At 43.0% G+C, this 141109-nt stretch overlaps 2 protein-coding genes across 5 annotated transcripts; one reads left to right on the top strand and one right to left on the bottom strand.

Moving 5' to 3' along the window:
- Positions 1–9436: 9436 nt before the first annotated feature.
- On the bottom strand, positions 9437–11206 carry LOC138666736 (tigger transposable element-derived protein 1-like). Its single transcript, XM_069754919.1, has one exon. The coding sequence runs from the start codon at positions 11204–11206 to the stop codon at positions 9437–9439; it is 1770 nt and encodes a 589-aa protein (XP_069611020.1).
- Positions 11207–66335: 55129 nt separating this feature from the next.
- Positions 66336–116983, top strand: ELMO2 (engulfment and cell motility 2). Of its 4 annotated transcripts, XM_069752236.1 has the most exons (22): positions 66336–66396; positions 84685–84813; positions 85912–85952; positions 87265–87337; positions 87570–87620; positions 87819–88000; positions 89875–89974; positions 90199–90350; positions 90456–90534; positions 90689–90724; positions 90926–90976; positions 91525–91647; positions 93795–93929; positions 95451–95555; positions 111157–111265; positions 113467–113603; positions 114452–114615; positions 115010–115122; positions 115211–115318; positions 115395–115477; positions 115574–115651; positions 116039–116983. In XM_069752236.1, exons 2-22 carry the CDS (start codon positions 84736–84738, stop codon positions 116237–116239), a joined length of 2199 nt encoding a protein of 732 aa, XP_069608337.1. In that variant the 5' UTR covers positions 66336–66396; positions 84685–84735; the 3' UTR covers positions 116240–116983. The 4 variants fall into 4 exon arrangements, with proteins under 4 accessions (XP_069608337.1, XP_069608338.1, XP_069608339.1 ...); XM_069752237.1 differs by lacking the exon at positions 90689–90724; XM_069752238.1 differs by lacking the exon at positions 95451–95555.
- Positions 116984–141109: the final 24126 nt, after the last annotated feature.

Raw genomic sequence — 141109 nt, 5'->3', positions numbered from 1 at the left:
TGTAGTCACACTAATAACCATCCTTATATACACATATACATCTATACATATACACACATATACATTTATATATATGTAGTCACACTAATAACCATCCTTATATACACATATACATCTATACATACACACGTATACATTTATATATATGTAGTCACACTAATAACCATCCTTATATACACATATACATCTATATATACACACACGTATACATTTATATATATGTAGTCACACTAATAACCATCCTTATATACACATATACATCTATACATACACACGTATACATTTATATATATGTAGTCACACTAATAACCATCCTTAAATACACATATACATCTATACATACACACGTATACATTTACATATATGTAGTCACACTAATAACCATCCTTATATACACATATACATCTATACATACACACGTATACATTTATATATATGTAATCACACTAATAACCATACTTATATACACATATACAGCTATATATACACACGTATACATTTATATATATGTAGTCACACTAATAACCATCCTTATATACACATATACATCTATATATACACACGTATACATTTATATATATGTAGTCACACTAATAACCATCCTTATATACACATATACATCTATACATACACACATACATTTATATATATGCAATCACACTAATAACCATCCTTATATACACATATACATCTATATATACACATGTATACATTTATATACAGTGGGGCAAAAAAGTATTTAGTCAGTCAGCAATAGTGCAAGTTCCACCACTTAAAAAGATGAGAGGCGTCTGTATTTTACATAATAGGTAGACCTCAACTATGGGAGACAAACTGAGAAAAAAAAATCCAGAAAATCACATTATCTGTTTTTTTATCATTTTTTCTTGCATATTATGGTGGAAAATAAGTATTTGGTCAGAAACAAACAATCAAGATTTCTGGCTCTCACAGACCTGTAACTTCTTCTTTAAGAGTCTCCTCTTTCCTTCACTCATTACCTGTAGTAATGGCACCTGTTTAAACTTGTTATCAGTATAAAAAGACACCTGTGCACACCCTCAAACAGTCTGACTCCAAACTCCACTATGGTGAAGACCAAAGAGCTGTCAAAGGACACCAGAAACAAAATTGTAGCCCTGCACCAGGCTGGGAAGACTGAATCTGCAATAGCCAACCAGCTTGGAGTGAAGAAATCAACAGTGGGAGCAATAATTAGAAAATGGAAGACATACAAGACCACTGATAATCTCCCTCGATCTGGGGCTCCACGCAAAATCCCACCCCGTGGGGTCAGAATGATCACAAGAACGGTGAGCAAAAATCCCAGAACCACGCGGGGGGACCTAGTGAATGAACTGCAGAGAGCTGGGACCAATGTAACAAGGCCTACCATAAGTAACACACTACGCCACCATGGACTCAGATCCTGCAGTGCCAGACGTGTCCCACTGCTTAAGCCAGTACATGTCCGGGCCCGTCTGAAGTTTGCTAGAGAGCATTTGGATGATCCAGAGGAGTTTTGGGAGAATGTCCTATGGTCTGATGAAACCAAACTGGAACTGTTTGGTAGAAACACAACTTGTCGTGTTTGGAGGAAAAAGAATACTGAGTTGCATCCATCAAACACCATACCTACTGTAAAGCATGGTGGTGGAAACATCATGCTTTGGGGCTGTTTCTCTGCAAAGGGGCCAGGACGACTGATCCGGGTACATGAAAGAATGAATGGGGCCATGTATCGTGAGATTTTGAGTGCAAACCTCCTTCCATCAGCAAGGGCATTGAAGATAAAACATGGCTGGGTCTTTCAACATGACAATGATCCAAAGCACACCGCCAGGGCAACAAAGGAGTGGCTTCGTAAGAAGCATTTCAAGGTCCTGGAGTGGCCTAGCCAGTCTCCAGATCTCAACCCTATAGAAAACCTTTGGAGGGAGTTGAAAGTCCGTGTTGCCATGCGAAAAGCCAAAAACATCACTGCTCTAGAGGAGATCTGCATGGAGGAATGGGCCAACATACCAACAACAGTGTGTGGCAACCTTGTGAAGACTTACAGAAAACGTTTGACCTCTGTCATTGCCAACAAAGGATATATTACAAAGTTTTGAGATGAAATTTTGTTTCTGACCAAATACTTATTTTCCACCATAATATGCAAATAAAATGTTAAAAAAACAGACAATGTGATTTTCTGGATTTTTTTTTCTCAGTTTGTCTCCCATAGTTGAGGTCTACCTATGATGTAAATTACAGACGCCTCTCATCTTTTTAAGTGGTAGAACTTGCACTATTGCTGACTGACTAAATACTTTTTTGCCCCACTGTATATGTAATCACACTAATAACCATCCTTATATACACATATACATCTATATATACACACGTATACATTTATATATATGTAGTCACACTAATAACCATCCTTATATACACATATACATCTATACATACACACGTATACATTTATATATATGTAGTCACACTAATAACCATCCTTATATACACATATACATCTATACATACACACACATACATTTATATATATGTAATCACACTAATAACCATCCTTATATACACATATACAGCTATATACACACACGTATACATTTATATATATGTAATCACACTAATAACCATCCTTATATACACTATACATCTATATATACACATGTATACATTTATATATATGTAGTCACACTAATAACCATCCTTATATACACATATACATCTATACATACACACACATACATTTATATATATGTAATCACACTAATAACCATCCTTATATACACATATACATCTATACATACACACGTATACATTTATATATATGTAATCACACTAATAACCATCCTTATATATACATATACATCTATACATACACACACATACATTTATATATATGTAATCACACTAATAACCATCCTTATATACACATATACAGCTATATACACACACGTATACATTTATATATATGTAGTCACACTAATAACCATCCTTATATACACATATACAGCTATATACACACACGTATACATTTATATATTTGTAATCACACTAATAACCATCCTTATATACACTATACAGCTATATACACACACGTATACATTTATATATTTGTAATCACACTAATAACCATCCTTATATACACTATACATCTATATATACACACGTATACATTTATATATATGTAGTCACACTAATACCCATCCTTATATACACATATACATCTATATATACACACGTATACATTTATATATATGTAGTCACACTAATAACCATCCTTATATACACATATACATCTATACATACACACGTATACATTTATATATATGTAGTCACACTAATAACCATCCTTATATACACATATACATCTATACATACACACACATACATTTATATATATGTAATCACACTAATAACCATCCTTATATACACATATACAGCTATATACACACACGTATACATTTATATATATGTAATCACACTAATAACCATCCTTATATACACTATACATCTATATATACACATGTATACATTTATATATATGTAGTCACACTAATAACCATCCTTATATACACATATACATCTATACATACACACACATACATTTATATATATGTAATCACACTAATAACCATCCTTATATACACATATACATCTATACATACACACGTATACATTTATATATATGTAATCACACTAATAACCATCCTTATATATACATATACATCTATACATACACACACATACATTTATATATATGTAATCACACTAATAACCATCCTTATATACACATATACAGCTATATACACACACGTATACATTTATATATATGTAGTCACACTAATAACCATCCTTATATACACATATACAGCTATATACACACACGTATACATTTATATATTTGTAATCACACTAATAACCATCCTTATATACACTATACAGCTATATACACACACGTATACATTTATATATTTGTAATCACACTAATAACCATCCTTATATACACTATACATCTATATATACACACGTATACATTTATATATATGTAGTCACACTAATACCCATCCTTATATACACATATACATCTATATATACACACGTATACATTTATATATATGTAGTCACACTAATAACCATCCTTATATACACATATACATCTATACATACACACACATACATTTATATATATGTAGTCACACTAATAACCATCCTTATATACACATATACATCTATATATACACACACGTATACATTTATATATATGTAGTCACACTAATAACCATCCTTATATACACATATACATCTATATATACACATGTATACATTTATATATATGTAATCACACTAATAACCATCCTTATATACACTATACATCTATATATACACACGTATACATATATATATATATGTAATCACACTAATAACCATCCTTATATACACATATACATCTATACATACACACGTATACATTTATATATATGTAATCACACTAATAACCATCCTTATATACACTATACATCTATATATACACACGTATACATATATATATATATGTAATCACACTAATAACCATCCTTATATACACATATACATCTATATATACACACACGTATACATTTATATATATGTAGTCACACTAATAACCATCCTTATATACACATATACATCTATATATACACACGTATACATTTATATATATGTAGTCACACTAATAACCATCCTTATATACACATATACATCTATATATATACACGTATACATTTATATATATGTAATCACACTAATAACCATCCTTATATACACATATACATCTATACATACACACGTATACATTTATATATATGTAATCACACTAATAACCATCCTTATATACACATATACATCTATATATACACATGTATACATTTATATATATGTAGTCACACTAATAACCATCCTTATATACACATATACATCTATATATACACACGTATACATTTATATATATGTAGTCACACTAATAACCATCCTTATATACACATATACATCTATATATACACACGTATACATTTATATATATGTAATCACACTAATAACCATCCTTATATACACATATACATCTATATATACACATGTATACATTTATATATATGTAGTCACACTAATAACCATCCTTATATACACATATACATCTATATATACACACGTATACATTTATATATATGTAGTCACACTAATAACCATCCTTATATACACACATACATCTATACATACACACGTATACATTTATATATATGTAGTCACACTAATAACCATCCTTATATACACTATACATCTATATATACACACGTATACATTTATATATATGTAGTCACACTAATAACCATCCTTATATACACATATACATCTATACATACACACGTATACATTTATATATATGTAGTCACACTAATAACCATCCTTATATACACATATACATCTATATATACACACGTATACATTTATATATATGTAGTCACACTAATAACCATCCTTATATACACATATACATCTATATATACACACACGTATACATTTATATATATGTAGTCACACTAATAACCATCCTTATATACACATATACATCTATACATACACACGTATACATTTATATATATGTAATCACACTAATAACCATCCTTATATACACATATACATCTATATATACACATGTATACATTTATATATATGTAGTCACACTAATAACCATCCTTATATACACATATACATCTATATATACACACGTATACATTTATATATATGTAGTCACACTAATAACCATCTTTATATACACATATACATCTATACATACACACATACATTTATATATATGCAATCACACTAATAACCATCCTTATATACACATATACATCAATATATACACATGTATACATTTATATATATGTAATCACACTAATAACCATCCTTATATACACATATACATCTATATATACACACGTATACATTTATATATATGTAGTCACACTAATAACCATCCTTATATACACATATACAGCTATATACACACACGTATACATTTATATATTTGTAATCACACTAATAACCATCCTTATATACACTATACATCTATATATACACACGTATACATTTATATATATGTAGTCACACTAATACCCATCCTTATATACACATATACATCTATATATACACACGTATACATTTATATATATGTAGTCACACTAATAACCATCCTGATATACACATATACAGCTATATACACACACGTATACATTTATATATATGTAGTCACACTAATAACCATCCTTATATACACATATACATCTATACATACACACGTATACATTTATATATATGTAGTCACACTAATAACCATCCTTATATACACATATACATCTATATATACACACACGTATACATTTATATATATGTAGTCACACTAATAACCATCCTTATATACACATATACATCTATATATACACATGTATACATTTATATATATGTAATCACACTAATAACCATCCTTATATACACTATACATCTATATATACACACGTATACATATATATATGTAATCACACTAATAACCATCCTTATATACACATATACATCTATACATACACACGTATACGTTTATATATATGTAATCACACTAATAACCATCCTTATATACACTATACATCTATATATACACACGTATACATATATATATATATGTAATCACACTAATAACCATCCTTATATACACATATACATCTATATATACACACACGTATACATTTATATATATGTAGTCACACTAATAACCATCCTTATATACACATATACATCTATATATACACACGTATACATTTATATATATGTAGTCACACTAATAACCATCCTTATATACACATATACATCTATATATACACACGTATACATTTATATATATGTAATAACACTAATAACCATCCTTATATACACATATACATCTATACATACACACGTATACATTTATATATATGTAATCACACTAATAACCATCCTTATATACACATATACATCTATATATACACATGTATACATTTATATATATGTAATCACACTAATAACCATCCTTATATACACATATACATCTATATATACACATGTATACATTTATATATATGTAGTCACACTAATAACCATCCTTATATACACATATACATCTATATATACACACGTATACATTTATATATATGTAATCACACTAATAACCATCCTTATATACACATATACATCTATATATACACATGTATACATCTATATATATGTAGTCACACTAATAACCATCCTTATATACACATATACATCTATATATACACACATATACATTTATATATATGTAGTCACACTAATAACCATCCTTATATACACACATACATCTATACATACACACGTATACATTTATATATATGTAGTCACACTAATAACCATCCTTATATACACTATACATCTATATATACACACATATACATTTATATATATGTAGTCACACTAATAACCATCCTTATATGCACATATACATCTATACATACACACACATATACATTTATATATATGTAATCACACTAATAACCATCCTTATATACACATATACATCTATATATACACACGTATACATTTATATATATGTAGTCACACTAATAACCATCCTTATATACACATATACATCTATACATACACACACATATACATTTATATATATGTAGTCACACTAATAACCATCCTTATATACACATATACATCTATATATACACACGTATACATTTATATATATGTAGTCACACTAATAACCATCCTTATATACACATATACATCTATATATACACACACGTATACATTTATATATATGTAGTCACACTAATAACCATCCTTATATACACATATACATCTATACATACACACGTATACATTTATATATATGTAGTCACACTAATAACCATCCTTAAATACACATATACATCTATACATACACACGTATACATTTACATATATGTAGTCACACTAATAACCATCCTTATATACACATATACATCTATACATACACACGTATACATTTATATATATGTAATCACACTAATAACCATCCTTATATACACATATACATCTATATATACACATGTATACATTTATATATATGTAGTCACACTAATAACCATCCTTATATACACATATACATCTATATATACACACATACATTTATATATATGCAATCACACTAATAACCATCCTTATATACACATATACATCTATATATACACACGTATACATTTATATATATGTAGTCACACTAATAACCATCCTTATATACACATATACATCTATATATACACACGTATACATTTATATATATGTAATCACACTAATAACCATCCTTATATACACATATACATCTATATATACACGTATACATTTATATATATGTAATCACACTAATAACCATCCTTATATACACATATACATCTATATATACACACGTATACATTTATATATATGTAATCACACTAATAATCATCCTTATATACATCTATATATACACACGTATACATTTATATATATATGTAGTCACACTAATAACCATCCTTATATACACATATACATCTATACATACACACGTATACATTTATATATATGTAGTCACACTAATAACCATCCTTATATACACTATACATCTATACATACACACGTATACATTTATATATATGTAATCACACTAATAACCATCCTTATATACACATATACATCTATATATACACATGTATACATTTATATATATGTAGTCACACTAATAACCATCCTTATATACACATATACATCTATACATACACACGTATACATTTATATATATGTAATCACACTAATAACCATCCTTATATACACATATACATCTATACATACACACACATACATTTATATATATATGTAGTCACACTAATAACCATCCTTATATACACATATACATCTATATATACACACGTATACATTTATATATATGTAGTCACACTAATAACCATCCTTATATACACATATACATCTATACATACACACGTATACATTTATATATATGTAATCACACTAATAACCATCCTTATATACACATATACATCTATATATACACACGTATACATTTATATATATGTAGTCACACTAATAACCATCCTTATACAGGTAGTCCTCGACTTACGACGTTGATCCGTTCTAATGCGGCGTCGTAAACCGAATTTCGACGTAAGTCGGACCATACGTTTATACAGTAATGTACCATAATAACATTATCAATAAACATAGGTACAGTCAAATATTGTGCAGTACAGTACGTTTAATAATGAAATACTGTACTGTAAGTGCTGTAACAGTAATAAACAGTGTAATAAATAAAGATAACAATTCCAAAGAGAGAGCAGGCTTATTGGGAGGAAGCTGCAGAAGGTGCTGGAGATACTGGGGGAGGTGAGTCAGGAGAGGCAGGTGAGTCAAGAGGGGCAGCTGAGGTAGAGGGTACAGGTACAGGATCTGTTGCAGGCCTCTCTACCTTCTTGAAGTACCGCTGTAGGTTAGTTTGGAAGGAGACCATCTTCTCCTCCAAGATCTCCTTGTAACACCTAAGGGAATCCATGACTCCTCTGGCAACCCTAGCGTACCTTTCCATGTTGGGATCCTCAGCCTCAAACCTTGACAACCCTTCCTGTATCAGGGCAAAACCTCCTGCCAAGCCCTGCCTTGTAAATGTCTTAAGTTCTGGGGTTGGTATGTCTTCCTCTTCCTCTATCATCTGCTTCTCCAGTTGAATAAGGTCCTCAGCAGATAACTCCTCTCCATGAGATGCCAGTAGCTCTGTGACATCATCCTCCTCCACCTCCAGATTCATTGTCTTACTCATATCAACAACGTTCCTTATGACATTAGTCACTGACTCTTGGACCTCTGTGACATCATTCACAAACCGGGGACACAGTTTTTTCCACACCCCATTCATACTGGTCTGCTTAACCTCATCCCAGGAATCAGCAATGTTATTCACAGCATCAATGATGTTGTATGTTTTCCAAAACTCCTTTAGAGTCAAGTCCTTATTCCTTTCAGTTGCTGCTAAAGCATTACCAATGACCCTTCGGAGGTAGTAGGCCTTGAATGTAGCAATGACTCCTTGGTCCATAGGCTGTATTAGGGCAGTGGTATTAGGTGGAAGGTAAACCACCTTGACATTAGGGTTAAAGTCATCCAGATGGGCAGGATGTCCAGGGGCATTGTCCAGAATAAGCAACACCTTAAAGGGGATATCCTTGGAGGTACAATACCGCTCCACACCTGGCACAAAATGGTTGGTGAACCAGTCATCAAACACTGCAAGTGTCACCCATGCCTTCCTATTAGACTTCCAGATGACTGGTAGTTGACCCTTTGAAATGCCCTTGAGTGCCCTTGGATTCTCAGCCTGATACACCAGCATGGGCTTCAGTTTGTAGTCGCCAGCAGCATTGCCCCCAAGAAGCAAAGTCAGTCTCTCCTTACCGACTTTATGACCTGGTGCTGACTTCTCCTCCTTGGCGATGTACGTACGGTTAGGCAAACATTTCCAAAACAAGCCTGTCTCATCCACGTTGAACACTTGTTGAGCACAGTAATCACCCTCCTCAATTATCTCAGCCAATGCTTTAGGAAACTCAGTTGCTGCTTTCTCATCAGCACTAGCAGCTTCACCTTGCACTTTAATGTTATGGAAATTGGCACGATCCTTAAACCTCATAAACCAACCCCTACTTGCCACAAATTCTTCACTTTCACTTCCTTCCCCCTTTTGTCTTTTCAACGCCTCAAACAGTCGCTTAGCCTTCGCCTGAATAACCATAAAGCTCACAGGTATACGGCGTTGATTTTGGTCTTCCAACCAAAGCACCAGTAATCTTTCCATCTCAATAATAAGACCACTACGCTGCTTTGTTATCACTGTCGCTTTCATAGGAGCAGATCCTTTCACATGTTCAAGGATACGATCTTTATCCTTGATAATCGTAGCGACAGTCGAACGACTAAGTCCTAATGACCTGCCAATTTCTGTTGGTGTTTCCCCCTTATCAGATCGCCTTATGATATCCACTTTCACCTCCATGGTGATGGCCTTCCTTTTCTTTGATGCACTGGTATCAGATGAGTCTTCCTTACGTTTGGGAGCCATAATGAAGGGTGTAATGGCGTGCAGGAGACTTGTTTTCCTCTGTAACCGGGTGCAGTGTACAGTACTGGACGCTATTGCTCCGCCCCTGCACGTAGTTCGACTTACGACTCAAAACCGCGTAAGTCGGAACGAGGCGTCGTATAAAGTGTCGTAAAGACGAAACGTCGTAACCCGAGACCGTCGTAAACCGAGGACTAACTGTATACACATATACAGCTATACATACACACGTATACATTTATATATATGTAGTCACACTAATAACCATCCTTATATACACATATACATCTATATATACACACGTATACATTTATATATATGTAGTCACACTAATAACCATCCTTATATACACATATACATCTATATATACACACGTATACATTTATATATATGTAGTCACACTAATAACCATCCTTATATACACATATACATCTATATATACACACGTATACATTTATATATATGTAGTCACACTAATAACCATCCTTATATACACATATACATCTATATATACACACGTATACATTTATATATATGTAGTCACACTAATAACCATCCTTATATACACATATACATCTATACATACACACGTATACATTTATATATATGTAATCACACTAATAACCATCCTTATATACACATATACAGCTATACATACACACGTATACATTTATATATATGTAGTCACACTAATAACCATCCTTATATACACATATACATCTATACATACACACGTATATATTTATATATATGTAGTCACACTAATAACCATCCTTATATACACATATACAGCTATATATACACACGTATACATTTATATATATGTAATCACACTAATAACCATCCTTATATACACATATACATCTATATATACACACGTATACATTTATATATATGTAGTCACACTAATAACCATCCTTATATACACATATACATCTATATATACACACGTATACATTTATATATATGTAATCACACTAATAACCATCCTTATATACACATATACATCTATACATACACACGTATACATTTATATATATGTAGTCACACTAATAACCATCCTTATATACACATATACATCTATATATACACACACGTATACATTTATATATATGTAATCACACTAATAACCATCCTTATATACACATATACATCTATACATACACACGTATACATTTATATATATGTAATCACACTAATAACCATCCTTATATACACATATACATCTATATATACACATGCATACATTTATATATATGTAGTCACACTAATAACCATCCTTATATACACATATACATCTATACATACACACGTATACATTTATATATATGTAATCACACTAATAACCATCCTTATATACACATATACATCTATATATACACATGCATACATTTATATATATGTAGTCACACTAATAACCATCCTTATATACACATATACATCTATATATACACACACGTATACATTTATATATATGTAATCACACTAATAACCATCCTTATATACACATATACATCTATACATACACACGTATACATTTATATATATGTAGTCACACTAATAACCATCCTTATATACACATATACATCTATACATACACACGTATACATTTATATATATGTAATCACACTAATAACCATCCTTATATACACATATACAGCTATACATACACACGTATACATTTATATATATGTAGTCACACTAATAACCATCCTTATATACACATATACATCTATACATACACACGTATATATTTATATATATGTAGTCACACTAATAACCATCCTTATATACACATATACAGCTATATATACACACGTATACATTTATATATATGTAATCACACTAATAACCATCCTTATATACACATATACATCTATATATACACACGTATACATTTATATATATGTAGTCACACTAATAACCATCCTTATATACACATATACATCTATATATACACACGTATACATTTATATATATGTAATCACACTAATAACCATCCTTATATACACATATACATCTATACATACACACGTATACATTTATATATATGTAGTCACACTAATAACCATCCTTATATACACATATACATCTATATATACACACACGTATACATTTATATATATGTAATCACACTAATAACCATCCTTATATACACATATACATCTATACATACACACGTATACATTTATATATATGTAATCACACTAATAACCATCCTTATATACACATATACATCTATATATACACATGCATACATTTATATATATGTAGTCACACTAATAACCATCCTTATATACACATATACATCTATACATACACACGTATACATTTATATATATGTAATCACACTAATAACCATCCTTATATACACATATACATCTATATATACACATGCATACATTTATATATATGTAGTCACACTAATAACCATCCTTATATACACATATACATCTATATATACACACACGTATACATTTATATATATGTAATCACACTAATAACCATCCTTATATACACATATACATCTATACATACACACGTATACATTTATATATATGTAGTCACACTAATAACCATCCTTATATACACATATACATCTATATATACACACACGTATACATTTATATATATGTAATCACACTAATAACCATCCTTATATACACATATACATCTATACATACACACGTATACATTTATATATATGTAATCACACTAATAACCATCCTTATATACACATATACATCTATATATACACATGCATACATTTATATATATGTAGTCACACTAATAACCATCCTTATATACACATATACATCTATACATACACACACATACATTTATATATATGTAATCACACTAATAACCATCCTTATATACACATATACATCTATACATACACACGTATACATTTATATATATGTAATCACACTAATAACCATCCTTATATACACATATACATCTATACATACACACGTATACATTTATATATATGTAGTCACACTAATAACCATCCTTATATACACATATACAGCTATACATACACACGTATACATTTATATATATGTAATCACACTAATAACCATCCTTATATACACATATACAGCTATATATACACACGTATACATTTATATATATGTAATCACACTAATAACCATCCTTATATACACATATACATCTATACATACACATGTATACATTTATATATATGTAGTCACACTAATAACCATCCTTATATACACATATACATCTATATATACACACGTATACATTTATATATATGTAATCACACTAATAACCATCCTTATATACACTATACATCTATATATACACATGTATACATTTATATATATGTAATCACACTAATAACCATCCTTATATACACATATACATCTATATATACACATGTATACATTTATATATATGTAGTCACACTAATAACCATCCTTATATACACATATACATCTATATATACACACGTATACATTTATATATATGTAGTCACACTAATAACCATCCTTATATACACATATACATCTATACATACACACACATACATTTATATATATGTAGTCACACTAATAACAATCCTTATATACACATATACATCTATATATACACACGTATACATTTATATATATGTAATCACACTAATAACCATCCTTATATACACATATACATCTATATATACACACGTATACATTTATATATATGTAGTCACACTAATAACCATCCTTATATACACTATACATCTATATATACACATGTATACATTTATATATATGTAATCACACTAATAACCATCCTTATATACACTATACATCTATATATACACATGTATACATTTATATATATGTAGTCACACTAATAACCATCCTTATATACACATATACATCTATACATACACACGTATACATTTATATATATGTAGTCACACTAATAACCATCCTTATATACACATATACATCTATACATACACATGTATACATTTATATATATGTAGTCACACTAATAACCATCCTTATATACACATATACATCTATATATACACACGTATACATTTATATATATGTAATCACACTAATAACCATCCTTATATACACTATACATCTATATATACACATGTATACATTTATATATATGTAATCACACTAATAACCATCCTTATATACACATATACATCTATATATACACATGTATACATTTATATATATGTAGTCACACTAATAACCATCCTTATATACACATATACATCTATATATACACACGTATACATTTATATATATGTAGTCACACTAATAACCATCCTTATATACACATATACATCTATACATACACACACATACATTTATATATATGTAGTCACACTAATAACAATCCTTATATACACATATACATCTATATATACACACGTATACATTTATATATATGTAATCACACTAATAACCATCCTTATATACACTATACATCTATATATACACATGTATACATTTATATATATGTAATCACACTAATAACCATCCTTATATACACTATACATCTATATATACACATGTATACATTTATATATATGTAGTCACACTAATAACCATCCTTATATACACATATACATCTATACATACACACGTATACATTTATATATATGTAATCACACTAATAACCATCCTTATATACACATATACATCTATATATACACACACATACATTTATATATATGTAATCACACTAATAACCATCCTTATATACACATATACATCTATACATACACACGTATACATTTATATATATGTAATCACACTAATAACCATCCTTATATACACATATACATCTATATATACACATGTATACATTTATATATATGTAGTCACACTAATAACCATCCTTATATACACATATACATCTATACATACACACACATACATTTATATATATGTAATCACACTAATAACCATCCTTATATACACATATACAGCTATACATACACACACATACATTTATATATATATGTAGTCACACTAATAACCATCCTTATATACACATATACATCTATATATACACACGTATACATTTATATATATGTAATCACACTAATAACCATCCTTATATACACATATACATCTATACATACACACGTATACATTTATATATATGTAGTCACACTAATAACCATCCTTATATACACATATACAGCTATACATACACACGTATACATTTATATATATGTAATCACACTAATAACCATCCTTATATACACTATACATCTATATATACACACGTATACATTTATATATATGTAGTCACACTAATAACCATCCTTATATACACATATACAGCTATATATACACACGTATACATTTATATATATGTAATCACACTAATAACCATCCTTATATACACATATACATCTATACATACACATGTATACATTTATATATATGTAGTCACACTAATAACCATTCTTATATACACATATACATCTATATATACACACGTATACATTTATATATATGTAATCACACTAATAACCATCCTTATATACACATATACAGCTATACATACACACACATACATTTATATATATGTAATCACACTAATAACCATCCTTATATACACATATACAGCTATACATACACACACATACATTTATATATATGTAGTCACACTAATAACCATCCTTATATACACATATACAGCTATATACACACACGTATACATTTATATATATGTAATCACACTAATAACCATCCTTATATACACTATACATCTATATATACACACGTATACATTTATATATATGTAGTCACACTAATAACCATCCTTATATACACATATACATCTATATATACACATGTATACATTTATATATATGTAATCACACTAATAACCATCCTTATATACACATATACATCTATATATACACGTATACATTTATATATATGTAGTCACACTAATAACCATCCTTGTATACACATATACATCTATATATACACATGTATACATTTATATATATGTAATCACACTAATAACCATCCTTATATACACATATACATCTATACATACACACACGTATACATTTATATATATGTAATCACACTAATAACCATCCTTATATACACATATACATCTATATATACACATGTATACATTTATATATATGTAGTCACACTAATAACCATCCTTATATACACATATACATCTATATATACACATGTATACATTTATATATAGATGTAGTCACAAATATATACACATTGCCAATTTGCCATACATACATTTATATATCTCTAAATACAACTATACCTGATATACGTACACACATATACATTTATATATACACTAATGATCATCCTGATATATACATATTCATACACACATATACCTTGATATAATCATGCAGTCACAGAAATATACATCTATGCATATACACATCACATGCACCTATACACACACCTACAAATTTTCATGAAATCATCTAAATTTAACGTAGTTCTTGCCCAAATTAACTATTTACAGCACAGTTTCCACTATCTATAGAACTATAAGTAAAGGAAGTTGTACTTGGTTGATCTAGGCAACAGATTTCCTTCTTCCAGACATTAAATAGATGCCTGGAGACAAGAAGCTGTTATACCTCACGATGGCCACAAGATGGAGCCTCTCCATCACTAGACGATCTCTGTACCTCGCATTACCCGGCAGTTCCCCATTCCGCCTGCAGCTCCTCCGTTCCTCTCTGGCTGTGGCTCCTCCTCCGGTGGCCGAGACTCCTTACTTGCTGGTTGCTCCTCCGCGGTTTGGCAGGGAATGCGCGCAGCTTCCGTTACATTTGATAACTGTCACTGATGCTACTGTGACGTCACACGTTGATTGTAAAGAGGGGTGGTGGGGAGGGGGGATCTGGCCGAGCTGTTGCTAACTTGCTATGCAGGGGAGTATTCCAATGTGATGGCTGTAGAAATGGTGGGTACAACCCTGTGCGGTCATCAGTCACTGTATATAGTGCCCATCAGTCACTGTATATACTGCCAATCAGTCACTGTATATAGTGCCCATCAGTCACTGTATATAGTGCCCATCAGTCACTCTATATACTGCCCATCAGTCACTGTATATAGTGCCCATCACTCACTGTATATAGTGCTCATCAGTCACTGTATATAGTGCCAATCAGTCACTGTATATAGTGCCCATCAGTCACTGTATATAGTGCCCATCAGTCACTCTATATACTGCCCATCAGTCACTGTATATAGTGCCCATCAGTCACTGTATATACTGCTCATCAGTCACTGTATATAGTGCCCATCAGTCACTGTATATGGTGCCCATCACTCACTGTATATAGTGCTCATCAGTCACTGTATATAGTGCCCATCAGTCACTGTATATACTGCTCATCAGTCACTCTATATACTGCCCATCAGTCACTGTATATGGTGCCCATCACTCACTGTATATAGTGCTCATCAGTCACTGTATATAGTGCTCATCAGTCACTGTATATAGTGCCCGTCAGTCACTGTATATAGTGCCCATCAGTCACTGGATATAGTGCCCATCAGTCACTGTATATGGTGCCCATCAGTCACTGTATATACTGCCCATCAGTCACTGTATATAGTGCTCATCAGTCACTGTATATACTGCCCATCAGTCACTGTATATACTGCACATCAGTCACTGTATATAGTGCCCATCAGTCACTGTATATAGTGCCCATCAGTCACTGTATATAGTGCCCATCAGTCACTGTATATGGTGCTCATCAGTCACTGTATATACTGCACATCAGTCACTGTATATAGTGCCCATCAGTCACTGTATATAGTGCCCATCAGTCACTGTATATACTGCACATCAGTCACTGTATATAGTGCCCATCAGTCACTGTATATGGTGCCCATCAGTCACTGTATATACTGCCCATCAGTCACTGTATATGGTGCTCATCAGTCACTGTATATACTGCCCATCAGTCACTGTATATACTGCACATCAGTCACTGTATATAGTGCCCATCAGTCACTGTATATAGTGCCCATCAGTCACTGTATATACTGCACATCAGTCACTGTATATAGTGCCCATCAGTCACTGTATATAGTGCCCATCAGTCACTGTATATGGTGCTCATCAGTCACTGTATATACTGCACATCAGTCACTGTATATAGTGCCCATCAGTCACTGTATATAGTGCCCATCAGTCACTGTATATACTGCACATCAGTCACTGTATATAGTGCCCATCAGTCACTGTATATAGTGCCCATCAGTCACTGTATATGGTGCTCATCAGTCACTGTATATACTGCACATCAGTCACTGTATATAGTGCCCATCAGTCACTGTATATAGTGCCCATCAGTCACTGTATATACTGCCCATCAGTCACTGTATATACTGCCCATCAGTCACTGTATATAGTGGCCATCAGTCACTGGATATAGTGCCCATCAGTCACTGTATATACTGCCCATCAGTCACTGTATATAGTGCCCATCAGTCACTGTATATAGTGCTCATCAGTCACTGTATATACTGCCCATCAGTCACTGTATATAGTGCCCATCAGTCACTGGATATAGTGCTCATCAGTCACTGTATATAGTGCCCATCAGTCACTGTATATAGTGCTCATCAGTCACTGTATATACTGCCCATCAGTCACTGTATATAGTGCCCATCAGTCACTGGATATAGTGCTCATCAGTCACTGTATATAGTGCCCATCAGTCACTGTATATACTGCTCATCAGTCACTCTATATACTGCCCATCAGTCACTGTATATGGTGCCCATCAGTCACTGTATATAGTGGCCATCAGTCACTGGATATAGTGCCCATCAGTCACTGTATATACTGCCCATCAGTCACTGTATATAGTGCCCATCAGTCACTGTATATACTGCTCATCAGTCACTGTATATAGTGCCCATCAGTCACTGTATATGGTGCCCATCACTCACTGTATATAGTGCTCATCAGTCACTGTATATAGTGCCCATCAGTCACTGTATATACTGCTCATCAGTCACTCTATATACTGCCCATCAGTCACTGTATATGGTGCCCATCACTCACTGTATATAGTGCTCATCAGTCACTGTATATAGTGCTCATCAGTCACTGTATATAGTGCCCGTCAGTCACTGTATATAGTGCCCATCAGTCACTGGATATAGTGCCCATCAGTCACTGTATATGGTGCCCATCAGTCACTGTATATACTGCCCATCAGTCACTGTATATAGTGCTCATCAGTCACTGTATATACTGCCCATCAGTCACTGTATATACTGCACATCAGTCACTGTATATAGTGCCCATCAGTCACTGTATATAGTGCCCATCAGTCACTGTATATAGTGCCCATCAGTCACTGTATATGGTGCTCATCAGTCACTGTATATACTGCACATCAGTCACTGTATATAGTGCCCATCAGTCACTGTATATAGTGCCCACCAGTCACTGTATATACTGCACATCAGTCACTGTATATAGTGCCCATCAGTCACTGTATATGGTGCCCATCAGTCACTGTATATACTGCCCATCAGTCACTGTATATGGTGCTCATCAGTCACTGTATATACTGCCCATCAGTCACTGTATATACTGCACATCAGTCACTGTATATAGTGCCCATCAGTCACTGTATATAGTGCCCATCAGTCACTGTATATACTGCACATCAGTCACTGTATATAGTGCCCATCAGTCACTGTATATAGTGCCCATCAGTCACTGTATATGGTGCTCATCAGTCACTGTATATACTGCACATCAGTCACTGTATATAGTGCCCATCAGTCACTGTATATAGTGCCCATCAGTCACTGTATATACTGCACATCAGTCACTGTATATAGTGCCCATCAGTCACTGTATATAGTGCCCATCAGTCACTGTATATGGTGCTCATCAGTCACTGTATATACTGCACATCAGTCACTGTATATAGTGCCCATCAGTCACTGTATATAGTGCCCATCAGTCACTGTATATACTGCCCATCAGTCACTGTATATACTGCCCATCAGTCACTGTATATAGTGGCCATCAGTCACTGGATATAGTGCCCATCAGTCACTGTATATACTGCCCATCAGTCACTGTATATAGTGCCCATCAGTCACTGTATATAGTGCTCATCAGTCACTGTATATACTGCCCATCAGTCACTGTATATAGTGCCCATCAGTCACTGGATATAGTGCCCATCAGTCACTGTATATACTGCCCGACAGTCACTGTATATAGTGTCCATCAGTCACTGTATATGGTGCTCATCAGTCACTGTATATAGTGCTCATCAGTCACTGTATATACTGCTCATCAGTCACTGTATATAGTGCTCATCAGTCACTGTATATACTGCTCATCAGTCACTGTATATAGTGCTCATCAGTCACTGTATATAGTGCCCATCAGTCAGTGTATAAAGTGCTCATCAGTCACTGTATATAGTGCCCATCAGTCACTGGATATAGTGCCCATCAGTCACTGTATATACTGCCCATCAGTCACTGTATATAGTGCCCATCAGTCACTGGATATAGTGCCCATCAGTCACTGTATATACTGCCCATCAGTCACTGTATATAGTGCCCATCAGTCACTGGATATAGTGCCCATCAGTCACTGTATATACTGCCCATCAGTCACTGTATATAGTGCCCATCAGTCACTGGATATAGTGCTCATCAGTCACTGTATATACTGCCCATCAGTCACTGTATATAGTGCCCATCAGTCACTGGATATAGTGCCCATCAGTCACTGTATATACTGCCCATCAGTCACTGTATATAGTGCCCATCAGTCACTGTATATGGTGCTCATCAGTCACTGTATATAGTGCTCATCAGTCACTGTATATACTGCTCATCAGTCACTGTATATAGTGCTCATCAGTCACTGTATATACTGCCAATCAGTCACTGTATATAGTGCCCATCAGTCACTGTATATAGTGCCCATCAGTCACTCTATATACTGCCCGTCAGTCACTGTATATAGTGCCCATCAGTCACTGGATATAGTGCCCATCAGTCACTGTATATGGTGCCCATCAGTCACTGTATATACTGCCCATCAGTCACTGTATATAGTGCTCATCAGTCACTGTATATACTGCCCATCAGTCACTGTATATACTGCACATCAGTCACTGTATATAGTGCCCATCAGTCACTGTATATAGTGCCCATCAGTCACTGTATATAGTGCCCATCAGTCACTGTATATGGTGCTCATCAGTCACTGTATATACTGCACATCAGTCACTGTATATAGTGCCCATCAGTCACTGTATATAGTGCCCATCAGTCACTGTATATACTGCACATCAGTCACTGTATATACTGCCAATCAGTCACTGTATATAGTGCCCATCAGTCACTGTATATAGTGCCCATCAGTCACTCTATATACTGCCCATCAGTCACTGTATATAGTGCCCATCACTCACTGTATATAGTGCTCATCAGTCACTGTATATAGTGCCAATCAGTCACTGTATATAGTGCCCATCAGTCACTGTATATAGTGCCCATCAGTCACTCTATATACTGCCCATCAGTCACTGTATATAGTGCCCATCACTCACTGTATATAGTGCTCATCAGTCACTGTATATAGTGCTCATCAGTCACTGTATATAGTGCCCGTCAGTCACTGTATATAGTGCCCATCAGTCACTGGATATAGTGCCCATCAGTCACTGTATATGGTGCCCATCAGTCACTGTATATACTGCCCATCAGTCACTGTATATAGTGCTCATCAGTCACTGTATATACTGCCCATCAGTCACTGTATATACTGCACATCAGTCACTGTATATAGTGCCCATCAGTCACTGTATATAGTGCCCATCAGTCACTGTATATAGTGCCCATCAGTCACTGTATATGGTGCTCATCAGTCACTGTATATACTGCACATCAGTCACTGTATATAGTGCCCATCAGTCACTGTATATAGTGCCCATCAGTCACTGTATATACTGCACATCAGTCACTGTATATAGTGCCCATCAGTCACTGTATATGGTGCCCATCAGTCACTGTATATACTGCCCATCAGTCACTGTATATGGTGCTCATCAGTCACTGTATATACTGCCCATCAGTCACTGTATATACTGCACATCAGTCACTGTATATAGTGCCCATCAGTCACTGTATATAGTGCCCATCAGTCACTGTATATACTGCACATCAGTCACTGTATATAGTGCCCATCAGTCACTGTATATAGTGCCCATCAGTCACTGTATATGGTGCTCATCAGTCACTGTATATACTGCACATCAGTCACTGTATATAGTGCCCATCAGTCACTGTATATAGTGCCCATCAGTCACTGTATATACTGCACATCAGTCACTGTATATAGTGCCCATCAGTCACTGTATATAGTGCCCATCAGTCACTGTATATGGTGCTCATCAGTCACTGTATATACTGCACATCAGTCACTGTATATAGTGCCCATCAGTCACTGTATATAGTGCCCATCAGTCACTGTATATACTGCCCATCAGTCACTGTATATACTGCCCATCAGTCACTGTATATAGTGCCCATCAGTCACTGGATATAGTGCCCATCAGTCACTGTATATACTGCCCATCAGTCACTGTATATAGTGCCCATCAGTCACTGTATATAGTGCTCATCAGTCACTGTATATACTGCCCATCAGTCACTGTATATAGTGCCCATCAGTCACTGGATATAGTGGCCATCAGTCACTGTATATACTGCCCGACAGTCACTGTATATAGTGTCCATCAGTCACTGTATATGGTGCTCATCAGTCACTGTATATAGTGCTCATCAGTCACTGTATATACTGCTCATCAGTCACTGTATATAGTGCTCATCAGTCACTGTATATACTGCTCATCAGTCACTGTATATAGTGCTCATCAGTCACTGTATATAGTGCCCATCAGTCAGTGTATAAAGTGCTCATCAGTCACTGTATATAGTGCCCATCAGTCACTGGATATAGTGCCCATCAGTCACTGTATATACTGCCCATCAGTCACTGTATATAGTGCCCATCAGTCACTGGATATAGTGCCCATCAGTCACTGTATATACTGCCCATCAGTCACTGTATATAGTGCCCATCAGTCACTGGATATAGTGCCCATCAGTCACTGTATATACTGCCCATCAGTCACTGTATATAGTGCCCATCAGTCACTGGATATAGTGCTCATCAGTCACTGTATATACTGCCCATCAGTCACTGTATATAGTGCCCATCAGTCACTGGATATAGTGCCCATCAGTCACTGTATATACTGCCCATCAGTCACTGTATATAGTGCCCATCAGTCACTGTATATGGTGCTCATCAGTCACTGTATATAGTGCTCATCAGTCACTGTATATACTGCTCATCAGTCACTGTATATAGTGCTCATCAGTCACTGTATATACTGCTCATCAGTCACTGTATATACTGCCCATCAGTCACTGTATATACTGCCCATCAGTCACTGTATATAGTGCTCATCAGTCACTGTATATAGTGCCCATCAGTCAGTGTATAAAGTGCTCATCAGTCACTGTATATACCTCCCAACCGTCCCTCATTGTGCGGGACTGCCCCGGATTTGATGATTGCCCCGGCTGTCCTGCACGGACGCAGAGCGTCCTGCAGACAGAACAGTTGAAGCTGCTGTCACACGCCCCCTTTTGTTAGGCCACGCCCCTTCCCCATCGGTGTGTTCCTGAGTCTTCCAGTGTGCCTCACAGTTCAGAGAGAGGGGACACCTGAGGTGTGTACATAACACAGCCGGACACAGCCTGGGTGCCGGGGGCAATGTAAGCAGCAGACCATGAGTGGACTGGAGGCTGCTAATAGGACAGATGCAGGCAGGGCCGCCATCAGGGCATGACGGCCGTGACTGGCGTATGGGGCCCGGTGAGCAGAGGGGGCCCGCATCGGGCCCCGTCTTATCTGCTCACCGGGCCCCTACCGGCAGCCGCAGGCTGAACCGGGCCCTTAGCGCCGACGCTGCAGCTGTTTAAAGCTATTGACGTGCGGGCGCGGGCCCGCACGTCAATAGTTAACAGCCGCGGCGCCGCCAGCCAATCTGAGGCTGGCAGGCGCTGACGTCAGCCGCAGCGTGCGTGCATGTCGCCGGCGTCTGACATCATTGTCAGTCGCCGGCGAGTGCATGCACGCTGCAGCTGCGTGGAGACTTCGCCCGCCGCTGGACCGCGGCAGGTAAGAAGAACTTTTTTTTTCTCTTGAGAGCGGCGATCCGGGGGCCCAGGGAAGAACGCTGGGGCAGAGTGTGCTGGACGCAGAGGGGGCAGAGTGTGCTGGACGCAGAGGGGGCAGAGTGTGCTGGACGCAGAGGGGGCAGAGTGTGCTGGACGCAGAGGGGGCAGAGTGTGCTGGACGCAGATGGGGCAGAGTGTGCTGGACGCAGAGGGGGCAGAGTGTGCTGGACGCAGAGGGGGCAGAGTGTGCTGGACGCAGAGGGGGCAGAGTGTGCTGGACGCAGAGGGGGCAGAGTGTGCTGGACGCAGAGGGGGCAGAGTGTGCTGGACGCAGAGGGGGCAGAGTGTGCTGGACGCAGAGGGGGCAGAGTGTGCTGGACGCAGAGGGGGCAGAGTGTGCTGGACGCAGAGGGGGCAGAGTGTGCTGGACGCAGAGGGGGCAGAGTGTGCTGGACGCAGAGGGGGCAGAGTGTGCTGGACGCAGAGTGTGCAGAGTGTGCTGGACGCAGAGTGTGCAGAGTGTGCTGGACGCAGAGTGTGCTGGACGCAGAGGGGGCAGAGTGTGCTGGACGCAGAGGGGGCAGAGTGTGCTGGACGCAGAGGGGGCAGAGTGTGCTGGACTCAGAGTGTGCAGAGTGTGCTGGATTCAGAGTGTGCTGGACGCAGAGGGGGCAGAGTGTGCTGGACGCAGAGGGGGCAGAGTGTGCTGGACGCAGAGGGGGCAGAGTGTGCTGGACGCAGAGGGGGCAGAGTGTGCTGGACGCAGAGGGGGCAGAGTGTGCTGGACGCAGAGGGGGCAGAGTGTGCAGGACGCAGAGGGGGCAGAGTGTGCTGGACGCAGAGTGTGCTGGACGCAGAGGGGGCAGAGTGTGCTGGACGCAGAGGGGGCAGAGTGTGCTGGACGCAGAGGGGGCAGAGTGTGCTGGACGCAGAGGGGGCAGAGTGTGCTGGACGCAGAGGGGGCAGAGTGTGCTGGCCGCAGAGGGGGCAGAGTGTGCTGGACGCAGAGGGGGCAGGATGGATACGATGGAGACAGATGGGGCAGGATGGGGAGATCATATGGGGCAGAATGGATACTCATGAGGGCTAATTAAGGGATATTATTATTGCAGTGATGTATTTATTTTATTTTTTGAGTATACTGTTTTAAATGGGGGGAGGTCCTGTTACTGTGCAGAGTGATACTATGTCACCTTCTTTATGTGGTGTAATGTAGAGGCTGTGAAAATTAAGTAATGTATTCTGCAAGTGGAACTCAAGATAACTGTGTTATTTCTGCAGAGACGAGTCCTGGCTGGAAGAAATGATGGCGGTCTGTGCTGGATGAAAGATGAAGGACTTCACCTAGAGACGTCACTGGTGAGTCAGTGTTAACTATACACTGACACTATACACTGTATACTATATACAGAGCTCCTGTGTATAATGTCACCGGTGATCACTGTATTACCTGTAGACACTGCTTACTAATTACAGATCTCCTGTGTATAATGGCACTGATGGTGATAGTATTGTGTTTTTTTTTTTTTATTACTGATCAGTATTGTAGTATTCAGTCACTATGTGGTGGTAATATGCGGTCTGGTCATGGTGTTGTGGTATTTGTTCCTTGTGTTTGATATTATTCGGTCACTGTGGTGGTAATATGTCATCTGGTCATAGTGCTGTGGTATTTGTTCCTTGTATGTAGTATTATAGGTCATTTTAAAAATTGAAAAATAAATAAAAATATACCTAAATTGTATTGCATATTTTAACAAATATTTAGTAGGTTACAGTAGAGTAGGGCCCGGCCAAAAGTGTCTACCGTGTTCTGGTGGCGGCTTAAAAAATCTTTTGGCCAAAACAAAAGCTGCCGGCTATATGTGTGATCTGGTGATGGGAACTGTTAATGTGTGATAGGTGAGAAGTGGAGATTTTCCAAGAGATGGCGGTGGGACTGTGGACAGTTCGAGGGGTGGAGCCTGGAGGCGGGGCTGGGGTGGAGCCTGGGCGGAGTCTCAAGGGGGCCCCGAAAATTTTGCCAGTATGGGGCCCCGAAATTTCTAGTGGCAGCCCTGGATGCAGGTCAGTGACTAGTGGATGTCACAGAGATGACTCCTCCGTCCAGTGCATTGCGGCGGAGGAGCTGCAGCCTCCTGGGAGAGAGTGACAACACATCAATGTGGCTGCTTTATTTCCCCAGGCATAAAAGGGCTAAGCCTAAGCCCCTATGACAGTCAGTCACTGTATCATCATGTGCTAATTACAAGCTGCAGCTCCGCTCGGTACACTTCGTACACAGACACACACACGCGGCTCTGCTCAGTGCACCTCGTACACACATGCGGCTCCGCTCGGTGCACCTCGTACACACGCGGCTCCGCTCGGTGCACCTCGTACACACACGCGGCTCGTGAAAGGTGTACGGAGCGGAGTCGTGTGTAAGAGGTGTACGGAGCCCTGTGTACGAGGTGTACGGAGCACAGCCGCGTGTGTACGAGGTGTACGGAGCGGAGCAGCATGTGAAAGGTGTACGGAGCAGAGTCGTGTGTAAGAGGTATACGGAGCCATGTGTACGAGGTGTACGGAGCACAGCCACGTGTGTACGAGGTGTTCGGAGCGGAGCAGCATGTGAAAGGTGTACGGAGCGGAGTCGTGTGTACGAGGTGTACGGAGCCTTGTGTACGAGGTGTACGGAGCCGTGTGTACGAGGTGTACGGAGCGGAGCAGCATGTGAAAGGTGTACGGAGCGGAGTCGTGTGTACGAGGTGTACGGAGCCGTGTGTACGAGCTGTACGGAGCACAGCCGCGTGTGTACGAGGTGTACGGAGCGGAGCAGCGTGTGAAAGGTGTACGGAGCGGAGTCGTGTGTGTACGAGGTGTGCGGATCAGAGCAGAGTGTGAAAGGTGTATGGAGCGGAGCCACGTGTGTATGAGGTGTACAGAGCAGAGCCATGCGTGCACAAACTATACGGAGCGTGTGCAATGTGTATAGAGCGGAGCCGTGTGTGTACGAGGTGTACGGAGTAGTGCCGTGTGTGTACGAGATGTATGGAGAGGAGCCGTATGTGTATGAGGTGTACGCAGCGGAGCCGTGTGTGTGCAAGGTATACGGAGCGGAGCCGCGTGTGCAATGTGTATGGAGCGGAGCGGTGTGTGTACGAGGTGTACGGAGTAGTGCCGTGTATACGAGATGTATGGAGCGGAGCCGTGTGTGTATGAGGTGTATGTAGCGGAGCCGTGTATGAGGTGTATGGAGCTGAGCTGAATGTGTACAAGGTGTATGGAGCGGAGCTGAATGTGTACGAGGTGTACGGAGCGGAGCCGTGTGTGTATGAGATGTATGGAGTGGAGCCGTGTGTACGGAGCGTAGCCGTGTGTGTATGATATGTATGGAGTGGAGCCGTGTGTACGGAGCGGAGCCGTGTGTGCAAAGTGTACGGAGCGCAGCCGCGTGTGTAGGAGTAGCTATGTGTGGCTATTATACGGTACGAAGTATCATGTGCGGCCAATATACAGTATGGAGCATCATGTGTGGTCATTATATAGTATGGAGCATCATGTGCAGTCATTATACAGTATGGAGCATCATGTGCGGTCATTATACAGTATGGAGCATCATGTGCGGCCATTATACAGTATGGAGCATCATGTGCGGCCATTATACAGTATGGAGCATCATGTGCGGCCATTATACAGTATGGAGCATCATGTGGGGTCATTATACAGTATGGAGCATCATGTGCGGTCATTATACAGTATGGAGCATCATGTGTGGCTATTATACAGTATGGAGCATCATGTGCGGTCATTATACAGTATGGAGCATCATGTGCGGCTATTATACAGTATAGAGCATCATGTGCGGCCATTATACAGTATGGAGCATCATGTGCGGCCATTATACAGTATGGAGCATCATGTGCGGCCATTATACAGTACTAGACTGTGGCCCGATTCTAACGCATCGGGTATTCTAGAATATGCATGTCCCCGTAGTATATGGACAATGATGATTCCAGAATTCGCGGCAGACTGTGCCCGTCGCTGATTGGTCGAGGCAACCTTTATGACATCATCGTCGCCATCTCGCTGGGGCCTGTGGTATCTCTGGGCAGCACGGTGGCGCAGTGGTTAGCACAGCAGCCTTGCAGCGCTGGAGTCCTGGGTTCTAATCCCACCCAGGACAACATCTGTGAAGAGTTTGTATGTTCTCTCCGTGTTTGCGTGGGTTTCCTCCGGGCACAGTGATGATAATGTGTGCAAACTGTAAAGCGCTGCGGAATATGTTAGCGCTATATAAAAAAAAAAATTAAGATTATAATAGGGGGTATAGCTCAGTGGTAGAGCATGTGACTGCAGATCAAGAGGTCCTTGGTTCGACTCCGAGTGCCCCCTGTGGACACTTTTTTATTTAGGCTGAACTGGATGGACAAATGTCTTTTTTCGGCCTTACTAACTATGTTACTATGTTACTATGTTACTATGGCAACCATTATGACATCATCGTCGCTGTGCCCGTTGCTGATTGGTCGAGGCAACCTTTATGACATCATCGTCACCATGGCAACCATTATGACATCATCGTCGCTGTGCCCGTCGCTGATTGGTCGAGGCAACCTTTATGACATCATTGTCGCCATGGCAATTATTATGACATCATCGTCGCTGTGCCCGTTGCTGATTGGTCGAGGCCTGGCGGCCTCGACCAATCAGAGGGCCGGGATTTCCAGGACAGACAGACAGACAGACAGACAGACAGACGGAAAAACCCTTAGGCAATTATATATATAGATGGAGCATCATGTGCGGCCATTATACAGTATGGAGCATCATGTGCGGCCATTATACAGTATGGAGCATCATGTGCGGCCATTATACAGTATGGAGCATCATGTGCGGCTATTATACAGTATGGAGCATCATGTGCGGCCATTATACAGTATGGAGCATCATGTGGGGCCATTATACAATATGGAGCATCATGTGCGGCTATTATACAGTATGGAGCATCATGTGCGGCCATTATACAGTATGGAGCATCATGTGCGGCCATTATACAGTATGGAGCATCTTGTGCGGCCATTATACAGTATGGAGCATCATGTGCGGCTATTATACAGTATGGAGCATCATGTGCGGCTATTATACAGTATGGAGCATCATGTGCGGCCATTATACAGTATGGAGCATCATGTGCGGCCATTATACAGTATGGAGCATGATGTGGGGCCATTATACAGTATGGAGCATCATGTGCGGTCATTATACAGTATGGAGCATCATGTGCGGCTATTATACAGTATGGAGCATCATGTGCGGCTATTATACAGTATGGAGCATCATGTGCGGCCATTATACAGTATGGAGCATCATGTGCGGCCATTATGCAGTATGGAGCATCATGTGGGGCCATTATGCAGTATGGAGCATCATGTGCGGCTATTATACAGTATGGAGCATCATGTGCGGCCATTATACAGTATGGAGCATCATGTGCTGTCATTATACAGTATGGAGCATCATGTGCGGTCATTATACAGTATGGAGCATCATGTGGGGCCATTATACAGTATGGAGCATCATGTTGCGCCATTATACAGTATGGAGCATCATGTGCGGCTATTATACAGTATGGAGCATCATGTGCGGCCATTATACAGTATGGAGCATCATGTGCGGCTATTATACAGTATGGAGCATCATGTGCGGCTATTATACAGTATGGAGCATCATGTGCGGCCATTATACAGTATGGAGCATCATGTGCGGCCATTATACAGTATGGAGCATCATGTGCGGCCATTATACAGTATGGAGCATCATGTGCGGCCATTATACAGTATGGAGCATCATGTGGGGTCATTATACAGTATGGAGCATCATGTGCGGTCATTATACAGTATGGAGCATCATGTGTGGCTATTATACAGTATGGAGCATCATGTGCGGTCATTATACAGTATGGAGCATCATGTGCGGCTATTGTACAGTATAGAGCATCATGTGCGGCCATTATACAGTATGGAGCATCATGTGCGGCCATTATACAGTATGGAGCATCATGTGCGGCCATTATACAGTACTAGACTGTGGCCCGATTCTAACGCATCGGGTATTCTAGAATATGCATGTCCCCGTAGTATATGGACAATGATGATTCCAGAATTCGCGGCAGACTGTGCCCGTCGCTGATTGGTCGAGGCAACCTTTATGACATCATCGTCGCCATGGCAACCATTATGACATCATCGTCGCTGTGCCCGTTGCTGATTGGTCGAGGCAACCTTTATGACATCATCGTCACCATGGCAACCATTATGACATCATCGTCGCTGTGCCCGTCGCTGATTGGTCGAGGCAACCTTTATGACATCATTGTCGCCATGGCAACCATTATGACATCATCGTCGCTGTGCCCGTTGCTGATTGGTCGAGGCCTGCCGGCCTCGACCAATCAGAGAGCCGGGATTTCCAGGACAGACAGACAGAAAGACAGACAGACGGAAAAACCCTTAGACAATTATATATATAGATGGAGCATCATGTGCGGCCATTATACAGTATGGAGCATCATGTGCGGCCATTATACAGTATGGAGCATCATGTGCGGCCATTATACAGTATGGAGCATCATGTGCGGCCATTATACAGTATGGAGCATCATGTGGGGCCATTATACAGTATGGAGCATCATGTGCGGCTATTATACAGGTTGGAGCATCATGTGCGGCCATTATACAGTATGGAGCATCATGTGCGGCCATTATACAGTATGGAGCATCTTGTGCGGCCATTATACAGTATGGAGCATCATGTGCGGCTATTATACAGTATGGAGCATCATGTGCGGCTATTATACAGTATGGAGCATCATGTGCGGCCATTATACAGTATGGAGCATCATGTGCGGCCATTATACAGTATGGAGCATGATGTGGGGCCATTATACAGTATGGAGCATCATGTGCGGTCATTATACAGTATGGAGCATCATGTGCGGCTATTATACAGTATGGAGCATCATGTGCGGCTATTATACAGTATGGAGCATCATGTGCGGCCATTATACAGTATGGAGCATCATGTGCGGCCATTATGCAGTATGGAGCATCATGTGGGGCCATTATGCAGTATGGAGCATCATGTGCGGCTATTATACAGTATGGAGCATCATGTGCGGCCATTATACAGTATGGAGCATCATGTGCTGTCATTATACAGTATAGAGCATCATGTGCGGTCATTATACAGTATGGAGCATCATGTGGGGCCATTATACAGTATGGAGCATCATGTGTGGTCATCATACAGTATGGGGCACTGTCTGGCCATATTTTTTGTTTATAATTATTCTTTATGAACAGTTTGATCAGCAGTGCTAAATGGGTGTGGTTGAGACGTGGATATGGGTGTGACTAGTGAATGGGTGTGGTGAGAGGCATGGCCTAAAATTTGCCGCAAACTTTGTCCCTCTTTCCCATCTTCAAAAGTTGGGAGGTATGCAGTCACTGTATATAGTGCTCATCAGTCACTGTATATATTGCCCATCAGTCACTGTATATAGTGCTCATCAGTCACTGTATATAGTGCTCATCAGTCACTGTATATAGTGCTCATCACTCACTGTATATAGTGCCCATCAGTCACTGAATATACTGCCCATCAGTCACTCTATATACTGCCCATCAGTCACTGTATATAGTGCCCATCAGTCACTGGATATAGTGCTCAAGTCACTATATACTGCCCATCAGTCACTGTATATACTGCCCATCAGTCACTGTATATAGTGCTCATCAGTCACTGTATATAGTGCCCATCAGTCACTGTATATACTGCCCATCAGTCACTGTATATAGTGCTCATCAGTCATTGTATATAGTGCTCATCAGTCACTGTATATACTGCCCATCAGTCACTGTATATAGTGCCCATCAGTCTCTGTATTTAGTTCTCATCAGTCACTGTATATACTGCCCATCAGTCACTGTATATAGTGCTCATCAGTCACTGTATATAGTGCCCATCAGTCACTGTATATACTGCCCATCAGTCACTGTATATAGTGCTCATCAGTATTATTTACTGTATATAATGCTGATTAGTCACTGTATATAGTGCTCATTATTTACTGGATATAGTGCTTACCAGTCACTCTATATAGGTCTCATCAGTCACAGTATATAGTGCTTGTGATGGTGTGATATGCTATGTGGGTATCATTTTTGTCTATATTTCTATTTTACCTATTTTCATGGTGTTCTCTTGTAGATGGAGTTATTTGCTAATTGATGAATGGCTGTTGCTGCCATCTGATATCAGCCCCCACAGCACTGTATTGTTTGTTAATATGCTAATGACATGTTGACATAGCTTGTTGAAACAATGAGCCCCTGAGACCTTCCCCCTCCTGACCTGTGAATGAGGAGGGAGACTTAATATCAGGGAGGTGAGATACAGATCAGTCCTGTGTGGAATAGTGATGTGTTCACAGCATCTCGGAGAGAAAGAAGAGTATATGGACTATGCTATCTTCTGTCTGCTGTATTGTTGGACTTTTATCCTGTTACTGAACTGCATTTGTGTTCTGGACTATTTTATCCTTTGTGTGGTGGATCGTATATGGACTTTTCGTATTTTTGCCTAAATAAAGGTCTTGGTATTGTTCACTCTTCACTGGCTCTGTTGATTGTACGGTACCGGAGAAGGACCCCGTGACAACTGGTGGCAAGCAGTGGGATCAACAGAGCGTAACCTAATGGAGAACCACCCACAGAGTGAGTACTGAAATTGGACTGTATCCAGTTTACAGGAGAGAGCCAGAGACCTGGGCCTGAACTTCCAGGGACTGACTAAATAGGCCTTAATTAACCTACTGGTGGGTGCCAGCCCGGCCACCTCCTCCCATATGTCTGAAGGACGAGCACTGGAGATGAGAACCCCCACCGCAAAAAGCCAGAGGGTGGTGTGGTAAGAAGAAGAGATGGCGGTTCTGGGCTCAGGCGTCTCTCAGGAGTACACGGAGGAGGCTGCCCTCCGGGCACAGCGGAAACAAGAAGCAATGGAGCTTGAAATAGGGAGTAACGCACTGTGGAATGTAAACCCAACGATTCGGGAGCCTGTACGGATCACCTGGACAGAGTTTAAGCCATTTGATGAGGCTTCCAGGGATGCGGAGGGGTTCTTCAAGGACTTTGAGTAGCAGTGTGCTGTGATGGAGGTGCTCCACTCTGGCTGGATACGTTTGTTAGTGGGACTCCTGAACGGTAGCATGGCGGAGGCTTACTGAACCATTGACTCACTGCGGAATAGGGATTATAACATTGTAAAGCAGACTATCCTGGATTACCATGCTATCACCCCAGACTCATATAGGGCCAAGTTCCGAGACCTCCCATGCACTACGGGGGGATCTTTTAGGATGTATGCACATAAGATGTCTCAGGCATGTTGGAGATGGCTGGATGCAGAAAACGCGTTTACTGTGGAAGATGTTATACAGGCGTTCCTTATAGAATAATTTATTTTGCAAGTGCCCCGCAGAGGTACGGGAATGGGTCCGGGAGTGCTCTCTGTGTACCGTGGATAGAGCTGCTGCCCTGGCCGATGAAGCCCTTACTATCCGACCGCAATGGAGGAGGCTTCTGGACAATGAACCACGGCCTTCTCCCGCACCCCGTCCCCCTCAGATTATATCTGCCCTTCCACCTAGTCACAAGCCGATGACAATCACGCCTCACAATCCAGTGCCCCAACAGTTTCGAAAACGACCTGGGGGTATCACAGAGAGGAGATGTTATGGGTGTGGGCAAACTGGACATTTGCAGTCTGGCTGTCCCTCAAGGATTCGGAGTGAGCCCCACGCAGCCCCACTGCGTCCAGTACATCTTGTGCACTCCATCCTGCCTGAGGAAGAGCTACGTCCACCCCCAACAGAATGGACCACCGACCACAGCACCATAGATACCCCTCCTGGAGGGAACGAACTCCGGCCTTTGTCCATCAGAAATACAGAGCAACGGCATTGCCACCTGCAGGATGTCGTAATTGATGGATACAAAGTGTCGGGATTTAGAGACACGGGGGCATTCCTTACTATCGCTGAACCCCGTGTGGTTTGATCCAAGGCAATTCACCAGGGCCCGGGAATTCCCATTGTCCTGGCGAGGGGTGTCCGCAAATATATACAGCGAGCTTTGGTATGTTTGGATTATGGTCTTGGAGAAAAACTGTGTTGGATTGGAGTTATGGGAGGACTTCCTGCAGATATCCTCCTTGGAAATGACATTGGGGAGTTGCAAAGTCATTTTGTGGGAGCAGAAGGTCTGTGGCCTCTCACTCTTCTGAAAGAACAATTGGAGGGAGATATCGCAGATACCGGTCATCAGCACAAATGTCTGTGATAGGGGCTTGTGCTTTTGGCCTGAGGAGGGAGGGAAAGGTGTCAAAAAGTTTCTTGGGGTTGTTGGATAGTGAGATCAGGGTGGTGTAGTAGGTCTGTTTGGCAAGATGAAGGGCAGAATTATAGGTTTTTAACACAAATTTGAAGTGGATGAAGTCTTCTGGTGTGCAAGTTTTCCTCCATAAGCGTTCAGCACTCCTAGAGCATCGCTGGAGAAATTGAGTTTGCGATGTGAGCCAGTGCTGTTTCACTCTGTATTTGGAGGTTCTGAATGTGAGGGCTCTACTTGGTCCAGGGTGCTTCTGAGAGTGTCATTGTATTGGTGTACAGCCAGATCAGGACAGGAAAAAGAGGAGATTGGGGACAGTGATGTGTGTAGGGAGTCTGAAAGTGTATGAGGGTTAATGGCTTGTAGATTTCTGACTGAATGCCGTTAGGGTATTCACCAGGTGCCACTGCAGAGCAGTGCCCAAAAATGCAGCAGCTGACCAGCAGGTCAAAGGCATTAATATGAGGCACAAAGGGCGAACAGAGGATTGGTTAGACAGTTTGAGGATGGACAGATAGCACAGGTTCAAAATACAGGGCCAAGATCACCAGGAGTGAAGAGATCAGACTAAACGAGTAAGCAAGCCGGGTCAGTAACAGGTGAGTCAAAACAAAAATACACCTAGATAGTGAACTAGGGGCGAACTGCAGCTAGAACCTAAGTTCAGGCAAGGAGTGGAAGGAGGAGCTGCAAAATATATCCACTGCTGGCAGGGTATAGGTCAGGGAAGAAAAACTCTGCAGAACACAGTGGTCTGGCCGTGCCTCTCAATAGCTGGGTCGAGACTTACTAGCAACAGGAGGATGTAGCAGTGCTGGAAGTGTTTGCTCGAGGCAACTCAACTGGATGGTCTGACACTGGGAGAAGCAGAGCGAGGCACGTAGTGAGTAGGATGGCATTTACAAACCATGCGAGTCACCAGCAAGACAAGCATTATTATAAAGATAGGGCATTTTGCTACCATACACCAAGCATTTCATATGATAGATTACAGAGTGGTCTGTAATGAGCTGATCTGGATGCATCAACAGATGGTTTTCTGTAATGTTATAATGATGATTTTTGAGGGAATAGCGTCACTTCTGCAATTAGCAGGATGAAGAGAGGAGCCTACTTATCTGATAGGGTCAATGTCTGAAAGTGGAAGATTGAGAGGGAATGGAATTTATGTTAACTGGGTTGTCTGGTTCTTTAATATTGATGGCTTATCGTTAGGATAAGTTATCAATACTTGATGGGTGGAGAATGGCAACCGGCACCCATGCCAATCAGCTGTTCCTGGTGCCAGCCTGAAGTGATCATTTGTGGAGCTACACCAAACAGCTTTGTCACCTGTATAGTGGCTGTGGTCAGGTGCATCCGGCTGACACAGGTAACAGGTGATCGGCAGGCATGAAGGGTGTCACACTCCCACTGGTCTGGTGTTGATGATCTATCCTTAGGCCATCAGTATTAAAGTACATGGCAACCCCCTTTAATAGGGTATTTCAAAATAATTTCCTCCCAGATATTATCAATTTTCTCTTCAAAATAATTGAAATCTAATGATTTGAAATTTATTTAATTCCGTTGAAGGGTCTGCTGGGGTTAGATGGGACTGATAACACAAGCCTAAAGGTACCTTCACACTCAACGATATCGCTAGCGATCCGTGACGTTGCAACGTCCTGGATAGCGATATCGTTGAGTTTGACAGGCAGCAGCGATCAGGATCCTGCTGTGCCATCGTTGGTCGGTGCAGAAAGTCCAGAACTTTATTTCGTCGCTGGACCTCCTGCAGACATCGCTGAATCGGCGTGTGTGACGCCGATTCAGCGATGTCTTCACTGGTAACCAGGGTAAACATCGGGTTACTAAGCGCAGGGCCGCGCTTAGTAACCCGATGTTTACCCTTGTTACCAGCGTAAACGTAAAAAAACAAACAAACACTACATACTTACCTTCCGCTGTCTGTCCTCCGGTGCTGTGCTTCTCTGCACTGGCTGTGAGCGCCGGCCAGCCGGAAAGCAGAGCACAGCGGTGACGTCACTGCTGTGCTTTCCGGCCGGCGCTCACAGTCAGTGCAGAGAAGCACAGCGCCAGAGGACAGACAGCGGAAGGAAAATATGTAGTGTTTTTTTTTTACGTTCACGCTGGTAACCAGGGTAAACATCGGGTTACTAAGCGCGGCCCTGCGCTTAGTAACCCGATGTTTACCCTGGTTACCAGGGGAACGGCATCGTTGGTCGCTCGAGAGCTGTCTGTGTGACAGCTCTCCAGCGACCAAACAGCGACGCTGCAGCGATCGGGATCGTTGTCTGGATCGCTGCAGCGTCGCTAAATGTGACGGTACCTTAATTTACACCCAAAGATTTCCTATTTTCCCTATAACTGTGTTTAAATCTTGTAGACAATACCTGGGAATCCTTCTCACCTTTGCTCTTTGTTTTTGGAAACAAATTGTTCCCACCTGGAATGAAGGATCCTAAATATATGCACTGGGCTAGGGTTGGTCATTTCAAAGGGGCAGATTTTAGGATTGTTGTGGGATGAAATAGCTTGTCAGAATTGAGAGTAGTCTTGGATTTTATTAGACTAGTAAGAAATCCAATCCAGATTACTACTATTCTGTAATCCCAGGGATTTTATAATATTTGTAAACTCCATTGTACAGCTCAGAGTCTAAACAACCCATTACATTTTTGGAGGAAATAAAAAAAAAGATCTTGCTTGGCTCCTGTCAAAATAATTTCTATGTTCTTTGATTACTTAAAAAATATAATGTTGTGGAGAATGTAACAGATCTCTGTGTACGTTTCAATTTTATTCATAAAACTTTCCTTTTTGTACTTTTCTGTGTACAGGCCATTTTTGTGTTAGTGTATCAAGTGGCTAAGAAAAGCATAGCAAAACCGAACTAATTTTTCCACAAGTTGCTGTTGTTTTGTGCTGTTATTGACCATGTGTTTTTATAGGCAAAACACATTTCACCATAGTGATCACTATCACAACTCACACTAATATTACTACCAGTGACATTATACACAGGAGTTCTGTACATTGTATAAGTGCATATAGTACAGGTAAATTCAGTGACTTATCGGTAATGCATCCAAATGAAGTAATTTACTTTTGCTTTTCTTCTTCATCTGGCAAAGACCGCTATGACTTCTACCAGGACTCGCCTCTGCAGAAAGTAACACATGGATAACTGTAGCTGATCACTTATAGAATACCCTCCTCACTTTTTTCCCCACTTCTACACTGCACCAGGTTAAAGGGAATCTGTCACCCCCCTGAGGCGTTTGTAACTAAAAGAGCCACCTTGTGAAGCACAAAGGCTGCATTCTGACAAGGTGGCTCTTTTAATTATGCTCCCTGCACACGCTGAAATAAACGTTTATAAAATGTGCCCCCTCATACCCTGAAATCGCCACGGAGGCTGGTCTTTCCTTCCTAATCCAGACACCTTCCAGTCGTCACTCTGGGCCTGTGGGCGCCAGCGCCTCTTGCTTCATTATCGTCCCCAGCGCCTGCGCTGTAAGTACGAAGGGCAGAGCAACTGCTCATGCCCGAAAAAAATCTTTATGCGCATGCGCCAGGGATGATATTGAAGCTAGAGGCAGCACCCGGTGCGCACAGGCCCGAAGTGACGGCTGAGAGGCGTCTGCATTAGGAAGGAAAGACCTGCCTCCCTGTCGATTTCAGGGTATGAGGGGCGCATTTTATAAACGTTTAATTCAGCGTCTGCAGGGAGCATAACTAAAAGAGCCACCTTGTCAGAAGGCAGCATTTGTGCTGCACAAGGTGGCTCTTTTAGTTACAAACGCCTGAGGGGGGTGACAGGCTCCCTTTAAGAAGAAAAGTGCAACCCTAGTGCCCTGCAAAGTACAAGTACCTCTTTTGTTCATCCTATAATAACAGAATCCACAAAAGTAAAATACATTACAGTCGTAAAGCTTTCCTTTGTGACCCCCTTATAATGGAAGTGCCCCTACTGTAGCCCCCAAACAGTAATAATGCATGTGTCCCCTTTTGTAGCCCCTTTGGAATACTAAAATTCCTCTTTATGCCCCTATTTAGTAGTAATGTCCATCTTTGTGTTCAAATGCAACTGTAATGCCCCCTCCTCAGTGGCAACAATTCAGTAGAAATGTTCACTATATCTTCCGCTGTACAGTAATAGCGTCCACCTTTTATGTCTCGATATATACAGCTCTGGCAAAAATTAAGAGACCACCACATCATGGGCAGCCCAATTTCCAGACTTGAACCCATTGAAAACTTCTGGAATGTAGTCAAGAGGATGATGGATAGTCACAAGCCATCAAACAAAGAACTGCTTAAATTTTTAGAAGCAGTGTGAAAGACTGGTGGAAAGCATGCCAAGACGCATGAAAGCTGTGACTAAAAATCATGGTTATTCCACAAAATATTGATTTCTGAACTCTTTCTGAGTTAAAACATTAGTATTGTTTCTGAATGATTATGAACTTGTTTTCTTTGCATTATTTGAGGTCTGAAAGCACTGTTTTTTATGTAATTTTGACCATTTCTCCTTTTCAGAAAAAAATATATAGTATTGCTTGGAAATTCGTAGACATGTTGTCAGGAGTTTATAGAATAAAAGAAAAAATTAAATTTTACTCAAAAATATACCTATAAAGAGAAAAATCAGACAAACTGAACATTTTGCAGTGGTCTTTTAATTTTTGCCAGAGCTGTAGTTTGAACATCCTATATTGTGGCTCCATAATTTAATATGAAATAATAGTGTCACCTATTATGGCCCCAATAGAGTAATAATGCCCCCAGTTTGACCCATACATTATAATGTCCCTCAATTAGCCCTATACAGTAATTATGTACCCCACTTACTACCATAAACTAATAATGTATGTTCCTCATTCTGTCCCCCATAGAGTAACTACTGTATGTCTCCCATCTGGTAATTATGTCACCTGTCCTGGAGCTTTTATTTAATAATGTTTCCTATATTGGCCCCTTTGTTCAATAATGCCAGCCATCCAGGCCCCTTCCTGTAATAATGTCCCATGTCCTTTCTTAATGTCTCTCGTCCTGGCCGTAATGTTTATTATTGTCCTCTGACCAGGCAGTATTTTTCCAACACATTAAAAAAAGTTAATTTTTCTTTCTTGCTCCTCCCATGGCGAGTGCCGTCCTCTTCTCCATTGCTAGCTGATGGAAGTGGGTTGGTGCATAGTATTTGTTATAACCCATCCACAATTGTTACACCCCTGTAAAAGTCCAACATATCAAAATATAGAGCTGATTCATACAGGTGTTTTTGCCAGATTCTGTGTACCTATATTGACATTTCCCATCCTTCAAATTCATGAAAAGTTTCACCACTTTATTAGTGTTGTTAACCCCTTCATGACCCAGCCTATTTTGACCTTAAAGACCTTGCCGTTTTTTGCAATTCTGACCAGTGTCCCTTTATGAGGTAATAACTCAGGAACGCTTCAACGGATCCTAGCGGTTCTGAGATTGTTTTTTCGTGACATATTGGGCTTCATGTTAGTGGTAAATTTAGGTCGATAATTTTTGCGTTTATTTGTGAAAAAATAGAAATTTGGCGAAAATTTCGCAATTTTCAAATTGTGAATTTTTATTCTGTTAAAAGAGAGAGTTATGTGTCACAAAATAGTTAAAAAATAACATTTCCCACATGTCTACTTTACATCAGCACAATTTTGGAAACAAAATTTTTTTTGCTAGGAAGTTATAAGGGTTAAAATTTGACCAGCGATTCCTCATTTTTACAACGAAATTTACAGAACCATTTTTTTTAGGGACCACCTCACATTTGAAGTCAGTTTCAGGGGTCTATATAGCTGAAAATACCCAAAAGTTACACCATTCTAAAAACTGCACCCCTCAAGGTGCTCAAAACCAGACTCAAAACGTTTATTAACCCTTCAGGTGCTTCACAGCAGCAGAAGCAACATGGAAGGAAAAAATAAACATTTAACTTTTTAGTCACAAAAATGATCTATTAGCAACAATTTTTTTATTTTCCCAAGGGTAAAAACAGAAACTGGACCCTAAAAGTTATTGTACAATTTGTCCTGAGTTCGCCTATACCCCATATGTGGGAGGGAACCACTGTTTGGGCGCACGACAGGGCTCGGAAGGGAAGGAGCGCCATTTGAAATTTTTTAATGAAAAATTGGCTCCAATCTTTAGCGGACACCATGTCGCGTTTGGAGAGCCCCTGTGTGCCTAAACATTGGAGCTCCCCCACAAGTGACCCCATTTTGGAAATGCATAGTGAGTACTTTGAACCCCCAGGTGCTTCACAAATTGATCCGTAAAAATGAAAAAGTACTTTTTTTCACGAAAAATTTCTTTTAGCCTTTTTCATTTTCACATGGGCAACAGGATAAAATGAATCCTAAAATGTGTTGGGCAATTTCTCCTGAGTACACCGATACCTCATATGTGGTCACAAACCACTGTTTGTGCACACGGCAAAGCTTGGAAGGGAAGGAGCGCCATTTGACTTTTGAATGAAAAATTAGCTCCAATCGTTAGCGGACACCATGCCACGTTTGGAGAGCCCCTGTGTACCTAAAGATTGGAACTCCCCCACAAGTGACCCCATTTTAGAACCTAGACCCCCAAGGAACTTATCTAGATGCATAGTGAGCACTTTGAACCCCCTGGTGCTTCACAAATTGATCCGTAATAATGAAAAAGTACTTTTTTTTCACAAAAAAATTATTTTAGCCACAATTTGTTCATTTCCACATGGGCAGCAGGATAAAATGGATCCTAAAATTTATTGGACAATTTCTCCTGAGTACACTGATACCTCACATGTGGGGGTAAACCACTGTTTGGGCATACGGCAGGGCTCGGAAGGGAAGGAGCGCCATTTGACATTTTGAATGAAAAATTAGCTCCAATCGTTAGCGGACACCATGTCGCGTTTGGAGAGCTCCTGTGTGCCTAAACATTGGAGCTCCCCCACATGGGACCCCATTTTGGAAATTAGACCTCCCATGGAACTAATCTAGATGTGCGGTAACCACTTTAAACCCCCAAGTGCTTCACAGAAGTTTATAACACAGAGCCGGGAAAATAAAAAATCATTTTTCTTTTCTCAAAAATTATTTTTTAGCCTGCAATTTTTTATTTTCACAAGAGTAACAGGAGAAATTGGACCCCAAAAGTTGTTGTTCAGTTTGTCCTGAGTACGCTGATACCCCATATGTGAGGCGGAACCACTGTTTGGGCACACGTCGCGGCTCGGAAGGGAAGCAGTGATATTTTGAAATGCAGACTTTGATGGAATGGTCTGCGGGCATCATGTTACGTTTGCAGAGCCCCTGATGTGCCTAAACAGTAGAAACCCCCCACAAGTGACCCTATTTTGGAAACTAGACCCCCCAAGGACCTTATCTAGATGTGTGGTGAGCACTTTGAACCCCCAAGTGCTTAACAGAAGTTTATGTATAGGAAAAATCAGCCGCACTCAAATGGTTGAAAGTTCAGCAAACTGTGTAGTTTCTTTATTAACACAAACAATAAACATCACCAGGTGCTTTTTTAGAAGTAAATGGGTGGCGGACTATTCAATTCGGGTAACGTTTCGACCCCAGCGGGTCTTTATCAAAACCTCACTTATGCCAAAGAGGTAGAGGAGAGGAGAAAGAGCCGAGTTCCCATAGGGCAGCTCTGGTGGAGTTGTGTGGAAGCGCGTCCGCCTGGTGGGTGATGTGGATTAACAGAAGTTTATAACGCAGAGCCGTGAAAATAAAAAATCATTTTTCTTTCCTCAAAAATTATGTTTTAGCAAGCAATTTTTTATTTTCACAAAGATAACAGGAGAAATTGGACCCCAATAGTTGCTGCACAGTTTGTCCTGAGTATGCTGGTGCCCCATAAGTGGGGGTAAACCACTGTTTGGGCACACGTCGGGGCTCGGAAGGGAAGTAGTGACGTTTTGAAATGCAGACTTTGATGGAATGGTCTGCAGGTATCACGTTGCATTTGCAGAGCCCCTGATGTGCCTAAACAGTAGAAACCCCCCCACAAGTGACTCCATTTGGAAACTAGACCCCCAAGGAACTTATCTAGATATGTGGTGAGCACTTTGAACCCCCAAGTGCTTCACAGAAGTTTACAACGCAGAGCTGTGAAAATAAAAAAACATTTTTCTTTCCTCAAAAATGTTTTAGTAAGCAATTTTTTATTTTCACAAGGGTAACAGGAGAAGTGGACCCCAATATTTGTTGCCCAGTTTGTCCTGTGTACGCCGATACCCCATATGAGGGGGTAAACCACTGTTTGGGCGCACGTCAGGGCTCGGAAGGGAGGGAGCACCATTTGACATTTTGAACGCAAGATTGGCTGGAATCAATGGTGGCGCCATGTTGCATTTGGAGACCCCTGATGTGCCTAAACAGTGGAAACCTCTCAATTCTAACTCCAACACTAACCCCAACACACCCCTAACCCTAATCCCAACTGTAGCCATAACCCTAATCACAACCCTAACCCCAACACACCCCTATCCACAATCCTAACCGCAACATACCAGTAACCCTAAATCCCAACCCTAACCACAACTTTAACCCCAACACACCCCTAACCCTAACCACAAGCCTAATCTTAACCCTATTTCCAACCCTAGACCTAATTCCAACCCTAACCCTAAGGCTATGTGCCCACGTTGCGGATTCATGAGATTTTTCGGCACCATTTTTGAAAAATCCGCAGGTAAAAGGCACTGTTTTTTTACCTGCGGATTTACCGTGGATTTCCAGTGTTTTTTGTGTGGATTTCACCTGCGGATTCCTATTGGGGAACAGGTGTAAAACGCACAATGAATTGGCATGCTGCGGAAAATACAACACAGCGTTTCCGCGCTGTATTTTCCGCACCATGGGCACAGCGGATTTGGTTTTCCATAGGTTTACATGGTACTGCTATGAATCCGCAGCGGCCAATCCGCTGCGGATCCGCAGCCAAATCCGCACTGTGTGCACATAGCCGAATTCTAACCCTAACCCTAGTTCTAACCCTAACCCTAGTTCTAACCCTAACCCTAGTTCTAACCCTAACCCTCTTGGAAAAAAAAATATATATTTTATTTTATTATTGTCCCTACCTATGGGGGTGATAAAGTGGGGGGGCTTTATTTACTATTTTTTTTTATTTTGATCACTGTGATATAACCTATCACAGTGATCAAAATGTACCTGGAACAAATCTGCCGGCCGGCAGATTCGGCGGGCGTACTGCGCATGCGCCCGCCATTTTGGAAGATGGCGGCACCCATGGAGGAGACTGACGGACACCGGGAGACTCGGTAAGTATGAGGGGGGGAGAACGGAGCACAGGGGGAGCGGACAGGAGGACGGGGTGCAGACAGGATGACGGAGGGGAGCGGAGCACAGGACAGAGGACTGGGGAGATCGGTGGCGGGGGCAGATCAGGGTTCCCAGCCATGGCCGATGCAGTTTTTTCTTTCAGGCACAATCCGGCCGTTTCAGGCACAATCCGGCGAAAAACTCACTCTCTCTCTCTCGCTATCTCCTGACTATGATTCCTGCTTATCCTCCCAAATATACTGCTGCTCTGTTACCAACCTCTGGCGATCCCCTGACTACACTACCTGCTGGTGCTGCCCCTAGTGGCTGCAAATTCAGTACTCCAACTTGGGTCAGTCCATACCACATGGGCTGACGTATCATTGGTACAACCTGTGCAGCCCCTTTTCTACTTCAAGTGCAATTTTGCATTTTTAGGAGCTTTTGGACTGCAAAATGCCCATATATTGTTCTTGCACAGGGACCCTTTTCTGTCTGTGTCTGCCAGTGTATCAAGATATCACTTTATTCAGCTTTCTATAACCTATATCTACGTACAGTATAGATGATTTAGGAAGGTTAATCCCACTGACAGATTCCCTGTAAATGGGTAGTCTGGAAGATATCCATTATCCATAGCGATGCTGAAGTTGGTTTCTTATTTGGCAATTTCTTTTTTTCTGTTTTTAAAGGTTTAAAAATAAAAAAATTCAAAAATAAAAAACAATGCAGCGAGGTGCCCTGATGTGAATACGCTTAAAAACAGCTACAAAAGTCATAAAACTGGCATAAAAATGTGCATTAAAGTGGGCACTGAAGGGCATTACTGAAAGCGTTACTTAACTTTGGGCGATCTCACACCACCATTACATACATAGTGATGCCCTGCATCAAATTCAGGTCACTCTAGCCTGGCTCAAATGGGATCTTGGCATGCGAAATGGCATCAAAGTGGGCAAACAGCCAATTTTAACAGATTTGAATAAATAACTAGTGTTTTTAAGGGGTTAACCCCTTAAGCCCCGAGGGTGGTTTGTACGTTAATGACCGGGTCAATTTTTACAATTCTGACCACTGTCACTTTATGAGGTTATAACTCTGGAACGCTGTTGTGAATTCTGTGGTCACAAGTGGTATTGCAGTCTCTGGGCGTCCTCCCTCAGGTGTTTTGGTGAGCTCGTTGGCTGCCTTGCTATTTAGCTCCACCTGAGTCTGTCTTCCTTGCTCCTTGTCAATGTTCCAGTGTTGGATCTGAGCTACTGCATCTTTCCTTGGGCCTGCTGCTCTGCTAGATAAGTGCTTCTAGTTTGTTTTCTGTTTTTTCTGTCCAGCTTGTTATTATCTTTTGCTGGAAGCTCTGAGAAGCAAAGGGGTGCACCGCCGTGCTGTTAGTTCGGCACGGTGGGTCTTTTTTGCCCCTTTGCGTGGTTTTCGTTTTAGGGTTTTTTGTAGACTGCATAGTTCTCTTTGCTATCCTCGCTCTGTCTAGAATATCGGGCCTCACTTTGCTGAATCTATTTCATTCCTACGTTTGTCTTTTCATCTTGCTAACAGTCATTATATGTGGGGGCTGCCTATTCCTTTGGGGTATTTCTCTGAGGTAAGTCAGGCTTGTATTTCTATCTTCAGGCTAGTCAGCTCCTCAGGCAGTGCCGAGTTGCATAGGTAGTGATAGGCGCAATCCACTGCTGCTTCCAGTTGTGTGAGGACAGTTCAGGTACTGCAGTCTACAGAGATTCCACGTCTCAGAGCTCGTCCTATTGTTTTGGGTTTTTGCCAGATCTCTGTATGTGCGCTGATTACTGCACGCTGTGTTGCCTGATTGCCAGCCATAACAGTACAAGGAGCCAATTCAATGATTTCCAATAGAGGGAAAAAAGAAATCCTGACATCATTTTTTTTTCTTAGCTCTGTCTTCAGTCTTTTTTTTCCCCTAGACATTAGAGTGCTTCAGGACACAGCTGTGGACATGGATATTCAGGCTCTGTGCTCCTCAATGGATAATCTCGTTGTAAATGTACAAAAGATTCAAGATACTATTTATCAGAAATCGATGCTAGAACCAAGAATTCCGATTCCTGATTTGTTTTTTGGTGACAGAACTAAGTTCCTGAGCTTCAGAAATAATTGTAAGCTATTTTTGGCCTTGAAACCTCATTCTTCTGGTAATCCTATTCAACAGGTTTTGATTATTATTTCTTTTTTGCGCGGCGACCCACAGGACTGGGCGTTTTCTCTTGCACCAGGAGATTCTGCATTGAGTAATATTGATGCATTTTTCCAGGCGCTGGGATTGCTTTACGATGAGCCTAATTCAGTGGATCAAGCTGAGAAAAATCTGCTGGCTTTATGCCAGGGTCAGGATGATGTAGAACTATATTGTCAGAAATTTAGAAAATGGTCAGTACTCACTCTGTGGAATGAATCTGCACTAGCGGCTTTGTTCAGAAAGGGTCTCTCTGAAGCTCTTAAGGATGTAATGGTGGGATTTCCTATGCCTGCTGGTTTGAATGAGTCTATGTCCTTGGCCATTCAGATCGGTCGTCGCTTGCGCGAGCGTAAATCTGTGCACCATCTGGCGGTATTGTCTGAGAGTAAGCCTGAGCCTATGCAGTGCAACAGGACTATGACTAAAGTAGAACGGCACGAACACAGACGTCTGAACAGACTGTGTTTCTATTGTGGTGATTCTACTCATGCTATTTCTAATTGTCCTAAACGCACTAGGCGGTTCGATAGCTCTGCCGTTATTGGTACTGTACAGTCCAAATTCCTTTTGTCCATTACCTTAATGTGCTCTTTGTCATCATATTCTGTCATGGCGTTTGTGGATTCAGGCGCTGCCCTGAATCTGATGGATTTGGATTATGCTAAACGTTGTGGATTTTTCTTGGAGCCTTTGCGGTGTCCTATTCCGTTGAGAGGAATTGATGCTACACCTCTGGCCAAGAATAAGCCTCAGTACTGGGCCCAGCTGACCATGTGCATGGCTCCTGCACATCAGGAAGTTATTCGCTTTTTGGTACTGCATAATTTGCATGATGTGGTCGTGTTGGGGTTGCCATGGCTACAAACCCATAATCCAGTATTGGATTGGAACTCTATGTCGGTAACCAGCTGGGGTTGTCAGGGAGTACATGGTGATGTTCCATTTTTGTCTATTTCGTCATCCATTCCTTCTGACATCCCAGAGTTCTTGTCGGACTTTCAGGATGTATTTGAAGAGTCCAAGTCTGATGCCCTTCCTCCGCATAGGAATTGTGATTGTGCTATCGATTTGATTCCTGGTAGTAAATTCCCTAAGGGTCGTTTATTTAATTTGTCCGTACCTGAACACACCGCTATGCGCAGTTATGTGAAGGAGTCCCTGGAGAAGGGACATATTCGCCCATCGTCGTCACCATTGGGAGCAGGGTTCTTTTTTGTAGCCAAGAAGGATGGTTCGCTAAGACCGTGTATTGATTACCGCCTTCTTAATAAGATCACTGTTAAGTTTCAGTATCCCTTGCCATTGATTTCTGACTTGTTTGCTCGGATTAAGGGGGCTAGTTGGTTTACTAAGATTGATCTTCGTGGTGCGTATAATCTGGTGAGAATCAGGCAGGGAGATGAATGGAAAACGGCATTTAATACGCCCGAGGGTCATTTTGAGTATCTGGTGATGCCGTTCGGACTTGCCAATGCTCCATCTGTTTTTCAGTCTTTTATGCATGACATTTTTCGTGAGTATCTGGATAAATTCTTGATTGTTTACTTGGATGACATTTTGATCTTCTCAGATGATTGGGAGTCTCATGTAAAGCAAGTCAGAATGGTTTTCCAGGTACTGCGTGCTAATTCCTTGTTTGTGAAGGGATCAAAGTGTCTCTTCGGTGTGCAGAAAGTTTCATTTTTGGGGTTCATCTTTTCCCCTTCTACTATCGAGATGGATCCGGTTAAGGTTCAGGCCATCCAGGATTGGACTCAGCCGACATCTCTAAAAAGTTTGCAGAAATTCCTGGGCTTTGCTAATTTTTATCGTCGCTTCATCTGTAATTTTTCTAGCATTGCCAGACCATTGACCGATTTGACCAAGAAGGGTGCTGATTTGGTTAATTGGTCTTCTGCTGCCGTGGAAGCTTTTCAGGAGTTGAAGCGTCGTTTTTGCTGTGCCCCTGTGTTGTGTCAACCTGATGTTTCTCTTCCGTTCCAGGTCGAGGTTGATGCTTCTGAGATTGGTGCAGGGGCGGTTTTGTCACAGAGAGGTTCTGGTTGCTCAGTGTTCAAACCATGTGCTTTCTTTTCCAGGAAATTTTCTGCTGCTGAGCGTAATTATGATGTGGGCAACCGAGAGTTGCTGGCCATGAAGTGGGCATTCGAGGAGTGGCGTCATTGGCTTGAGGGTGCTAAGCATCGCGTGGTGGTTTTGACTGATCATAAGAACCTTACTTATCTTGAGTCTGCCAAGCGCTTGAATCCTAGACAGGCCCGTTGGTCGTTATTTTTTGCTCGTTTTGATTTTGTGATTTCATACCTTCCGGGCTCTAAAAATGTGAAGGCGGATGCTCTGTCTAGGAGTTTTGTGCCCGACTCTCCGGGGTTATCTGAGCCGGCGAGTATCCTCAAGGAAGGAGTCATTGTGTCTGCCATCTCCCCTGATTTGCGGAGAGTGTTGCAGAAATTTCAGGCTAATAAACCTGATCGTTGTCCGGCCGAGAAACTGTTCGTCCCTGATAGGTGGACTAGTAAAGTTATCTCTGAACTTCATTGTTCGGTGCTGGCCGGTCATCCAGGAATCTTTGGTACCAGGGAGTTGGTTGCTAGATCCTTTTGGTGGCCGTCTCTGTCGCGGGATGTGCGTGCTTTTGTGCAGTCCTGTGGAATTTGTGCTAGGGCTAAGCCCTGCTGTTCACGTGCCAGTGGGTTGCTTTTGCCCTTGCCGGTCCCGAAGAGGCCTTGGACACATATTTCGATGGATTTCATTTCTGACCTTCCCGTTTCTCAAAAGATGTCTGTCATTTGGGTGGTCTGTGATCGCTTTTCTAAAATGGTCCATCTGGTGCCCTTGGTTAAATTGCCTTCCTCCTCTGATTTGGTGCCTTTGTTCTTCCAGCATGTGGTTCGTTTACATGGCATTCCTGAGAATATTGTTTCTGACAGAGGTTCCCAGTTTGTCTCAAGGTTCTGGCGAGCCTTTTGTGGTAGGATGGGCATTGACCTATCTTTTTCCTCGGCCTTCCATCCTCAGACTAATGGCCAGACCGAACGAACCAATCAGACCTTGGAAACATATCTGAGATGTTTTGTTTCCGCTGACCAGGATGATTGGGTGTCATTTTTGCCGTTGGCTGAGTTCGCCCTTAATAATCGGGCCAGCTCGGCTACCTTGGTCTCTCCATTTTTCTGCAATTCTGGGTTCCATCCTCGTTTCTCTTCAGGACAGGTTGAGTCTTCGGACTGTCCTGGTGTGGATTATGTGGTGGACAGGTTGCAGCAGATCTGGACTCAGGTAGTGGACAATTTGACCTTGTCCCAGGAGAAGGCTCAGCTTTTCGCTAATCGCAGACGCCGTGTGGGACCCCGACTTCGTGTTGGGGATCTGGTTTGGTTATCTTCTCGTCATATACCTATGAAGGTTTCCTCTCCTAAATTTAAACCTCGTTTTATTGGTCCGTATAGGATTTCTGAGATTCTCAATCCGGTGTCTTTTCGTCTGACCCTCCCAGACTCCTTTTCCATACATAATGTATTCCATAGGTCGTTGTTGAGGAGATACGTGGCACCTATGGTTCCATCTGTGGAGCCTCCTGCCCCTGTTTTGGTGGAGGGGGAATTGGAGTATATTGTGGAGAAGATTTTGGATTCTCGTGTCTCTAGACGGAAACTCCAGTATCTGGTCAAATGGAAGGGTTATGCTCAGGAAGATAATTCCTGGGTTTTTGCCTCTGATGTCCATGCCCCAGATCTTGTTCGTGCCTTTCATGTGGCTCATCCTGGTCGGCCTGGGGGTTCTGGTGAGGGTTCGGTGACCCCTCCTCAAGGGGGGGGTACTGTTGTGAATTCTGTGGTCACAAGTGGTATTGCAGTCTCTGGGCGTCCTCCCTCAGGTGTTTTGGTGAGCTCGTTGGCTGCCTTGCTATTTAGCTCCACCTGAGTCTGTCTTCCTTGCTCCTTGTCAATGTTCCAGTGTTGGATCTGAGCTACTGCATCTTTCCTTGGGCCTGCTGCTCTGCTAGATAAGTGCTTCTAGTTTGTTTTCTGTTTTTTCTGTCCAGCTTGTTATTATCTTTTGCTGGAAGCTCTGAGAAGCAAAGGGGTGCACCGCCGTGCTGTTAGTTCGGCACGGTGGGTCTTTTTTGCCCCTTTGCGTGGTTTTCGTTTTAGGGTTTTTTGTAGACTGCATAGTTCTCTTTGCTATCCTCGCTCTGTCTAGAATATCGGGCCTCACTTTGCTGAATCTATTTCATTCCTACGTTTGTCTTTTCATCTTGCTAACAGTCATTATATGTGGGGGCTGCCTATTCCTTTGGGGTATTTCTCTGAGGTAAGTCAGGCTTGTATTTCTATCTTCAGGCTAGTCAGCTCCTCAGGCAGTGCCGAGTTGCATAGGTAGTGATAGGCGCAATCCACTGCTGCTTCCAGTTGTGTGAGGACAGTTCAGGTACTGCAGTCTACAGAGATTCCACGTCTCAGAGCTCGTCCTATTGTTTTGGGTTTTTGCCAGATCTCTGTATGTGCGCTGATTACTGCACGCTGTGTTGCCTGATTGCCAGCCATAACAGAACGCTTCAACAGATCCCAGTGATTCTGACATTGTTTTCTCGAGACCTTTGCATCCAATAACATCGTTTACAACATCTCGTCACAGATCTTCTCCCCAGCTGACATGACACTTTTAGAAAAAGGCCTCACATTCTGTCCGGTTCCTCACTTCGATTCGTTTCAGGTTGACCAAGAGCTACACCGTTTTTTTAGGACAATAAGACTAAAAGCTCACTTCGCTAATCGCCCATATGAACCAGTAGCTGAACCTCCAGATACTTCTTTTTCTCTGAAGTCTCTTGGCCTTAGAGTTGGTAGTACCTTCCAACCACCACGATTCTACCATCCTGTTGAGACTTTTATTTCGTTAGTTCAAAAAGATGTTACTTCGATCCTGGATTCCATCGATAAGGGTCACATGAAGGTCAGGAACAATTTATCTCAAGAGGAGTATAGATCTCTCCATGAGATCAAGAATAATAAAAACCTAGTAATTAAGCCCGCTGATAAAGGGGGAGCAATAGTGGTGCTAGACAAGTCTTATTACATGGAGGAGATACGGACACAATTGAGAGATATTACGACATATACTCCTATACCCTATAATCCAACCTTTGAAATAGCCAAAGAAATTAAATTAATTGTTACCCATTATCAGGAGTTGGGTACTATTGACTCTAAGTTGGGCGACTTTCTTATTAATAGACATCCGGTCACACCGGTTTTTTATACGCTCCCCAAGGTGCATAAAAATTTATGGAAACCTCCCGGTAGACCCATAGTCGCATCCACTAATTCTCTACTATCCCCTTTGGCTATCACATTGGAAAAAATCTTATCTCCAATTGTACCAAATATGAAATCCTTTTTAAAGGACACAGCTCATTTCCTTAGATTATTAAGAGATCTAGGCCCTCTGCCCCCTCAATCAGTTTTGGTCACCATGGATGTGACAAGTTTATACACCAGTATTAGGCATCAACAAGGCATCAAGGCAGTCATGAAATATCTACAAGAGCATACGACCTTCACTACGGATAAATTGTCTTTCTGTCATGATTTACTTGGACTGGTACTAACCAAAAACTTTTTCCTTTTTGAAGACCAATATTATATGCAGCAGAAGGGGACCGCGATGGGATCTAACGTCGCGCCCCCTTACGCCAACATATTTATGGACTTTTTTGAGAACACTTTTGTTTACTGTCATCCTTTATTTACATGTCATGTGTTCTTTTGGCAGCGCTATATAGACGACGTGTTCCTTATTTGGACGGGCGATATGGGGACACTATTGGACTTTCATAATGATTTGAATTTATGTACACCGAACATTGCATTTTCTATCCAATATGACTGCAACTCAATTAATTTTTTGGACACTTTGGTACTGATTAAAGCAGGTGGGTTGGTTGAGACTGACCTGTACGTTAAACCCACGGACAAAAATAGTCTGCTTTTATACACGAGCAGCCACCCCTGCCACGTTAAGAGGGCTTTACCTAAATCCCAACATGAAAGGATCAGGAGGATAGTCTCTAATCCACTCGTTCGTTCCCATAGACATCGTGAGATGGATTTTAAATTTCGGGATAGGGGTTACCCCCCATCGATCTCTGGGGTATCAGAGAGTACTGAAACACCAGCACGTGATAAGCATAATACGTCCAGGATAGCTTTCGTGAATATGTTTCACCCTTTTAAGCGGCCTATACATCAAAGTATATTTAAACACTGGAGTATTTTACAGACCTCATATCCCGATATCCCCGAATTTAACATACGGCCGTTAATTTGTAACAAAAGATCTGACAATCTTAGAAACCACCTTGTTAGAGCGGATGTTGGTTCAGCAACGGTCACACCACGTCAGCGAACTCTTTGTACTCCGCATAATGGGACATTCCCCTGCCTAGGCTGTCGCCAGTGCTCCAATGTCATAAAGGGTGACTCCTTTGTCCATCCACGGACAAGACGCAGGTTTCAAATTAAAGGTCATTTTACATGTGACTCTACATATGTGGTGTACCTTATTAAATGTCCATGCGGTCTCGGATATGTTGGTGAGACTACCCAACATATCCGGGACCGCATTTCCCAGCACAAGTCTACCATTAGGTGTTCACGTACCCTGTTACCTATCCCCGCCCATTTTTTGGAACGTAGACATACTATCGCACAATTGCGCTATCAGGTCATTGATCACGTTCCTCTATCGAGGAGGGGTGGTGATAGAATCAAAAAACTCAAAGCTCGTGAATCTTATTGGATTCACAAGCTGCAGACACTTTCTCCCCTAGGTCTCAATAGGGATTACAAGATTATCTATTAATATTTGTTGTGCCACCAGGTATCCATTTTTGCATTTCATCCTTTGGATTGCCAGCTTTTCCTTCCCTTTCTGGATTCCATTGTCCGGAGGTCTGTCTTCCCTCCTCCTATTTTACTTTGAGTCACTGTTATCATCATTAGTATTATTTATTATTCGTTATTTCCCCCCTTTCCCTCTTTTTTCTTCTTCCTTGTTCCTTCCCTTCCTGGCCTCTGGTTTGTTTATTTATTTTGTTTTTTGTCTTAATGTGCCCTGCTTGGTATTTACTTTGTTTCTCTTTTCAGGTCGGCTCCGATTTGCGCTAATTGCACATGCGCCGAGCATACTCATCGCTCGGCTAGCTCTGTCTTCTATCGGCGCTCTACTCACTCCCGGCGCCTGCGCACTCTGGACACTGACCTCCTGGGCACCCGGAAGTCCTTTCTTCTCCCTCACTTACTGCGGGAAGCGGGTACTTATAAGCGCGGTTGAGCGCTCTCCTCCTCACCGCACTATGGACCTTGCACTGCTGGACTCCTGTCACGGGTAATGTTTTCTCATTGTTCCTGTTCTTTTTCTTTTGCCCGTTATGCTTGCCGCTACCTGTTCTTAGCCGTTCCGGCGCTGTGTCTCCTGTATGTGGCACTTGCTTATTTATACTTATACGGGCTCTATGTATCTTAGCCTCTGGCCAGGTTTTTACTCATTTATCTCTTACTCTCCTATTCATATGTCTCCTTTTATTTGTATATATATATATATATGCACACATGTTTGGGAGTGTGAATTTGTGTGTGTGTGTGTGAGTGCGTGTATTAGTGTATATGTGTTTGTGTATGTGTATGTGTGTGAGTGTGTGTGTGAGTATGTGTGTGAGTATATGTGTGAGTGTGAGTGTGTGTGTGTGAGTGTGTGTGTGTGTTAGTGTGTGTGAGTGTGTGTGTGTGAGTGTGTGAGAGTGTGTGTGTGCGCGAGAGTGCATGTGTGTATGTATGTATGTGTGGCAGTGTGTATGAGGGTATTAGTATATGTGTGTGTGTATATGTATATATGTGAGTGAGTGTGAGTGTGAGTGCTAGTGTGTCTGTTTGAATGTGGGTACATATATATGTATATTTGTTATCTTGTCCTATCGAGTTTCTTTCCACAGTGATCCTCTGTTTTCTTTCCTTTTGATTTTGTTTTCTTATCTTCTTTTTTTTTTCTTTTTTTCCCTTATTTCCTCCCTTTTTTTCCTGTGTTTGATTTAGGATGTTTTTCCTGTTTGACCAGTGTATTTGTTGTCTTTTGGTTCCGCCTTTGCATTTGAATATAGACATATAATCTCATATCCGCAAGGGGCGTTTCAAAGGGACTTCATGTTTTGAGGTTCTGTGTTGTTTTGTTTTATTTCATTACTGTTTTACTACCTTATTGTTTTGTTTTTCTATCTTATTTTGTCACCTTCTTGGTGTTATATGTATTTTAATGCATTCACTTTTGTTATCATTACAGATTCATATACAGGTTTTCTTGAAAAAGGCTTACAGGCCGAAACGTTGAAATAATTACCTGTGAATTGATGCATAGCATTGTTTTCTTCATCTCACTACGTATGCGGTGTTATATATTTTTCCTCAAACGGATTTAACGTTATTTGAAACATCGTTATTTGGAACGTCATTTACCACGTGATGGGAATTTCCTAATAAACTCACATGTAAATTACATTGACTTCAATTGTGTGCCGGAGTTTTTCTGTCGATTGTTTTCTCGAGACATATTGTACTTCATGATAGTGGTAAAATTTCTTTGATATTACCTGCGTTTATTTGTGAAAAAAAAAACGGAAATTTGGCGAAAATTTTGCAATTTTCCAACTTTGAATTTTTATGCCCTTAAATCACAGAGATATGTCACACAAAATACTTAATAAGTAACATTTCCCACATGTCTACTTTACATCAGCACAATTTTGGAAACCAATTTTTTTTTTTGTTAGGGAGTTATAAGGGTTAAAATTTGACCAGCGATTTCTCATTATTACAACACCATTTTTTTTAGGGACCACGTCACATTTGAAGTCATTTTGAGGGGTCTATATGATAGAAAATACCCAAGTGTGACACCATTCTAAGAACTGCACCCCTCAAGGTGCTCAAAACCACATTCAAGAAGTTTATTAACCCTTCAGGTGTTTCACAGGAATTTTTGGGAATGTTTAAAAAAATGAACATTTAATTTTTTTTCACAAAAAATTTACTTCGGCTCCAATTTGTTTTATTTTACCAAGGGTAACAGGAGAAAATGGACCCCAAAAGTTGTTGTACAATTTGTCCTGAGTACGCTGATACCCCATATCTGTGGGTAAACCACTGTTTGGGTGCATGGCAGAGCTCGAAAGGGAAGGAGCGCCGTTTGACTTTTCAATGCAAAATTGGCTGTAATTGAGATGGGACACCATGTTGCGTTGGGGAGCCCCTGATGTGCCTAAACATTGAAACCCCCCAAAAGTGACACCATTTTGGAAAGTAGACCCCTTAAGGAATTTATCTAGATGTGTGGTGAGCACTTTGATCTACCAAGTGCTTCACAGAAGTTTATAATGTAGAGCCGTAAAAATAAAAAATAATATTTTTTCACAAAAATGAACTTTTTGCCCCCAATTTTTTATTTCCCCAAGGTTACCAGAAGAAATTGTACCCCAAAAGTTGTTGTCCAATTTGTCCTGAGTACGCTGATACCCCATATGTGGGGGGAAACCACCGTTTGGGTGCATGGCAGAGTTCGGAAGGAGCGCCATTTGGAATGCAGACTTAAGATGGATTGGTCTGTAGGCGTCATGTTGCATTTGCAAAGCCCCTAATGTACCTAAACAGTAGAAAACCCCCACAAGTGACCCCATATTGGAACCTAGACCCCCCAAGAAAACTTATTTAGATATGTTGTGAGAACTTTGAATCCCCAAGTATTTCACTACAGTTTAGAACGCACAGTCGTGAAAATAAAAAAATATTTTTGTCCCACAAAAATATTTTGTTAGCCCCCCAAATTTTTATTTTCCCAAGGGTAACAAGAGAAATTGGACTGCAGAAGTTGTTGTCCAATTTGTCCTGAGTACGCTGATACCCCATATGTTGGGGTAAACCCCTGTTTGGGCGCACAGGAGAGCTCGGAAGGGAAGGAGACTGTTTTACTTTTTCAACGCAGAATTGGCTGGAATTGAGATCGGACGCCATGTCGCGTTTGGAGAGCCCTGATGTGCCTAAACAGTGGAAACCCCCAATTCTAACTGAAACCGTAACCCAAGCACACCCCTAATCCCAAGCACACCCCTAATCCCAAGCACACCCCTAACCCCAACCACACCCCTAACTCCAACACACCACTAACCCTAATCCCAACCATAACCCTAACCACACCCCTAACCCTGACACACCACTAACCCTAATCCCAACTATAAATGTAACCCAAACCCTAGCCCCAACCCTAACCTTAGCCCTAATCCTAACCTTAGCCCTAATCCCAACTCTAACCCTAGCCCCAACCCTAACCCTAATTCTAATTGGAAAATGGAAATAAATACATTTTTTTAATTTTTTTATTTTTCCCTAACTAAGGGGGTGATGAAGGGGGGTTTGATTTACTTTTATAGTGGGTTTTTTAGCGACACTTTTTATTGCAAAAAATATTCTTTTGCGTTACCACATTTTGAGAGCTATAATTTTTCCATATTTTAGTCCACAGACTCATGTGAGGTCTTGTTTTTTTGCGGGACAGGTTGACGTTTTTATTGGTAACATTTTCGGGCATATGACATTTTTTGATCGCTTTTTAATCCGATTTTTGTGAGGCAGTATGACCAAAAACCAGCTATTCATGAATTTCTTTTCTATTTTTTTAATTTAGATAAAGGAATGTATTTATGGGAACAATATTTTTTTTTCTTTATTTTGGGATTTTTTTTTACACATGTGAATATTTTTTTTTTTTACTATTTTACATTGCCCCATTGGGGGACATCACACTATAGTGACAGATCGCTGATCTGACACTTTGTAGAGCACTGTGTCAGATCAGCGATCTGACATGCAGGGCTCCAGGCTTACAGGCGCCGGCTTTGAGCAGGCGCTTGTAAGCCACCTCCCTGCAGGACCTGGATGCAGCCCCGCGGCCATTTTGGATCCGGGGCCTGCTGGGAGGAGATGCTCGGTACAAGGTGAGCACATCGCCTTCTACCGAGGGTCTCAGGGAAGCCCGCAGGGAGCCCCCTCCCTGCGCGATGCTTCCCTATGCCGCCCGAAGACTGCGATCATCTTTGATCGCAGTGTGTTGGGGGTTAATGTGACGGGGGAGGGGGGGGGCCGTGACCGCTCCTGGCACATAGTGCCGGATGTCAGCTGCGATAGTCAGCTAACACCCGGCCGCGCTCCCCCCATGAGCACGGCCGATCGCTATAACATACTATCCCGTCCCTGGGAATTAAGACATCACAGCATAACAATAAGCACACAAATCAATAGATACCAAGAGGAGTGAGGGCCTTGCTCACAAGATTACAGTCTATGGAGGAGATAGGAGAGACACGAGAGGTGGATGGTAACAATTGCTTGTATTGTACGGTCCAGCCATCAATGTAATAAATTGGGTGTTCATGTAATGCTGCATGAACCGGTGACCAACCTGTATGTGTAAGGCTTCTTTCACACTTGCGTCGGTACGGGTCCGTTGCTAAGCGTCGGCCCGATGTACCGACGCACGTTGTGAAAATTTGGCACAACGTAGGCAGCGGATGCAGTTTTTCAACGCATCCGCTGCCCATTGTAAAGTCCCGGGGAGGAGTTTTGGCGGCGCATGCGCAATAGGAAATGGCAGACCCGACGTACGAAAAAACGTTCCCTTGAACGTTTTTTCGTGCCGACGGTCCGCCAAACCACGACGCATCCAGTGCATGACGGATGCGACGTATGGCCATACGTCGCGATTCGTCGGCAATACAAGTCGATGGGGAAAAAAACGCATCCTTCGGGCACATTTGCAGGATCTGTTTTTTCCCCAAAACGACGCATTGCGACGGACGTCACACGACGCAAGTGTGAAAGAAGCCTAAGAGTACAGACACAGAGGATTAGTAAGTGCATGGAGGGTGTGAGTACAGATGATACGAGGGTCTTGGTTTTTAAGAAAATTTTAGATGGGCAAAACACGGATAGCTAGATAAGTATGATGAGGTGATAAGCCAATCTGCAGAAATGTGTTTTTAGGGCATGCTTAAAACTGTGGGTATTGGGGATTAGTTGAATTGTCCTGGATAATGCATTCCTGTCCTGGATAATTGCCACAGCCCATGAGAAGTCTTAAGGTACCGTTACACTAAACGATTTACCAACGATCACGACCAGCGATACGACCTGGCCGTGATCGTTGGTAATTCGTTGTGTGGTCGCTGGGGAGCTGTCACACAGACAGCTCTCTCCAGCGACCAACGATCAGGAGAACAACTTCGGCATGATTGAAACTGTCTTCAACGATGCCGAAGTCCCCGGGTAACCAGGGTAAACATTGGGTTACTAAGTGCAGGGCCGCGCTTAGTAACCTGATATTTACCCTGGTTACCATAGTAAAAGTTAAAAAAAACAAAAAAACACTACATACTCACATTCCGATGTCTGTCACGTCCCCCGGCGTCAGCTTCCCTGCACTGTGTAAGCGCCGGCCGTAAAGCAGAGCAGTGACGTCACCGCTGTGCTCTGCTTTACGGCCGGTGCTGACACAGTGCAGGGAAGCTGACGCCGGGGGACGTGACAGACATCGGAATGTATGTACTGTTTTTTTTTTTTACTTTTACAATGGTAACCAGGGTAAATATCGGGTTACTAAGCGCGGCCCTGCACTTAGTAACCCGATGTTTACCCTGGTTACAGGTGAACACATCGCTAGATCGGCGTCACACACGCCGATCTAGCGATGACAGCGGGGTGATCAGCGACCAAAAAAAGGTGCTGATCATTCCCCACGATCAACGATCTCCCAGCAGGGGCCTGATCGTTGGTCGCTGTCACACAAAGATATCGTTAGCGGGATCGTTGCTACGTCACAAAAAGTGTGACGTTGCAACGATATCCTTAACGATATCGTTATGTGTGAAGGTACCTTTAGAGACAGGAGTGGGAGGTTTGGATTATTTAGGATGTTAATCTTAGGTAATTAGCAGAACGGAGAGCACGGGTAGGGTGGTAGGCTGAGACCAGGGAGGAGATGTAGGGTGGTGCTGAGCCATGGAGTGCATTGTCGGTGAGAGTGATAAGTTTATATTGGACTCTGTATTAGATGGGTATCCAGTGTAATGACTTGCACAGGATAGAGGCATTGGTGTAACAGTTGGTGAGGAATATGATCCTGGCTGCAGCATTCAAGACAGACTGGAGAGGGGAGAGTAAGAGACAGACAGATCAGTAGAAAGTTACAATAGTCCAGACGAGAATGAATAAGAGTAACAATAACTAGTCGAAAGTGAGAAAAGTTTGAACTCTAGAAATATTTTTGAGGTGTAACTGACATGAGCGAGCGTGTGATCGGATGTAGGAAGTGAATGAAAGATCTGAATCAAGTATGACCCCAAGACAGCAGTCATGTTGCTGGGAGTAATGGTAGAACCACACACAGAAATGGCAATATTGGGCACAGGTAAGTTATGGAGTTCAAGGAGTTCAGTTTTTGAAAGGTTCAGTTTCAGATAGAGGGAGGACATGATGTTAGAGACAGTGGTAAGCAGTGGCGTAACTACAAAGTTATGGGCCCCGGTGCGAACTTCCAAATGGGGCCCCCCCCCCCCTTCCCTTAGATACGCCTCGGACTGTTGCCGTGCAGGAGGAATCTCCTGCACTGCAACATGGTGTTGGGTGCCAGCACAGCCCGCACAGTGGTATAGCCAGCACAGCCCGCACAGTGGTATATCCAGCACAGCCCGCACAGTGGTATATCCAGCATAGCCCTCACAGTGGTATATCCAGCATAGCCCTCACAGTGGTATATCCAGCATAGCCCTCACAGTGGTATATCCAGCATAGCCCTCACAGTGGTATATCCAGCACAGCCCTCACAGTGGTATATCCAGCACAGCCCGCACATTGATATACAGCACAGCCCACACAGGGATATATAGAGCACAGCCCACACAGGGATATATAGAGCACAGCCCACACAGGGATATATAGAGCACAGCCCACACAGGGGTATATACAGCACAGCCCACACAGGGGTATATACAGCACAGCCCACACAGGGGTATATAGAGCACAGCCCACACAGGGATATATAGAGCACAGCCCACACAGGGATATATAGAGCACAGCCCACACAGGGATATATAGAGCACAGCCCACACAGGGATATATAGAGCACAGCCCACACAGGGGTATATAGAGCACAGCCCACACAGGGGTATATAGAGCACAGCCCACACAGGGATATATACAGGTCATAGACACCGGTATATTTAAATGCGGCGGCGGCACTGGCGGGGGGAGGGGGAGGAACAGTGCAGCGGCTCCCATTGTCTCAGATATAGGTACAGCACCTACAATAACTCCAGACCAGAGCCGAATGATGTGACCACACAGGGGGTACACCCACAGGTCCAGGGTACTACATTACAGTGGGCACAGACCTGAGCCATTACACTCGGTGCTGGGCATAGTACAGGGCACTGATCACTCAGGAGTCACCAGTATGAAGACCCCTAGTGATCACTGTGTCACATCAATTCCAGGACACCAGCCTTCTCGTGTCACCCATTAGCAGCTCACCCTGGCCCCCACACTGTGGAGGTGGCAGAGCAGTGAGCGGGCAGGTGACGGGATATACAGTGTGTGCCACCCAGCTCCTGTCACTGCCCGGCTGCGGACCACCTCCCCCCACTAAAACCGAACTTTTCCCCAGCACTCACTCATAGCTGGAACAGGACGCGGTCTCGACTGCTCCCTCCGTAACACTACGGGACTCCCGGCACTACACTACCCTAGACGGACATCCCCGCTCCTCACACAGTCTTCCGGTCCACCCGTCTCACTGCTGGGGGCCAACTTCCGCATCGCACAGGGACAACGGCCCCACCCAGACGTCACCAGCCACGCCCACTGCCAAGGCAACGGCTCCTCCGATTGGCCCACTACTGGCACCGGCTCTTCTGCCGATGGACAGTCCGACCTGCCGGTCCCCTGACCTGCTGGGCCCGGTCGCAATGGCGACCGCTGCGACCGCGGTAGTTACACCCCTGGTGGTAAGACAGTCAATGGTGTTTTGTAATAATGCAGGTGTGATGTCAGGAGTAGAGGTGTATAATTGGGTGTCATCGGCATAGAGATGGTACGGGAACCCAAATCTACTGATTGCTTGTCCAACAGGGGTGAAATAGAAGGTGAAGAGGAGGGGGCCTAGAACTGATCCTTGAGGAACCCCAACAGTAAGGGGAAAAGGAGAAGAGAAGCCAAGAAAAGATACAGTGAATGAGTGGTCAGAGAGGTAGGAGGAGAAACAGGAGAGAACGGTGTCCTTGAGGCCAATAGAGCAGAGCAAAGACCGGAGGAACTGATGGTCCACAGTAGTGATTGGTCGTTGGCGAACGATCCGACACAAAGAGCTGGCTCCCTGCCAGTCTCTGAATGGCTCTCAATGGGCGCAAAATCCCAGACTTCGGCAGGTGTAACTCCACCCACCTGAGCAAAACTCCACCCATTCTCCAATTTAATTGGTTCCTAGCAAGTGGGCGGAGTTTCTGTGGTAGGTGGGGGGGGGTTGGATGCCTGAACACATATTCAATAGGGATCCATTTAGGATCCAAAAAGAGCCGACTCTTTTTGGTGAGCAGAGCCATGACAGCCGAATCACCAAAAAGAGCTGGACAGCCCATCACTAATTTCACAGTGTTGAATGATGCAGAGAGATCCAGGAGAATTAGCATGGTGTAGTGACCATTAGCTGTAGCTGATAGTAAATTCTTACAGACATTAGTGAGGGCAGTTTCAGTAGAGTCAAAACCAGATTGCAGAGGGTCAAGAAGAGAGTTATCAGATAGCAGAAAAGACGTGAGTGGACCAGGCGTTCAAGGAGTTTAGAGATGAAGGGAAAATTAAAAACAGGTCTATAGTTAGCAGCTCAGTTTTGGTCGAGGGATGGTTTTTTAAGTAATGGATGTATACTGGCAAGTTTAAATGAGGAGGGAAAGATACCAGAAGAGAGAGAGGTTGAATATTTTTGTTAGGAGAGTGGTGACAGCTGGGGAAATGGACTGGAGGAGATGTGAGGAAATGGGGGTACTGGTGCAAGTAGTAGGTTGAGAAGATGCAAGGAGCCTGATCACTTCTTCTTCCGTGACTGGTTCAAAGACAGTGAACTAGATGCAGTGGGGAATGGAGGACAGTGCACGGCAAGAAGGGATTGGGAGATAATTTCCTGTATGTGGTCAATTATTTCTTTGAACTAATTGGATAGATCTTCAACGCTGAAATTTATGGTCGGCGCCTGCACCCTTGGATTGAGGAGGGCATGAAAAGTGTCAGAGACGTTTAGGGTTATTGGACAGTGACGTGATGAGGGTGTTGAAATAGGTTTGTTTGCAGAGGTGAAGGCAGAGTTGTATGTTTTAAGCATAAACTTATAATGGATGAAATCTAAATGATTTGGGGCCACTAACCTCACACCACCAATACACAAATAGTGATGGCCTGTATCAAATTCTGGTCCCTCCAGCCTGGCCCAAATGGGGTCTGGTGATCAGAACTGGCATCAAAGTAAGCAAACAGCCAATTTTCACAGGTTTGAATAAGTGGTGTTTTTAAGGGGTTAAATGACTTTGGGCCACTGATCTCACACTAAGGCCGGCGTCACACACAGCGTAAAACAATACGGTCCGTATATTACGGCCGTAATACGCTGAAAAGTCCACAAAATAGTGGTCCGTAGCTCCTCCGTAGGCAGGGTGTGTCAGCGTTTTTTGCGCATGGCATCCTCTGTATGTAATCCGTATGGCATCCGTACTGCGTGTTTTTCTCGCAGGCTTGCAAAACCAACATACCGCTATAGAAGGGATCCATGTGTCACAAAAAAAAAAAAAATATATATATATATATATATATACTGTCTATATATATATATATATATATGTCAGTAGACATATATATATATATACTGTCTATATATATATATATATATATATATACTAGACTGTGGCCCGATTCTAACGCATCGGGTATTCTAGAATATGCATGTCCCTGTAATATATGGACAATGATGATTCCAGAATTCGCGGCAGACTGTGTCCGTCGCTCATTGATCGAGGCAACCTTTATGACATCATCGTCGCCATGGCAACCATTATGACATCATCGTCACTGTGCCCGTTGCTGATTGGTCGAGGCCGCCAGGCCTCGACCAATCAGAGAGCCGGGATTTCCAGGACAGACAGACAGACGGAAAAACCCTTAGACAATTATATATATAGATATATATATATAGATATATATATATCTATATATATATATTAATATTTCTTCCAGCGAGAGATAGCTTTAAAGCCGGTAATTCAATTACCGGCTTTTGCTATCTCCTTCCTAAACCCGACATGATAGGAGACCTGGTTTACATACAGTAAACCATGTCATATCCCCATTTTTTTTGCATATTCCACACTACTAATGTTAGTAGTGTGTATATGCAAAATTTGGCCGTTCTATCTACTAAATTAAAGGGTTAAATAACCCTTTAATTTAGTAGATAGAACGGCCAAATTAGTAGTGTGGAATATGCAAAAAAAAGGGGGATATGACATGGTTGACTTTATATAAACCATGTCTCATATCATGTCGGGTTTAGGAAGGAGATAGCAAAAGCCGGTAATTGAATTACCGGCTTTAAAGCTATCTCGCGCTGGAATAAATATTAATATATATACATATATGTGTCTCACTGACATATATATATATATATATATACACCTATTCTATGTGTACACATTTATTCTACCTATTCTACTGTAAGCTGTCAGTGTGATTTTACTGTACACCGCACTGAATTGCCGGCTTTTCTCTCTAACAGCGCTGCGTATTTCTCGCAAGTCACACTGCTTGTCCGTGTGTAATCCGTATTTTTGGGGCTTCCATAGACTTTCATTGGCGTATTTCTTGCGCAGTACGGTGACAAACGCAGCATGCTGCGATTTTCTACAGCCGTAGAAAGCCGTATAATACTGATCAGTAAATTGGGACATTTGTTTTGCGAGTTTTACGGACGTATTTTCTGCGCTCATACGTCCGTAAAACTCGCTAGTGTGATGCCGGCCTAAGAATACACAGATAGCGATGGCCCGCATCAAATTCAGGGCATTCCCGCCTGGCCCTAATGGGGTCTGGGCATCAGAACTGGCATCAAAGTGGGCAAACAGCCTGATCTGAATTTGATGCCGGCCATTTGCCCACTTTGATGCCAGTTCTGATGCCCAGACCCCATTAGGGCCAGGCGGGAATGCCCTGAATTTGATGCGGGCCATCGCTAGCTGTGTATTCTTAGTGTGAGATCAGTGGCCCAAAGTCATTTAACCCTTTCAGCAACACCCTTCAGTGCCCACTTTGATGCCCAGGTCTGTGCCAGTTTTATGCCTTTTGCATTCACACGATTGACTATGGCGGACCTGCATTGTAGTTTGTAGTTTGACGTTTAACCTGTAATAAACAGAAAAAAATAAGAAACCAAGGTCAGCATGGCTTATCCATCACTGAGATGACCGTGCCCACCGCTAGTCATCCTCTCCGGGGCAGAGGGCACACGTCCTGCACCACAGCCCCCACTCCAGCTCCCTCTATGACTGTGACACCGGGCCGGCAGGGTCACTACCGCTGTGCATTATGGGACCACTCATTCTTACCACAGTGATAAAAGTCAGAGTCCGGGACGGCGCGTTCGTGTGTGACAGTGAAGACAGCCAATCAGGCTCTGGGAACATGACTGACCACGCCCCATCTGCCAGGCGCTCTCCAGCTTTACCTTCTGAGTGACGGATTCATCGCATCAATGAGCACACGACTTGGGAAAGCCCGCCCCCTGGGCGTTACCACGGCAACAAGACTGAAGGGAGCGGCGGAGCCGGGAAGAGGTGAGAGAGGGCCTGGGGATGTAGGAATGGGTTAAATCCGGGTCACTTACTGGGGTGCCGTGCGGTCCTGGGCAGAGGTGTCCGGCGGGTGGTGCACAGGGCCCTGCCTGGTTGCCGGGAGGATGGAGCGTGGCCAGGACGAGTCGTGTGAACGCGGCACTGTGTGCTGTCCGGGGATCGCACCCGGCTGTGTAATTGGCGCAGTCTGTGGTGAAGGGGTCTGTGGCCAGGCGCAGATACGGAGGGGGCATGGGAAGGGTTAACGGATTAACACGTCCGCTGCCGGAGGCCACACATGGGAAGTCTGGGCAGAGGACCATTCCCCAATAACCCAGGGGGCAGGGCGGCCATCCGGGCACCTGTGTGGTAGCTGTCACCTGCCCTGTGACATGGGGGAGCACCTGGCACTCCAGGACTTAGAGGGCTGTCCGCCATATGGAGACCCCTTCTTAGAAGCTGTAGACCCCCATGTAAGATACAGGCCTCATTGGCGCCGGTCCGGTATTGGGGTGTTCATGCGACATAATCGGGGGCTGCAGTGGTCACGCCGTGAGTTTCGTCCCAGGGAAGTGTGAGCGCTGCAGCCAATCGGGACGCCGTTTGTTTTGTAGAGATCTGAGAAACCTAGTGTAGGAGCCATATGTAAAGCAGGCTGGCAGTGCACTGGGGGGGTGTCAGTGGCCTGCTTCGTCCACACCCCCAGTGCACGTCCAGCCTGATTTACATACGGCTCCTACACTGGATCTCTACATGAAAGGTACCATTTCTATTGGCCACAAGACCCTATACACCGTACGTAAACGTATGTTCTCTATACAAGGTTGCCCTGACCATAGTAAGGGCAGGAGGCCAAGGTATCTGACCTCTGGACTCAGATCGCAAAAACATCTGGATCTGAAGACCCTCTTACTTATATCTGTGCTGTACCATTCCTCTGACTAAATCGACAACTGGGCGTTATGAGAAAGATCTACACAGTCAGATCTGATTGGACGTCGGACTGTGGTCACGCCCCTAACTGACCACTGGCTGTACTGCTGTGTGCTCTGTTGTCCTGCAGCGCCTCCACAGGGGAAGTGAAGCATTACACAGTGCCTATTGATATCAGTGGATTACTGACTACCTTTTATTAGCTCAAAATTCCTTATTAGGTCGCGTTCACACGTTCAGTATGTTACCTCAGTATTTGTCAGCAAAAACCCGGAGTGGGTGATAAATACAGAAGTGGTGACGTGTTTCTAATAGGCCACGTTCATATGTTCAGTATTTTACCTCAGTATTTGTCAGCCAAAACCCGGAGTGGGTGATAAATACAGAAGTGGTGACGTGTTTCTAATAGGCCACGTTCATATGTTCAGTTTTTTACATCAGTATTTGTCAGCCAAAACCCGGAGTGGGTGATAAATACAGAAGTGGTGACGTGTTTCTAATAGGCCACGTTCATATGTTCAGTATTTTACCTCAGTATTTGTCAGCCAAAACCCGGAGTGGGTGATAAATACAGAAGTGGTGACGTGTTTCTAATAGGCCACGTTCATATGTTCAGTTTTTTACATCAGTATTTGTCAGCCAAAACCCGGAGTGGGTGATAAATACAGAAGTGGTGATGTGTTTCTAATAGGCCACGATCACATGTTCAGTATTTGGTCAGTTTTTTACCTCAGCATTTGTCAGCCAAAACCAGGAGTGGGTGATAAATACAGAAGTGGTGACGTGTTTCTAATAGGCCATGTTCACATGTTGAGTATTTTATGAGTTTTTTACCTCAGTATTTGTAAGCCAAAACCAGGAGTGGGTGATAAATACAGTGGTGCATATGTTTCTATTATACTTTTCCTCTGACTGTTCCACGCCTGGTTTTTGCTGACAAATACTGAGGTAAAAAACTCACCAAATACTGAACATGTGCAGGTGGTCTCTGGGTGTATGAAGATGGGGATTTAGATGCCTACAGACCGTTCCCCATATTGACAAGTGTCCTGAAGACGGGGGGCTAATTACCTAGTGTACGGCCATTGCATGCAGCGCACACCTCACTTGTGACCGGAGCGATATTCCTTCATACACTGATCCGGTGTCGTCAGTGGGTGTCATGGAGGCGAAGAGGGAGGCGGTTCTGGCGGAAGGGAACATGCTTGTGATTGTATGTCACAGCTAACGGGCCACTGACTGGTGTAGAGATTGGGGTTTTCCCTTGCTGGTAACTGTTTTTCTGGCGGTGCTTCCTTCTATCGCCGTGTGCCTCGTCCATGAGAGAAGCACAGACCTGTTACATAGATTATTTGATGTTACATTTCTTGTATTACTACATTGTTATTTCCGTAGTGGCGGTCTAGGGATTAGATTTGCATTAGAAAAATTGTAATTCTGGAAATCTTTTTAAGTTCTTGTCAGCCTGCTAAGGGCTCAGTCACACGTCTGTGCCATTCGGTGTCAGCACGGACCGCTGCTAATACACGGACTCGTGCGTGACCGCTTTGGGGCACCCATGGCCAGTCCGTGCGTTGTGCTGGAAAAAGGCCTGTTACAGGTTGAAACGTTGTAGCCCGTATATGGCAGAATAAAGGATATGTTGGATTCTCATCACCCAGTGTGGGTGCTGTCTGCTATATGTGTACATGAGGGTTCCTTGGGAGAATCGTCTGAATTGTACTTGGTCCACTAGAGAGTGCTGCGAGCAATTTGTCTGTTTCGATTTGCACGGACATGATTGTCTATCAGTTGCTTATAGTAATCAATGATTTTCTTGGGCTTGCTCTTCTTGAGCCCTAGGGCTAGTCCCCAGGGCTAGTCTTCATTGTGAACTACCGTCTATTAGGGGACTCCCTAAACCACACAACCCTTTAGGAGAGGCATTATAAGAGCATAGAAGCGTCAGTCAAGGTTATTGGCAATGGACACTGTTTTTTTCTCCTAACATGCGTTCCCTGTCTTCTTGCAGAGCTGTTAGAGCAGAAACTGAGAGGAGACTCCCAAGCTTTTGGGGAGCTTTGAGATTTGTATGAGAAATTAGGGACACGACTCTTCTCAGTGTCTGCTCCAGAAACTCCTTGAAAACCTCAGTGCGCGTAGCCTAAAAACGGTTGGAAATCTCTTCCTATTCACTCCCATGGGAAATCTTTTTTTTTCACTGAAGATCTTTTAAAAATTGCCTGGACTGCAAAAAAAAAAGGTTTCAGTAACAACAAGTTTTTCTGAACTCTTCAAAAGATAAACTCCAACAAAAAAAATCTCCAATAAAATATTTTCTGAAGCAATTTCCTCTAGAAAAGAATTATTAGATTTGTCTGCCTCAGAAACTGTGTGAACATAACCTTAGGGGTATGTTCCAGATGGAGTTGTTTTGGCAGATGAAAAATTTGCTTAGTTGTACTCGTATGCATAGCAAAGTTGATTTCCCATAGAGATGAATAGGAAGAGGTTTGTTTCCAAGCAGTTCTGGAGGAGATCCGCTTCAAACACCGCCTCCGAAAAACCCTGTGTGAACACAGACTTATCCAGTGGCGACCTGAGGGCTCACTTCAACCATGCCACGCATCACTCTTAAAAACAATAGTGTGTCACTGGCACTAATGGCATGAGTGCTCAAAAGATTAAAGTGTAACCGTCGTTTTTTAATAGAACAGATGAAAATAAGCATCAGACATGAAAATTCTCAGTTCTGAGGTAAAATTTGTACTCTGTGAAGACTTTCCTATTACTGAGTTAGGAGATGGCAATTGGTGCTGATGAGATTCTATGTAGTGATGAGCGAATATACTCGTTACTCGAGATTTCCCGAGCACGCTCGGGGGTCCTCCGAGTATCTTTTAGTGCTCGGAGATTTCGTTTTCATCGCCTCAGCTGAATGATTTACAGCTATTAGCCACCATAAGTACATGTGGGGGTTGCCTGGTTGCTAGGGAATCCCCACATGTAATCAAGCAGGCTAGTAACTGTAAATCTTCCAGCTGCGGCAAAGAAAACTAAATCTCCGAGCACTAAAAAATACTCAGAGGACCCCGAGCGTGCTCGGGAAATCTCGAGTAACGAGTATATTCGCTCTTCACTAATTTTATGTAGATAGGAGGGGGAGGAGCTCTGCCTATAGCTCCTCCCATCTACATAGAATCTTATCAGTACCCACCATCTCCTATCTCATTTAATAGGAAAGTCTTCACAGAGTACAAATTTTACCTCAGAAAATTGGTAATTCTGCTTCATGTCACCTGGCTTATCCATGGTTTTTTTTCCCTTTTTTTTTCTATACTATGTTGTGCATAAATATGTCATTCTTCAGAATTTGTTTTAGTCTTTGCCTGATGAAGAGACCTGTGTAGTCTCGAAAGCTTGCAATTTGTTACCACCTTTTCAGTTAGCCATTAAAAGGTATCAACCACTGAGGACTCTCAATTCTAAATATTTTTTCACCTCAGAATTAAGAATTTTCGTAATGAATGATCAATTCTGTCAAAGTAGCAGATTTCTCTGATAAGACATATTACAAAGTTACCATATTTTTCAGTCTATAAGGCTTCTTTCACACTTCCGTCTTCCAAATCTGCACAGGATCCGTCAAGACGTTGAAATGACGGATCCTGTGCAGCTTGTGGAAAACGTGTGCACTGGGCCCGTCTTTCTGACGGACCCGTCGAGCCTATGTGCACCTGTTGTGTATGTGTTTTCGCAGCGGTTTTCCCGCTGCAAAAACGCATACACAACACAAACCAGGTTAAAAAAATGTTTTAAAATCGCAATATTCTCACTTACCGGCGTCCCGCGCAGCGATGCTCCCGAATGTTAGCGTTCCTAGTAGTACATTGCGACTTCTCGCGAGATTTCGCATTGTAGTACTAGGAACTTTAGCTGCTGGGAGCATCGGTGACGCTGCGCGGGATGTCGGTAGGTGAGAATATTGCGGTTTTTGTTTTATTATTTTTCACATTCTATCTTGTTACTATTGATGCTGCATAGGCAGCATCAACTGTAAAAAGAGAAAGGGAGCAAGAGAGAATTTCCCTGACTGGAAATTCTTCCATGCATGCTCTCTTTGAAAAGACGGAACCCATCTCTGGATTCCTGCTTTTCACAGGCAGCTGACCGATTTTCCGACGTGCAGAAAAAACTTTCCTCTGAACGTTTTCTCATCACAATCTGTCACTAATACAAGTCTATGAGAAAATGCAGGATCCTGCATTCTCAAAAATCAACGGATTGTGACGGGAGTTGAAAGACGGAAGTGTGAAAGAGGCCTAAGACGCACTTTTTTCCTCCAGCCGGTATCTGCATCTAATAGTGTGCCATAGTCCCGGCGTGGGGAGCAGTGAGTATTCCGGCAGCTGTCCTCTGCTTGTAAGTAGCACATAACATCACTGACATTCGCTGCTTACAAGCTGAAATCAGCTGCTGACAATAGAACAGAACGCATCGAGGGAGCGCCAGAAGGTAAGTATAATGGTTTAGTTTTTTTTATGTTTTTCTCATGGGGACCATACATACCAGTATGGGGATGAGGGGGCCATGCATACCAGTATGGGGATGAGGGGGCCATGCATACCAGTATGGGGATGAGGGGGCCATGCATACCAGTATGGGGATGAGGGGGCCATGCATACCAGTATGGGGATGAGGAGGCCGTGCATACCAGGATAGGGACGAGGGGGCCATCTATACCAGAATGGGCATGAGAGTGCAATGCAAACCAGTATGGGGATGAGGGGGCCATACATACTAGGATGGGGGTGAAGAGGCCCATGCATACCAGGATAGAGACGAGGGGGCCATCTATACCAGAATGGGGATGAGGAGGCCGTGCATACCAGGATAGGGACGAGGGGGCCATCTATACCAGAATGGGCATGAGGGGGCCGTGCATACCAGTATGGGGGTGAAGGGGCCCATGCATACCAGGATAGAGACGGGGCCATCTATACCAGAATGGGGATGAGGAGGCCGTGCATACCAGGATAGGGACAAGGGGGCCATCTATACCAGAATGGGCATGAGGGGGCCGTGCATACCATTATGGGGATGAGGAGGCCATGCATACCAGGATAGGGATGAGGGGGCCATCTATACCAGTATGGGGATGAGGGGGCCATCTATACCAGTATGGGGATGAGGGGGCCATCTATACCAGTGTGGGGATGAGGGGGCCATCTATACCAGTGTGGGGATGAGGGGGCCATCTATACCAGTGTGGGGATGAGGGGGCCATCTATACCAGTGTGGGGATGAGGGGGCCATCTATACCAGTGTGGGGATGAGGGGGCCATCTATACCAGTGTGGGGATGAGGGGGCCATCTATACCAGTGTGGGGATGAGGGGGCCATCTATACCAGTGTGGGGATGACGGGGCCATCTATACCAGTGTGGGGGTGAGGGGGCCATCTATACCAGTGTGGGGGTGAGGGGGCCATCTATACCAGTGTGGGGATGAGGGGGCCATCTATACCAGTGTGGGGATGAGGGGGCCATCTATACCAGTGTGGGGATGAGGGGGCCATCTATACCAGTGTGGGGATGAGGGGGCCATCTATACCAGTGTGGGGATGAGGGGGCCATCTATACCAGTGTGGGGATGAGGGGGCCATCTATACCAGTGTGGGGATGAGGGGGCCATCTATACCAGTGTGGGGATGAGGGGGCCATCTATACCAGTGTGGGGATGAGGGGGCCATCTATACCAGTGTGGGGATGAGGGGGCCATCTATACCAGTGTGGGGATGAGGGGGCCATCTATACCAGTGTGGGGATGAGGGGGCCATCTATACCAGTGTGGGGATGAGGGGGCCATCTATACCAGTGTGGGGATGAGGGGGCCATCTATACCAGTGTGGGGATGAGGGGGGCCATCTATACCAGTGTGGGGATGAGGGGGGCCATCTATACCAGTGTGGGGATGAGGGGGCCATCTATACCAGTGTGGGGATGAGGGGGCATGCATACTATGAGGGGACAATGCATACCAGTATGGGTATGAGGGGGTCATCTATACCAGGATGGGGATGAGGGGGCCATGCATACCAGGATGGGGATGAGGCGGCCGTGCATACCAGAATGGGGATGAGGGGGCCATGCATAACAGGATAGGGATGAGGGGGCCATGCATACCAGGATAGGGACGAGGGGGCCATCTATACCAGAATGGGCATGAGCGTGCAATGCAAACCAGTATGGGGATGAGGGGGCCATCTATACCAGAATGGGGATGAGGAGGCCGTGCATACCAGGATAGGGACAAGGGGGCCATGTACACCAGGATGGGGATGAGGGGGCATGCATACCATGAGGGGACAATGCATACCAGGATGGGTATGAGGGAGTCATCTATACCAGGATAGGGATGAGGGAGCCATGTATACCAGGATGGGGATGAGGCGGCCGTGCATACCAGGATAGGGATGAGGGGGCCGTGCATACCAGGATGGGGATGAGGGGGCCATGCATACAAGGATGGGGATGAGGGGGCCCATGCATACCAGGATAGGGATGAGGGTGCCATGCATACCAGGATGGGGATGAGGAGGCCATGCAGACCAGGATAGGGACGAAGGAGCCATCTATACCAGAATGGGGATTAGGGGATGATGTATAGCACGATGGTGATGAGGGGGCCATTAATACCTTGATTGGGGACAAAAAATAAATAAAAAAATATATATATGATACATATACCAGGATGGGGCCTATAAGTACAGAATTGACCACATATTTTGCTTAAATTTTTTTCCCCTTATCTAAAACCTAGATGCGTCTTTTAGTCCGAAAAATACAGTACCTGTTTTCACGTGTACTATTGATTTATGAAATTAAAATTAAAACAACGGTTACTCTTTAAATGTGCATATAAAAAAATGTAGTTTAGTAAGAAAGAAGCAAATCCCATTGTGCGCAGAGCAGATTGTTCATCTGTGCTCCCTGTGTGAAACATTTAGCTAATTAGACTGCTCAGATTTTGTGACTGCGGCTGGTACTTGTGAGCAATCAAATGTGACAAATTCTGATAAGAGCAAGAACCTGGACTGGCACCAAATGTGGAGAGATGACGGCTTATCTGCTGGTGGGTACTTATCTTATAACCCACAATGGCATCCGTTCGCCCTTCAGATGTATGGCCACACATTTCTTATCAGTGTGTCACGACCAGTAATGGTGAACAGTGTAGACTGAAATCCATGTACATCTGTGTAGTTCAGTCAGTCCAGGGCAGGTCATGTGAGGAGATATATCAGGGGACACTGGTTTCACGCAGACTAATATGACCTGTAATGTCTCTGATGTCAGTCTTATCGTGATAGTGACTCTTAAGGTACCGTTACACTAAACGCGCTTAGTAACCCGATATTTACCCTGGTTACCATTGTAAAAGTTAAAAAAAAAAAAAAAAAGTACATACTTACATTCCGATGTCAGTCACGTTCCCCGCCGTCAGCTTCCCGCACTGACTGTGTCAGCGCAGGCCGTAAAGCAGAGCACAGCGGTGATGTCACCGCTGTGCTCTGCTTTACGGCCGGCCGGCGCTGACAGTCAGTGCGGGAAGCTGACGCCGGGGGACGTGACAGACATCAGAATGTGAGTATGTACTTTATGTTTTGTTTTTTTAACTTTTACAATGGTAACCAGGGTAAATATCGGGTTACTAAGCGCGGCCCTGCGCTTAGTAACCCGATATTTACCCTGGTTACCAGTGAAAACATCGCTGGATCGGCGTCACACATGCCGATCCAGCGATGACAGCGGGTGATCAGCGACCAAAAAAAGGTTCTAATCATTCCCCAGCGACCAACGATCTCCCAGCAGGGGCCTGATCGTTGGTCGCTGTCACACATAACGAGATCGTTAGCGGGATCGTTGCTACGTCACAAAAAGCGTGACGTTGCAACGATATAGTTAGCAAAATCATTATGTGTGAAGGTACCTTAGGGTTTGTGATGTGGATTCTGCTCCTGATAAAGTGCATAAAAAATGCGAAAAAGAATAACTATATGAACTGCAATGTCAAAGCAGCTTTATGTGCACATGCTCAGTGTTTTTACAGCTTCTTTTAACATCTTCAGGCTTTGAGTGCCATGAAGCAGCATAAAAAAGTGACCTGACCAATAGTGATGAGTGAGTGTACTCGTTGTTCGGGTTTTAACGAGCGCGCTCGGGTGATCTCCGAGTATTTGTTAGTGCTCGGAGATTTAGTTTTCGTCGCCTCAGTTGCATGATTTACGGCTGCTAGACAGCCTGAATACATGTGGGAATTCCCTAACAAACAGGAATTCCTCACATGTGTTCAGCCTGTCTAGCAGCCGTAAATCATGCAGCTGGGGCAAGGAAAATTTAATCTCCGAGCACTAACAAATGCTCGGAGACCACCCGAGCGTACAAGGAACCGCCAAAGAGGATGCTTCAGGAAAACCACCAGAGCATCTTCTGATTCAAAAACGCAGCGGGTATGACAGCATCTAAAAGATGATGTTCAAATACCCTCAGGGGAAGTTCATACTTCACCTTTTCCACTCCCCAAATGCCAGAAAAAGCAGCTCAAAAGATACTTATTGGTTTTAATGGAAAAACTACTTGCTGTGCACATATTTAGGCTTTCAAAGCCGCCAAGTGCTGAAAAGAAATAAGTTAATTTTTCGGGGGTATTCCGTTAGGAAGACCCTCAGTAATTTACAATACAAGTCAATGGGATGGCTATGAAGCATTTTGTCAGTGTTTTTGCTTTAAAAAAAATTCTAGTGTTCAGTGATTAATTGATTTAAAGAACATCAGAAAATTAAGTTTTCAAAACTGCAAAGAAAAGGAGTGATTCCTGAAGAGTCTTCTGCTCCGTGACCATCGGAAAAAAAGATGATGTGAAAGAACCCCCTGCTGGACCATAGTGCTTGGATAAACATGGCCGACCCCTTGCAGGCTCCTGGTCCACGCCACTTATACTTTCGCTTCCTACTTGCATGAAGAGGAGAAGTAGGTGTCACACAGTGCGCGGTTCAGGGAGTGGAGATAGAAATATGTCTGAAAAGTAGGAAGGAACACATATATAGAAGTGGTATCATTCGTAGGAAATGCCTGCATCAGTCTCACACATAAGCCAAACTCAGACCTCAGTGATTTTTGTCTTACGCAGACTTTTATCATTGTCTTGGATCTAATTTTCATCTATATTTGGTCAGGGTTTACCATCAAGGTCTTACCAGTGCTTGCAAAATTGTAAAAAATGGAAATTGTATCCTTCCCACTGCAATGTTAAAAAGCAATAAAAAGCTGGAAGGAAAGTAAAAGCGCAATAGGGTCTTATCTGGGTATTAAGAGATACCTCTAATCAGATTTTACTCACCAGATAGAACCCAAACACAGGCTCTTAGGGTACCTTCACACTAAACGACGCTGCAGCGATCCAGACAACGATCCGGATCGCTGCAGCGTCGCTGTTTGGTCGCTGGAGAGCTGTCACACAGACCGCTCTCCAGCGACCAACGATGCCGGTAACCAGGGTAAACATCGGGTTACTAAGCGCAGGGCCGCGCTTAGTAACCCGATGTTTACCCTGGTTACCAGCGTAAACGTAAAAAAAAAAACCACTACATACTTACATTCCGGTGTCTGTCCCCCGACGCTGTGCTTCTCTGCACTGACTGTGAGCGCCGGCCAGAAAGCAGAGCGGTGACGTCACCGCTGTGCTCTGCTTTCCGGCTGGCGCTTACACAGTGCAGAGAAGCACAGCGCCGGGGGACAGACACCGGAATGTAAGTATGTAGTGTTTGTTTTTTTTTACGTTTATGCTGGTAACCAGGGTAAACATCGGGTTACTAAGCGCGGCCCTGCGCTTAGTAACCCGATGTTTACCCTGGTTACCAGTGAAGACATCGCTGAATCGGCGTCACACACGCCGATTCAGCGATGTCTGCGGGAGTCCAGCGACGAAATAAAGTTCTGGACTTTCTGCTCCGACCAACGATGGCACAGCAGGATCCTGATCGCTGCTGCCTGTCAAACTCAACGATATCGCTAGCCAGGACGCTGCAACGTCACGGATCGCTAGCGATATCGTTCAGTGTGAAGGTACCTTTAATCCACCTTTTTATCCCAATGTTAAAAAACAGACACCCACGGCTGACAGCATGTACTGTATGTGATTTTGTTTACGCATCTATAGATCTGTATGGATCATTTTCATCCATGATTAGGTTCAAAAACAGACATGTTTCAATGTTTTTTTTTGCAGAAACAAGTAACCATATATAAAAACATGGCTATAGGCAATAAGGCCATGTGCACGTGTTCAGTATTTGGTAAGTTTTTTACCTCGGTATTTGTAAGCCAAAGCCAGGAGTAGGAGAAAAATGACGTGTTTCTATTCTTCTTTTCCTCTGATTGCTCCACTCCTGGTTTTGGCTTACAAAGACTAAAGGTACCGTTACATTAAGCAACGCTGCAGCGATATAGGCAACGATGCCGATCGCTGCAGCGTCGTTGTGTGGTCGCTGGAGAGCTGTCACACAGACAGCTCTCCAGCGACCAACGATGCCGAAGTCCCTGGGTAACCAGGGTAAACATCGGGTTACTAAGCGCAGGGCCGCGCTTAGTAACCCGATGTTTACCCTGGTTACCATTATAAAAGTTAAAAAAAACAAACACTACATACTTACATTCCGGTTTCTGTCCCCCAGCCTCAGCTTCCCTGCACTGTGTCAGCGCTGGCCGGCCGTAAAGCAGAGCACAGCGGCCCTGCGCTTAGTAACCCGATGTTTACCCTGGTTACCAGTGAAGACATCGCTGAATCGGCGTCACACACGCCGATTCAGCGATGTCAGCGGGTGATCCAGCGACGAAATAAAGTTCTGGCCTTCTAGCTCCGACCAGCGATCTCACAGTAGGATCCTGATCGCTGCTGCGTGTCAAACACAACGAGATCGCTATCTAGGACGCTGCAACGTCACGGATCGCTATCGTTATCGTTGTTAAGTTGTTCATTGTGAAGGTACCTTTAGGTAGAAAACTCACCAAATAATGAACATGTGTACGTTGTCTAATAGAGTACGTGTTTTATGAAAAATACTGATCAAACATGTATGTGAAAAACGTACGTCTGCATGAGGCTTTTGAGCTGTCCGTCTTGCTGCAGCTTGGCCCACACATACTGACTTATCTGCCTCACAAAAACCACAGAAAATCACATAAAAAGTAATGCAAACCCTTTTTGATGATCATGATGAGCTATAGGTACATTCATCCCAATCACTGTTGTTTCTCAGACCCCTGTCGATTTCTTAGCCCAAAAGTGTGCAATAATTTATAAAACGCCCAAACCTGTTGATTTTGGTGACTGGAAAAATCTACTGGTGTTGACCATCTTTCTCCTTATTTTTCACGTGTCATGGGGACTTTATAATACTGGCTGACTTTTTGAATTTTCTGTAACTTGCTGCATTTAGGCTACTTTCACACATCAGTTTCTTGCCTTCAGGCGTAATCCGGCCATTTTTTAAAAAAAACGGATCCAGTGCAAATTGTGAAAAACTGATGCGCTGGATCTGTTTTTGTTTACCGGGCCTAGAGTTTGGACTTCCTGTTCCGGGAGAGAGAGATACTCCAGAATGGAAAACGATGCTACGGGGCATTCTCAGTGTAAAAATACCGTAAACGGTAGTCGGATTCACTCATTTCACCTCATGTTTCATCCGTTTATCACTGGAACCGTCGCTGTGCGTTTTTTTTGCCGGACAGAAAAAATGTTCATATGCACGTTTTCTCCGTCCGCCGGAAAAATCATTTTTGACTGATCCGGCAAAAAATTGATGAAACGTGTGGCTGTCAGGCGCTAATACAACGCTATGAGAAAAAAACGATTCCGGAGTAATAAAAAACGAATCCGTTTTTTTCAAAATTCGCCGGATTGTGCCTGATGGCAAAAACCTGATGTGTGAAAGTAGCCTAAGCATTATATCAGTGATGTGGTTTCTCTGAGCTTCAGTTCGTAAATTAAGGAATGTTCTCATTTGATGTACCATGGTGGTCTAGTCACTAGGACTGAAGAGAACTGGACCACCAGGTCCCCCATTCATAATAAATAGGTTGGCCCACATACAAATAACTTATTGTATTCTATGGAGTTAAGAAAGTGCAAGAAACATTGATAGCATATAGCATAGCAAAAGTCGATAAAAATAACCAAATCAGATGACAAAGTTGCAAATATTAGACTGTCATTCTTTGGCATGACCCACATTCTCTTGAGTTTCGTCTCATGGCCAGATGTGCTAATGTTTTCATTTAGTTTACAGGTTAATAGTTAGAAATAATTGTTCCATCAATGATGGCAAGCTGTCCTGGCCCAGATTCAGTAAAACAGACCCAAACCATGATCCTCCATCACGTGTTTCACAGATGGTATGAGGTTTTTATACTGTAATGCAGCGTTTTTTTTTCTCCCAAGCATAACGCTTCTCATTTAAACCAAATGCTCTATTTTAGTCCCATCTATCCACAAAACACTGTTCTAATAACCTCCTGGCTTGTTTAGGTGATTCTTAACAAACTGCAGAACAGCAGCATTGCTCTTTTAGACTCTGTTCCCATGATGAGCTTGTGGTGCGTTTTTGATGTTGCGTATTTTCTGCAATTATTATTTAAATTAGGTTACTTGTGTTTTTGTGTGTGTTTTATTTATCATGCTTTTTTTTTTCTTTTTGGGAGTGCTTTATAGGAGAATACTGAATGGGGGTATTGTGGGAACCCCTGGATCTTAGTATACTGCTTTGGCGTGATTTTTGTGGAAAAGCTTTGGTTAACCATTATGCCAGTAATGGGGGCTTTGGTTGCCACTATTGTGAGGGGGGCGGGAGCTGAATGTGGCTCCCAACCCTCTCTCAAGGCTGGATGTGGCTCCCGACCCTTTCTCAGAGCAGAATGTGACTCTCAAGGTCAGAAACGTTGGGGTATTCTGCTTTAAATAAAGGTGCTCAGTTTTTGATACTTTCTACTATTTGGATTTGATAAACTGTTATTGATGTACTTGTGAAAAACATGTGTTTTTTTTTTAGTATGTTTCCACAGCGTAAACGCATCAAAAAAGCATGTAATCCCCAACTAAGTACGATACGTATCGTATCGTACTTAGTTGGGGATTACATGCTTTTTTGATGCGTTTACGCTGTGGAAACATACTAAAAACACATGTGCATTTTTTACCTGTGAAATTTCTGCACCTAATGCAAGTCTATGGGAAAATTCCGCACAGAAAGCTCAGTGCACCCGCAAGAGAAATTGACATGCTGCTGATTTGAGCCGCGCACTGCAGGTCAGTTTACAGACTTACAGTTGCTGATCCTACTTTATATGGGGAAAACCTGGTGACAGTTTCCCTTTAACATTAGCTAATGTATGAGAGGCCTTTAGTTGCTTTGAGGTTACCTTTGCTATCTTTGTTATCTCGCAAATTATTATATGCCTTGGTCTTGGAGTGATTTTGTTGGTCCACCATTCCTAAGGAGTGTAATAATGGTCTTGAATTTCCTCCACAATATGTCTGACTGTAGATTGGTAGAGTCCAAACTCTTTAGGGATGATGTTATAACTTTTTCAGTCCGATGAGCAGCCATCAACTACTTTTCTTCCTCAGCTGTCTCCTTTATCCGTGCCATGATACACTTAGGCTACTTTTACACTAGCGTCGTGCACTGCATATCGCAATGCGACGTTGCGGCGCACCGACACATACTGTGGAAGTGCCGCACAACGGGGGCAGCGGATGCTGTTTTTCAACGCATCCGCTGCCCCATTGTGAGGTGCGGGGAGGTGGGGGCTGAGTTCCAGCCGCGCATTCGTGGTTGGAAAAGACGGTAACGACACACCAAAAAACGTTACATGCAACGTGTTTTGGTGGCGACGGTCCGCCACAACATGACGCAACCGTCGCATGATGGTTGTGACGTGTGGCAAAGCGTCGCAATGCGTCGCTAATGTTAGTCAATGGAGAAAAAACGCATCCTGCAAGCAGTTTTGCAGGATGCATTTTTTTCTCCAAAACGACGCTAGTGTGAAAGTAGCCTAACACAGGCACGTGTTGTGGAGATAGATTGCCCACTCTCACCTAATCATCATCCCATTGATTGAAAACACTAGACTCTAATTTTCCTTCAAATTAATTTATAACACTGAAGGATAACATACTTTTGCCACTCACAAGCATGGGATATTGGATAATTTCCTCAATTAAAATATGACAAAGTCTAAGGCCACGTGCACACGTCGAGTATGAGTTTTTTACCTCAGTATCTGTAAGCCAAAACCAGGAGTGGGTGATAAATACAGAAGTGGTGCATATGTTTCCATTATACTTTTCCTCTTGATTGTTCCACTCCTGGTTTTGGCTTACAGATACTGAGGTAAAAAACTCACCAAATACTCAACGTGTGCAGGTGGCCTAAGAGCTCAGGTCTGCATCAGACCACTAATGCATAGCCTATCCGTGGGTCTCCTTACTCGAGCATGACTGATTCATGTATTTCTATGAGGTTGTCCCACTTGGGTTGGGAGAGCTGTGGTCAGTCTGTGCATTGTGGTCTGATTTTGGACTGTCAGAATGAGCCTTATTATTTTTGACTCATTTGTATTATTTGCTTGTCTTTACTTTTAGGACTTGTGGTGAAAATCTAAAATCATTTTTCAGTAAATTTGTAGCTATATGGAACATTCTGGGCGGTTCACAAACTTTCAAAAACAATTGTATGGTGGGGGTGTACCAGAATGGCGTTTTTGTCATGCAGTTTCACAGGGGTAAACGTTATTATGAACAATTTAGGGTTTAGATTCCAGTTTCCAGATGTTTTTACCTGATTCATAATTTTTGACTTTTCAAAAAGTGAGAAAGTTTGACACAAATGTACTCCAGTCCCCTGCAGAGTGATTACTTGTACACCAAGATGTTTGATGCAATTTTTGGGTCATTTTGTAAAACGTTCGACTTTTTTTTTGCTAAACAGTCGCAAAAAAGGTTAAGAAGAAAAATAAGGATAGTTTTTGGCTTTGCACAAAATTCATGACAGAGTGCGCCATTTTGAAGATCTTGGTACAATAAAATGGCAGCAAATCCCACAAAATAAAAAGTGACTTAAAAAACCCTCACGTGATAAATCTGTGCCAAAGTGTAGAGAATGGTTTTTGGGTCTAAGATACGTTTTCCACAGTTATTAAAAGTCCATAGAGTCACTGTAGGTTGGAGGAGCTTGTTGTATACCATTGCCTGTGATCGCTCGCTTTATACTGATAGTTGTGCTCTGTGAGAGTCACCATAGAAACAGAAGACTGGATCCCATAGCTCCTAATCATTGTCCATTTGTGCGCTGCACATACATGGCTCCACAATGGAAGCTTCTCCATAGTCATACTCCCCTTTGTGTGAATAGACAGGAAGTGTGTGTGAAGTGGGAGCAGCGTGTGGGCGACATTCTCTCTCATCTGCACTGTAGTCTTGTTTATTTCAGGGTAAGTGTGATCTGTGGCACTCTGGTTGTGGGTGTAGCTGCCCTGGCACAGGCGGGCACAGTCATTCCGCAAGATCCTGTGCCTGGAAAGCCTATTTTGAGGAATTGTATTTTTCCATTTTATTTTTATTTATTTTTTTACCTATTTGCACACAGTCATCACGTTTTATATTTTACATCATATTGTACAGAATGCCTCACTAAAGTAAAACAGAATTGTCCCCAAATTATCCTCTTGTTTGTCAAATGAAACATATAGGTCCCGATTCATTAGGACTGGTGTTTATCACGACACTCTTGATAAAAAGTACGTTGGAGTAACATGCGTCGTGTTCATTAAGAAGTGCCCTCCATTTAATGAACTAGGCACATCTTACAAATGGTGTGGCCCTTTGCCAGAAAAGTTACTCCAGCCAGGGACTTGTATGTTTCTGACATCATGGACGCTACTTTTGTCTTGCAAACTATGATGAACTAGATATGCAGGCTTTGCCATGTCCTGTCCTGGCCAGGACGAGTGTAAATATGGCCAAAATCGCAAAGTTTTAGCGCAGCTTGGGATTTATAGTAGGAAGTGAACACTATTATGACCACTGTGACTATTATTGTATACAGGAGTGGTGGAGATATATGTTCCGCTATACGAACAGGCACATTTGTTGGGCAGGAATCTGGACAAGAGGGGGGGGGGGGTGACATCTGTGCGTGCGGTTAGGCTACTTTCACACTTGAGTCGGTACGTGGCCGTCGCTAAGCGTTGGGGAGACGTACCGACGGATGTTGTGAAAATTCGGCACAACGTGGGCAGCGGATGCAGTTTTTCAACGCATCCGCTGCTCATTCTAAAGTCCCGGGGAGGAGGGGTGGAGTTCCTGCCGTGCATGCGCGGTAGGAAATGCAGGATCCGACATATGAAAAAATGTTCCCTTGAACGTTTTTTCGTGACAACGGTCCACCAAAACACGACGCATCCAGTGCACGACGGACGCGACGTGTGGCCATACGTCGCGATCCGTCGGCAATACAAGTCTATAAGGAAAAAAAAGCATACTGCGGGCACATTTGCAGGATGCATTTTTTTCCCAAAACGACGCATTGTGACGGAGGCCACATGACGCAAGTGTGAAAGAAGCCTTAGAGAAAAGTTAAATCGTTTGATACGTCTTGTATATAGGAGAGGGAAACAAATAAAGAAAGAAACGAGAGAACACCATGGGAGAGAATGCGAGGGTGGAGAAAGACAAGATAAAAGCAGACGTGGCTCAGGGAAGGTATCCACCATGTAATCCATGGATGGGACCGATCTTGGCATAGCCATCTTGTCTTATACAGAGTAGGCCAAAGTGAGTTATCATCTGTATGATGTCCATGTGTGCTTAGTGGGCGCATGAACTAACACTGTCCTCATGAGACTCCTATGCAGGTTTTGTATCTTTTAGGGAAAGCTGGATAATGGTCAGTATGGTGGCCATTACCACTGCCACATAGGATGTAATTCAGGCCTACTTGTACCCCAGTTTGGGATGAATCTACACAATAATCATTGCTACAGCCTTGACAGCAGGATTTTCTTAGTAACGGTGAATCAGTAGGGATAACGCCATGACGTTTGTCAGTATTGCCTCTCCTCTCCTGGCATCTGTTCATTCCTGGCATGAGGATGAGCAGCGATGTCTTCATGAAATACAATGGCATGCGATCCTCTCCTCAGCCATTTCCTCTTCAGCTGTCTGTGATGAGCTGGCTTTTTTATCAGACTTTTAGAGCAGCTTTATTCCTTGGTTTCTCCAGTTGAGCTACTTTTATTGTGATTTTTCATTCTTTTTTCAGAGCTGAGTGAGAGCTCCAGCGAAAGGCTGGCCTGCAAAGCCACCGGGCAATATGCCTCCTCCTCCGGATATAGTGAAGGTAGCCATTGAATGGCCTGGAGCAAATGCCCAGCTGATTGAAATAGATCAGGTAAGCAACTCCCCCCCCCCCCCCCCCCCAATGTAAACCCCCATTTACCCTTAATTACAGGTTATCCCATTTCTGCAGCATAACCTACAAGTCTGTCGGCAGCAGGAATGAGTTCTTACCTATCACAAGTCTTGCATGGTCTCAGAGGTGGTACTCCTAGATCAGCTTATCCGGACAACACCCTCTCTAAATGAGGACCTGCTGGTGATCAGCTCATCAGTGCGGGCCCAGTGGTTGAATCCGTTAACGTACCTTCACACTAAACATCGCTGCAGCGATCCAGACAACGATCCGGATCGCTGCAGCGTCGCTGTTTGGTCGCTGGAGAGCTGTCACACAGACAGCTCTCCAGCGACCAACGATGCCGGTAAACATCGGGTTACTAAGCGCAGGGCCGCGCTTAGTAACCCGATGTTTACCCTGGTTACCAGCGTAAAAGTAAAAAAAAAAAAACAGTACATACTTACATTCCGCTGTTTGTCCCCCGGCGCTGTGCTTCTCTGCACTGTGTAAGCACAGCGGCCGGAAAGCAGAGCGATGACGTCACCGCTGTGCTCTGCTTTCCGGCTGGCCGGCGCTCACAGTGCAGAGAAGCACAGCGCCGGAGGACAGACACCGGAATGTAAGTATGTAGTGTTTGTTTTTTTTTACTTTTACGCTGGTAACCAGGGTAAACATCGGGTTACTAAGTGCGGCCCTGCGCTTAGTAACCCGATGTTTACCCTGGTTACCAGTGAAGACATCGCTGAATCGGCGTCACACACGCGATGTCTGCAGGAAGTCCAGCGACGAAATAAAGTTCTGGACTTTCTGCAGCGACCAACGACATCACAGCAGGATCCTGATCGCTGCTGCCTGTCAAACTGAACGATATCGCTAGCCAGGACGCTGCAACGTCACGGATCGCTAGCGATATCGTTCAGTGTGAAGGTACCTTTAGTGAGCAGCTGTTATCTGCTGTGGACGGCCATATTTCTTTTGTCGTGGTCTCTGATTGCTTTTACATCACTAATGAAAGAGCCACCAATGGTAGTGACTCCTCAGTAGCAGGCACAAGGCAGATGTTTTATCCTCCCCTGATTGATATTTCTCTTGCAGAAACGGCCTTTGGCATCAATTATCAAGGAGGTGTGTGACGGGTCAGTACTCGAAATTTAATATTCATATTGGTGTGATAATGCACATAACATTACGTCAGACATATATGCCAGGAATATTTCTTGACATATGCATCTGGTAGACAGTTGCTGTTTAGGGCACCGTCACACAGTGGCATTTTGATCGCTACGACGGCACAATTCGTGACGCTCCAGCATCGTAACAATATCGCTCCAGCGTCGTAGACTGCTGGCACACTTTGCAATGTACGACGCTGGAGCGATAATTTCATGACGTATGTGCGATGTAGAAGCCGTTGGTTACTATGCGCACATCGTATACAATATCGTGCACACCTTTGTTACACCATGCGATCATGCCGCCACAGTGGGACACTAGACGACGAAAGAAAGTTTCAAACGATCTGCTACGACGTACGATTCTCAGCAGGGTCCCTGATCGCAGGAGCGTGTCAGACACAGCGAGATCGCTGGAATGTCACGGATATATCGCTGGAACGTCACGGATCGTGCCGTCGTAGCGATAAAAATGCCACTGTGTGACGGTACCCTTATTAGTTATTCAGCATGGCAAAGAATGTGATGGATTAATGACCAATCTAAAGTGTCTGTGGGACAAATCAGAGGTCAGGGGAACTAAATAACTTATCTGATCAGGTTAATACTGCAGCAAAGATGAAGGACTGAGTTTGTATAGTAGGTTTTATCTAAAGTGGTGGCCAGGTTGTTGTAGCGTAAAGTCGCAACAATGGAAACTGCTGATCAGGGCAGAACGATGAGCATGTGAGCAAGAGCGAAGGAATGAATGGAGGAGCCAGGTTATACAGTCTCATCAGGGTTATGAGTTGTTATTCGCTGGTTATTTGGCAAAGGAGAGACTGACACAGCAGAGATGTAATGGAAGAGTGGAAAGAGAGATGGATGAGAAAAGCAGGAAAGGAGGTGGGCGAGTTCTGAGAAGAACCAAGATAAAAATCGGCACAGTAAACTAGTAAAATGACAGCCGACCGCAGAGGACTAAAAAGGCAGCCAGACCAATCTCCAAGTTTGAGGCAAGTCCACGGTAATGAAGAAAGCAACCAGTTTTTTTTTCCTCCTGTTCTACATAAATGTGAAAAGTCAGTAATGGCGTTCACATGGAAGCATGGCGTTGTGAAGTTTACTATAGACCCAGTCTGTAGTGGCTGATAAGAGAGCAGCAGCTAATACTTACATACACTAGAAATGATGCGCAATTATTTTATAAATTTTACCATAGCATGGTTACAAATGATCTAAAATAGTTTTATTTAGCTGTTGCTTAAAACCGTCTTGTTTTTTCATTTCTCCTCAGGTGGTCCTTGCCAAACCCAGAGTATTATGCCTTCCGCTATGCGGATGGACCCCAGCTGTACATTACTGAGCAGGTTTGTCACTGTGCATTACTATGAAGCCTCTGCTGGGACATAGGGTTAGGATGTGTAGGGTACAGTCGTGCCCTGGTGCCTGAAGAAGCCCAAAGGCCCTCTGCCGCATCGGCAGAGACCAGAGATGTAAATGGCACAGGTCGGAGCCTCTGATGGACTTGTCTGTGTTGTACCTCTTTGTGCAGTTGTCCTTTGGGCCATTTCTTTGTACTGACTCTCTGTAGTATTTCAGACTCGTGGAGATATCAAGAATGGAACTATTTTACGCCTGGCTGTGTCACCGGTAGGTTTATATATAACTTATCAACTTTTGATTAAAGGATTCTGTTGGAATCAGGCTCTCTACCCTTCATAATGCTGCTTGTATGGAGTAGCATAAACCTAGTGACAGATTTCCTTTACGACTGCTGTAAGTTAATTAATTGTCCCAAATATTGTCTTCCATTTTGCAATTACTCTAGCTGTGACTTTTTTTCATTAGTCCCGGGCAGCCCGCCAGCTTTTGGAGAGGATACAGTGCTCCAGCATGGATTCCAGGCTCGATGCTATGAAGGAACTGGCTAAGCTATCTGCCGATACTACTTTTGCTACGGAGTTCATTAATATGGATGGAGTGACTGTTCTCACCCGACTGGTTGAAGGAGGCACAAAGCTCTTGTCACAGTCAGTACCTTGTATAATGGATCTAGCTTTCTTACTAAGTCTTACACATGATCTTCACATTCGTCTTTCTGGGCTTCCTGCCACTGAATTAAGGCTTTGGCTCTAATAAACATTCTCTACACTTAACAATGTTAATCACTTGTACCATTAGCTTTGTGCACTTTACTATCTGCAGAAAACCTAGGTTAGCAAAAAATCAAATTTACCTTTAGTCTCAAACTTCAAATGCCTAAGTATTGCTATAAGGTTCACTGAAGCAGATCCCAGGTGTTTTTTTTTTTAAATAATTTAATCCTAGGAGGATGGAGATATAGGGTAATATATTCTTCTATCTAGCTCAGGAAAGAACATTGCCTTCCTGTGCTGCCCATTCTACCTGAGGTTTGTTGAAGCTGTCCCAGCAATCAAATAATAATAATAATAATAATCTTTATTTTTATATAGCGCTAACATATTCCGCAGCGCTTTACAGGTTGCACACATTATCGTCGCTGTCCCCGTTGGGGCTCACAATCTAAATTCCCTATCAGTATGTCTTTGGAATGTGGGAGGAAACCGGAGTACCCGGAGGAAACCCACGCAAACACGGAGAGAACATACAAACTCTTTGCAGATGTTGTCCTTAGTGGGGCTTGAACCCAGGACTCCAGCGCTGCAAGGCTGCTGTGTTATCCACTGAGCCACCGTGCTGCCCATCAAATGATCTCCACTGGTCTGGCTTTAGGAATCCTTGGAGATCAGCTAGACATACAGTCATACCGCAGTCATACATTTAGGGCACTACAGGGAAAATGTCAATGGGGCCCCGATTCATCAAAGCTTTTACGTAAGAAAAAGCTTTGAAAAATTGCACAATTTTTGCGCAACATGCAATTGTGCCAAAAAAATGTTGGCGTTTCACAGCTCTGACAAAGTGGATGGGATATCTTACCCCGGCTTTTCAAATTCGCGACAAGCGTTGACTTTACACCATAAATCTTACTCTGGTCTGTTCATTGGAACTAGATTTTGGCATGCACACATTAAAACAGGGCTGTGGATTTGGTAAGCCAAACCTCTGACTCCTAAATTTCCATGACTCCGACTCCACAGTATTGCCAGGGCTGTGGAGTCGGTAATCCAAATCTCCGATTCCTCAATTTCCATGACTCTGACTCCACTAAAATGGGTTCTCACTCCACGACTCCGACTCCACAGCCCTGCATTAAAAGGCATGTTCCTCTTTAATGAATCGGGCATCTCACATTGCACTCTACTCCCTCATCAAGAGAGGCGTGAAAAATGCCAGTCTTGATGAAGCGGGGCTATAGGGTCTAGAATAATACAACATCATGTACTGTGTAGTGGTCGTTGGTGAATACTGCAGCTCATCTACCCTTGTAGTAAATGAGAACTTAACCGATCAATGGGTGTTCTGGGTGTATACAGCATCGTAGACTTTTTCAACCCTTTCATTACGCTGTTCTCATGGCCATAGATGCATTGGCTTCATGAATCCTTTCTCCGCTCTTGCTCCTTTCTCTTGGAGAATTTTGATGCTGCACATAAAGGGGCCAACTTTACTGGAGGCTGGTAAATCATAGTTCTGGCTTCACGACATATCGTTCCGGCTTTCAAGCATATGCATCACCGTTACTTGTTAATGAAAAACCTAGGCTTGACGAGCAAAGGCGGAAAATTAATTATTCAGTCTACTGCATGTTTATTAATTGTGCAAACAAATGTCTAAGTTTCTATATGAACAAAGGTATAATGTGAAGGAGCAGGACCCATCGATGCACAGTGGGACTAGGTTATCGCCGAAACACTCGCACACCAACATTAGTAATGTTGATATGACCACAGTTCCCGGTGTGACCACGCTCTCCTCTCAGTTACAGTGAAATGTTGGCCTTCACATTGACCGCTTTCTTGGAGTTGATGGATCATGGAATAGTCTCTTGGGACATGGTCTCTCCGATCTTTATAAAACAGGTGAGTCTGTAGAGTTTACAGACCTATGTTCTTTGTAGTCTGATCCTGTAGTCATACAGCACCTGTTTCCTAATCCTGCCGATGGATGGTAATATGGCTGCAGCATCAGACTACAGAAGGTTTGTAGTCTGTTACCGTGGAGACCATATGTCTAATTTTATATAGACTTGGAATCTGTACTGCGTACATTAGGGCCTGTGTTCATGCATCTCCTCTTTCTACAGATTTGCGGCTACGTATCCCAGCAGTCTGTGGATGTCTCTATTCTTCAGCGGTCTTTAGCTATATTAGAGAGCATGGTATTAAACAGCCAGGCTTTGTACCATAAAATCGCAGAGGAAATCACCGTGGGCCAACTTATTTGCCACTTGCAAGTGTAAGTCCTAGAACCGTCCCCTGGCATAGCAAGCTCCGTGCGTGCATAAAAGGCACGAGCAGCATCATTTTAACTCTGATTTTCTGCTTTTTATCTTTTGTGCAGCTGTAACCAAGAAATCCAGACGTATGCCATCGCACTCATCAATGCTCTGTTTCTGAAGGCACCAGAGGAAAAGCGGCAGGTGGGTGTCCGCTGCTCACATTCTGCAAGCATGTGACAAGCGGCGCTCTGTGTGCTTGTGTGTTTTCTGGCGTAATTATCCCGTGGCGTCCTTTTGGTTGCTGTCTGCTTTTAACTCCCATCTCTGCTTCTGTTTGTGTGCGTGGTGCACTCAGGAGAAGCCCCAGAATCTCATGGAAGTTCCCGTTAGTGTGAGTACCACGCGTGGGAGTTTCTGTTGTCCTCCTGTTCCTCACCCATGGATACTCCTTCCACCTTTGCTGTTAGTGATGTTCCTCAGATATTCCAAGCTTTTTCTCTTCCACGTGATACTTTCTTCTTCTTTTTTTTACTTTTGTTTTCTGTGCTGGTGCAACATATAGATAATTGTTTTCCTTTTTTTTCTTGTTTAGGAAATGGCAAACGTTTTTGTACAGAAGCACCTCCGATCTATTATTCTTAATGTAAGTAATGGGAAACTAATGACCCAGAATAGATTAGCGAGGACCCCAGAGCAAAAGATTACATCCCGACATCCCATTCCTGTGCTGGTTTCCAAATCCATCCACTGTGAGCCGTTCTTTATCCACATCCCTTTAAGGACGCCTGACCCATTAGCTGGTTCTTCTGTCTTCTTTGTTAGTGCCCACCTTTGGCATGAGTGGGGCTGTAAAATAATAAAAATAAATGTCCAGTACCAATTTAGTATATGGATTTACTACTACTTACATGTGCGGAGGTGACTGAAGAATTGTTCTTAAGGTTGCACTTATTGCGGCACCAGAATATTGGACATTGCCAGCACAAGCGTCCGGCGCACATTATTATGGCAGACTTTTTTTTGTACATCATTCTCTTTTACCTCTGGTCATGTGATTGTCTCTTACTACTAAGATTAGTCATACAATAGCCGGTTCTTCTTACCTGATTTATATTGCTGCAGTGATACTGCTATTCCTCAGTTCGCCATTATACTTTCAGCTGTTACTTCTTTCTGTTTTGCTTTATCCAGCATATTATCCGAGGAAATCGACCAATCAAGACCGAGATGGCGCATCAGCTGTATGTTCTGCAGGTGCTAACCTTTAACCTTCTGGAGGAACGGATGATGACTAAAATGGACCCCAATGACCAGGTGACACAAAGAACATCCATCTCTTTCTTGCCATAGCAATTGAATGTTATGGAGCAAGCAAGCTCCCCTGGGACCCTTAACGGGAACCTGTCAGGTTAAACATACCCTCAAATTTGTCGATATAGAGGAGGAGGAGCTGAGTAGATTTATATAGATTTAGTCCCAAACCCTAAAAATAACCTGTAATTTATTGGTTGAAATAACCGATCATTGTGGGCATATGAGTCCAGAGGGCGGAGCGACTGACAGCCTTCCTTGTGCGGGCATGCATGCAGTGATGGCTGTCAATCACTGAAAAAACTGTAAAGCGCTGCAGAATATGTTGGCGCTGTATTAAAATAAAGATTATTATTAGACTTCCCACTGGACTCAAGGATCAAACTTTAAGAATTTTCTGAAATGTATCAACTCCTAATGCAGGGATTTAGGAATTTAGTGTTTTACCTTCAAAATAACTTTAGCGTTATTGCTTCCATTAGATCCAGACAATGTTGAGCTCTCTGATGTACATTTAAATTTTTGTTTTGCATAAAATCATATCCCCATATTGATATATTTTTCTGAAAGTAAATGCCTGGAATTAAACATTTAGTAAAAATATACATATACAGTCATTTTATGTATGAAATTATGATTAGCCCGAGCCACACAACGCATGAATGTGGAGGCAATATTCATAGATGCTACCTCTGTCTGCATCCACATCCCTTCACAAAATCATTGACAGTAAAGACTGTACATATTAGACCTACAGAAATGACAAACGTCCTGATTAGGTGCAGAGAGTAATTAGTTTTCTCCTTCACCTCATTGGGGGACACAGGACCATGGGTGTTATGCTGCTGCCACTAGGCGGCGGACACTAAGTTAATACAAAGAAAGTTAGCAATGTCCTGATTAGGTGCAGGGAGTAATTAGTTTTCTCATGTTCTCTTGTCCTGTAATAGAAAAAGAATCTTCCCTTAGACAAATTCATCAAACTTTAATTGAGCGCTCCCGACTCCATAATCAATTGTTTGGCTCACTGGACTCATACACGATCGGCACAGCCTCTTCAGTATAGGATGAATGAGCAAAAACGTTGGCCACCTTGAGTAGCCATGATACAGCCATACTGTGCTACAGCGCTAGGGCGCAATCAGACGGCCGTATAAATCGGAATGAGATCCGAACACAGTGCACAGACTGACCGGCGGCTCTCCTTACCCGAGCCTGACAGCTACATAGAAATACATAAAGACCAATATCAACCGAACAGAAGACATTATATGATGGTATATTATTGTATGATGGCAAATTGCCAGTAAATAGCCTAGAATAATTACAATGGACACTCCCTTAAATATATAATTCATAAGCTCCACGGAGTCAGAGTCCGACAAAGTAAATAGATGTAACAATATGTTTATTACAAAAATTCAAAAGCACTGGCAGAAGTAAATAACATAAAAAAGTCAACAGTGATGACACTAGATGTTAGGATGCTACAAATCCACAAAATTGTAATAGGTACAGGTAATGGATAGATCCGTCATTAGTCGTTAAGAGGTTAAGGCAGATGGAGTAAATGTCTATGGCCAACAGAATATCTATGACGCAGTGTTCGTGCTGTACCACTTGCACACAAAGTAATGTCATTACAATACTGAATGGAGAAGAGTATCCACCTAAAAGGCCATCTTACCCATAGTATCCCGTGTGGATGGGAGTAAATAAGCAGCCCCAACGTGCGTTTTGTGTGGGCTTCCATAGCCCCCCGAGGAAGCCAACGTTATTTTTCCAACAAAACTGGCTCATATGGAAGAAATTATTAGGGAAAGGCCCTTGTTATATTTTGCCAAGACCCCTTTAGGCAACTATGCCTTGAACTGAAGACTCTATTAATCTTTGACAGACTTGTTCATAGCGATGTGTTGCCTTATCCCCAGTAAGCGGACTAGGAGACAAGTCTCGATCTCATCTGATTTGGCACTGTACCTTGCCTGATCCCCACTATCCAGACTATAAGACATGACTGACTCTCGCAGCTGAGAAGCATCTAATAGCAGTTTTTACCATTTCCCAATCTTTACTAACAATCAGAATTTTTTTTTCTAAATGCACAGTTAGTTATCAATATAATAATGGTTTCTGACCTATTTCTTTAGGCTCAGAGAGACATAATATTCGAGTTGAGGCGAATTGCGTTTGATGCAGAATCGGATGGGAGTGGTGTGTCTGGCACCGGGACTGAAAAGCGCAAAGCTATGTACAGTAAGGATTACAAGATGCTGGGCTTCACTGTGAGTACAGTCTGTCAGTCTGCATCACTTCCATGTTACCGAAGCCTCGGGAAGTGCTCTATGACAGGAGATTGGGGTGGGAATGGCCATTCTGTGGCTGGTTTTACCATTGTTCTACATGAATTTGTATTGTAGACTCTTACGTGCAAATGCTCACATATACTAGGGAAGTGCCTAAAGTGTAATGGTTGTTTTAATTTTTACTTCATAAATCAGTAGTACACATGAAAATAAGCAACTTTGTAATATATCTTATCAGAGAAATCAGTTTTGCCAGAATTGATCAGTTATTATCAAAATTCTCAGTTCTGAGATAAAATCTGTATTCAGTGAGAACAGACTTTCCCATTACTGAGATAGGAGGTGGCGGGATATTTCCAGTGATATTTTCTGTAACAGGATATCATATAACATCTCAAAAACCAATGTGAAGCACGTCTAAAAAATACAATTTTTAGTGAACCCAAAACTTTCTCTGTCAAGCACGATCTAAGTCTTGTACACAACTTTCCGGTTATTCCACATAATTGCCACAGATGGGTGCTTTCAACCCCGCACTTTGTCTTACCTCGTCTCCATTACTACTTTTTCTTTGGGTCCTTTTTATTTACTTTCTACATATCCTTCACACCTCACCCATGAGTCCCTTAAAGGGTTTATCCAAGACAGGTTTTTTTTTTAAACTATGGACCTGAAAACTAAAAGGCAGTTCTGTGCTACTTACCTGCCTGTTGTGCCAGGTGCCGATCTCTGCTGGCTCAGTAGTCACAGACCGCACCTGCCAGCCATTTAGCTACTTCCACTGATGTCATATCCACAGAACAACGGCTTCTTTTCTGCTCCGCTTTGTCGGCGTGGAATGACTGTCAACATCCTGCTAATTGACAGCCTGCTCTCTGCACCCTCTGTGATGCTGGCTGTCAATTCACATGATGTCGACAGTCATCCCACTTCGACAGAGCAGCCCAAAAGAGGAAGAGCTGCTCTGTTGACCTGGAGCAGCTGAATTGCCAGCAGGAGCAGTCCTTGACCGCTCTGATCCGGCACCAGGTAGAACAGGCAGCCAGTTAACAGCTACCTGCCTGTTAGTTTTTATGCCCAAAGTAGAAAAGTCCTGGACGAACACTTTAATGAATGAGGGTTTCTGTTACCATTTGCCACAGTTCATGGCTGATTTCTGGGGGTCCCAGCAGCAGGATATCCTCTCGTTACCTCATTTATAATAAAATGTCCAGAGCCAGACGCCTATTAATTTATCTGGATACGGTCTGATCCCAGATTCTATAAACTATTTAGCATTCTGCGCCTTTTCCACGCTCGGGATAGTGCAGACAAGTCGTCCTCACAGTAGCAGACTTCATGTTGTCAGATGATTTGAAAGTATAATGTAGTTTTTCTTCTTGGAGTGAAATGGCGAAGAATAATTTCCATTTTAATGAAGCCGAGTTCAGGTCAGCATGGCATATTTTGTTTTATCAAACCTTACCTTTCACAATAGATCTGTATATGCTGTTATTTCAGAATCATGTCAACCCAGCTATGGATTTCATTCAGACACCCCCTGGCATGCTGGCTCTGGACAATATGCGGTATCTGGCAAAGTTTCATCAGGACACCTACGTTAGGGTAAGTCCCCTTAATGGTGACCATTTTTCTCCCCATACTGGAGTCTTTTTTGAGAGGTTAGCTACTTTTGGCAAATTTCCAGTATACTGTAAACCTTTTGTGTTAAGTGCTAGAACACTTTAAAATTACCCCAGGACCCCTGAATAGAACTATAAACATTGGACAAGGCACTCTCCCCTTCCAAGGTATTCGAGGAAGTCACATAATTTACCCATGTGTCCACTTTCCCTTCCAAGGTATTCGAGGAAGTCACATAATTTACCCATGTGTCCACTTTCTCGGCTGTCTTCCTACTTTGTCCCCTCCTGCGTGGACTCAGAACACATGCAATGTATGCACAATTACAGGTAGCAAAATCTCCTGTATCTGCACCTTTACAGCCCAGAAGTTGGTCGTGTGGGTAAAGCACAGTTTCAAAGGGTCGTCCACTACTCACCTCCTGCACTGGATCTATCCTAGTAATGTTGGCACCGAGATTCATGTGACACTGTAATGCCAGGTGAATACTGAAATCGGCAGCTGATAATGTGCAGTTCTCTCACTTCCTTCTGACATCTATGTTTTGTTCGAAGTAGAGAAGCAGCCCATTAGTGAGCTCTGGTAGCCTGCAGTGCTCATGTGGCGGGAGATACCTGGATGAAGCTGGGCTATTGTATTGATGGTCAATATGCTCACACAAAGCTGTAGTCACAAGTAATTAAGACAATAGCAACTCTTATGGGTTAAGGAATCAAAGAATTTATTTGTACCTGAGAACAGATATATTTTTAAGTCAGGGATAGAAGGTTATGCAATATGTGAAATGTCTGCTTGCAGACCAACAGAGCAGTTCTTCAGTCTTCTCTGGGAACTGCTAAATTGGCTACAAAGCTGTGATTGACAGTGTCTAAGATGGAAGGGTGAAAGTGCTGTCCCCAGTGAAGACTCTGCTTAAAGTGTAACTGGGCGTTTCTTCAGAGATTTCGGTGTGTGTGGCCTAGCGCAGCATGTAATCAGACTCCGCATAGAGGACTCCCGCCGAGAACCCAATAAATTACCCCGTTCCCTGCTTTGCAAGGTTTACCAAATAGCTGGAGAAGGTCCCTGGAGGCTAGAGAACTGGTTTTCAGAGCATCGAGACAGCTGTATTAACCCGCAAATGGCAGAAGAACCTCTTGGCCGGGATAAACGTACATATCCAAGATGGTGCCGACGCCTTGGTTGCATCTAATCGAACTAATGCAGCCCTTGCAAAAAGGCTGGAAGTGAAGCGGCTAAGCTGGAACAGTTTCCCGCATGGGAACTTTTGATAAGGGTCATTTGAATGTTTTGGGTTGCCATTTTGGTTTAAAAAGAGAAAACACAGTAGTTTGACAATAAATGGCTTCACCCAACCACTAATCATGAGTAGAGAAAAATGTTGGTGTTATCATTCATATTCTCAGAAAAAAGGCCAAGAAAGCAAAAATTCTGCAGGAGTATGTAAACTTTTGAGCACAACTATACGTTCAAAAGTTTAGGGTCACTTAGAAATTTCCTTATTTTTGAAAGAAAAGCACAGTTTTTTCCAATGAAGCTAACATTAAATGATTCAGAAATACACTCTATACATTGTTAAAGGAAACCTGTCACCCCCAAAATCGAGGGTGAGGTAAGCCCACCGGCATCAGGGGCTTATCTACAGCATTCTGTAATGCTGTAGATAAGCCCCCGATGTATCCGAAAAGATGAGAAAAAGAGGTTATATTATACTCACCCAGGGGCGTTCCCGCTGCTGGTCCGGTCCGGCGCCTCCTATCTTCATCAGATGACGTCCTCTTCTGGTCTTCACGCTGCGGCTCCGGCGAAGGCATACTTTGTCTGCCCTGTTGAGGGCAGAGCAAAGTACTGGAGTGCACAGGCGCTGGGCCTCTCTGACCTTTCCCGGCGCCTGTGCACTGCAGTACTTTGCTCTGCCCTCAACAGGGCAGACAAAGTACGCCTTCGCCGGAGCCGCAGCGTGAAGGCCAGAAGAGGACGTCATCGTAAGAAGATAGGAGGCCCCGGACCACATCGCCCATCGGATCGGACGGCCCGCCTAGGTGAGTATAATCTAATCTCTTTTTCTCATCTTTTATAGGATGCATCGGGGGCTTATCTACAGCATTACAGAATGCTGTAGATAAGCCCCTGATGACGGTGGGCTTAGCTCACCGTTGATTTTGACAGGTTCCCTTTAATGTGGTAAATGACTATTCTAGCTGCAAACGTCCGGTTTGTAATGCAATATCTTCATAGGTGTATAGAGGCCCATTTCCAACAAACATCACTCCAGTGTTCTTATGGTACTTTGTGTTTGCTAACTGTGTAGGAAGGCTAATGGATGGTTAGAATACCCTTGAAAACCCTTGTGCAAGTATGTTAGCACATCTGAAAACAGTTTGGCTGATTAGAGAACCTATAAACCTGACCTTTGAGCTAGTTGACTAGTTGAGAATCTGTAGCACTACATTTAATAGTTCCATTAAACTCTTAAAATGGCCAGAAAAAAAGAACTTTCATGTGAAGCTCGACAGTCTATTCTTGTTCTTAGAAATCAAGGCTATTCCATGTGAGAAATTGCCAAGAAACTGAAGATTTCCTACAACGGTGTGTACTACGCCCTTCAGAGGAGAGCACAAACAGGCTCTAACCGGAGTAGAAAGAGAAGTGGGAGGCCCCGCTGCACAACTGAGCAACAAGACAAGTACATTAGAGTCTGTAGTTTGAGAAATCGACGCCTCACAGGTCATCAACTGGCAGCTTCATTAAATAGTACACGCAAAACGCCAGTGTCAACATCTACAGTGAAGAGGCGACTCCGGGATGCTGGCCTTCAGGGCAGAGTGGCAAAGAAAAAGCCATATCTGAGACTGGCTTCTCTGATTTTTCTCTTTATAGGTATATTTTTGAGTAAAATGTAAATTGCTCTTTTATTCTATAAACTACTGACAACAGGTCTCCGAATTTCAAAGCACTAAGTTTTGTATTTTCAGAAAATGAGAAATGGTCAAAATAACAAAAAAATGCAAGGACAACATTTGCAAGGAGTTTGTATGTTCTCCCCGTTTTTGCGAGGGTTTCCTCCAGGTGCTCCGGTTTCCTCCCACATTCCAAAGACATACTGATACGGAATTTAGATTGTGAGCCCATCAGGGACAGCGATGATAATGTATGATAATGTATGCAAACTGTAAAGCGCTGTGGAATATGTTAGCACTATATAAAAATAAAGATTATTATTATTGCTTGCAGACCTCAAATAATGCAAAGAAAACAAGTTCTTAATCATTTACAAACAAAAATACTAATGTTTTAACTCCGGAAGAGTTCAGAAATCAATATTTTGTGGAATAACCATGATTTTTAATCACAGCTTTCATGCGTCTTGGCATGCTTTCCACCAGTCTTTCACACTGCTCCTGGTACAAAAATTTAACCAGCTCTTCTTTGTTTGATGGCTTGTGACTATCCATCTTCTTCTTGATTACATTCTAGAGGTTTTCAATGGGGTTCAGGTCTGGAGATTGGTCTCTGGCCATGACAGGGATTTGATGTGGTCGTCCTTCATCCACACATTGATTGACCTAGCTGTGTGGCATGGCGCATTGTCCTGCTGGAAAAAACAGTCCTCAAAGTTAGGGAACATTGCCTGAGCAGAAGGATTCAGCTGTTTTTCCAGGATAACCTTGTATGCGGCTTGATTCATACGTTCTTCGCAAAGATTAACCTGCCCAATTCCAGCCTTGCTGAATCATCCCCAGATCATCACCGATCCTCCACCAAATTTCACTGTGGGTGCAAGAAACTGTGCCTTGTACGCCTCTCCATGTCTCCGTATAACCAATAGACGACCATGTGTTGGGCAAAGCTGAAAATTAGTCATCAGAGAAGATTACCTTAGTCCAGTCCTTTATGGTCCAATCCTTATGGTCTTTGGCAGACTTCACCCTGGCTCTCCTATGCTTTTCAATGATGAATGTTTTTTTTCTAGCTTTACATGACTGAGCCCTGCCTCTAGGAGCCTGTTACGAACTGTTCCTGCCGTGGAATTCACCCCAGCTACCATTTGCCATTCCTTTTGTAGGTCACTTGATGTCATCCTGCCGTTGCTGAGTGACAGTCGAATAAGATGACGGTCATCCCGGTCAGTGGAGAGTCGTTTTCGCCCTCTGCCAGTCTGTAGCTTTGTTGTCCCCAATGTCTTCTGCTTGACCTTGTTGTAATGGACTGCCGCCTTAGAAATTGGATGGAGGGAACATGACACTCACTGTATCCCTCTGCTAGTAAAGCCAGAATTGAGCCCTTCTTTTCCTCACTCAAGACTTTTCTTTACAACTCCTTTGGCATTTTTAAAAGTTATTTTCTCCCACATTTCTCGCCACATTGGAGGACACAGGACCGTGGGTGTATGCTGCTACCACTAGGAGGCTAACACTAAGTGAATACAAAAAAGGGTTAGCTCCTCCTCTGTAGTATACACCACCCACTGGCTCCGGATAGAACCAGTTCATGCTTAGTGTCCTTAGGAGGCACACTGGGGTCAGCTATTCAGACCATATTTTTTATTTTATTTATTTTTTTTAAACCTTTTTTCCATGAGGAAGACTGGGGCAACGGACCCTTTCAAGGGGCCGATCTCCCCCAAAAAACAACAAGCGACCACGGCAAGTGTCGCCTCCCCGTATCCTCTCCTGCGACGTGGGATGAAAGGCCTGAGCTGTTTCAGGGGTGACGGTTCCCTTCAGGGCGCCGATCTCCTCGCGCCAGCAACAGACGGGAACATGGAGTGTCGCCTCCATGTACCCCCTTCTGAGCCAGGCCACAGCCGGACACAGCTTTGTGAAATCCCAGGGGAGCGAAGCCTTAGGATACACAGAGGCTCACCTCCCCACGGTGTCCGTGCTGCTCCCACTGCACCACCACTGATGGAACAGCGGTGCTGCAGGGAGCTGGACGGTCCCTCTCCACCTCCCCCTCAAAGGAGACGGTGGATTGAGGGTTCCTGCACCGTCTCTGTCCCAGTCCTAACCTGCATGGAGAGTGGCAGCTCTGCCCATCACCTCCTCCAGGTTTCCGGCGGTGAGTTTTCTATCCGGCGGTGGGGGAGGGGGTGTGGCTCCTGAGCGCGTTGCGGGCCCTGTCGCCTTTTCTGGCCAGGCACCGCTAGTTTAGTCCCCCGGCTTTGGCTTTTGCTAGGCGGTACCGCCCACCTACCTGGCGCTTTTCACACCTTCGAGAAGCGCCTTTCCTGATCTCGGCAGCCATATTTAGCCCTCCTCCAATTGCCCACAGCACGGCAAGCTCCCAGGACAAAGCTCTCTGGGGTACAGAACCTGGGTACTTGCTCTGCCACACTACCCACAGGCTCTCCTCTTCCTCACTTTTTCCTCAAAGTGATCTGCTGCGTTTCAGCTGCACAAATTAGTTTTCCTGCAGTATTTGTCCTTTTAATACCGGCGCTGCACCGCTTGGGGACAAAGCTCTCTGGGGCACAAAACCTGGGTACTTGCTCTGCCACACTACCCACAGGCTCTCCTCTTCCTCCCTTTTTCCTCAAAGTGCTCTGCTGAGTTTCAGCTGCACAAATTAGTTTTCCTGCAGTATTTGGGGGTTAACAGGGATACAGCATGTCTTTACCTAAACCCTCAAAAAAGCCCACTAAAACACATAGTGTTTTTCACTTAATGCTCCTCCTGTCAGGCTGCGTTACCAAATGGATATACTACTCCGCTCTGTCAGGCTTGCGATCCTAAATGCACTCAGGAACCCTCCACCGGGACCGACCCCACGGTGACAAGTCCTGAGTGGGCTTTGTTACTATCGCAATCTATGGCTTCTTTAACTAAGGTTTTCGAGTCCCTTCAGGATCCTTCCAGGAGCAGGACCACTAATCCGTCTGTCTCAAATAATTCCCCTACATCAGGGGAATCATCGGCCTGCAGGGGCTGTCCTCTCTTAAGACACAAACAGGCATCTAGGAAACAGGTACATTGCTCGTCCCCCAGGCCCTCTGGCGCTTCGGCGTCTTTCAGCTCCGCTTCTCACTCTCCAGGGGCGTACAGCGAGCATGACTCAGAATCTGAGTCGGATGGGCCTCTTGACCTAGAGTCCCCAGGTTATCAGGCTACCGTGGATAGTCTCATTGAGGCCGTCAACCAGTCACTGCAGGTCGACGAAGAGCCTGCTACTTATCACACGGATAACGCAGTGTCTTTTAAAAGTACTAAACTTCCTCATAGGGTGTTTGCCAATCACCCTGAGTTCCAGGACATAGTCCGGGGACATAGGCAGCGCCCAGACAAATGCTTTGCAGGTCAGAGATCCTTGGAGACCAGATATCCCTTCTCACCTAGCCTCCGCAAACAATGGACGGAATCACTTCCAGTGGATCCTCCCATATCGCGTCTATCCTCCAAGACTTTGCTGTCCCTGCTGGATGGATTTTCCATTAATGATCCCACAGATCACCTGATTGACAGCCTCACTCGTTCGGTTTTCGAAGCCTCTGGCTCGGCACTTTTTCTCCTTTGCAGAGACCTGGGTAGCCAAAGCGTGGCTTACTGGGCAGATTCCCAGCATAAGGCCATATAGAAGAGTGATCTTCCCCCTGAGATAGCGGAGTTGACTAATTCAATTTCTTTGGACAGTGACTATTTAGTAAACGCTTCCCTGGACGCGGCTAATTTTTCTGCACTTACAGCTTCTAACACAGTAGCTATTAGAAGGGCACTATGCCTGATTAAATGGCGAGCCGACTCTGCATCCAAAAAGTCCTTAACATCCCTTCCCTATTTCAGCGGTCGCTTATTCGGAGAAAAGCTGGACCAACTGATTTTGGACCCTACAGGCGGGAAGATTCCTCCCCCAGCAGAGAATTAGGTGCTCTATCCGCTGTCAGCTGCAGACACGTTTTCTGTCCTTTCGCAGCAATTACGGGTGGTCCTCGATGGCTAGTTCCTCCGCTTCGGGGCACCCCGCTCACAGGGACAAGAGCCCACAGACCTCGCACAAACTCAACCACTCGTGGAAGGGCTGCCCCAAGCAGTCCAGATCTCCTAGATTCAGACCTCTCAGATCCTCAACTAAATGACTTGCAACATTGCCCGGACGACACCAGCAGTGTAGGCGACCGCCTACTCCTGTTTCACTATGTCTGGCTCGCAGTCGTTCTCTTTTAGTGGATCAGAGATCTGGTGTCCTTCGGGTTCAAAATAGAATTTTCTCCCCCCATCCAACCCGATTCTTTGCTTCCCGTCCCTCCGAAGTGGGAACGCGGGCTTGGGCCTTTTACCAAGCCATCGAATCACTGTCGAGATGGGGTCATTACCCTGTTCCCAGATAGCGAAAGGTTCCAAGGGTTCTGTTCAAATCTGTTCACGGTACCAAAGGAGGATGGTACAGTCAGACCCTTCCTGGACTTAAAACTTCTAAACAAATTCGTCAGTCCGGCATTTCAGGATGGAGTCCCTCCGTTCCATCATTTCTTTGATGGAACAAGGGGAGTTCCCAGCCTCCATAGACATTCGGGATGCGTATGTTCACATCCCAATTTTCCCTCCTCACCAAAGATTTCTTCGTTTTGCTGTTCGCAGAGAACAGTTTCAGTTCACAGCCTTACCCTTCGGCCTCGCCACCACCCCCAGGGTATTCACAAAGGTCACGGCGGCTGTCGTGGCCATTCTATACTCTCGGGGTTTAGTCCTACCTTATCTAGACGACCTACTTGAACATAGGGCCATCTTTCCAAGCCTGCGAGGATTGCGTCCACATTTCTTTGGATACCCTTTCTCGGCTATGCTGATTAATCAACCTGAACAAGTCTTCTCCCGTTCCAGCTCAGCAGATTTCCTTCCTGGGCATGATCCTGGACACTTCCTGAGGGTTGGTGATTCTCCCTCGGGATAAGCTCCTAGCCCTTCAGAAGGGGGTCCGGGCGCTCTGTCAGTCGTCTCCTTGTTCCATCCGTTTCGGCATGAGGATTCTCGGGAAGATGGTAGGCGCAATGGAAGCAATTCCGTTTGTGCAACTGCATCTTCGTCCCCTACAACACGCGCTTTTGGAAGCATGGGACAAGAGTCCCTTTTCCCTCTATCAACCGTGTCGACTGACCCCTCGGGTCAAACAGGCACTCCAGTGGTGGACGCCCCGGTCCTCCCTCCTCCAAGGGAAGTCTTTTCTCCCCGTCCATTGGCTGATGGTCACTACCGACGACAGCCTTCTTGGCTGGGGAGCTGTTTTTCGTCATCACACTGCCCAGGGGAGTTGGTCTCCTCAGGAGTCTCGTCTTCCCAACAATGTCCTGGAGATCTGAGCGATATTTCTGTCCCTGCGGTGGTTTCATCATCTCCTAGCAGGCCGCCCCATCCGTATCCAGTCGGACAATGCCACAGCTGTGGCCTATATCAATCATCAGGGGGGAACTCGCAACAAAGCTGCAATGTGCGATGTGGAGCACCTCCTTTGCTGGGCCGAAAGGAACCACTCAGTCATATCGGCCGTTCACATTCCAGGAGTGGAAAATTGGGCTGCCGATTTCCTCAGCCTTCACGGCCTGGCCTCGGGAGAGTGGTCTCCATCTGGAAATTTTCCAGCAGATCTGCCTTCGCTGGGGGACTCTGGACGTAGACATGATGGCTTCTTGGTTCAGTGCCAAGGTACCCGAGTTTGCGGCCTGATCTCGGGATCCGAGAGCCATCGGGGTGGACATCCTGGTCCTTCCCTGGAGTCGCTTCCGTCTTCCATATCTGTTCCCCCCTTACCCTTGCTTCCAAAGGTCATCAGGAAGATCAAGGCAGAGGGGGTACCAGTGATTCTCATTGCTCCGGATTGGCCACGCCGAGCGTGGTACGCGGAGCTGGTCCAACTAGTCACAGACGTTCCTTGGCGACTTTCAGATCGACCAGATCTCCTTTCTCAGGGTCTGATTTACCACCAGAACTCTAGGGCCCTGTGTTTGACGGCTTGGCTATTGAATCCTGGATTCTGACCCAAGCGGGTTTTTCCCGCAAGGTAGTTTCTACCATGATCAATGCTCGAAAGCCGGTGTGGGTGCGTATCTATCATCCGATCTGGAAAACCTTCTTCCAATGGTGCAGAAGCAGAGGTTCTCCTCTGCTCATTTTCAACATTCCCACCATTTTGGAATTTCTTCAGTCCGGTCTGGACTTTGGCATAGCGCCAAGCTCCTTCAAAGGGCAGGTCTATGCCTTGTCCATCCTGTTCCAGCATAAGATCGCTTCCAAACCCCAGGTGAGAACGTTCTTTCAGGGAGTCTCCCACGTGGTACCTCCGTATAGAGCACTTCTTGATGCCTTGGACCTTAATACGGTCCTAGGCATCCTACAAGAGTCTCCCTTCGAGCTGTTGCAGGACATCTTCCGAACTCTCCTTTAATGGAAGGTTGCCTTCCTTGTCGCGATTACTTAAATCCGAAGAGTCTCGGAGTTGGCCTCTTTCCTGTTGAGCTCCCTTTCTGTTTTTTTCACCATGACAAGGTGGTCCTCAGACCGTTCCCATCTTTCATTCCTAAGGTGGTGTCTTTTCATCTTAGCAAGGATATTGTGCTTCCCTCGTTTTGTCCTACTTCGGTTCACCACGTGGAGAAGGCTCTTCACTCCTTGCATCTTGTGAGGGCTCTTAGGAAGTACGTATTTAGGACGATCTTTTCGCCAGACAGATGCCCTGTTCGTGCTTCCGGTGGGACACCGGAAGGGATTGTCCGCTTCTATGTCGACAATAGCCCGATGGATTCGGTCGGATATTGAAGAAGCTTAACGCTTCAGTGGCAAGTCGATTCCAGCGGGGATCAAGGCACAATCCACTCGATCGGTAGGTGCTTCATGGGCCATTCGGCATGAAGCATCTGCGGAGCAGGTTTGCAAAGCGGCGACCTGGTCTAGCCTGCACACTTTCTCAAAGCATTATAATGTCCATACTCCGGCATCAACAGATGCGAGCCTGTGTAGATGTATCTTGCAGGCAGCGGTAGCGCATCTTTAGACAGCAGGTGCCGTGAGTTTACTCTGTTATGTTATTTCCCCCCAGGGAGTGCATTGGGACGTGCCACGGCCCTGTTTTCCCCAATGTGGCGAAGGAGAAATAGGGATTTTTGTGTACTCCCCGTAAAATCCTTTTCTCCGAGCCACTCATTGGGGGACACAGCACCCACCCTTTTGTTGCCTATGATGAGTGTTATAGTTTTGACATGTTGTACCTACTCTTATTTTTTGTTAATCTCCTACTGCTTGGTCACTGAACTGGTTCTATCCGGAGCCAATTGGTGGTGTATACTGCAGAGGAGGAGCTAACCTTTTTTTGTATTCACTTAGTGTCAGCCTCACCCACGGTCCTGTGTCCCCCAATGAGTGACTTGGAGATAAGGATTTTACGTTGAGTACACAAAAATCCCTATGTTTCATTCCTATTATTTTTGGGCTATTAAACTTGTTTTGCCATCCATCTTGTCCTATTGCAAGAGGATTGTGAACACCACAGCAGGGTTTTTATACTTTCCTTCGTTAAATAAGATTTGATTCAGATGATCACCTAATCAGAAGCACATTGAGTAGAATGAGGTGTATTCTGATTGGAATTTAACTGACACTGGAATGTAATGGAATGGCTGTCAGACATGTAGAGAAGCTGATTTTTATAAAACTGTGCAGTGGTCTCTTAATTTTTGCCAGAGCTCTTTATGTGCCTTATCCTGGTATATGTGTCCCTCATCCTGGTATATATATTTCCCATCCTGGGCACATCCTGGTATACATAAATGCTTCTCACTAAATTAGAATATCATCAAAAAGTTAATTTATTTCAGTTCTTTAATACAAAAAGTGAAACTCCTATATAGAGTAATTACAAACAGAGTGATCTATTTTAAGTGTTTATTTATATTAATGATTATGGCTTACAGGCAATGAAAACCCAAAAGTTATTATCTCAGTAAATTAGAATACTTTATAACACCAGCTTGAAAAATTATTTTAAAAACCAGAAATGTTGGCCTACTGAAATGTATGTTCAGTAAATGCAGTCAGTGCTTGGTTGGGACTCCTTTTGCATCAATTACTGCATCAACGCAGCGTAGAATGGAGGTGATCAGCCGGTGGCACTGCTGAGGTGTTATGGAAGCCCAGGTTGCTTTCATAGCAGCCTTCAGCTCATCTTCATTGTTGGGTCTGGTGTCTCTCATCTTCCTCTTGATAATATCCCATAGATTCTCTATGGGGTTAAGGTCAGGCGAGTTTGCTGGCCAATCAAGCACAATGGTACTGTTGTTTTAGAACCAGGTATTGGTACTTTTGACAGTGTGGACAGGTGCCAAGTCCTGCAGGAAAATGAAGTTTCCATCTCCAGAAAGCTTGTTATCAGTGATCCAAGCATGAAGTGGTCCAAGCATGAAGTGCTCTAAAATTTTGTGGTAGACTACTACGCTGACTTTGGTCTTGATAAAACACAGTGGACATACACCAGCAGATGACATGGCTCCCCAAACCATCACTGATTGTGGAAACTTCACACTAGCCCTCAAGCAGCTTGGATCGTGTGTCTCTCCACTCTTCCTCCAGACTCTGGGACCTTGATTTCCAAATGAAATGCATAATTTACTTTCATCTGAAAACACCTTGGACCACTGAGCAACAGTCCAGTTCTTTCTCAGGATGTACCAAACTGTAGATTTTGCCACTCCTAATATTATTGCAATTTCTCGGATGGGTTTTTTCTGTTTTCGCAGCTTAAGGATGGCTTGTTTCACCTGCATGGAGAGCTCCTTTGACCGCATGTTTACTTCACAGCAAAACCTTCCAAATGCAAGCACTACACCTCAAATAAACTCCAGGCCTTTTATCTGCTTAGTTGAGAATGACATAACGAAGGGATTGCCCACACCTGTCCATGAAATAGCCTTGGAGTCAATTGTCCAATAACTTTTGGTCCCTTTTAAAACAGGGTGGCACATGTTAAGGAGCTGAAACTCCTAAACCCTTCATCCAATTTTAATGTGGATACCCTCAAATGAAAGCTGAAAGTCTGAACTTCAACTGCATCTGAATTGTTTTGTTTAAAATTCATTGTGGTAATGTCTATTACCCACTTTTTTGGGCTGAAAGTCCCCCTCTCGGCTTATACTCAAGTCATACCCAGGGGTCGGCAGGGGAGGGGTAGCGGGGGCTGTCTAATTATACTCACCTACTCCTGGCACGGTCCCTGCAGGTCCGTGGCTTCCCCGGCGCCGGCAGCTTCTTCCTGTACTGAGCGGTCACATGGTACCGCTCATTACAGTAATGAATATGCGGCTCCACCTCCCATAGAAGTGGAGCCGCATATTCATTACTGTAATGAGCGGTAACGGTTACCGCTCAGTACAGGATGAAGCTGTGGCGTCGGGGAAGCAGAGACTGCACAGCGCCAGGAGCAGGTGAGTATAACGGGGAGCGCAGCGCTGGGCGATATTCACCTGCTCCTCGTTTCGGCGCCGCTCTGTCTTCTGCAGTGACGCTCAGGTCAAAGGGCGCGGTGAAGTGGTTAGTGTGCGCCCTCTGCCTGAACGTCAGTGCAGAAGACTCTGAAGATGGAGTGGCGCCGGAACGAGGAGCAGGTGAATATTGAAAGTGCCGGGGGCCTGAGCGACAGAGAGGTGAGTATGTAATTTATTTTATTTATCGCAGCAACAGCAAATGGGGCAAGTGTCTGTATGGAGCATCTATGGGGCCATAACGTTTGTGCAGAATTATATGGAGCCATAACGTTTGTGCAGCACTATATGGTGCAAGTGTTTGTATGGAGCATCTATGGGGCCATAAGGTTTGTGCAGCACTATATGGGCCATAACGTTTGTGCAGCACTATATGGTGCAAGTGTTTGTATGGAGCATCTATGGGGCCATAAGGTTTGTGCAGCACTATATGGGCCATAACGTTTGTGCAGCACTATATGGGGCAAGTGTTTGTATGGAGCATCTATGGGGCCATAAGGTTTGTGCAGCACTATATGGGCCATAACGTTTGTGCAGCACTATATGGGGCAAGTGTTTGTGTGGAGCATCTATGGGGCCATAACGTTTGTGCAGCACTATATGGGGCCATAACGTTTGTGCAGCACTATATGGGGCAAGTGTCTGTATGGGGCCATAATTAACGTTTGTGGAGCATTACGGTATATGGGGCAAGTGTTTGTATGGAGCATCTTATGAAGCCATAATCAAGGTTTGTGCAGCATGTGGTGCAGTGACCAGTATTACAGCCAGGGGGCACTGTGTGTGCGCTTCAAGATGCGCTTGGAGGCATAAATTTGATGAAACAGTGACTGGCAGAGTTGTGAATGGCCGATATGTGTCGCAGAGGGAGTCTGCGCGGTAAGTCTGATGCAATGCTGTTGTTCTGGGACCTGTAGTCCCTCAAGAGTTTGTATAGTTATGAAGGGAGACTTACTAGGCTAGTTATGTGAGATGGGCGGGACAAACTAGCCACACATCCACACTCTCACCCAGGGGAGTGGTTAAAAGGTATATAATGTGACCAGGGTGTGGGTCACATGTTCCTGTGTTTGGATCTGAATGGTCCAAGTGCAAGGCCCTGGAAGCCTGTGTTGGAAATCCTAAATAGCACATGGTTGGGCTTTGGCACTGAGTAGCCTGTGTGCTGTAGGTCCTGGACGGTCAGTGTTGGAGGCTCCTGGGAGTGGAGTCGTCCTGGAAGCACTGTGAGACCGTCGACCTGGACAGTCAGTGTTGGAGGCTCCTGGGAGTGGAGTCGTCCTGGAAGCACTGTGAAACTGTCGACCTGGACGGTCAGTGTTGGAGGCTCCTGGGAGTGGAGTCGTCCTGGAAGCACTGTGAGACTGTCGACCTGGACGGTCCTGTTGTGGACCTTGGACTGATGTGGAGTCAACCTGTGCAGCAGGAGCCCACTCTTGAGGTAACCCATGGTGCGGGGAAAAGAACTGTGTGCGCTAACATAGGGCAGTTGCTGAACTGCATAGTCATCTGGTGTCTGGAGAGAGATACCAGTGTGACCACTGAAGGCTATGTAAGGCCGTATGTGATATTCTGATGTGGCCATATAATGAACTGTTCGAGATACGGTTTATGCTGTATTTAATAAACCGAATGTACCATTATGTGTGAAAAAACGTGCCTGTGTGCGTTAATTCCGTGCTAAGCGAGTGTCCCCCAAGACCCGAAGTAAGGGAAACGCTACAAGCACTATATGGGGCAAATATCTTTATGGAGCATCTTTTGGGGCCATAATCAGCATTTGTGCAGCATTATATGGGGCAAACGTGTCTTTGGAGCATCTTATGGGGCCATTATTAACCTTTATGCAGGATTATATGGGACATATTTTAATATTGAACATCTTATGGGGCCATCATGAACTGTATGGAGCATTATGTGGGGCTTCTGATTCAATATGGATATTCAAAAACACTTAACCTACTGATGTCTCAATTAATTTTACTTTTATTGGTATCTATTTTTATTTTTGACATTTACCAGTAGCTGCTGCATTTCCCACCCTAGGCTTATACTCGAGTCATTAAGTTTTCCCAGTTTTTTTGTGGCAAAATCAGGGGGGGTCGGTTTATACTTGAGTATATACGGTATCTCCTATCTCATGGATACAGAATAACTTCTCAATGAGCAGCCAATCTTAGCGTTCAGCTACCTCCGGCAGTTCCTTTAGGAATGAGTGGGGCGACAATATGACCAACCACCTCTCCATTCTGAAGAGCACCTGTTTCTCGGTTCAGTCGAGGTCCCAGTGGCTGGAGTTATCTCCTGTTCCATGTATGAGGGTATAACTTTCAAACTTTAGAGTACCCCTTTAACTGCAGTCATGCCGAAATCCAGTTCTTGGATTTAAAATATTCAGAGGGGTTATACAACGGTGAAAAAATCCCGCATAAAAAAAATATCTTTATCCTTTCATTGGGGGACCCAGGTAACCAGATATCTTTATGTGTAAATCTATGAGACCGATTCATAAGTCAGAAATCTGGCATAAAACTGTGTGCTGTTTGAAGATTTTTTTGCAATTTTCCTTTTATTTATTTCTACCTTTTGGCCAGGTTCACATGACATTTTAGCCACACCTAGTGGCTCTGTGTGGGCTTCTATCTGAAGCGTTGAAAAATTGGGTTCAGGTGTATTTGTCAACAGGACCACTGACTAAAATGAAGTAGACGGAATCACTTTGTGCTGTCTGACATCATTTTTGCCTCTTTTGAAGGGAGCACAAAAGCATAGCACGTTTTTGTGCCCATCTTAGAAAGATATAAAAAATAGTGTATGCATAATGCATAAGATCCAGTCCCCTGTGTATGATATCACTGTGCTGTACATTTGGGACTGGATTTCAAGAAACTAATCAGAATACCAGAGTATGGCACATCATCACTACAGAAAATAATTACTGGACCCGTGATGGGAAATCCAATCACAGTCTGTTTACAAAGGGAAGGTATGCCAGAACATATCTTTTTATGAGGATGAAATTGGGAGTCGTGGGAAATCCCTTGCTATTTGCATATTTTGTTGTATTTCATACTATTGTCTTACTTTTCTACCTATATTCAGTTTTTATTCTGTGTTCTGCAGATTGTCCTGGAGAACAGTAGTAGAGAAGATAAGCACGAATGTCCTTTTGGACGCAGCGCCATAGAACTGACCAAAACGTTATGTGAAATTCTGCAGGTTGGAGAACTACGTAAGTAAAAGACCAATTCTGGAGCATTTTTTCTTACAACTCAGCACTGTCACTTCTCTGGTTAGGACCATTTAGAAGGACTGACTTTGGCCCCTAACAAGCCCCGATCGTCGATATAGAACATGATTGTTTGTACGACTATAATCCTGCTGCAATCTTACTGACCTAAAGAATGCCACGCTGCCATATCATTTTAACTTTATAATGAACGTCGCACAAACAATACCCAAGACAACAATAGTTAAATTGTGCTTATTCTTACTGCTTCCAACTGCTTGGAATTTTTTGCCCACTTTTCTGTATATTACTGTCATATTGTCACATGTATTAACGAGTATTACATCCCCATTAGTTTTCATAGTCCCATTAAACGAGTGCCAATCATCTTCTATATAGACGATCGGGGCTTGTTAATGGCTAAAATCAGTCCTTCTAAATGGTCCCTACCAGAGAAGCAACTGCAGCAAAGAGGGACACAGGACAGGATCTAGACATAATCCATATATACATACAAAGGAAGTAGCTATCATAGATATACATTCAAAGATAGAAGTTGAGCCCATGTTATTAATATATTTACCAAGATGTGAATGACAGGGAAAGGCGTGCAGTACTGCCGGTGACGTGCCCTTCATGCGCTGAAGGAGTGGTATGAAACGCGTGTCGGGGTAAAGGGACACAGGACTGTACTGCACGCCTTTCCCTGTCATTCACGTCTTAGTAAATATATTAAAAGCATGGGCGCAGCCTGTTGTTGTGATTACATTTCTACCTTTGTATGTGCGTGTGGATTATTTATAGATCTTTTCATGTGTCCCTCATTGAGGAGGTACCTAATTTTATCAGGAAATGTTTTAATATATTTCAATTAAAAATGATATTTTATTATTAATTGCGGTTTTTACTCTACGTATATAGCCAGTAACCTTGGGTTGAGTTTTTTTTTTACATTTGCATATTCTATAGGGTGTCTCTATGACCTTTTGGCATAAATATTTGGGCTAATTTTTTATTTCAGAGTGTGTATAGAGCCTGCATGAAAGCTAACTGGCCAAGAGAAAATGAGGAGTAGAACAGGGTCGGAACAATATTAGGAGATTTAATTTGAACCTCAGCTCCAGTAGGGGAACCATGAAAGGGCCTTAGATGGCATGGGAGGGATTTGGAAAATAAGCCGAGACAAGAGGATCGCTGAAAAGGAAAGAGAAAAGCATAAGAAGCCAGAAAAGAAAAGGAAATGTCACCTGGATGAACATGAAAACGCTGGGTGTAGCTATGTGCGACTGCAGCATGGGATGTGGGCCAGGAGCCAGCGGAACACAGCCAGATGTGGGGCGAGGATCTACTCAACTGTCCTGAATAGATTGCATTAGGAAAAAAAAAGTCCTGAAATCCAGATGAGAGTGGATACGGTCAGAACCCTGTCTTTTGTGTGGGGACCACAGAGAGATAATTCCCCTTTCTTTCCCTGTCTAGAGAATATAAGAATTAGCAAAAATTAAAAAAATTCAATAGGCAGAGACCGGTCTGTGCCTCCAGACCTGTATCTGCCTCCTATGTGTAACTAAGCTAAACTGAGTAGCTTGATACCAATAGGTTGGAATAGCCTGCTGAGGATGAACCTGTTTTTTTTTTTTTTTTAGGTTGTAGTTCTTTTGACAGTAGTGTACACCCATTGTTTTTTTGTGATCCCCAATGAAGCAACCGAGAAAAAAAATTGATTTTGTTTCCATTTTCTAAGACCCATAACTTTTTCATTTTTTTTCATCAATGTAGCTGTATGATAGCCGTTTTTTTTTTTACATGGTAAGCTATTGTTTTTATTGTTATCATTTTTGGATGCACACAGCATTTTGATCGCTTTTTATTGCATTTGAGGGGAAAGTGTGGCAACCAAAGGATATGTCGCCATTAAGTTTTTTTGCAGACACACATCATTAAAAAAAATCCAGGCATGTGAACAGCTTACAGACTTTTAAGGGGTACATGTTCTATATGTGAAAATTGCTGAATATGTACTTGAAAAAGGGACGTCTGAATGAGGCCTATGGGAAATATCCTTTTTCTGTATCTAGTCACCTTTATGTTTTTTCTAGTCTTTATAAGCTGAGCAGCTGAATATGGATAGATCGTTGATATGCGTGGATTAGAAAGATACTGACGTGACACTTTACCTCATTTTTTTTATCTTTGTTATGCAGCCAATGAAGGTCGGAATGATTACCACCCCATGTTCTTTACACATGAGAGGGCATTTGAGGAGTTTTTCTGTATCTGCATCCAGTTGCTTAACAAGACATGGAAAGAGATGAGAGCCACCGCGGAGGACTTTAATAAAGTAGGTTGCCCTATGCAGGTCTGTGTTCATATTCCAAGTCATGTTAAAGGGATTGTCCAGTTTAGACACGAAAGTGTGCTGTCAGTGTGCAGACCTGTCAATCCTCACATTGCGCACAGTGTAGTGTCACAGTTCTCTGGCGCCAGGAGCCGACGATTATGTGATCGCTGGTATGCAATATGCATATTCCCGGCTACAATCCGAGTATACATGCACAGCTCGCTCAAAGCAAGTGCCAAACCTGGACAACCACTTTTAAGGCTTATTAATAGGTCAGGGTAGTGAAGTCTAAGTACAACTGGGAAGACAGGTTTCTTACTTTCAGAGGATAGCTCATTTACTTTCTGGAGCATTGCCTGAAGGATTATCTATACCGGCTGGATCTCAGCATGGAGAACCCGTACATTCTGCTAGATATGTAAATGAAATACGAAGCAGGACTTTATAAGACTGTGACCATTTGATGAACAGAAGTCATTTTAGATCAGCCGCAATAATTATATAGTGGTGCTGGTCAGTGTAGCTTCTCTGTGGTGTTACTGTGTATATCACATCACAACTTCATTAAGAGTTTTTTTCGTAACCGTTTAATACCTAACTTGCTGTAAGCGGCTTGTCCGGTCCACTAAAGCTGAAGTAGCGGTACAGTAGCTCCGGTTGAATGTTCTAAAATTTCAATAAACCAATAAGCTAATGCCAGTTTGCCTCCTTAGAAATCTTTGTCCTATTTCAAATTGTCTATTTCATTGTCCTTCCCCTGGTATTTTAATGGCTGAACTTATGCCCCCATACAGCAGCCTTGGTTAAGGCTTTCAAAAATTGTCTGATTTTCCTCCACTATTTTTCAGGTGATGCAGGTAGTGAGGGAGCAGATAACCCGTGCTTTGCCCTCAAAACCCAACTCTTTGGAGCAACTGAAAAACAAGCTTCGTGGTTTGAGTTACACTGAAATTCTTCGCCTGCGCCAGTCTGAGCGACTGAGCCAGGATGACTTCCAGTCTCCACCCATCGTGTGAGTAACCGATTTACTTCTGCTGCTCTGTCCTCATGACATTTCATAGGTATTAAATCTTATTGGCAGATCATGGAATATTGGGGCTTGTCAGCTCTGAAGCCTGTTGAATTGGACTGTATTATAGTCTTTAATGGGGTTGTCTAGTACCCCTCTCTTCTTTATCGGAAGGCGATGATGCTGCGTCTGCTCATACCTATAAGGAAACATGTGCCTGATTGTACATTCGTCCTGGCAGGGTTATGCAGGTGTGACTTTCCATGAGTATTCCACTCTCCTCCCAATGCCGAATGCTAGACAACCCCTATAACTCATGCACAGTGCAGGAAATGTAAAGCAACATATTTACAGAGTTTCTCAAGGATGGGATCCAAATGTCTTTTTTCTCATTTAGTGAGTTACGGGAGAAAATCCAACCAGAAATTTTGGAATTAATCAAACAGCAGCGACTGAACCGTTTATGTGAAGGAAGCAGCTTCCGCAAAGTAGGCAACCGCCGGAGGCAAGGTAATAGGAAATGTCAAATCCAGATTTATTAACTCCATATTTGACAGGGTTTGGGGGGGCTATTGGCTAATGACTACTTTTGTTACAGAGAGGTTTTGGTTCTGCCGTTTGGCCTTAAATCATAAGGTTCTGCACTACGGAGACTTAGAGGAGAATGCACAAGGAGAGGTGCCATATGAATCTCTGCAGGAGAAGAGTAAGACCACGGAATGGCTGGTTTGCTTAGATCAGAAGTGTTCATCATATTCTCACTAAAATCGTTTTCCTTGCAGTCCCAGTTGCTGATATTAAGGCTGTGCTCACAGGAAAGGACTGCCCGCACATGAAGGAAAAGAGTGCCCTGAAGCAGAATAAGGTGGCTGCTGCTGTATATTTATATATTTGGACTTTCTTGCTATACGCCAAGTTCTCACACACATTTTTGCAACATCACTTTATTCCCTTTTTGTAGGAGGTGTTGGAATTGGCTTTCTCCATCGTGTACGATCCAGACGAGACCTTAAACTTCATTGCACCAAATAAATATGAGGTAAGTGGTTGTGTCTTGGCTCTTCAATTAAAGAGATTTATCCACGATATTCATGTAAAAAACGTCTGATTGGCATCTAGCCTATGGAAAATGGTGGTCCCCTGGCTTGCTCCGCTGCTGGTATAGGAGGTCTAGAACATGTGTGACTGTCATTTCATCATATATGCTTGGCTGTTTCACTAACTTCTATAGACATGTTGAGCGCTGAGCACGTTTGTCTACCTTTCTCTTTAGTCCTCTCTGTAGACAGAGACTGGAGGTTATCTTGGCTTGAAAAATAGGAGTCTGGAAATCCGTTTTCCCAATAATTAGCCTGCCTTTTTTAAACCCATTTTTAGAATTGTTTTGTGACAAAATATGTGACCTTTCAACTCTCGTTCTCACTAGTACTGCATCTGGATTGATGGAGTGAATGCTCTCCTGGGCAGAGAGATGAGCAGTGAGCTGACCCGCAGTGACATGGACACTTTGCTGAGTATGGAGATGAAACTGCGTTTGCTGGATCTGGAGAACATACAGATTCCTGAGGTGCCTCCTCCAATCCCCAAAGAGCCCAGCAGTTATGACTTTGTCTACCACTATGGCTGATCTGGACCACAGCATGGAGGACGTCCACACCCATGTAGGGAGACACCTCTCATTAACAAGCTGTGTAACACACCAGGTCTGCCCTGAGGGAGGGGGGCTTATGTATTACAGATCCATGCCCACCACCCAGCTACAGGCCCAGTCCTCAGAAGAGCTCCCATTGGACAGATATCTGCAGAAGAGCAGTGAGGGTCTTCCATGAAATTCTGGGTTACAGTTCCCAACTACCAGCTGCCCTGTTTCTCCAGCTCCATTTTCTACTAGGTACTGAAGGATGCTGCTTATTCTATGGTCAGTAGTTCTGTAGGGTCCAAATCGGTTCAGTTCCATATTTGCCTTAATATTAGAGATTGCTTATCCAATCAGATTGCTGCTCCCTATCATCCCCTCCATAATGGAGTGTGGCACAATCACAGGCATTTGTGCACAATGCGCTACGTCAAAGCACAATCGGTTCTCCTCTTTCATTTTGCCAGTGAGGCATTTTCTGTCTTGTACCAGGATTTCAGCGAGCCTTTCATTTTATTGTCATACCTTCTTCTTTCTTAAGAAGTTGGTGCAAACATGGAGGACTTTTTCATTTCTGTACAAAAGTCTTCTTCACGAGGTACGAATCTCATCCCATAAACCTGTAAATGACCAATGGGATGGTGAATGTGAATGTTTCAGGATATGTCAAGGTACAGGTGGCTGACATCCAAAATAATATGTAATGTAAGGTTACTAATAAATCATTGACTGACATGTGAGTCTCCATGTTATTGGTGCTCTGTAAGTCCATCAGAAGTTAACCTCCAGGTTATTCCCAGTTATGTCAGCACCACTGTATAGAAATAAGAAGATATAGATTGCGTTAAGAATATGTATTCACAACATGCCAGTATATACAGTACAGACCAAACGTTTGGACACACCTTCTCATTTAAAGATTTTTCTGTATTTTCATGACTATGAAAATTGTACATTCACACTGAAGGCATCAAAACTATGAATTAACACATGTGGAATTATAAACTTAACAAAAAAGTGTGAAACAACTGAAATTATGTCTTATATTCTAGGTTCTTCAAAGTAGCCACCTTTTGCTTTGATGACTGCTTTGCACACTCTTGGCATTCTCTTGATGAGCTTCAAGAGGTAGTCATCGGGAATGGTCTTCCAACAATCTTGAAGGAGTTCCCAGAGATGCTTTGCACTTGTTGGCCCTTGTGCCTTCACTCTGTGGTCCAGCTCACCCCAAACAATCTCGATTGGGTTCAGGTCTGGTGACTGTGGAGGCCAGGTCATCTGGCGTAGCATCCCATCACTCTCCTTCTTGGTCAAATAGCCCTTACACAGCCTGGAGGTGTGTTTGGGGTCATTGTCCTGTTGAAAAATATATGAAGGTCCAACTAAATGCAAACCGGATGGAATAGCATGCCACTGCAAGATGCTGTGGTAGTCATGCTGGTTCAGTATGCCTTCAATCTTGAATAAATCCCCAACAGTGTCACCAGCAAAGCACCCCCACACCATCACACCTCCTCCTCCATGCTTCACGGTGGGAACCAGGCATGTAGAGTCCATTAGTTCACCTTTTCTGCATCGCACAAAGACACGGTGGTTGGAACCAAAGATCTCAAATTTGGACTCATCAGACCAAAGCACAGAATTCCACTGGTCTAATGTTCATTCCTTGTGTTCTTTAGCCCAAACAAGTCTCTTCTGCTTGTTGCCTGTCCTTTGCAGTGGTTTTTCTAGCAGTTATTTTACCATGACGGCCTGCTGCACAAAGTCTCCTCTTAACAGTTGTTGTAGAGATGTGTCTGCTGCTAGAACTCTGTGGCATTGACCTGGTCTCTAATCTGAGCTGCTGTTAACCTGCGATTTCTGAGGCTGGTGACTCGGATAAACTTATCCTCAGAAGCAGAGGTGACTCTTGGTCTTCCTTCCCTTGGGCGGTCCTCATGTGAGCCAGTTTCTTTGTAGCGCTTGATGGTTTTTGCCACTGCACTTGGGGACACTTTCAAAGTTTGCCCAATATTTCGGACTGACTGACCTTTGTTTCTTAAAGTAATGATGGCCACTCGTTTTCCTTTACTTAGCTGTTTTTTTCTTGCCTTAATATAAATTTTAACAGTCTATTCAGTAGGACTATCAGCTGTGTAACCACCAGACTTCTGCACAACACAGCTGATGGTCCCAACACCATTTATAAGGCAAGAAATCCCACTTATTAAACCTGACAGGGCACACCTGTGAAGTGAAAACCATTCCCGGTGACTACCTCTTGAAGCTCATCAAGAGAATGCCAAGAGTGTGCAAAGCAATCATCAAAGCAAAATGTGGCTACTTTGAAGAACATAGAATATAAGACATAATTTCAGTTGTTTCACACTTTTTTGTTAAGTATATAATTTCACATGTGTTAATTCATAGTTTTGATGCCTTCAGTGTGAATGTACAATTTTCATAGTCATGAAAATGCAGAAAAATCTTTAAATGAGAAGGTGTGTCCAAACTTTTGGTCTGTACTGTAAGTATTGTGGGTGGTAGATGCATGTATTTTCTAATGAAGCTGGAAAAGATATACAGTAAAATTTCTATTATTTCTCCATTGACTATGTGCTGCCAAGAACAATGATTTGTGAGCAGATGTAAAAATAAGTGCATTTTGCTCGTTCATCAGGTGTCTGGCAGCCTGTTTACACAGCCCAATTGTCAGGAAATTAGTGATTCTAGAAACCCTGATACTCGTACAGTGTAAATTCAGCCTGTGGGCTCATTCACACAATTGATTTTTCCACTACTAGAAAAACGGACCGATGAATCTGATGAGAGTATGGTATTGGTGTCATCAGGTTTTTCTTGTATGTGGAAAAAAAAATCTCCACCTTCTCCATTCTGACAGTCCGAGAAAATCAGACCACACTCTGATGTCATCCAGTTGCTTTCCGATTTTTCACAGACCCATTGATTTCCATTGCCATTTATGATCCAACCCTTGGGTCAAAATCAGACCTGTCTCTGTGATTTTTTTTTTACAGACTGATCGGTTCTCAAAAAAATCAGACATGTGAACGGCCCCATAGACGATCACAGGTACAAGTGCTATCCGTGAAAAACCCAGATAGCACTGGTATGTGAAAATCAGACTTGTGAATCAGCCCTGTCAGCTGAGGAGGAATTAGAGGGGGTTAAACAGAAATGTTTGGAGTAATCCAATTGGTCACTGGATATCATCATAGATGGCCATTTGGACCCATTCCAATACTTTGTCTAGTAAGGTCATGGTTCTGTCTAATTGATTATTTTTGTTTGCAAAATTGGTACCAGCAAATTGAAACTTCAGAGGAGCTGCAGGAACAGCATTTAATGGTACAACATAATACATTTCTCCAAATTTAACAAAAAATTCAATCAAGTGTTCATTTACACTTCTCATTCCAATGTTTTTTATGTGTGTGTTCTATTTGTGTTTTTCACAGAACATTTACTCATTATTATGCATGTAGCTGTTCTTATGACTGTGTTAAAAAAACAAACAAACATGGAGACATGTCTGCTTTTGACCTGGGCCACTGATCAAAATGTCCCATATACAGTATGTTTGAGTCCTTGAAAAGTCATGGACAGCACATGAATGGCATCAGTGTGCAATCTGTGCGCTATCCAGATTTATCAATACAGTGAATATGGCAAGCTTTGTATTTTATTTTTAAAATCATATAAGAAGATCACTGATGATAAAAACTGACGCTGATGAAACTCTGATCCGAAACACTGATGAAAACTCTGGACAATTTCTTTTGCTTACCATAAAAATCACTGACGTTTGGTTGAGTCCTGACATTGAGCCCGATATCAATGATGGCTGAAGTGCAAGTGAAGCAGATATGTGCTACTTCCTATATTTAGTGTCTTGTGTCCCTAACTTTAACACCTTCACTCCACAGCCCTTTTTCGTTTTTGCGTTTGTTTTTCGCTCTCTTTTTCCCAGAACCTTAACGTTTTTATTTTTCCGCAAAAAAAAAATGCAATTCCACAACTGTTTTTTTTTATTTTGTTTTACCATGTTCATCAAATGCTAAAACCGACCTGCCATTAGGATTCTCCAGGTTATTACGAGTTCATAAACACCAAACATATCTAGGTTCTTTTTTTATTTAAGTGGTAAAAAAAAAATCCACAATTTGTTTTAAAAACAAAATCCAAAATTTGTTTTAAAAAAAATTGCATAATTTTCCGAGACCCGTAGCACCTCCATTTTTTGTAATCTGGGGCTGGGTGAGGTCTTATTTTTTGCATGCAGAGCTGACGTTTTTAATGATGCTATTTTGGTGTGGATAGGATCTTTTGATCACCCGTTATTGCATTTCAATGCCATTTTGTGACCAAAAAAAGGTAATGCTGGCGTTTTTACTTTTTTTTTTTCGCTATGCCGTTTACCGATTGGATTAATCTAATATATAAAGCTGAATGTGTGTGTGTGTGTGTGTGTGTGTGTCCGGGATTGGCATCTGCACCGTTACAGCATGCATATTCTAGAATACCCGATGCGTTAGAATCGGGCCACAATCTAGTATACTATATACAGGAGGAGATGACACACAGATATATACTATATACAGGGGAGATGACACACAGGTATATACTATATACAGGAGGAGATGACATACAGGTATATACTATATACAGGAGGAGATGACACAGCAGGTATATACTATATACGGGGGAGATGACAGGTATATACTATATACAGGAGATGACATACAGGTGTATACTATATATAAGGGAGATGACAAACATGTATATACTGAGGTGAAAATGAGAGGTGTGAGGTGAAAATGAAAAGGTGTGAGGGAAAATAGTGGAGTGATCGGAAAATGACAGATGTGAGGTCAAAATGACAAGTGTTCGGGGGGAATGAGGTGTGAGGGGGAAAATGAGAGGTGTGAGGGGGAAAATGAGAGATGTGAGAGAGAAAATGAGAGATGTGAGACGTAAAATGAAAGATGTGATGGGGAAAATGAGAGGCGTGATGGGAAAATAAGAGAAGTGAGGTGCTATAACTAACCACAGATATTTACTATGCCCAAGCAACGCCGGGCTCTTCAGCTAGTATAGAATAAACCTGGCACTCAACTTTGTAATGAAGAAGATATATTTAATGCAGTCCAGAAAGTAGTACACAAAACGTTTCGGTCAAATTTGCCTTCATCAGTTACCAACTGCTGAGTGAATGGTGGATAGAAGAGATGGTAAACTGTACCAAGGCGCGTAAGTATCTTCTTAAAGTGTATAATTGATACACCAGGGTATTGCCGGTGCTATACAGTATCTTACAACCGTGTGCACGCATATCCTCCCGTGACGCGGCATCCACCGCTGGTTCATACGGGAGGATACAGTTTACCATCTCCTCTATCCACCATTCACTCAGCAGTCGGTAACTGATGAAGGTTAATTTGACCAAAACGTTTTGTGTACTACTTTCTGGACTGCATTAAATAAATCTTCATCACAAAGTTGAGTGTCAGGTTTATTCTATATTCGTGTATGGTGTTAGAACCTACTTTGGCAGCTATCTCAGTAGTGCTCACGGTGTTTCTTCAATACCGATCAGATTAATTATTTTTATATCTCGATAGATCAGGCGATTCTGAACACGACGATACCAATTATGTGTACCGTATATACTCGTGTATAAGTCGACCCAAGCTGAGGCTCCTACTTTTGCTTTGAAAAACTGGGGGAAAACTTATTGACTCAAGTATAAGCCGGGTATGCATTCTCCCCTAAATAATCCCTATTCTGGTATGCATGGCTCCTTATTCCCATCCTTGTATGCTTGGCTCCTTATTCCGATCCTTGAATGCGTGGCTCCTTATTCCGATCCTTGTATGCTTGGCGCCTTATTCCGATCCTTGTATGCGTGGCTCCTTATTCCCATCCTTGTATGCATGGCTCCTTTATCCCTATCCTTGTAAACGTGTCTCCTTATTCCCGTCCTTGTATGCGTGGCTCCTTATTCCCATCCTTGCCTGCATGGTTCCTCATCCCCATCCTTGTTTGTATGGACCCCCATGAGAAAAGCATTAAAAAAAATAAAAAGTTCTACTTACCTTCCCTGCGCACCCTCGCAGCATCTGGTTCCGGCTTACAGCAGCTCTTCCGTCCGGGCGATCATATGTCCACGCTCATTGTTATTCACCTCTCTCCAGCCTATGGGAGTGGAGAGAGGTGAATATTCATTACCTTAATTAGCAGGCACCTGTTAGAGCCCGCCACCTCTGGAAGCCGACGGCTGTAACTGTGCGTGTGCTATAAGAGAAGTGAATATTCATTGCCAGTGCAGTGAATATTCATTTCTCTTTAGCAGTGGGCACCGGCTTTAGCTGCAGCTCCCAGTTCCTGCCTCCTGTGATCCGTTGCTCCACAATATACAGTATTTTTTTTTTGTTTTTAATTGTTTTAGTTTGAATGGGACGAAAGGGGGTGATTTGAACATTTTTTTTTTTTTTACTTTTCACTTGTTTCAATAGTCTCCATGGGAGACTAGAAGCTGCAATAATCCGATCGCCTCTGCTACACACAGGCGATGACCAAATTGCTTGTGTGTAGCAGAAATGTTCACTTTCTATGTGCGCCGACCGCTGGGCGGTGCTCATACCAAGGCAATCTGGCAATGCCAACCACAGGGGTCTGCTGCAGACCCCTGGTTGTAATGCCAAACCATTACTGACCCGCGGTCATGTGACACAGGCATCAATGGGCAGGATTAGTGACGCACTTCCAGGTCGATCACATTAGGTCAATCTCTGACAGCGGCATTTAACAGGTTAAAAGACGAGGGTGGATCGCAATTCCACCCGCGGCTGTTAGGGGCAGACGCCAGTTGTTCATAACAGCTGACATGTGCCGGGAAAAATGTTGGCTCAGAGCCTACGCCTACAACAAAGGGAGAGACATGACATGTCCAGGGGTTAATGTCTGTACTGTGGCTATTCTTATGCAGAATAAACTTCCATGTGAATTTGCCAGATGAGGTCTAAAAAGCCACTACCCCTCACATCCGTGTTTCACGTTCCGTAGATTCACAGACCGACTGTGAGTCTCCCAACCTAAACTCAACAGCCTCCTGAGACTTGCAGCCAATCTATGCAACCGAGGACCCGATTGTGTTAATCTGCCTTATTCCTTAGCTTTAGGCTATGTTCACACTTTGCGGATTTTGCTGCGGATCCGCAGCGGATTTGACCGCTGCGGATCCGCAGCAGTTTCCCATGAGTTTACAGTACAATGTAAACCTATGGGAAACAAAAAACGCTGTGCACATGCTGCGGAAAACACAGCGCGGAAACGCTGCGGATTACATTCTGCAGCATGTCACTTCTTTTCTGCGGATTTTCACCTGCTCCAATAGGAAACTGCAGATGAAAATCCGCAGAAGAAACCGCAGTAAAAACCGCGATAAATCCGCAGTAAAAACCGCGACGGGTTTTCACTGCGGATTTTGGAATTCTGCTGCGGAAAAATCCGCAGTGGAATCCGCAAAGTGTGAACATAGCCTTACTGGTACTTATTTTCTTCAGGTAGGTTGAATGCTTGGGGTATGTGCACACTACAGTGGAGAGAATAAGTATTTGATACACTGCCCATTCTTTAAGTTTTCACACACTGCAACAGGGATTTTGGCCCACTCCTCCCTTACAGATCTTCTCCAGATCTTTCAGTTTTCGGGGCTGTACAACATTGAGTTTCATTTCCCTCCAAAGATTTTCTATTGGGTTCAGGTCTGGAAACTGGCTAGGCCTCTCCAGGACCTTGAAATGCTTCTTACAGAGCCACTTCTTAGTTGTCCTGCCTGTGTGTTTCAGGTCATAGTCATGCTGGAATACCCAGCCACGACCCATCTTCAATGCTCTTACTGAGGGAAGGTGGTTGTTGGCCAAAATCTTGCAATACATGACCCCATCCATCCTCCCTTCAATACGGTGCAGTCGTCCTGTCCCCTTTGCATAAAAGCACCCCCAAAGTATGAGATTTACCCCACTATTCTTCACGGTTGGGACAGTGTTCTTGGGATTTACTCATCAGTCTTCCTCCAAACACGGCGAGTGGAGTTGATAATAAAAAATTTCTCTTTTAGTCTCATTATGACCTTCTCCCATGCCTTCTCTGGATCATGCAGATGGTCATTGGCAAACTTCAAGTGAGCCTAGACCTGTGCTGGCGTGAGCAGGGGACATTGTGTGCCCTGCCTGATTTTAATCCATGACAGCGTAGTGTGTTGCTAACGTTAATGTTTCAGACTGTGGTCCCAGTTATCTTCAGGTCATTAATCCTGTTTATTACTAGGCTGATGATTCCTGACCTTTTTCAGAATCATCCTTACCCCACAAGGCGAGATCCTGCATGGAGCCAAAGATCGAGGAAGATTGACAGTCTTCTTGTGTATCTTTCATTTTCTAGTAATTGCACAAACAGCCTTCTCACCAAGCTGCTTGTCTTTTGTGTTGTAGCCTATCCCAGCCTTTTGCAGGTCTACAATTTTGTTCCAAGTGTCTTTTATACAGGTAACGAGTTCAAACAGATGCAATTAATACAGGTAATGAGTGCAGAGGAGGCGGCCTTCTTAAAGAAATACTAACAGGTCTGTGACAATTCTTGCTGGTTGGTAGGTGATCTAATACTTATTTAATGCAATAAAATGTAATTTTATTATTTAAAAATCATACAATGTGATTTTCTGTTTTTTTTTATTTTTAGATTCTGTCTCTCACAGTTGGTGTGTACCGATGGTAAAAATTACAGGCATCTCCATTTTTTGTAGGTGGGAAAACTTGCAAATTCAGCAGTGTATCAGATACTTCTTTTCCCCACTGTACATAAAACTAAGATGAAAAAAAAATCAGAATTACAAAATAAAGAGACACGGTAAAATGACGTGATTGATCTAGGTCTATATAATTCAAACTGTGCATCTTCTTGCCAAAAAGTGGCAGCAATAATGTGGAACAGAATTTCACAGAATAAACATACACATAGATGTCTCAAGGCAGTAGATAAAAAAAGCCAAACATATAAAAAAAAGCCAAACAATGAGACAGCAAATACAGATAAGCTTAAAATGACAAGTTGAAATATAGTATACTGTATATACTAATGAAGGAACGTATCAACCTGGGGCAAGTAGAGTATAGACCCCAACGCACGTTTTGCATCAGCTTCTTTGGAAAGTGACACATCAGTAATTAAAATAATTTCTAATTATTTTTGTTTTTGAATTCACATTGAATTCCATTGTTTATTGGATTTACCGTATTTTCTGGTGTATAAGATGAATGGGCATATAAGACTACCCCCAACTTTTCCATATAAAATATGGAGTTTGGGATATACTCGCCGTATAAGACGGGGGTTATCTTATATGCCCAGTCATCTTATATGGCGTGTGCGGTGCGGATGGTTCCCAGGGTCTGGAGGAGAGGAGACCCTCCTTCAGGCCCTGGGATCCATATTCATGTAAAAAAAAGAATAAAAATAAAAAATATGGGATATACTTGCCCTCCGACGGTCCGCAGCTCTCAAGGAGGGAAGCGGCGGCCTCCGTTCCTAGGGATGCATTGAGCGAAGGACCTTCGATGACATCACGTGACCGTGATGTCATCGAAGGTCCTTCGGTCAATGCATCCTTAGGAACGGAGGCCGCCGCTTGCACCGCTGAGAGCCGCGGGCCGTCGGAGGGTAAGTATATCCCGTATTTTTTTTTATTCTTTTTTTTTTTTTTTTTACATGAATATGGATCCCAGGGCCTGAAGGAGAGTCTCCTCCAGATCATGGGAACCATACAGGACCTCTCCCTGCACACGCCGTACCCGGCATATAAGACGACCCCCGACTTTTGAGATTTTTTTTCAGGGGTTAAAAAGTCGTCTTACGCCGGAAAATACGGTATATAGTTGTTGGGAGTATCCCCTTTAGTTTTTGGCCCTTTTCTTTTTGGGTATTTATAAGTTTCTTCCTCGACTAACCTGCCTAAGACCAAATTCATATGAACGGTTTTTCTGTCCTCATGCTGTACAGTTTGGTAAACAGACTGATATTAGGGTGCAGCCACATGGCCATTTAAACTGGACCGAGATCGGAACACAATGCTCTGACTGTCCGGCGGCTCTCCTAACCCGAATGTGTCAGCTGCATAGGAATACATAAAACTGTCACACTTTTATCAGGAGAACCTCTGGCCAGTCCATGCACTGCGTTCCGATCTTGGTCCTATTTAAATGTCCGTCTGACTTCCCCCCCCTCAGCCTAAGTGCTTGAGCACAAGGGGTATTCTACACATGAACCTCAGGTCCATGTGTAGGCAGCTCCTGCACCTGTCCGATTAGTGGACGAGCGCAAGCAGCCTCACACCGAGCCAATCATTAGAAACCTGATAACCTCCAAGGACAATTGATGTCTCAGGATCAAGAAGTGTACAGAAATGTATTAAGTATTGTCACGAATCACTGTGAGGATATCTTTACCATCCCCACCGCTCACACTAATAAGTCATGAACTTGGTTTGTTTGATTGCCCAGTTCTTTTCTGAAGGCGATTTATCTATATCTCACTTCCCAAGTTCCGGTTTGGAACTTGCAGCTCTCGGGCACCCCCCTTACCCTCAGGTCAGACAGGGTACTGCTCCTAGGATAATTATTCGCCAGAAAGGCTGCCTTACTTTGTACTGGCTAATGGGCACACTGCAGCGAGGGTGATAAAACTACTCCCACTCAGGCGGGAACAACAATAATCAACACCGTCCGTCGCTACCAGGTTTCCCAAACGCGCAGGACAAATCAGCTGACACCAGCTCTGATTTCTTAATTAATAACTGGCCCGGAGCCAACCCAAATTAGCGATTTTCACTTCAGAGGACGTGACAGTACGTTATAGAGCAAGGAGAAACAAAGCTAGTAATTTTATATATTTTACTCCAAAAGGTAGGCAGTGTTTTACAAAAGGGTAAAAAGATATTATAAAAGAAGCCAAGTATCGTATGTACAAGCAATTACAAATAAACAGGGATTAACGGAAGAAATCAACTTACAGTTCTTTCATGTCATTCAATGGTACGCCATGTGGCGGCTGGGGGGAAGGGGAACTTCCTCAAAATCTTCAGGTCAAATTGCACCGCCTGTCGTAGCTGAATCCCTCGGCAAAAGACCCCGAATGACCTCATGGGGTGGGCAGAGCTATACTCCTCTTTCTTGAGTATATGAAAAACCATCATCCTGCATATCTCGGTGTATGGACCTCGTAGAAAGACGACACCCGTGTCGTTATGCTCAGCGTGACACAGGGGTTCGTTTAAGTATAGACATGGGGTAGCTGGGTGACCAAGTTACATAGTAATCCGTTTCTCACTTGTGCTGGTTCTGGAACCTAGAAAACTCACTGGCTGGTAGTGCTACCAGGGCACATGTCAAAAATGTATTTGTCCCACTTCTTTCATTAATCTGTGCTATGATATTTACATTTTCCATATACTTCTACTTGTACTTTCAGTTTGAAGCCATAAAATTCCTCAGTGAAGGTTGCTGGCATGCTGGTCTCACATTACAGCTGTATAGTAGGGGGAGTGAAATCGCAGCGTGTGTCTGGAACCATGGGACCTTCTCAAAAAATTACTCCGACCATGGCATATTTACATTATCGTGACAAATATAAAAAAAAATATTCTTTATTAACAGTCATACAAATACACAATAGAGAAATAAAAATAAGGTACCTCGTGCCAAGAGGACACGCAGTAAGAAAACGTTTATAAGCAATATATAAGGTAACTGACAGCTACTGACTAAATTAGTAAACCTGGTAAATACACTATGGATAATATAATAGGTCATGCAGAGATCCAAGTAAAAGGTAATACTGCATTCCTCCACCCCGATGCACGTTTTGCTTTGCTTCTTCCAGGGCGTCAGGTTGGAGGAGTACCGTTGTCTTTGTTGCCCTCTCAAATGTTAGGGTTTTTGTTAGGACAGCTATGTTTATCAACAGAGCCAATCATGTCCAATAGGCTGCACCATATACATTTATTTTGCTGTATGCCTTTGTATGAAGTAGTAAAGTCTAATACACTATTCAGCAATGCAGGGATAAAACATACTCGTGCATAATGGCCAATGGTAGCCAAAGGGACACTCTTTTTGCCTCTAGGTAAAATGAGCTCTATACGTCAGCCGGGGCTTTTGATTACCCAAAATAATACATAATCCTTATAAGCAAATTGGGATATTAAAACTTAACTTTTACTATACTAAATAAAATCCTTAAATATACAGAAAAAGTGCCAATGTGCTAGTGCATAATATTAGTGCCAAGTAAAATTACAAGTAAAAATGCCAAGTAAAATTACAAAATACAGAGTACCGCCGTACATTTTGCAATACTACCAGAAAAAACCTTGCCTCATTATTAAACCTGGGTTCACTGTGTAGTATTTATATATCATTTTAGGAAAGCACTCAAATATCACTGACGACCCCCATTCTCAATTGTGGGTCGCATGTATAAATTATTCTCACAATTAGCCAGTATCCTCTTAGGGTATGTGTCCACTGTCTGGATTGCTGGCGCTTTGGACGGAGCGCAAAACCCGCTCCGCCCAAAGCGCCGCCCCCTTCTGTACGCACGGTGATTCCAGATGTGTTCATTGTACACATCCGGAATCTCTGCACCCTATACATAGGACCCTGTTATATACCTTGCGGCGACGGAGCGTCGCCGCAAGGTAAACAGACACACTGCGTTCTAAAAAGAAGTGCCGCATGTGTGTAAATGCAGGGCCGCCGGGTGCGTGTTCACAATCATAGTGGAGATAGGCTTTCATAAAATCCCCTCCACAATATCTGGACGCTGCGGGTTGAGATCTGTGGTTGTACGCAGCGTTCAATCCGCAGTTAATCCGGATGACACATACCCTTAGGCAACCGTGATATGTATTTCCATATGCATATAAAGAGTAGATTCCACTCTAGGGAGACAATATGTACTTATTGTTATTTAGTATAATAAAAGTTTTAAGTTTTAATTTCCCAATTTGCTTATAAGTAAAATGAGCTCTATAAATACTTCTGGTGTATACACAAGGAGGCTCTAAGGCTATGTGCACACGTTGCGAATTTTGCTGCGGATCCGCGGCGGATTTGAAGCTGTGGATCTGCCGCTGTTTTCCATGAGTTTACAGTACGATGTAAACGTATGGAAAACAAAATCCGCAGTGCACATGCTGCGGAAAAAAACGTGTGGAAATGCAGCGGTTTACACCTGCTCCTCAATAGGAATCCGCAGGCGTAAAACCGCAGGCGGAATCCGCACAAAAAACGCGGTAAATCCTCGGATAATCTGCAGTGCGGTTTACCTGCGGATTTTGCAAAAACAGTGCGGAAAAATCCGCACACAAATACACAGAGTGTGCACATTGCCTAAATGTCTGTAACATAACTTAACAGGAATCTATCAGCAGGATATTCCCCCTCCCCAACTATATCTCAGAATCACAGAATGTTAGAGTTGGAAGGGACCTCCAGGGTCATCATGTCTAACCCGCTGCTCAATGTAAGGATTCACCAAACGATCTCAGACAGATGTCTGTCCAGCCTCTGTTTGATGACTTCTATTGAAGGAGAACTCACCACCTCTCTTGGCAGCCTGTTCCACTCATTGATCACTCACACTTGCAAAATTGTTTACTAATATCTAATCTGTATCTTCTCCCTTTTAGTTTTATTCTATTGCTCCTAATGTTTGTATGTGCATATGAGAATAATAATGATCCATCTACACTGTGACATCCATTCAGATATTTGTAGACAGTGATTAAGTCTCCTCTCAGTCTTCTTTTTTGCAAGCTAAACATTTTCACATTTTCCTCGTAGGACATACTTTGCAGTCCCCTCACCATCCTGGTAGCTCTTCTTTGAACTTGCTTCAGTTTTTCAATGTTTTTTTTTTTTAAATGTGGTGCCCAGAACTGAACACAGTATTCCAGATGAGACCTGACCAAGAAGGAGGGGGATAATTACTTCACATGATCTAGACTCTATGCTTCACTTAATACATTCTAGAACTGTGTGACTTTTTTGCTGCGGCATCACACTGTTGACTTGTGCAGTCTATGATCTATTAGTATACCCAAGTCTTTTTCACACGTGCTGCTGCTTAGTTCCATTCCTCCCATTCTGTAGATGTAATTTGTTTTTCTTGCCCAGATGTAGAATCTTGCATTTCTTTCTGTTAAATACCATTATATTAGTCGCCGCCCATTGTTCAAACTTATCTAGATCCTTCTGAATCCTTTCTCTGTCTTCTCTAGTGTTCACTATCTCTCCTAGCTTTTCATAGTCTGTAAATTTGAATAGTTTACCTTCAGTTCCCTTATATAGATCATTTATATATAGGATGAGTGGCTATGGTAGATCTGAAGCTTCTGACACTCCAGCTCTATTCCCTGTCCAGTCCTCCTGCTTGTCTGACAGTCTCTATGCTATGTGACTTCAGGCAAAGGAGTCCTCAATCAAGCCGGAGGAGGTGGTGCTGGTCAGGTAAAAGAGCTGGAGTAACAGAGAATTCTGATTGACAGACACATTTGAATATCAATGCAAACACTGTTTTTTATTTCTCTCTCCTCTTCGCCACCACGGACTTATCCTGAACACCGTACTGGACTTCTGCAAAAAGTTAGTGTTCCATGTTCAGGCTTGAACAGTGACTGTTTTGGTTCACCCATCTCTAGTCATGATTATCATTTGCCTTGGCTAGAATATGGTACTAGAGCTAGAGACTAGAGTTGAGCGAATTTGTTAAGGTTCCCTCTTATTCGGCAAGCTATAGCGCTTACCGAATAAGCTGCAGAGGGAACCCGGCTACCTGGATCTTGCTGGCTGATCGGCGCCGCAGTTGCATGTGTCGCGGCTGTGCTGTGTTACAGCACATGCATGGAGAGCCTGTTTGCTGGGCTCTCCATGCATGTGCTGTGACTATGACACAGCCGCGAAACATGCAGCTGCAGCGCCGATCAGCCGGCGCGATCCAGGAAGCCGGGTTCCCTCTGCAGCTTATTCCGTAATCGCTATAATATAATATGGAACCCGAACAAATTCGCTCAACTCTACTAGAGAGCATGGGGTAAGCGCCTTCTGTGCAGATCCTCTCTGGCTTCTCCACACTTGACTTAGCCATTTTCATAAGGAAAATCCTAGTCGTCCAGCAGGCCAGGGGAAACTGAAGTGGACCTACAGGTGCTTCTTCCAAAATTAGAATATCATTAAAAAGTTAATTTATTTCAGTTCTGCAATACAAAGTGTGAAACTCATATATAGAGTCATTACAGAGTGATCTATTTCAAGTGTTTATTTCTGTTAATGTTGATGATTATGGCTTACAGCCAATGTACAAGAAAAAGAGTTGAGCGGGCACCACCAAGGTGTTAACATCTTATATGCCTGGTGCTACCTATGCGCCTGAAGTAACATGCAAAGAGAGAGAAAAAGAAGCGCAAAAAACGGTGCACACTGAGCCACAATGCTATTAAATAATCAAGATTTTATTGAGACCCAAAAACACACACAGTGCTTGACATTAAAAACATCTATAACCATTTAAAAAACAGCATAAAACATATGCCTGTACACATATAATAAACGTCCTCTCGATATGGGGATGTGATGAACAGACAGACCCTTAAGGAAAAATGATCCTAAACAACATGCCTCCGTGAATATACATGCAAGGTAAGTCTATCTAGTGCAAGCAGATACCAGCAGGAAAAGCTCCGGCTAAATATGTTAATTAGTGAAATTTGGCATTCTAAAGAACAATAAAATATGATATATAAATAATGCAATTCCTGCCAAATATCCCACAGAAATATTCACTATGCAATATATCTAATATCAAATTTAGAAGCATAGGTATGCATTACCATATAAAACAATGAAAATAGCTGATATTGCCAGAGCAATCTCTGCTGGCACTGCCTAGTACAAAATGCAATAGTCATATAATGATACTCACTAGGAGGTAGGGTCTGTCAACTCCCTACGCGTATCGCCGCTCTTGGTGGCTTCGTCAGTGGTAGAAAAAGATGCACAAGCAACCCGGATAACCGCAGCCTTGAAAGGATTGTTAACAAAAGGCCATTCAAAAATTTTGGGGAGATTCACAAGGAGTGGACTGCTGCTGGAGTCATTGCTTCAAGAGCCAACACACATAGATGTAACCAGGACATGGGCTACAAGTGTCGCATTCCTTGTGTCAAGACACTTATGACCAATAGACAACGCCAGAAGTGTCTTACCTGGGCCAAAGAGAAAAAGAAATGGACTTGCTCAGTGGTCCAAGGTGTTGTTTTCAGATTGAAGTAAATTTTGCATTTCATTTGGAAATCAAGGTCCCAGAGTCTGGAGGAAGAGTGGAGAGGCCACAATCCAAGCTGCTTGAGGTCTAGTGTGAAGATTCCACAATCAGTGATGGTTTGGGGAGCCATGTCATCTGCTGGTGTAGGTCCACTGTCAGAGGTGTATCTAGCCTTTCCTGCACCTGGGGCAAAGGATCAGTTTGGCGCTCCCCTCCCCCATTTGAACCTTAACTCTATTGAAACTGTATGACCAAGCCAAGGTACATTCCTGAATCCCCATAATGTTAAAATAGATACCAATAAAAGTAAAATTAATTGAGACATCAGTAGGTTGTGTTTTTGAATATCCATATTGAACCAGGAGCCCCATATAATCCTGCATAAAGGTTAATAATGACCTCATAAGATGCTCCATAGACACATTTGCCCAATATAGTGCTGCAGAAATGTTGATTATGGCCCCATAAGATGCTCCATAAAGATATTTGCCCCATATAATGCTGCACAAACGTTATGGCCCCATAAGATACTCCATACAGACACTTGCCCCATATAGTGCTGCACAAACGTTATGGCCCCATAAGATGCTCCATACAGACACTTGCCCTGTTATAGTGCTGCCCAAACGTTATGGCCCCATAAGATGCTTTATACAGACACTTGCCCCATATAATGCTGCACAAACGTTATGGCCCCATAAGATACTCCATACAGACACTTGCCCCATATAGTGCTGCACAAACATTGTAGCCCCATAAGATGCTACATACAGACACTTGCCCTGTTATAGTGCTGCACAAATATTATGGCCCCTTAAGATGCTTTATACAGACACTTGCCCCATATAATGCTGCACACACGTTATGGCCCCATAAGATGCTCTACATAGACACTTGCCCCATATAGTGCTGCACAAACGTTATGGCCCCATAAGATGCTCCATACAGACACTTGCCCCATTTGCTGCGATAAAAAAAAAAAAATCACATACTCACCTCTCTGTCGCTCAGGCCCCCAGCACTTTCAATATTCACCTGCTCCTCGTTCTAGCCGCCGCTCAATCTTCAGCGTCTTCTGCACTGACGTTCAGGCAGAGGGCGCGCACTAACTACGTCACCGCGTCCTCTAACCTCAGCGTCACTGCAGAAGACGCTAAAGGCGGAGCGGCGGCTGGAATGAGGAGCAGGTGAATATAGCGCAGCGCTCTCCCTTCCCGTTATACTCACCTGCTCCTGGCGCTGTGCAGTCCCTGCTTCCCCAACGCCGGCAGCTTCTTCCTGTACTGAGATGTCACCGTTACCGCTCATTACAGTAATGAATATGCGGCTCCACCCCTATTGGAGGTGGAGCCACATATTCATTACTGCAATGAGCGGTACCATATGACCGCTCAGTACAGGAAGAAGCTGCCAGCACCGGGGAGGCAGGGGCCGCGCCAGGAGCAGGTGAGTATAAGACAGCCCCCGCTCCCCCCTCCCCTGCCGACCCCTGGGAATGACTTGATGAGGAGCCTCCTTGGACCGGCGCATCATCAGGCGGCCTGCTGGCGCCCCCATGTCGGCTGCGTCTGGGGCACATGCCCCGGCTGCCCCCCACTGGATATGCCACTGTCCACTGTGTTTTATCAAGACCAAAGTCAGTGCAGCCATCTACCAGGAAATTTTAGAGCACTTCATGCTTCCCTCTTCCAACAAGCTTTTTGGTGATGAAAATGTAATTCTCCAGCAGGACTTGTCACCTGTCCACACTGCCACAAGTACCAATACCTGGTTTAAAAACAACAGTATCACTGTGCTTGACTGGCCAGCAAACTTGCCTGACCTTAAAGGGAACCTGTCACCCCCAAAATCGATGGTGAGGTAAGCTCACCTTCATCAGGGGCTTATCTACAGCATTCTGTAATGCTCTAGATAAGCCGCCGATGTTACCTGAAATAGGAGAAAAAGAAATTAGATTATACTCACCCAGGGGCGGTCCCGCTGCGGTCTGGTCAAATGGGTGTCTCAGGTCCGCTCCGGCACCTCCCATCTTCATTCCATGACGGCCTCTTCTGGTCTTCATGCTGCGGCTCCGGCGCAGGCGTACTTTCTCTGACCTGTTGAGGGCAGAGGAAAGTACTGCAGTGCGCAGGCGCCGGAAAGGTCAGAGAGGCCCGGCGCCTGCACACTGCAGTACTTTGCTATGCCCTCAGCAGGGCAGACAAAGTGCGCCGGAGCCGCGGCGTGAAGACCAGAAGAGGACGTCATGGAATGAAGATGGGAGGCGCCGGAGCGGACCTGAGACACCCATCAGAGCAGGACCGCCCCTGGGTGAGTATAATCTAACGTCTTTTTCTCCTCTTTCAGGTAACATCGGCGGCTTATCTACAGCATTACAGAATGCTGTAGATAAGCCCCTGATGACGGTGGGCTTACCTCACCATTGATTTTGGGGGTGACAGGTTCCCTTTAACCCCATAGAGAATTTATGGGTTATTGTCAAGATGAAAGATGAGAGACCCCAGACCCAACAATGCAGACGAGCTGAAGGCTGCTATCAAAGCAACCTGGGCTTCCATAACACCTCAGCAGTGCCACCGGCTGATCTCCATGCCACACCGCGTTGATGCAGTAATTGGTGCAAAAGGAGCCCCAACCAAGCACTGACTGCATTTACTGAATATACATTTCAGTAGGCCAACATTTCTGATTTTAAAATAATTTTTCAAGCTGGTGTTATAAAATATTCAAATTTACTGAGATAATGACTTTTGGGTTTTCATTGGCTGTAAGCCATAATCATCAACATTAACAGAAATAAACACCTGAAATAGATCACTCTGTTTGTAATGACTATATATTAGATTCACTTTTTGTATTGAAGAACTGAAATAAAGTAACTTTTTGATGTTTCTCTAATTTTGTGAGAAGGCATTTGTAATTGTAAAGTGCTGAGCAGCTTGTTTGCAATGAAATAATACGATTTTTTGATTTTGCTATTCAGGTGTTAGAACCTGTCAGCAGCTCAAAAGTGGACAGTTTTTGCCATTAGTTATTATTATTATTATTTATTTATATATCACCATTGATTCCATGGTGCTGTACATGAGAAGGGGTTACATACAAGTTACAGATATCACTTACAGTAAACAAACTAGCAATGACGGTGGGGACCGTATCTCTCTTTTGAAGAAAAAGGAGCTTAAGTGGATATTTGAGCTGGATACACTTTCCCCTAGGGGACTTAATATTGAATACCAGCAAAGTTGTCTCCTCTAGAATGATGTGGATCTATTGTAAATTTCTCGTCGGTATATTGCTTTTAACCACATTATAGTGTTTCTTTTTTCACTTTTTTGTTTTTTTGATATATGAATAGCTAGATGTAATATTCCACAGTATCTGGTTCCTTCAAACTCTTTTCCATGTATACGGTATGGTGGGTTTGATGTGTATTTCATTGGTGATATGTATAGTATGCCTTTATATCAATTGTTAGGTGCCTCCGTTACTGGAGTTCAGCTTTAAGTTGCTCACTCTATTGATGACGGCACAAATTATAGTTAAAGTTCTGTGACATATGGTATATGTATGTATCTACACTCCCCTATTAGTACTCTTATGGAATGTGGCCCCAATAATATGCAGAGTTATACCATTATATATGATATTGATGATATTGCTGTTTGTATAGTGTGTCTAGAATTTATTTTATTTTAGGTTCTACACGGCGAACATAAGGAGTAATGATCCCAGTATAAATTGAAGTATTATAAGGAATGTGCAATATACCCACTTATACTGTCCGGATGTACTGTTTTTTCGTGCGCTGTGGACTTGGAATAAGGAGATATGCTTTGGCAAACTTCTGTGACAAGTGCTACAAAGATCAGCTGTGGACATGCGCATAGAAGCTGTTGAATATCGGAATTGGGACATGCGCACTGGAGCTCTGGAGGACTGTGCTGTTTATGCATGATGCAACGCTGAGCCCGGATTCTTATGGGCGTATTTACAATTGAGACATGCGCAGTTGCTGAGATGACGTTGGACTTGTGTGGTGATTGGCGCTGTGCCATATATCCCCTGCTGATTGAGGAGCTACGGCGGTGTACACTGGGGGGTGGATTGTGACATATGTGGGCGGACTTTTTTCAGGGGATTTGCACGGTTGGAACAGCACCTGTAGGTCTGTGTAATGAGGAGCGTTGCCTGCTGGGTAAGTTGCGGTCACATGGGACCAACACTGTGTCCTGATTGGGCTGCGTGTCCCAGGGGCAGACCTGCGGTGCTATGACAACTATAGATGCATTGCCCGGATAGGAGGATGTGGTCTGTTTACATTTTATGTGCTGGGAACGTTATGCTGCATTTCGAGTGATATTATATGTATAAAAGCGATCAGGGGTGACTATGCTATGCTAGATGTTGATCTGTATGGATTGCTATTCATGTGTCTTTGTTTTTACTTGTGTTTATGTGGGTTATATTGATGTATGTTTTTTTCTATTTTATTATATGATCCCTATTGGCTGTTAGCTAATTAATGGGTGGGTTTAAGGATTTATAATGGTCTTTGGATTGCTGCTGTACTGTGCTTGACAAAGGTCTTCTGACCGAAATGTTGCCGCAGAAGGCAGAATTAAATGTGAGCTGCTTTTTCACTCCCTGGTGTGGCGCTGTCCTCTTCTTCATTTACAGTGGGGCAAAAAAGTATTTAGTCAGTCAGCAATAGTGCAAGTTCCAACACTTAAAAAGATGAGAGGTGTCTGTAATTTACATCATAGGTAGACCTCAACTATGGGAGACAAACTGAGAAAAAAAAATCCAGAAAATCACATTGTCTGTTTTTTTAACATTTTATTTGCATATTATAGTGGAAAATAAGTATTTGGTCAGAAACAAACAATCAAGATTTCTGGCTCTCACAGACCTGTAACTTCTTCTTTAAGAGTCTCCTCTTTCCTCCACTCATTACCTGTAGTAATGGCACCTGTTTAAACTTGTTATCAGTATAAAAAGACACCTGTGCACACCCTCAAACAGTCTGACTCCAAACTCCACTATGGTGAAGACCAAAGAGCTGTCAAAGGACACCAGAAACAAAATTGTAGCCCTGCACCAGGCTGGGAAGACTGAATCTGCAATAGCCAACCAGCTTGGAGTGAAGAAATCAACAGTGGGAGCAATAATTAGAAAATGGAAGACATACAAGACCACTGATAATCTCCCTCGATCTGGGGCTCCACGCAAAATCCCACCCCGTGGGGTCAGAATGATCACAAGAACGGTGAGCAAAAATCCCAGAACCACGCGGGGGGACCTAGTGAATGAACTGCAGAGAGCTGGGAGCAATGTAACAAGGCCTACCATAAGTAACACACTACGCCACCATGGACTCAGATCCTGCAGTGCCAGATGTGTCCCACTGCTTAAGCCAGTACATGTCCGGGCCCGTCTGAAGTTTGCTAGAGAGCATTTGGATGATCCAGAGGAGTTTTGGGAGAATGTCCTATGGTCTGATGAAACCAAACTGGAACTGTTTGGTAGAAACACAACTTGTCGTGTTTGGAGGAAAAAGAATACTGAGTTGCATCCATCAAACACCATACCAACTATAAAGCATGGTGGTGGAAACATCATGCTTTGGGGCTGTTTCTCTGCAAAGGGGCCAGGATGACTGATCCGGGTACATGAAAGAATGAATGGGGCCATGTATCGTGAGATTTTGAGTGCAAACCTCCTTCCATCAGCAAGGGCATTGAAGATGAAATGTGGCTGGGTCTGTCAACATGACAATGATCCAAAGCACACCGCCAGGGCAACGAAGGAGTGGCTTCGTAAGAAGCATTTCAAGGTCCTGGAGTGGCCTAGCCAGTCTCCAGATCTCAACCCTATAGAAAACTTTTGGAGGGAGTTGAAAGTCCGTGTTGCCAAGCGAAAAGCCAAAAACATCACTGCTCTAGAGGAGATCTGCATGGAGGAATGGGCCAACATACCAACAACAGTGTGTGGCAACCTTGTGAAGACTAACAGAAAACGTTTGACCTCTGTCATTGCCAACAAAGGATATATTACAAAGTATTGAGATGAAATTTTGTTTCTGACCAAATACTTATTTTCCACCATAACATGCAAATAAAATGTTAAAAAAACAGACAATGTGATTTTCTGGATTTTTTTTTCTCAGTTTGTCTCCCATAGTTGAGGTCTACCTATGATGTAAATTACAGACGCCTCTCATCTTTTTAAGTGGTGGAACTTGCACTATTGCTGACTGACTAAATACTTTTTTGCCCCACTGTATATTTGGATTCTCTTTCTGGGATGGACCCCCTGGTGAGGACGTGCGCCCTGTTGTCCATAGAGACGGTACTGGTGTAGGGTGTGGCCAGACGAAATCTTTTTGGATACCCATCAGAGCAGGACCGCCCCTGGGTGAGTATAATATAACGTCTTTTTCTCCTCTTTCAGGTAACATCGGCGGCTTATCTACAGCATTACAGAATGCTGTAGATAAGCCCCTGATGACGGTGGGCTTACCTCACCATTGATTTTGGGGGTGACAGGTTCCCTTTAACCCCATAGAGAATTTATGGGTTATTGTCAAGATGAAAGATGAGAGACCCCAGACCCAACAATGCAGACGAGCTGAAGGCTGCTATCAAAGCAACCTGGGCTTCCATAACACCTCAGCAGTGCCACCGGCTGATCTCCATGCCACACCGCGTTGATGCAGTAATTGGTGCAAAAGGAGTCCCAACCAAGCACTGACTGCATTTACTGAATATACATTTCAGTAGGCCAACATTTCTGATTTTAAAGGGACTCTGTCACCTGAATTTGGCAGGACTGGTTTTGGGTCATATGGGCGGAGTTTTCGGGTGTTTGATTCACCCTTTCCTTACCCGCTGGCTGCATGCTGGCTGCAATATTGGATTGAAGTTCATTCTCTGTCCTCCATAGTACACGCCTGCACAAAGCAATCTTGCCTTGTGCAGGCATGTACTATGGAGGACAGAGAATGAACTTCAATCCAATATTGCAGCCAGCATGCAGCCAGCGGGTAAGGAAAGGGTGAATCAAACACCCGAAAACTCCGCCCATATGACCCAAAACCAGTCCCGCCAAATTCAGGTGACAGGTTCCCTTTAAAATAATTTTTCAAGCTGGTGTTATAAAATATTCAAATTTACTGAGATAATGACTTTTGGGTTTTCATTGGCTGTAAGCCATAATCATCAACATTAACAGAAATAAACACTTGAAATAGATCACTCTGTTTGTAATGACTATATATTAGATTCACTTTTTGTATTGAAGAACTGAAATAAAGTAACTTTTTGATGTTTCTCTAATTTTGTGAGAAGGCATTTGTAATTGTAAAGTGCTGAGCAGCTTGTTTGCAATGAAATAATACGATTTTTTGATTTTGCTATTCAGGTGTCAGAACCTGTCAGCAGCTCAAAAGTGGACAGTTTTTGCCATTAGTTATTATTATTATTATTTATTTATATATCACCATTGATTCCATGGTGCTGTACATGAGAAGGGGTTACATACAAATTACAGATATCACTTACAGTAAACAAACTAGCAATGATGGACTGATACAGAGGGGCGAGGACCCTGACCTTGCGGGCTTACATTCTACAGGATTATGGGGAAGGAGACAGTAGGTTGAGGGTTGCAGGAGCTCTGGTGTTGGTGAGGCGGTAGCTCCGGTGTTGGTGAGGAGGCAGCGGTGTCAGTGCAGGCTGTAGGCTTTCCTGAAGAGTTGAGTTTTCAGGTTACTTACTATTAGTTTTGTTACTGATGCTTCCTTGAGTCCAGATTTTTAATTTTCCCTTAAATCCACCTTCTGATTCCAGATATGGGTCTTTTTATGTACTTGACAAGGGGGCGTGGCTCATAGGGTAATAACGCAGAGCGGCGGAACTACACGGATTCCTTGTAAAGACCATAAAAAGAACTAAATAAAAAGGCCCATATCTCCGGAACCATAAGGCGGATTTAAGGGGAAAAAATCCCTGAATACTCATGTGAGCAGTGGGAGTAAAATAAGAGCAGCAATGGACCACTTTTGCATTGATGACTGGTCCTCTTTAGTGGGGTACTCTGCCTCCGAGAGGTGGGCTGGTGATGTGATGGCTACCACCATTGCTGGCTCACGTACTGGCAGACACCTGTTGGCGTTATGTCATCGGTCCCACTCGCCTCCTGGTGTGGAAGTGATGGGAGCTGGATTTCCCCTTTATCCTGTAAAACCACACTATATTGGGGGCTGGCTACTCACGACCCCTGTACAGGATGGGCCAGGGACATGCAGCCATGGAGGCGACATCTTATAGTTTTATGCTAAGCATGACCTACTGAGTGAATAGCTTATTTTCTCCAGAACTGAGGTAGTTTGCTACTTTATTTCTAAAATATGACTTTAATTTCTGTAAGTGTAAACTGTAGGGTCTGATGCTGAGGTAGGTGAGGTCTCCATATTGTGGC

Source organism: Ranitomeya imitator, chromosome 2 (assembly GCF_032444005.1).
Source record: "Ranitomeya imitator isolate aRanImi1 chromosome 2, aRanImi1.pri, whole genome shotgun sequence".
Taxonomy (NCBI): Eukaryota; Metazoa; Chordata; class Amphibia; order Anura; family Dendrobatidae; genus Ranitomeya; species Ranitomeya imitator.
This window is presented reverse-complemented; position numbering and strand designations above follow the sequence as displayed.

What these genes read in the sequence shown, in the direction of transcription:
- LOC138666736 (XM_069754919.1), bottom strand. Translation starts at nt 11,206, where the DNA reads ATGGCTCCCAAACGTAAGGAAGACTCATCTGATACCAGTGCATCAAAG.
- ELMO2 (XM_069752236.1), top strand. Translation starts at nt 84,736, where the DNA reads ATGCCTCCTCCTCCGGATATAGTGAAGGTAGCCATTGAATGGCCTGGA. An exon ending in TCTGCAGGTTGGAGAACTAC is followed by an intron (nt 111,266 to 113,466) that starts GTAAGTAAAAGA and finishes TTTGTTATGCAG; the next exon opens with CCAATGAAGGTCGGAATGAT. An exon ending in TTGCACCAAATAAATATGAG is followed by an intron (nt 115,652 to 116,038) that starts GTAAGTGGTTGT and finishes CGTTCTCACTAG; the next exon opens with TACTGCATCTGGATTGATGG.